This window comes from Prionailurus bengalensis, chromosome A1, assembly GCF_016509475.1.
Source record: "Prionailurus bengalensis isolate Pbe53 chromosome A1, Fcat_Pben_1.1_paternal_pri, whole genome shotgun sequence".
In the NCBI taxonomy this organism is placed as follows: Eukaryota; Metazoa; Chordata; class Mammalia; order Carnivora; family Felidae; genus Prionailurus; species Prionailurus bengalensis.
In genome coordinates, this window is record NC_057343.1 from 235947086 (window position 1) to 236089414 (window position 142329).

Genomic DNA, 142329 nt, shown 5'->3' on the forward strand with positions numbered 1-142329 from the left:
CCTCATCAAAATAAAAATCTTCTGCACAGCGAAGGAAACAATCAGCAAAACTAAAAGGCAACTGACAGAATGGGAGAAGATATTTGCAAATGACATATCAGATAAAGGGTTAGTATCCAAAACCTATAAAGAACTTACCAAACTCAACACCCCAAAAACAAACAATCCAGTGGAGAAATGGACAAATGACATGAATAGACACTTCTCCAAAGAAGACATCCAGATGGCCAACCGACACATGAAAAACTGCTCAACACCACTCATCATCAGGCAAATACAAATCAAAACCACAATGAGATAACACCTCACACCTGTCAGAACGGCTAACACTAACAACTCAGGCAACAACAGATGTTGGCGAGGATGCGGAGAGAGAGGATCTCTTTTGCATTGTTGGTGGGAATGCAAACTGGTGCAGCCACTCTGGAAAACAGTATGGAGGCTCCTCAAAAAACTAAAAATAGAACTACCCTACAACCCAGCAATTGCACTACTAGGCATTTATCCACGGGATACGGGTGTGCTGTTTTGAAGGGGCACATGCAACCCCATGTTTACAGCAGCACTATCAACAGTAGCCAAAGTACGGAAAGAGCCCAAATGTCCATTGATGGATGAATGGAGAAAGAAGATGTGGTCTGTATATACAATGGAGTATTACTCGGCAATCAAAAAGAATGAAATCTTGCCATTTGCAACTACGTGGATGGAACCGGAGGGTATTATGCTAACTGAAATTAGTCAGAGAAAGACAACAATCATGTGACTTCACTCATATGAGGACTTTAAGACACAAAACAGATGAACATAAGGCAAGGGAAACAAAAATAATATAAAAACAGGGAGGGGGACAAAACAGAAGAGACTCATAAACATGGAGAACAAACTGAGGGTTACTGGAAGGGGTGTGGGAGGGGGGATGGGCTAAATGGGTAAGGGGCATTAAGGAATCTCCTCCTGAAATCGTTTCACTATATACTAACTTGGATGTAAATTAAAAAATAAATTATTAAAAGAAAATACCTGCAAATCTAGCAGACAGGGAGCACCTGTCTCTTTCCCGGTAATGCCACAAAGGAGGAGGAGGAGGAGATGGAGATGATTCCCCTTCCACCCCCGGGCGGCTCCCCACCAAACCTCAGGGGCCAAACCTCCAGGGCTGGGGCAGGGGACACAGGCCAGGCCTCCTCTGAAAGGGACAGTAGGGGTTCCTGGAGCCAGACGGCGGGGCCGGGCTGGGCCTGGGGTGGGGCCTCCTGCACCCACGCCCGTCTCACGCTTTGTCATCTGGAGGGGGCACTGCGGCCACCGGCGTCTGAGTCCCGTGGAGCGGTCTGGGGTGTGGCTGGGGCTGCCACCTTCACTGGCCTGCCCTCAGTCAGGGTGCGTGTGCAGCGGGACCAGAGACACCCAATATCAGGAAGAAACGCACCGATACCAGTGGCTGCGGAAGGAAGTGTAGACTGCAGACCATCTGCGTCCCTGGACCCCGTGCCGGGACTTCAGGCTGGCTCTGGTCCCCATGTGTGCGGCCCTTAAGCTGTCAGCTGAGGGACGGCAGGGTGGCTGGGTGGGCTGCGGCAGAGGAAGGACTCACCTGCCAGGTGACCCTCGGCTGGCCCAGGACAGAGGGGGTGGTGGGAGCCGGCCGGGTCCCTGTGCCGTGGGATCGTGGTGCATTCCGTGGCTTCTTCCCGATGACCGGGCGGGATGAGCCTCCGGAGCCTGGGAGCGTGGGCTCCGCTCACAGGGACACCCCGGGGAAGGCCTGGGCGCTGGGGACGGGGGGCTGGTAGGGGCCAGCTCGGCCCTAGTAGGCCACACGTGTACGTGGCCTTTCCACATGTTCTTGTGCGGGGCCTGCACCGCAGGCCATGTGGCCCCTGATAAACGTGAATATGAAGATCAGACCAACGGGGGGTGATGATGCCCCTGACCGTCCTCCTTCCCTGCGTGCCCCCCACCCCCTCACCTCCAGCCTTCCATCCCATTTTCAACTCTGCCTAGTGGGAACAGCACCAGGGATGCACTGAGCAGGCTTCCCTCCGTCGCCTGACGTCCCCTGACCTGGCTCATAGCAACCAGCTCCGCGTGTGGGGGGTGGTTTGCTGCCTTAACCAGAGGGGGGCCCTGGGCCCACCCTCTAGTCCTGGCCCCAGTGAGTTACAGGGTGGAGCAGAAGGTCACACGGATCTATTTGAGGGCAGGTAGCAGAGGCTTCAGCAGCATTGCTGTGATGTAGGGGCACTGGGAAGACAATGGTCGCCATGGTGTGCACAACGAATGACTCCGTCTTATAGACAAAGAAAGGCATGTCGCACATCAGCCACCAGCCACCCGCCTCCCCCGGGGGTTTCTCATGGACCAAATTAAGTGGCCGGTGGTCTGGATTCCACTCAGCTGAAAACAAGCACCAATTAATCCTCACGAGCCAAAAAGAGCTGCAGTGCCTCCATTCTGCGCACCCCCTCTCCCCCCGAGGGCTGCGGGTGGGGGTGCAAGGTGTGCCCCCTCCTTCCCGAGCTCTCCATCCGTACCATTACGTGTCTCACTCTTCCAGGGAGAGCCACCGCCAGGACCAGCTTTCAGGAATGTGTTTTTCTAGTCCCCTGGAGTCACCGATGGCAGAGAGCTCCCAGGCTGACCCCGTTGGCCGCGGTGGCCGCTCTAGCACCCAGGTGGCCAGGAGAGACGAGGCACAACCACCGCACGCATTTTGCTGCAGCGCCTTTCTAGAAACTGCTTTGGAAGGCAGGCAGCATTTTCCCAAAGGAATAACATACGGCAGGAAATGGTGGGGGGCTGCCTGTTGTACCAAAGACCCGGCACCAAATCAGTCATAGCTGAAACCAAAACACGTGTCATGAACACAGAAGCGAGGCGACAGTAAACGTCAGTGATGAAGGGAATGAACATCCGTATCCACGAAGACCCAGAATTTCGGAGCTCCGCTTCACCCTCCGCCCCGCCTGTGGGTAAGGAAACGGTGGTCCCGAGAGACAAGGGCTCTCATCCAAAGTCACAGAGCCGGACACAGCAGGGCAGGGGCCTGGGGACATGTGGGCGTCCTCCCCCCGAAACGGCACTTTCCACGCAGCACTGCCTTCCGAGTGAGGGGGTGCTGTGCCCAAGGTCAGGGGGCCCACAGGCGACCAGCCGGTGCACCCCACACATGGAAACGTCGCCCCTAGGATCACACATCCCCACCTGCCTGAGACCTATATCCCGGCTCCGTGAAACGAGGAACCCTTCGCTGATCGTATTTCTTACACTTGGGTGTGGACGGGATTTGCGGTGGGGGAGGCGGGGAATTGCCTGGGCAGCCCTGTCTCCTCCACATCATCCAGAATGAGGAGGAACCGACGGCGTGTGAGGTCCCCGTTACTCCTTCGTTAGGATGGCGTCCAGTCCTGTATCCGCGCGCCCCGGACAGTCATACGGGCTGGCTCTCGGCCTCAGTTTCTCACCTGTAACAGCAGAGCTCGCATGGTGCTACGGGGGTTGAGAGCTGAAAGCTTCCGGTGACTTCTCGCCCAGTGGTCTCGCACTTAGGGCGGGAGGCTGGAAGACGGGGGTCTTGCCCCCACACGTTCAGAGGGTGACTGAGGGCCCGCTGTGTGTGTCTGCGGTGCAGGGGGCAGCTTGCACCCCAGCTCTCCGGATGCTAGGCAGCTCACGAAGCCGGGAATGATGTCTGCTCTGCTAGGAACGTCAGTTTGTGTTTGCGATGGGCAGTTTCACGTGACACCCTGGCCAAGGGACCACACCAAATCTAGGTATTGCCATGGCGCTGTTTTGTAGTCCAGGAGATTACCCTCCATGGTGTGGGTGGGTCTCATCCAATCAGTTGAAGGCCTTACGAGCAGAACTGAGGTTTCCCTGAGAAAGAAGAGAGTCTATCTCAAGACTGCTGCATCTGCCCCTGCCGAGGGTCTCCAGCCCGCCCTTCCTGCCGGCCTGCCCCACGGCTTCCACACGTGTCAGCCCCACGACCGACCGCAGGAGCTGTTCCTTTAAATTTCTCTCCCGCCCCCTCCCCTCCCTCTGCCCCTCTGTCGATGTTCTGCTGGTTTTCTTCCCCTGTCTGTCTGCAGGAAGCCTGGGTGACAGGCTGCCCTCCCAAACCCTGACCATTCAATTTTCATTTGTAATGCAGCGTCCATCCTGTTTATTTCTGATAGGTTTTCCCCTCCAGATTGCTTTTGGAATCCCTTCAGAGGTGAGAAGTAGGGGGAAGGGGAATGGTTTTCCTTTTCACGGTTCTGTGAATCTGAAGCAGATTGAGGAGCAACTGAATGGAGAGAAAGAAACTGACAGGAGACCCTTGAAGGCCAAGGGGGCAAAAGAGATTAGTTTGAGAAGATGCTTTCTTTTCTAACGTCCGATGGCTGAGATCTATGAAAAAACAGTGCCTTTTGGGGTTAGCACTGGGCTCTTCATTTTGACTAATGCTTGTGAGGAACAACATAACTCTGCTTTGGGGAGGTTTGAAATAGCCTCTCCCCGTAGCTGAGGCTTAGGGCCCCCGGTCCACCTGCCTCGTTGTTCGGGGAGGGAGTGGGGGATGGCTTGTCCCCAGGGGGACATAATACTGATCCCAGAAGAGCCCTGGCCCCTCTGCTTTCCAGACCAGGAGGCAGCACCACACCGGGAGCACAGGTCAGGAAGCACAGGTTCCTAATCAGCCTGCGGGGGGCGGGTGGGGGGAGGGCACTCAGTCTGGAAACCACGGTGGACAAGCTTCTGGTTAGGTGCCAGCTTGCAGGCTCCATCGGCCACCACTGGCCCGTGCCCCTGCCCCAGCACGCTTTTCTGTTGTTTTTTTTTAATGTTTATTTTTTGAGAGGGAGAGAGAGAGAGAGAGAGCACGAGCAGGGGAGAGGCAGAGAGAGAGAGAGAGAGGGAGAGAGGATCCGAAGCAGGCTCCGTGCTGACAGCAGAGAGCACACTCGGCTTTCTCTGGCTGGTCCTAAGTAGGAAACAGCAAAAAAAGGAAAAGAAAAACAGAAAAACCAAAACCTAATGGAAGCTGTCAGTTATTACCCAAGTGCTGTCCATTAGCTTCCTGGGTCGACACTAGGGACACAGGCTGGCTCCCCGCAGGCCTGACCTAGAGAGCCGGGAGGGGCAGGGCTCCCAGCCCCGCGTGGCGACTGCACATTTGCATCAAGTAATGATTCGCGTGGTTTAAAAATCCCATGTTGCCGAGGGCCTTGTCCCCAACACTCATCGTCTGCCCCCCTCTGAACTCAGCTTTTGCTTTCTCATTTACCTGGAAATTTTAATTGATACGTTGGTCTTTTGTCTCTTGATTCACCAGTTTCTGTTGACTTTTTGTGATGGAAAATTTCGAGCATACATACGCGGGGAGGACGGTACCGTGACCCCCCCCCCGCCCCCCCACGCAATAATCCAACAAGCGACATTTCGTCTCATCGTGTTGTGTCCGCACACAGACCCTCCTTCCTGAGACGAACACACACCTGCCCCAGGTGGTTTTGAAGCAAACCCAAGACGGTCTATCGTTTCATTCACAAATTTCCAGGAGAAACAGACACATGTTTTTTCTTGCCACAGCCTGATAACGTTTTGCTCACCTAAAAAGTGCAAGGTGGGTAGAGTCGAATCCTGTCGTGCCCCAGTTAAAAAAAGCCAGCCAGGATCGCGGCTGAGCCTTCCGGGTGAGCCTTCCGGGCTCACCGTGTTGTCACTGCACATTCCCAGGAGACCGTCAGCCCCGTGAGGGGCCGTGTCGATCTCACGCACAATCGTCTGTATCTCCGGCACCTGCACTTGGGAGAGCTCCGGAAACCCTCATCGGATGACTGTGGACGTCCCGAAATAAGCCGTTTCCTCCCCGATTTCTCCCCGGACCGCGTTACTGCTCCCTGCAGGACTTCGCTCCCTGCTCTAATAAGCTGCGCACCCTTCAGTGGAATCAGCTGGCATTCCAATTTTTATCTTATTAGGACTCGTTCCCCAAATGATTATCCAACCTACTGGTTCTCCACCCTGGCCGCCCATTAGAATCACCTGAGCAGCCGCGAGACCGCCCTAGAGAATCGGAAACTGTGGGTCTGGGCACGCGGAGCAGAGGCCGGGGGTTTCACAAGGATCCTCAGTGGATTCACCGGGCGGCCTGGGTGGGGACCGCTGTCCCCGCATTCTCCAAGCAGTGACAGCGTCCGGGCCGCAGACCCGCCGACCAGCAGAAATATTGCTCGGGATGCCTGAAATCATCTGTTTGGCTCGGATTTTATTTTCAAGCCCAGGCAACAGCTGGAGCCAGGCTGTGAAGCCAGCCGGCACAGCTAATTGAAAACCACGAGGGGCTCTTTCCCAGAGAGATGAGCAGCTCCGACGGGCCCTCCCCACCGTCGGAGTCTTGTATTTGATGCTCCTGACGACTTCAAAGCAGGCTGGGCCCTTCAGAAAGGTAAAGACTCTTTTTTATGCCTTCTGCGTCCCTCGGTAGAGGTGCTACAGGCCATGGAGAGAACCTCAGCGGGCACCTGTCATCACCTGGTAATTGTAGGTTAAATCAGATTTAGTGGGATTTCCATGACACAATTCTAGGATGACCCCATGATCCCTGTCCCCTGGGGGGGTATGCCCTTTAAGCATCCCCCCTCCCTGGATTGCAGGCAGAACTGACAACTATGATGGGATATATCATGCCTGGTGGGCGGGCCTGGCCTAATCAGGTGAGCCTCACCAGGGACTGGGCCCTTCCTGGAGGGAGAGCTTGGAAGTTTGAAAGGCTTATGGAGGGGGGACCACGTGGCAAGAACCTGAGGGTGACCTAGAGACAGCTCGCAAGACAACGGGGACCTCAGTACTATGACCACAAGGAAATCCGTCCTACCAACAACCTGAGGGACAGATGCTGGCAGTGGGTCCTTCCCCAGCTGAGCTTCCGGATAAGGACGTCGTTGGCTGAGACCCTGAGCAGGGCACCCAGCTAATGCATGTCAGACTCCATGGAAACCAGTGAGATAATACATTTGTGGGTTTTTGTTTGTTGGTTTAGGTTTATTTGTGTTATATATATATATATATATATATACACACACACACACACATATATATGTATATGTATATATGTGTATATGTATATATGTGTATATGTATATATGTGTATATGTATATATGTGTATATGTATATAATGTATCAGTTAAATCAATTTTAAGCATACGATTCAGTGGCATTCAATTCATTCACAGTTCTGTGCGGCTATCACCACTATTTCCAGAAGTGTTTCGCCTTCCCAAACTGAAACACTGTTCCCAGTAAACCCTAACGCCCTGTTTTCCCAGCAACCTCCTTTCTACTTTCGGCCTCTAGGAAATTGACTATTCTAGGTCCCTCCTCTAACTGGAATCTATGGAGTATTTGCCTCTTTTGGCTTATCTCAGCATAATGTCTTCAAGGTTCTCCCCATGTTGGAGCACGTGTCAGATTTTTCTTCCTTTTTATGGTTGGACGATATTGCATTTTACAGACAGACCCCCCTGGTGTTTACCCACCTTCTGGCCATCGTGAATAACACCGCTGTGAATGAGGGTGACAAGAATGTGCTCTAGTTCCCAGGTTGCGGAATGTGTTGTCATCTGTTACGCAGCCACAGAAAACCAACACAGAAGGGAAAGTCAATTCTAGAAGGAACTCTTCATGTCGTGTGTTGTATTTTAGACCAGAAGCTTTGTAAATGTCCCAGGGCTTGTCTATAGTTGTCCTGCTGACCTTGCCAGCAGCCGCAGGTGGGGAGCATGAGCAGAAGTGGCCCCGTCCACCTCTGGCATGCTGGGTGGCACGGTGTAAGTCTTGTGCAAACAGTCCTTCTGCAGCCAGCTCCCCTTCCTCGAGCCTCCCCCGGCCTCGTCCAGGCCGGCATGTCCCTGTGACTCAGTGCCTTGTGCTGGGGACACGGTCGTCCTTGGTCAGTCAGGGCTCACGGCCGAGTGGGCTCCCGCCTGAGCCAGGACCTGCAGGAAAAGAAAGGGCAGCACGTGTGTCCCCCGGGCTGGAGCGCAGGAAGGGTGTGAGGCCACTGGCGGGCAGCTCTGTCCCTGGGGTGGCCCTAAAATCCCAGCCCTTCACCTCAGGGTGATTATGATGATATGTTTTTGAAAATAGTTCCTTTGAAACCCTTGGAAACAGCCAAGGGATAAACAGCATGCATTTTTGAATTTTCTTTAATGTTTATTTGTATTTGAGAGACAGAGCATGAGCAGGGGAGGGGCAGAGAGAGAGAGAGGGAGACACAGAATCCAAAGTAGGCTCTGGGCTTCCAGCTGTCAGCCCAGAGCCCGACGCAGGGCTCGGACACATGGACCGCGAGCTCATGACCTGAGCCGAAGCTGGACGCTCAACCGACTGAGCCACCCAGGCGCCCCACGTATTTTTAAATCAAATGGAGAGCTTGTTTCTTGAAAGTGTTTCTACAGAACATATCACACTTGCAGGCTGATGGCCGTGACAGTTGGTGATGCTTCTAGAATGAGTTTGGAGGGTGTCCATGCATTTTAACTTAGACTGAAGGTCAGTCTACGGAGGTCATACCCATGAGAAGGGAGACACTTTTAGGGTGACAGTTTTGTTTTCAGCTGCCGCCTGGCTGAAAAGGAGAAACGGGATGAAGGGCATGAACGTTGGTTTTGCATCAAAGTCTCTCTCCCGTCTGGTTGGATGGGAGTACGTGATAAGCTGTTGAGCGTTCCCCCCCGGGCCAAGCATTGGGCTCAGTCGGCAGGATCAGAGGAAGATCTCGTGGAGTTAGGGGGTGTGAGGGGTTGCTTGGAGGGGTTGTATGGACACAGAAGGGGAAGAAGGTGAGGGGGGAGGAGCGGGCCGCTTCAGAGCCTTGAACGCGCTCACCTGCTCCGCGGGTCCCAGGAGGAGCAGGCGGTGTGCTGCCCTCGCCAGATGTATTTGAGCCGCAGTACTTTTGCTCGAAAGAACTTTTGCAGAGAGCATCTCCCGGGAATAAAGTTCTAGGTTCTTGCCTTAGGAAGCGTGGCTGCAGGTAATGGGGAACCGGGGGGCTGGCATGGCCAGGCGGGCGGTTTAAATGGTCACCGTGGCTGATTTGAACATGGAGGTTGATATGTGCCCCGGACCTCTGTGCCTCACACCCCTCCTGTACAAGGGGGGACGACAGTGGCCCCCGCGGGTCAGAGAACTCAGTAGGTCAGCAGGTGCAGAGGCCCCGCCTGACACAGCCCGACTCAGAGCGAGCGCTCCATAAACCTGCCAGCCAGGGGTACATTCTGCAGAGAGCTGGAGAAAGGGGCTTCGTTTCGTCTCTGCAGTGAGCATTCGCTCCTGTTTCTGTCCGTGCGCCCAGACTGTCTCTGTGTGCTGGCCAGGACGGTCACATCCAGGCTCGTGGTGATGGCTCGGTGACACTGACGGTGGAAGGCCAGCCACTGCCCACCGAGCCTCATGCTCGGAAGAGCCCTGGGTCCTGGTCCTCCCACATCCAGCTCCTCTATCTGACTTCTGAGGAGCCCATCGTCCCCGCTGCCATCAGCCTGCCTCCCTGCTGGCCCCCTGGACAGCCAAGGTCGGTCCACGCAGTCGCGCCCACCCAGAATGTCCCTGTTCCCCTCTGCCCCCAGAGCAATGCTGAGGTCTAATTGCACATCTTCAGGGACGCCTGGGTGGCTCAGTCGGTTGAGTGTCCAGCTCTTGGTTTTGGCTCAGGTCAGGATCTCATGGTTCGTGGGATTGACTCCCATGGTGGGCTCTTCTTTGCTGACATTATGGAGCCTGCTTGGAATTCTCTCTCTCTCTCTCTCTCTCTCTCTCTCAAAGTAAATGAATAAAGTTGAAAAATTGCACATCTTCAGCAAGTCATAACACTTACTGGTTTATAGGGAACATTTGCTGAAAGTTTGTAATACAACAGGTACCTTGCTAAAAATTTCACTCTCAAATATTCGTGGTGGTTCAATTATGTCCCTGTTTACACATGACAGACCAAGGTTTGTGGAAGTCAGCAGTTTGCCTAAAGGGATGACACTGCATTCAAAAGATCACGTGGTCCTGACCGGTGTCCCAGTCCCTCCACGGAGACCTGGCATCCGGGCAAACGGGACTTCTGGGGAGGCGGAGGCAGGAGCACGTTCCTGGGGACAGCGAGGCAGGACCCCAGACAAGGGACAGCACCTGAATTCCCAGGTCCTACATCCACACCGGCTTGACTTCGTTGACTTCTCCATGTCTGTGAAAGTCCCACACAAAACCCCCGCACCCCAGACACTAGAGCTAACAGGAGCGAACTTTTCCTTGCAACAGAAAGGCCTTAAATAAAATCGGTGATTACGTAACGATCTCTTATTATATTTTGTATTTATTCTTTTCTTTTTGCATAAGAAATTTTTATGCATTTCGAACAAGCTAGGGGGAAAAAAACCCATAGAAGCAAACTAAAAACAATTCCTGCTTTCAACATAAATCAGCGGACGTGTGTATTTGTTGCTTTTTCTATGCAACTTTTTTCTATACCTAAATATTTTCTGAAAATGTTATAACACCTACTGTTTTGTTGTGTGCGTGAACTGTAGATCACTAGCAACTTTTAGAACTTTCTTTGGGGGGCTGCAGAGATTTCGTCAGATAAATGAGCCACAGTTTATCTGACTATGTGTTGTTGAGTGTCTGTTGTGATCAGCACCCTCGTTAGCATGCAAAATATGCCAGCATTTGGCCGATACTGGGTGGTATATTGATTGACCCATTAATAGGATGGACATCTGTGGGACCGCTTCATGGAAAGAAAATTCAGATTCTGACATGCCACTGTTTCAAATCCTGGCTGCAGATTAGACTCACTTGTGGGGCTTTTAATAACTACTGGTCCCAACCCAGGAGATTGGAATTTAATTGGCCCGAGTGTGCCCATCATAGGTCTTTCTCTCTCTCTCTTTCTTTCTTTCTTTCTTTCTTTCTTTCTTTCTTTCTTCCTCTTTTCTCTTTCTTTCTTTCTTTCTTTCTTTCTTTCTTTCTTTCTTTCTTCCTCCTTTCTCTTTCTTCTTTCTTTCTTTCTTTCTTTCTTTCTTTCTTTCTTTCTTTCTCTTTTCTTTTTCTTTCTTCCTTTCTTTCTTCCTCCTCTTTCTTTCTTTCTTTCTTTCTTCCCTCTCTCCCTCCCTCCCTCCCTCCCTTCCTTCCTTCCTCCCTCCCACTCCCTCCCTCCTTTCTTCCTTTTCTTTTCTTTCTTTCTTTCTTTCTTTCTTTCTTTCTTTTTCTTTCTTCCTTCCTTCCACCTTTCCTTTCCTTTCCTTTCCTTTCCTTTCCTTTCCTTTCCTTTCCTTTCCTTTCCTTTTGTTGTTTGTTTTATAAAGCTCTTTCTAATTTGCAGCCAGGCTAGAGACACTGGAATAGGCAGCTGTTTTTCATTTGTTTGTTTGTTTGTTTGTTTTGCTTTAATTAAAAATTTTAAAAATATTTTTTTCATCAGCAACTCCATGAGCACTGACTGATAACATAGGCAGTTTTTATAAAACAGTTGCATGTTCGTATCTTAATAACTTGTGAAATGCTTCTCTTCTTTTTATCTTTTTTTTTTAATGTCTATTTATTTTTGAGAGAGAGAGACAGTGTGAACAGGGGAGGCACAGAGAGAGAGGGAGACAGAATCCAAAGCAGGCTCCAGGCTCTGAGCTGTCAGCACAGAGCCTGACACGGGCCTCGAACTCATGAACCGTGAGATCATGACCTGAGCTGAAGTCTGACATTCAACCGACTGAGCCACCCAGGCGCCCCAGCTCCTGTTCTTTTTAAACTCCTTCCCATCTTACTTACTGAGATGGCCAGGCTAACTTGAGGAGGTCAATCAGTGGAGACAAAATTTATTTGAGAGGGGTCCCTGGGTGGCTCAAGGGGTTAAGCGGCCTACTCTTGACTTTAGCTCAGGTTTTGATCTCATGGTTCATGAGTCTGATTCCCACATCAGGCTCCGCACTGTCAGAGAGTGCAGGGGAGGGGCAGAGAGAGAGAGAGAGAGAGAGAGAGAGAGAGGGAGAGAGAGAGAGAACCCCACAACAGGCTTCTTGCTGTCAGTGGAGAGCGTGATGTGGGGCTCAGACTCATGAACCATGAGATCATGACCTGAGCCCAAATCGAGAGTCTGATGCTTATCGGGCTGAGCCACCCAGGCACCCCCAAGCCATGACTATTCTAAAGAAGAAGGGGAGGAGGATTTGCCTAGCAGACACCTCGTCTTATCATACATAGCAGTAAGTAGTAATAAGGCCGTGTGCTTTTGGACTAAGTATAACAAATCAACCAATGGGATGTAATGAAGAACCACAGGTGCACGACCAGTTGGTACATGACAGAAATGAGATGGAACATCATTGGCCGAAGGGGAGACTGCTCAGTAAATGGAGCAGAAGAATTTGGTTTTCCTTTGTTCATACAAAAGATGATAAAATGGGGTTTCCCACCTCACATCATACCAAAAATTTAACGGTTCTTTGAGCTTCCACAAGTTAATAAGAAAAGACAACTGAATTTTTAAGAATGAGCGAAAGACAGGAACAGGCATTTCAAAGATGAGGAAATATGTGGAACCAATAGGCGAAGAGGAGATGATAAACTTCACTAGAAATCAGAGGCATATGAGTCACGCAATGATCTGCGATTATACACCCTTGTTTGGTTAGCAAGATAATTAAGTCTGATTCTTGAAGTCCAAGTGTTGGAGAGGAAGTGAACTAAGACGATATTTTGTTCCCGTGGTGACTCTGTTTTACACCTGAAACAAATGTAACATTGTGTGTCAACTATACTCAAATAAAAAAGGTTTTAAACGTTATATTTTTGTGGGAGTGCAAGTTGTTACCACCACTTTGGAAATCACTCTTGTAAATTGGAACATTAGCACACCTAATGGAATCTGGCAATTCCATTTCTAGGTATCTAGCTAAGACAAACACAGATGCATGTAAGAAGTTATGAACGAGAACATGCATAGCAGGGCTATTTGTAAAACAAAACTGGGAACATCCCAATGCCTATAAAAATTGGGGTCTATCCCCACAAGATAGTCCTCTATAGCAGTGAAAAGGAATGAACTGCGTCATTGCCTCATTAAGAACACGGATAAGAGGGGCGTCTGGGTGGCTCAGTTGGTTGAGCATCCAACTCTTGATTTGGGTTTAGTACATGATCTCACCATTCGTGGGATTGAGCCCCACGTTGGGCTCTGTGCTGACAGTGTGGAGCCTGCTTGGGATTCTCTCTCTCCCCCTCTCTCACCTCTTTCTCTCAAAATAAATTTAAAAAATAATTTAAAAAAAGAACATGAATGAGAAAGCAAATCCTGAAAGGCTTTCTATAGTATGAGGTCTTTTTTATACAGTATTTTTTTGAGATTCTTTTTATATTATATGGTCTTAAAAATGTACAGCTGAATAAAATATGTTTAGGCCTCCATATGTATGTTATAACAGATTTTTCTTAAAGAAATGGTGAACCCCAAGTTCAAGGTGGGGGCTGCCTCTGGGGAGAGGCAGAGTGGTAATGAGAAGCATGCACGTGGAGGTATTTGTTATCTGCGGTGTCCTCAGCCTTGGGTTGGATGCTGAGTACAGAGGAGGGATGGTGGGACACAACAATCCAGGCCATGCGTGGACCAGTGCTGATATTGGAACCCAAATCTAGGTTCATGCACAGAACCCAACTCTGTGCCTCTGAGGTCCAATTTTTTTTTTTAGGTTTATGTATTTATTTTGAAAGAGAGAGAAAGAGAGAGAGAATCCCAAGCAGACTCCACACCCGGCATACAGCCTGACTCAGAGCTCAAAGTCACAAACCGTGAGATCATGATCTGAGCCAAAATTAAGAGTTGGACGCTCAGCCAGCTGAGCCACCCAGGCGCCCATGAGGTCCAGTTTTTTTTTTTTTTTTTGAAAAGGAGAAAATGAATCTTACTTGAATTGAGCTACTACACTTGTCAGGAAGCACAGGAACAAACGCACTGTTTATAAATCTGGTGGGTTGGTCTGTTTCCAAATCTACCTTCTAAGATGGACAGATGCAGCTGATCAAAGGGTGTGTCGTGAACGATGGACAGGTCTGGAGACAGGACGTGATAAACATCTCCCAGACAATGCTGGTCATCCCCACCCCGTAAACGCTCACTGTGTTCTGGGCTGCTCGAAGATCCAGGTACAGAGTCTGCATGGAGCCACCAGGAAGCTGTCAGCAGCTTCCTCCGGAAATGTTTGGATTTTGTCTTTCTGGCACCGGGAAGTGGCATCGTGTTCCTGGGGGCTCGTGTGCACGTGGTCCAGAGCCTGTGCTCTGTAAAGCACTCACTGTTGGGAGAAGTCCCCGCTGACATGCAATGAGCTTCCTTCCACCCACCGAACTGCCCCTTGCCAAGTTCTCTGCTCTTGGCCAACACACTCTGACCCTCTTTAAGCAGTGTGGGGTGACCGACTTTTTGTGGAGAAGCACTGACCTGCTTGGCGTCGGGGGGTCTTGTCCGCAGCGATTCTGCCCATCTCCTTCATTCGTGTTGCTGCTTTTCTCCCATGCCTCAGTCTAACTTCTGTCCTTGACTAAAGTTATTCAGTGATCAATTATTAAAGCAACCTGTCCGTGCTCAAACACCGGGTCTGTGAGCAAACAGTTTTATGTTGCTCAAAGAGAGAGCCTGGCAGAAAATACTGTATTAATGAGCAAGCTGAACAGATTCACGGAGGTATTTAGTATGTGTAGCCTTGAGGGCATGCATGGCAAATGGACTTTTTAAAATTTAAAGACCCCTTAAATGATCCAGCTGCCTTCTGCCCAGGCACACGAGGTGGGTGATGCCTACTGGTATCTCTCAAAAGAGATTCAAAGGGATAAAAGAGAGGACTGAGGTTTTGCTAAGAAGTACGACTTGTTTGTGTTTAAGTGGGGTAGCTCAGCGGGCTTGCTCTAAGACGGCCAGGGGATGAGCTGTTACTACAGTTCCAGAATCCCTTCCTGGCTGGCTATTTGTCACACTTGCTATCGCTGAATGTCTCATCCTCCTAAAGTGAGAACAGCGGTTTTATTTATTCACGCTGTTGCCCCTCTCTTCCCCTTCCTTCAGGGGCTTGGCTGGGCTCTGCAGGGTGGTTTTTGGGGGGTGTTGCGTGACTGCACTTGGGGGGCGATTGGGGCAGGTGTCTACTAGCTGGTGGTCGATGCCAGCTTGGATCTCAGGGGGTGGGGGGCGCGCTGTCGGCCAGAACACTTCCCTGCGGCCCCTCCAGGTGGCCCGGGCTTCCCCCCAGCATGGCGGCTGGGTAGGACTAAGTCCCAAGACACAGAATTGAGAAGCTTCTCTTCTCGGGCCCTGGGCTGGACAGAAGCGGCACCAGGGGTCGTGCTCGGCTCCAGGGTGTGAACACACAGAGGAGGACCCATTTGCACAGGGGCTTGAGTTGGGGAAGGGTTTCAGAGGGAGGTGGCAGACAGGGGGGACAGGGGGATGCCTTCCATCGGCTGAGTGCCCTGAATGCTGGCGCTGGGGTTGGGGAGCACGAGCAAAGCCGGAAATGGAGCTGGCTTCTGTCCCCCATCCTCTCCCTCTCCACATCTGGGGACGGTGCCTCCCGGCCGGGCCAGCCGTGTTGCAACAGAGCTGGTCCATGTGGCTGGCAGCTGGCAGCAGGGGCTGACCTTTGCAGAGAGGTCCCATGGCAGGGGCGGCGGGGGGGGGGGGCTGCCATGGCTCAGCCTGGCCGGGGGTCAGCTGCAGCCCCAACTCTCCCTCTCGAGGCTGGCTCGCAGGTGCCTTCCTCCCGGCATCTGCACCCCACACGGGGAGTCTGGAGGCCCCAGATCAACATTGAAAATGGTCGATTAGATCCAGGAGCCAAAGGGAAGGTAACAGACATTGGTGTTGGTGGCAGTGCAAGGACAGAGGGAGGGCGGGCTCCCAGGGCTCCCTTCCTCCCCAGGCTCAGGAGCTCAGGGACTCAGGGGCTCAGGGGCTCAGGGGCTCACTGGCTGCCATGGCTCTTGGGGGCTCCAGGCAGGGGGAGGGGGAGAGAGTGGGGGAGAGGGAAGCAGGGCGGAGAAGTACGGGGGCGGGGTGCTGGGCGGAGTGGAGAGCAGGGCGCCAGCGAGGAGGTGGGTGCAGGTGCCTGAGCTGGGGATTCAGACACCTGTGAGCACATCTGCCCCGGGGGCTTCATCCAGACTGCAGTTCCCTCTGGGAAACCAATGCACCTGCTGCCCACCTGGGCAGGTTAGGGGGCAGCTCTCCGCAGGAGGCCCACCAGGCAAAGCCTCTGCCCCTCTGAGGCCTGGCCTGAGAGCTCACGGGTAGGATTTAGCCTGGGGCTGGATCCTCGGAGACTAAGCTCGCCCCACGAGGGCCTAGGGGCCGAGGGGACATAGCAGGTGGGAGGGGACCCCACAAGGGGCCGAGGGGCCGTAGCAGGTGGGAGGGGAGGGGCCTCAGCTCTGGGGTGGCACCTGGGAGGAAGGAGGGAGTGAGAAAGACCCCTGGGTCCCGCCCTCCTCTGGGATGGGGTCCACAGCCCCTCTGTCCCTGGGATGTTATTCACCCCGTCCCCCCTACAAGCCTCCCCCCTACCAGAGTATGCCGCCTTGCTCCTGCTGTCCGAAGTAGGCAAACAGCTTTCTTTTCCCACTTTGCAACCTGAGAACGTCGCCTGCACCCGCCGCCTGTCCTTCCCAGGCACGCCTTCTCCCCAACTGCTGCAGGCTCCCCGGGGACCCCGTTTCCTTCCACATTTGGGTCAGCGTTCATTCCCCACTTTCTTCCCAACGGAAACCCAGATCCAGGTGAGGCAACGCTGTCTCTGGAAAAACACAAAGGATCCCAGAGCCGCTTGCCGCTGAGTCAGGAGGGATGCTCGCACCCCTGCCCAGCCCTGCGGAGAAGAGGCGGAGCCTGCTGGGTGCCACCACCACTGCCACCGGCTCCGAGCGCTGTGGGGTAAGTGGGGGCAGAACACTCAGCTGGCAGGGGCCCCTCCCTCCCTGCAGACAGCCCCGTCCATCAAGCGGGGCACCCATCTTGGAGGTGGGGGGTGATGGGGTCCCCGTAGCTGCTTGGTGGCGTGTCGGGTGGACCGGCCGAGCCAAGGCACAATCCCCTGAGAATCCGGGCTTCCGGAGGCTTTGCTGGAGGGAAACCCTTACAGGTGAGCTTCTGCGTCAGGTGCTCTGCAGAGTCAAGGGCAGTGCCCATGTCTTCTCTCCCAGGGACCCGGCACCCTCCGTCCACGTGAGCACAGACCGGAGAGGTCAGACTCTAGACCCTGGACAGGTTTCACGTTGGCCAGAGCCCCTGGGGCCGGGAGGCAGGCTCCCCAAGGCTGAAGGTGAGAAACCATCATCCTGTGGCTTCGGGGGATTCAGACAGCTGGCGAGGCAAGCGTGGGGCCTTGTCCCCTCCCCGGTGCCCCTGGCTGCCCCCTTCTGCACTTGGTGGCATTGGCACTGTGGCCCCACGGGGACGGGCCTCTTCCATCTCAGGACAGCCCCAGCGGGAAGCCGGATGCAGCTTCCCTGGGGCCTGCAGGGCAGGGGAGGGGAGAGAGGGCTCTGGCCAGAAGCCCCCATCCCCCTTCTGGGGCTGACCCACAATGTCCCAAGAAGGCAAGGCACAGAGAGCTATGCGATGAGCCCGGTTGCAGGCTGGCTTCTCAACCCGCTAAGCTGGTGAGGGGCACTGTTACCCGGGGTGGCCGATCGGTGAGTCAGGGGAGTAAGTCACAGCCGGGACAGCTGTCCCTGCGGTCGGGGCTGCCTGCTGCGGCTCAGAGGGGCCCGCAGGGGTCCCGCAGGCCCCAGGCAGCGTCCTCCTGGCTCCCTGTCCTCTCTCCTGCTCCCCCCCAGGATGAACAGCCGCTGGACCGGCTCTGGAAAGATCCACAGTGTTTTTGTTGGTTGGCAATCTGGTTTTCATTTCTCTTCTCTAATCTCCACACGAAAGAATTATTTTTGTTGGTTTTGTTTCCAGTTTTATTGAAATATAATTGGCATCTAACGTTGTATGAGCCCAAGCTGTACAATATAATGATTTGCTGTTTGTGTATATGGTCACATGATCTCCCCCAAAAGTTGAGTTAACATCTGTCAGCACGCACAGTTATGTGATTTTTTTTCACCGATTTACAAATAGCTAACTAGTCACCAGGCTGATCATTATATCCCCAGGACTTATTTATCTTATAACTGGAAGTTTGTGCTTTGACCCGCCCCCCCTCCCTCCTTCCCCCACCCCCAACTCTGGCAACCACCAACGTGTTCCCTGGATCTATGAGCTCATTTTTTTTTTGTTGTTGTTGTTTGTTTGTTTTGTTTTGTTAGATTCCACATATAAGTGAGATCACAGTATTTGTCTTTCTTTGTCTACTTATGTCACTTTGCATAATGCCCTCAGGGTCCATCCATGTTGTCACCAGTGGCAAGATTTCCTTCCTTCCTTCCTTCCTTCCTTCCTTCCTTCCTTCCTTTTCTTTTCTCTTCTTTTCTTTCCTTTCTTTCTTTCTTTCTTACGTTTATTTATTTTTGAGGGAGAGACAGAGTGTGAGCGAGGGAGGAGCAGAGCAGAGAGAGAGGGAGACACAGAATGCGAAGCAGGCTCCAGGCTCTGAGCTGTCAGCACAGAGCCTGATGTGGGGCTCGAACTCATGAACTGCAGATTATGACCTGAGCTGAAGTCAGATGCTTGACCTGAACTACCCAGGCCCCGGATTTCTTTCTTTCCTATGGCTGAATGGCTTTATCCATTCATCCATCCATCCATCCATCCATCCATCTAGCCACCCATCTGTCCATACATCCACCTGTCCATCCATCCATGGGACTTAGGTTGTTTTATGTCTTGGCTGTTGTGAATAGCGCTGTGGCCATGGGGTCTCAGATATCTTTTCAAATTAGTGTTTCCTGAGCATAAGTACCCGGAAGTGGGAGGGAGTGCCAGGTCAAGTGCTATTTCTGTTTGTGATGTTTTCAGGACCCCCCACCCCCCGCGCTGTTCCCCGGGGTGGCCGCAGCAGTTTGCGAGCCCACCAACAGTTCAGGTCCCTTTCCTCCACATCCTTGCTTCCGTCCTTTCCTGTGTCTGCTTCTTTCTTTGTTTCCGTTCGTCACGCTGGGAATAGATGGGCAGCTGGCCTGCAGGCGAGGCCTCGAGTAGACGCCGTCTGCATGCCCCGCCTGAGATGCGACGCGTGAGGAGAAAACAAGGTGAGGACAAGGGTGCCTGCTTCTCTGGTTCCCGCAGTGCTGCTGTCCACAGCGAGGTGCCCCGGAGGTCGTGCTTACTGCCTGGTTCTTCCACTCCCGTAGTGTCAAAGGGGGCGGTACAGAAATGACAAGGTAACAGCAGGAGAAAGCCACATGTGGACCTACTGTGATAAGAAAGGAAAAAGTGTGATTGGGGAAATGTTGGGGAAAAATCCCCTGCCTGCTCCAAGTGTCCAGTTTTGAATACAACTTTTCTGGGCTTTCCTCTGCTGCTCTTCTGCAAAATGGATCATCAGGGGTGGCCGGCCATAGCCTCGACAGAGGCATTTTATCAGCCCTCAGCACATTCAGACACCTGGCAGGTAGCAATGCTTCACGGTAACTTTTTTTTTATTGCATTCACAGCACAAACGAGTCCCTGAAAGATCTGTTCTGTGACCTCCGCTGGTGGTGAGGAGGACGGGCTGGAAGACGGGACGGCTTGTTCCAGGTTGGGGAGCGAGCGGTGGCCGCGGTGACAGTGACGAGGGCTTCGCTACCCTCAGGCGTCTAAATCTACCTGTCACTGCCAAAACACTTTCCTGCCCAAGCTTTGAGAACATCTCAGGCTAACGGGGAGCCGGTGAGATTCGTGCACTGGGTCAGGATGGATGTCTTCTCTCATCTAGCTCTCGAAATGCCAAAATTCTGTGGCTGAAGGCTCAGCCTCACCTCTGCCTTCCCGCGGATTCGTGATTGTGTGTATCCGGGCCATGGGCTGACGAGCTCCCCGTTTCCCGCCCTGGCTCTTCCGCTTTCTCCTCTGACTGTCACTGAACGCAGAGGGCTCGCAGCTTGGGGTACCTCGGCCAGAAGATCGGCCCGCGTCTTCTGGCTTTGAGCAAATGGTTTTTATTATGTGCGACAACTGAGGAGACAGCGAGGAGGTGGCTCCCAAAGCACTGCCTCCCCTTGGGGTTGGTGCCGGAAGCCTGTTCAGTACCCCTGGAAGCATGCATGTGCCTTGGGGAATTACACATCTTTTTAAAACTTTGTTTATTTAACTTCAAGTTAGCTTCAGGAGGAGATCCCAGTGATTCATCTCTTCCATACAGCACCCAGTGCCCATTCCAGCAAGTGCCCTCCTCAACGCCCAGCCCCCATCTAGCCCAGCCCCCTCACCCGCCTCCCCTCCAGGAACCCTCAGATTGTATTCTGTATTTGAGAGCCTCGTATGGTCTGCCTCCCTCTCTGTTTTTATCTTATTTTTCCTCCCCTTCCCCTACATTCACCTGCTGTGTTTCTTAAATTCTACACATGAATGAAATTGTATTTGTCTTTCTCTGCCTGATTTATTTCGCTTAACCTAATACCCTCTATTCCATCCACGTCATTGCAAATGGCAAGATTTCGTTCTTTTGGATCACCGAGTAGTATTCCATTGTGGATATAAACCACATCTTCTTTATCCATTCCTCCATCGATGGACATTTGGGCTCTTTCCATACTTTGGCTATTGTCAATAGTGCTGCTGTAAACACTGGGGTGCATGTGTCCCTTCGAAACAGCACACCTGTATCCCTTGGATAAATACCTAGTAGTGCCATTGCTGGGTCGTAGGGTAGTTCTGTTTTTAACTTCCTGAGGAACCTCCATCCTGTTTTCCAGAGCGGCTGCCCCAGTTTGCATTCCCACAACAGGAAAAAGGGTTCCCCTTTCTCCGTATCCTCACATCTTCTGTTTGTGTCCTATTACTTAGGCACCTGCGTTAAATGTCCGCATGTGGTGCCTGCGTCCTGTGTTCAAACACTGGCAGGAAACTGTGTCCACAGGAGGAGATCTGGGTATTATCATGAGCTAAAGGTAAGTTCAGGACAACTCGGGGGGCTTCTGCACAGGTGCCCAGCTCCAAACCTGCTCAGACTGGCTCACGAAAGGGGCCACCAGGGGAAACACCTAGCTGGGGAGGAGGGGTGTCTCCCGGGCTGGTACTAGTGTTCCCGCAAAACAGAATGCATCCCTTCCCTGCTTTGGGGCCCTCCCCCCTCCTCCTCCCTCCGTGGGTAGCTTCCTACCTCTGGTTTGAGCAACTCCCTGTTGGAACATTACCCCCCGCGCCTTATTTACTTTGGAGCCCAGCAGGCTACAGGCCCAAAGGGAACTGGAGGAGACTGGAGACAAGAACAGGGCAGAGTCCTGTGACCCCAAGGCTGTGCCTACAGCCCGTGGGATCCCCTTCCACCCTCGTCACCTCCCGTGTACAGTTTTTCACAGGATTCTGCCAATGCTTCCACTGAAATGACTTTTTAAAAAAAAATTTTTTTTAAACGTTTATTTATTTTTGAGACAGAGAGAGACAGAGCATGAACGGGGGAGAGTCAGAGAGAGAGAGGGAGACACAGAATTGGAAACAGGCTCCAGGCTCCGAGCTGTCAGCACAGAGCCCGACACGGGGCTCGAACTCACGAACCACGAGATCATGACCTGAGCCGAAGTGGGACACTTAACCGACCGAGCCACCCAGGCGCCCCATGACTTTTTTTTTTTTACAACAGCCTCTTTCAGATATAATTCACATACCAGACATCCACCGTTTAACGTGTAAAGCTCACTAGTTTTAGTGTATTCAGGTATGTGCCCCCACAATCAATTCTAGACGATTTTATCACCTCCCAGAGAAACCCTAAAGCTTTTAGCTCTCACCTTCCTGCCCCCACATTCCTCTGCCCGGAGCAACTGCTAATCCCTTTTGTCCCCGTGGATTCCCCTGTTCTGGACATTTCACATAAAGGGAATCACATAATGTTTGTCTAAGCGCTTAGCGTAAAGTTTTCAAGGTTCCCCCACGTAGTAGCAGGTATCGGACCTCATTCCTTCTTATGGACAGATGCTGTCTCATCGTGTGGAGAGACCACATTCTGTGTGCGTGGGTTTTGGTGGGGACATAGTTTCTCAGTCCTCCGGGCACACACCCAGCTGTGGAGTTGCAGGGTCATAAAGCAACATCGGGTTTGACGGTCCCAAGAGCTACCAGTCGGTTTCCCAAAGTGGCTGCTCCATTTCCACCCCCACCAGCAGCGTGTGAGGGTTCCAGTTTCGGGAGGAAGTGACTTTTATTCACATCTGAGACTCATTCCCAGTGCCCATGTCTGCGTCAAGGTCTTCCAGCCTCATATACAGATGATTGCTGGAGCCACCTTGCTGTCCTGGACTCCGCGTGGTTCCCCCCCGGCCATGACACCCGCTGGCCCGCCGTCCTGCCGCCCCACATTCCATCATTGGACCCCACCGGGTAAGACGGTGACCTACCAATCATAGGCTCCATAATCTAGACCAGCTTGGCCAAGGTCCTTCCAACCCTTCCCCTCCCAGCCTGCCTCTTCCCCGGCATGAACCTTCACTTCTAGCCCCCTCCCCTTCACACCTACAGTGTCATACCTGTTGGGGGAATCCCACCCCTGGGACTAGAAATTCCCAGCGTCTGGGAAGCTCCTTTGTTTCTTCTCCCAATCTCAACACCTGCCCCGCCCAAAGCAATCATTCTCTTTGCTCTAACGGTGTGAAGTATGCTGTCTTTATACTGTGTCTTCTGCTGTCCTCTGTCCTTGGCCACTAACCTGACTGATGGACGTGTCACCCACTTCTCTATCAAAGGCCAGTTCCCTCTCTGTTCCAGCCCACACCGCCCTCGTCCGCGAGACTTCACGAAACTGCCCACCGTGATCCTGCTCTCCCTCGAAATTTCTACCCCACCATCGCACCCTTAATTACGTGCCTCTAATACGCACAAAATCTTACGGTGCTAAAATAGTTTTTGGTCTCCTGCATACGATGGGGAGGGACCCCCTTGCAGGTAGAGACTGCATCTTATAGAAACCTTTCTCCTGTCATGGTGGCAAAAAGCGAATGTAGTAAGTCTGCAATGAATATTTATTGAGTTGAATTTCACTGAAATGACTAAATGTCCTACGTAAGAGCCCCAGAGAGAGGGCAGCGGAAGCTAATAAAATGGCTGGTAACTGATTTGGAAGAAATTCTAGGATGGGAATGACTGCATATTGGTGTGGGAAGGGGCTCAGATCTGAGTTTAACCCTCTTGTGTTCCGGGTAGGCTGAGCCCCGGCTTGGCGTCGGGCTTAGCCCAGGTTGCACAGCTGGGAATCGCAGCTCACTCACTGCCTTCTCCCTGGCAGGCACTCGGAAGCCGTGCTGACCCCCGGCCTGGGAGCCAGGACCCTCTCCATCCGTGTGTCCTGCTCGCCTTTGTACCCACGGCCCCTCCAGCAGCGGCAGGGCCAAATACACATTTGTGGGCTACCGTGCAAGCTCAAGAAGTTAATCCAGGGGAAGAGCTTCAGCAGTACTTGGCACCTGGTGTGCACCTGTTGAATGTGAGCTCGGACTGTGGGAGCCCCTGATCCCTTCTCTGCACTCTCTGCTTCCCTTCCTCTTCCTGCCAAGAAGCCAAATCCATGTGGTGGTGGGTACAGCGTTGCGGTTGGCTTTCTTCGCCGTCTACCTGATGCTCCGTGCTGCTGAGATCCACGAGGTTTTGGGGCATTCATCGCTCCGCTGTGGAGGGGGGCTTTTTGCAGAGGCTCCATGGCCCATGGGGACAAGATTTCAGTTGCCTTGGTGCCTCTTAGGGCGTGGTCACACGCTGAGAGCAGAGGCCATGGGGGTTAATGAGGAAGGAAGCTGGTGGGCCACTGCCCAATGGGGTGGCTTTTATAAAGTCCCCTCGTCCCTGCAACAGCAGGATGTACAAATTGTGTGGAGGAGCGCAGGGCCAGGAGTCAGGGCCAGAGACCCCAGTCCAGCTGCCCGCTGGCAAGTCCTTGCCCTGCCCGAGCCCTGCTTTCTCCATATGCACAATGGCCGGTGTTGGAGGCACATGTTAGAGCCCCTTTGGGAGCCTTTCAAACATACCTCGCCCCAGAGAGCCTTCCCTGATGGGCCTGGACAATGTCTGGAAATAAAGGCTCCCCTGTGCAGCCAGAGTCAAGAACCACAGGCCAGATGAGTCTGAGGGCTTTTCCAACTCCACAGCTAGACACTGTTTTATCTGGAAAAATAAACAGGTCCCCCAAAGAGCTGATCTTGTCTGGCGAGGGAGAAACATCAACAAACTTATTTATTCAACAAATATTTGTCAGCCGTGTCCTGTGTGCAGAGCCCTGGGCTGGGTGCTGGTGGTGGGAAGCCGGAGGTGACAGCTCGTGTTTATCCAAGGCTTTCTGAGTGCTGAGGGTTCTGCTAAGCACATCAGGGTATCGGTTCATCTCTCCTCTGCAGTGCTGGCAGAGGAGCACTGGTCCCTCCCCATCACCACCTCCCCGAGGGAGCATGTCCCTGCCGGAGAGTGGGAATCGCACAGAGTTATAGGCCAGTTCTGCGTGGGCATATGGGTGTAACCACCGCGTCAGCAGCCTCGGGTTACCTGAGCATCTATCTCCTCTTTCCCTGACAAACATTTACAGTTTAAAGAAAAATATGATTCCAGAAGAGTTACGCAAATCTGCAGGGTGTGGAGCTTTCATTTTCCTAAGACCTGAATGCTCCAATTTCCCTTATCATCCTGCAAGAAGGACAGTGTGATGGAGCTTAAGCAGTCTGGCAGAGAGCCATTGAACCCTCCCTTCTTCCACCTTTTTGTTTTATTCAGGCTCTCAAAGAATGGGATGATGCCCATCCACTTTGGGAAGGGCAAATTCTACAGATTCAAGTACTTTTTTCTTCTGGAAAAGCATCAATAGGCACATCTAGAAATAAGACTCAAGCAGGTGTCTGGGTATCCCATAATGTAGTCAAGTTGACCACAAAATTAACTATCACACCAACCATCCAATTATCCATCCTTCCACCCATCTCTCCATCCATCCATCCATCCATCCACCCACCCATCTCTTCATCCATCCATCCACTCATCTCTTCATCCATCCATCCACCCATTTCTTCATCCATCCATCCATCCATCCATCCATTCACCCACCCACCCATCTCTTCATCCATCCATATATCCATCCATCCATCCATCCATCCACCCATCTCTTCATCTATCCATCCATCCATCCATCCATCCATCCACCCATCCATCCATCCACCCACCCATCTCTTTATCCATCCATCCATCCACTCATCTCTTCATCCATCCATCCATCCATCCACCCATCTCTTCATCCATCCATCCATCCATCCATCCACCCATCCACCCATCCATCCACTCATCTCTTCATCCATCCACCCACCCATCTCTTCATCCATCCATCCATCCATCCATCCATCCACTCATCTCTTCATCCACCCACCCACCCATCTCTTCATCCATCCATCCATCCATCCATCCGTCCATCCATCCATCCATTCACTCATCTCTTCATCCATCCAACCATCCATCCATCCACTCATCTCTTCATCCATCCCCCTACCCATCTCTTCATCCATCCATCCATCCATCCACTCATCTCTTCATCCATCCATCCATCCATCCATCCATCCACCCATCTCTCCATCCACCCATCCATCCATCCATCCATCCATCTATCCATCCATCCACTCATCTCTTCATCCACCCACCCACCCATCTCTTCATCCATTCATCCATCCATCCATCCGTCCATCCATCCATCCATTCACTCATCTCTTCATCCATCCACCCACCCACCTCTTCATCCATCCATCCATCCATCCACCCACCCATCTCTTCATCCATCCATCCACTCATCTCTTCATCCATCCACCTACCCATCTCTTCATCCATCCATCCATCCACCCACCCATCTCTTCATCCATCCACTCACCTCTTCATCCATCCACCCACCCATCTCTTCATCCATCCATCCATCCATCCATCCACCCATCTCTCCATCCATCCATCCATTCATCCACCCATCTCTTCACCCATCCATCCATCCATCCATCCACCCACCCATCTCTTCATCCACCCATCCACCCATCCACCCATCCATCCCATCCCATCCAACAACTTTGTACTGGACACCTGATATGTTGCAGACATTATGCCAGGTACTTGGTAATAAACAGTGGTCATGACAGACCAAGTTACAACCTTCCTGACACTTAGAGAAAATGGTAGAAATGAACAGAGGTGAAGGATTATTATTCTTACTCCTTCCTGTTCAAGTGGTGTGTAGAATGAAGCCCAGAAAAAGTGTGTGACCTTCAAGAAGTAGGAGATGATAAAGCTGGAGAGAATGTACATGTCCTGACTCCATGCCTGGTGCCCTCAGAAGTCAGTGTGAACTCACTCTGCAGGTCCTAACTCAACCAAATTTCTTCTGAAGCCATGAAACAAAGAAATTGCTGATGCTCCGTATTAGTCAGAGTTCTCCAGAGAAATAGATCCAATAGGGTGTGGATAGATAGATAGATAGATGGATGGATTTATCATAAGTAATTGACTCACATGATTACAGAGGCAGGCAAGCCCCAACATCTGCAGGGTGAGTCATCAAGCTGGAGACTCAGGAAGAAATAATGTTTCAGTTTGAGTGAAAGCCAGAGAAAGCTGATGTCCCAGTCCTAAGGCCCTCAAGCAGGAAAAATTCTCTTTTAGGGGACGGTCGACCCTTGTGTTCTAGTCAGGCCTTCAACTGATTGAATGAGGCCCACCCACCATAGGCATGGTGATCTGCTTTACTCAGTGTACTGTCTCAAATGTCAGTCCCAAGCACATGCCCTCATAGACACAGCCAGAGTAATGTCTGACGAGATGTTTGAGCACCCCATCGCCCAGCCAAGTTGACAGGTAAAATGAGCTATCATCTGCTCTGAGGAGCCTCATACCTGTCCCACAAGAGCAAGTCATGGGCCTAAGAGACATTGTCGAAGATGGGAAAGTTTTGGGAGCAGAGCTCGAGAGAAGAAGGTAAGCGGGTGCCACGAAAAGCTGAACACATCCTGCTTCCCTTTCTGGCAGATGCTGCTGCGAGAGTCTGGGGTGGGGAGGAACCTGGTTTTCTTTTACATACAGAAGGGAGAAAAGTTTCACATCTCCCTCAAGTACCCACGGGCTATTTTGTGTTGTTCATAAGTGAATTTCTGTGAGGACCTGTGTATTTCTCTCCAGAGGAAGGTAAATGATACACATTACATAGGGGAGAAAACAGCTCACATTTGCAGATTTCTTTTATTTATAAAATGTTTATTTATTTTGAGAGAGAGAGAGAGAGAGAGAGAGAGAATGCATGTGAGAGCAGGGGAGGGGCAGAGAGAGAGAGGGAGAGAGAGAGAATTCCAAGCAGGCTCTGTGATGTCAGCACAGAGCCCGACGAGAGGCTCGATCCCACGAACGGCGACCTCATGACCTGAGCCGAAATCGAGAGCCAGATGCTTAACCGACTGAGCCACCCAGGCGCCCCCACATTCACAGACTTCTAACAAGTATCTGTTCTTCCAAGAGATTTGACCTGTTAGCATTGTTTTTTTTTTTTTTTTTTAAAGAACAGGTGAAAACTTTGCCCCCTGGTGACCCCAGTGGTGATTGCATCATCATTAAGCCAGCCCTAAATAAGAAGGTTGAAGATCAGTGAGCAGAGCAGAATGCCCGTGCCGTAGGACTGCCACTCGATGGTGCCACCGGAGGCTCCGTGACACCTGGGGTGCTCGCTTCTCATTTGCACCCCCAGACTGAGAGACGGAGCCGGACAGAGGCCCTGGGCAGCATGAGGACCGCGGGTCGGGTCTGCAGGCTTGGGCACAGAGCCTGCTTGAGCTTCTCTCTCTCCCTGCCCCTCCCCTGCTCACTCTCTCAAAATAAATAAACCTTAAAAAATAATGTGTTTTATTTAGTCAGATGTATCTAAAATATCATTTCAACACATAATCAATATCAAATTATTAAAGAAATATATCACGTTCCTCTTGGCTGTCCGTGATCAGTCTTGACATGTGGTGGGTCTTATGGACTCTAACCACGTCTCAGTTTGGAAAGGCCGCATGTGGCCGTGCAGCCACCATATTGGCCGGTGCAGCTTAGACCAAGGTTGCAGGTGTTAAGTGGGCCAGTGGTGGATGAGATGGACGCAGGAGGTTGCCCAGGTCCTCAGAGCCCGAGGAGATCCCTCCCTGAGAGAGGCCCCCTGTCGTCCCTCCTCAGCCCTCCTGGTCTGGTGGCCCTTACCGCGCTGGGCACGGAAGTGTGGCCGAAAGGTCAGCTTATACTTATTTTGCTACAATCAAATCGAAATTGAAATAAAAGGGAGAAAAATCGGAAGTGAAAAGGCAAAGCAGACGAAGCCACCCGGACGGCACTTCCAAAGCAGGGTAGGAATGCTTTGTCTGGGTCCCGCGGGAGGTGGGGGAAGGCGTTGAGGACACACGGAATGGACTTCCCCTGGGCAGTGCTGGGACCAGGGCACCGGGGTAAGGACGTGGGGGCGCCCACCCCACTGGCCAGTGTGAGGGTCAGAGCGTCTGCCTCAGGACAGGCCGTGGAGCGTGGGGCACTCAGGGAGCGGGCCTTGTCAGTGCACTCATAGTGTCCACAGGGTGCCGTGACCCGACGCAATGCCGGAGGGCCATTCTTTGCTGTGCTTTATTAGTTCCCTTGGCACCAAACGTTCCCAGGGCTCACCCTGACCTCGTAGCCTCAGCCTCAGCCTGTGTGCCGACTGAGTGGTTTGCCCCCAAATTCCTACATTGAAGTCCTGACGCCAGTGGGCCTGTAATTGGATGTGGGGCCTGGTAGGAGGTAATAAGGCTAAAGTGGGCTCTGAGGCCGGGGCCCTAATCCCGGGCCCCTAATCCCGTGTCCTCGTAAGAAGAGGAAGAGTCGGCAGGGACGTGTGCAGGGGAAAGGCCAGGTGAGGACACAGGGAGAAGACGGTCAGTTGCGGGCCAAAGAAAGAGGCTGGACCTTGATCCCGGACGTCCGGCCTCCAGTGAGAAAATGAAAGTGCTCTTTAAGCCGCCTGGTCTGTGGTCATCGGTTGCGGCGGCCAGCGAGGCCTCCGAAGACAGCCGTCCCAACACAGCGTCTTCTGGCTGGAAGCTCGCTCCCAGCCCTGGGCCGGTCTGGGGTGAAGCACGCGCCGTGTCTAAGACCTCAGGCTCCCTCCTGGGTTCCAGACAGTCACGTGACGCTCTTGGCTGTGTTTCTGGGTCCCACTGGGACCATGCAGGCGTCCGTACACCCCACCCCCACGCCCCATGTCCTGTGTCAGCTGTGTCCTGAGACTTAGCTCCTGCTCCAAACGCCCACCGGGGTCTGCTCACGTGCCACCTGGGCCTCCTGCCTGAGCACCGGGCGCGTGGCGAGCCCCACCGTCTCTCGGAAGGAGGTGTCATCGTACTCGGCCATCACCTCTGTCCTCCCGCGTCCCTACGCCCTGCTGTGCTGGTGAGCCCCGGCCCTACCGACAGCCTGCTTCCCTGCCCGTGGGTGACAGAGCCCTCGCATCTTGCAATCCCGGGATCCCTCCCTGCGGTGGCCCCGGGGTTCCCGGCCTCCTCTGCTGGCGGCCCCGCCGCCATTCCCCAGTGTCCTCCTGTGGCCCCGTCCTGCAGGAGCCTGCCGTCTGTCCTCCTTGTCTACCCCGTGTGCCCCCACGTGCCTCTCACCGTGTCCAGTAGACAGATTTCTCTGCTTCACCTTTCGTGCGGGTGAGTCCCCGGGCGTCCCGGCTGCGTGCGACGAGGCTCATCAGGGGCTTGTGTCCAGACAAATGGACACCTCTGCGGATGGGAACCACCGGGTGTTCTGGCTCCGGGCGTCCTGACTTCTCTGGACTTGGGGTCCAGCCTTATTCGTTTCTTCTGAGATCTTCCTCATTGTCTTCTGAGTGCAAACATGCACTGAAAAACATGCAAACAAACACGTATTACAAACACGGCTTTTTAGGTGCGTTGGAGCGGGACAGTTTTCAGGGTCTGACCTCTCCCGGACGGTGCGATCAGAGAAGCGTGGGGTCTGGAATTACAATCAAGTCGCTTTGTGTGGTCGTGGCCACGCAGACGTGGTGACAGCCCCTCCTGGACACACGTGGACCCATCTTCACGACAGCTGTCTGCGTCGGCCCACGGCAGCGAGGCGATCTTCCCGCTGGATGTGGTCTTTTTTCTCAGGGGGTCACAGAGGAGGCCTGTCACCCGGGTCCTTGTCCTCCTAATGCAGGAGCTCCACTGGCGTCTGCTGGGCCCCGCTGTCCGAGCTTGCTGTGCCCTGAGAATCTGTGCCCTGCCTTCCCTCTGCCCTTTGTGGAGCCAGCTCTCCGTCCAAACACCTGCAAACCCCTCGTATTCCACATGTAGTTCACGGCAGCCACGAGCCGACGCGTTTGGGGCGGCCACACTCAGGGCGCGATTCCCCCCCCCCCCCACTTCCGGAGGAAGAAACACGGTGAATGGCTAGGGAGCACTCGGGGACCCCCGAGGACGCTTCGGGCTGACATCCAACCAGTAATCGACCCTCGAGGGGACATCGTGAGAGACTCAGGAAGTATGCCGCGGGACGAGACGTGCCATGCCGGCTCAGACTACCTCTAGAAACATCGCCAGAGAGAGGCATGGAGGGCACGTTGTGCTGACGGGTGGCTGAATGACCACGTGGGCCTTTGGTAAATCATTAGAAACGGTCACAGGCCAGCCTGGGGTCCAGAGCTGTGCTCTGGGATTCCAGGGCGCCAGTTCCCCATGGAAAGTGAGTCAGTATTTACTTACTTCTGATGTTCCCAGATATCCTCTCCCACGGCTCCTGATTCTGGAAATTTCCCAGCATGACTCTGAGCAGACACATAGGTTCTTTAGGAGGGCTTTACTCCATCACCGTCCTTGTGAAATGGGTCCCGTTGAGAGGTCTGCAGGACAGAGGGACACAGGTGTAGACGTCCACAGGTGTGGACATGGGCGTAGACGCCCATGTATGGGGGGCTGCACTGGGCAGGGGAGGCCCGTGGTGGGGTGCCCGAGCTCAGGGACTGTAGGGCCACCATGCTGTCCCTGAGCAGGAAGGGACCCAGCCTCAGTCTCCTGACTCCGCTGCTCTGCTCTCGGACGTGCCAGAGGAGTTGGGGTCCCGTCTCCCGCCAACTTCCAGGGCCGGGTCTCCAGATCCTCTGCGTGGGGAGCACCGAGGTGACCAGAAAGCAGGGCTTGTGCTGACTCTGGCTCACTCTGCTGGGCGCTGTGCTCCTAGCTTCCTCAGGGGTCACCTGCCGCCCTGAGTCACCCCAATCACCTGCTGGGGGCACTTGTGTTGGCTTCCAGCCCCCATTCCTGCACAGGGAGTGGGATTGCGGCCCGGCCCCAGGCCTGGAGGTGGGGAGAAGGGGCCGCCGGCCTGGGGGCTCCCTCAGACCGAGCACTGGGACCTTTCCCAGGGAGGGGAGCCCCCTCCTTCCTGCGGTGCTAGGGAGCCAGGGCTCCACTGTCGGCCCGGCAGAGGCCTGAGCAGGGGACGGGGGCAGAGCCAGGCCTCCTGTCCCACCGGGGCCCATGCTGAGCCACTGTCAGGAGACCGACATGGTCACAGCGCCTCCTGAGAGCATCTGGTTTTTGCACATCATCCAGGATGCCCTGGGGGGGCAGGTGAAACAAACTGCCAGATAAAACACGGGCCACTCAAGTAAATTCAAACTTCACATTAAAAAAAGTTTTGGGGGCACCTGGCTGGTCATTAGAGCATGGGACTCTTGATCTCCGGGTCGTGAGTTCAAGCCCCACATTGGGCACGAAGCCTATTTAAACACAATTTTAATAAGTTCTCGGTATCAGTATTTCCTATGCAATATTGGGACACACTTACACTAAAAAAATTGTCCATTGCTATCTGAAATTAAACTTTAACTGGGCTTCCAGTGTTTTTATTTGCTGGATCTGCAACACTCCGGGGCTGGGAAACGTGTCCCTGTAGGAAGGGATGTGGTTCAGTAATCCAGGGATCCTTTTCTCTTCCGACCTTCCGTAGGGCCAGCCCTCTCTGCGGCCCCATCAGAGCCTGTGGGGATTCCCTTCCTCAGCCTCCGTTCACTCTCAGGACAGACACTGATTGAACACCTGCTGTGCGTTGGCAGGTGGGAACCCCCATGGTCCCTGCCAGGGTGGACACGGTGGCCTCCAGGTCAGGTCCGATGGGGGGGGGGGGGACAGGTGCCGGATAGGCTGGGGCAGGAGAGCCTGGGCGTGGGGACGACAAGGGCAAGAAGGGCAGGACCAGCCGGACACCTGGAAGGTGTTAGGGACAGAAGGAACAGCCTGTGTTAGGGACAGAAGGAAGGCCTCACTAGGGACAGAAGGAAGCCTGTGCTAGGGACAGAAGGAAGTCCACATTAGGGACAGAAGGAAACCCACATTGGAGACAGAAGGAAGTCCATGTTGGGGACAGAAGGAAGCCCACGTTAGGGACAGAAGGAAACCTACATTGGGGACAGAAGGAAACCGACATTGGGGACAGAAGGAAGTCCACATTAGGGACAGAAGGAAACCCACATTGGGGACAGAAGGAAGTCCATGTTGGGGACAGAAGGAAGCCCACGTTAGGGACAGAAGGAAACCTACATTGGGGACAGAAGGAAGCCCACATTAGGGACAGAAGGAAACCCACAATGGGGACAGAAGGAAGTCCACATTAGGGACAGGAGGAAACCCACATTGGGGACAGAAGGAAGTCCATGTTGGGGACAGAAGGAAGCCCATGTTAGGGACAGAAGGAACAGCCTGTGTTAGGGACAGAAGGAAGGCCTCACTAGGGACAGAAGGAAACCCACATTGGGGACAGAAGGAAGTCCATGTTGGGGACAGAAGGAAGCCCACGTTAGGGACAGAAGGAAACCGACATTGGGGACAGAAGGAAGTCCACATTAGGGACAGAAGGAAACCCACACTGGGGACAGAAGGAAGTCCATGTTGGGGACAGAAGGAAGCCCACATTAGGGACAGAAGGAAACCGACATTGGGGACAGAAGGAAACCCACAATGGGGACAGAAGGAAGTCCACATTAGGGACAGGAAGAAACCCACATTGGGGACAGAAGGAAGTCCATGTTGGAGACAGAAGGAAGCCCACGTTAGGGACAGAAGGAAACCTACATTGGGGACAGAAGGAAACCGACATTGGGGACAGAAGGAAGTCCACATTAGGGACAGAAGGAAACCCACACTGGGGACAGAAGGAAGTCCATGTTGGGGACAGAAGGAAGCCCACACAGGTAAAGAGACAGAGAAGAGGTGAAGCTTAGGGAGGTATTCCTCCACGCTGGGCCCTGCTCTGGGCGCTCGGGGCACACTGTGGGCACACCCCTATTCTAGAACCCCAGTGCATGTGGTGAGGAGCACAGCAGCTGAGAGGGGGCCAGGGTGAGGCTGGGGTGGAGGTGGGTTGTGGCTACAGACAAGGGCTGAGAAGGGCCTCGCTGGGCAGATGAGGTTTGATCCAAGGCTTTGCAGGGCGTGTCCTGGGGGCGTGGGCACCTCACAAGGAGGTCATGCCGTCCATGGTGACCCCTCTATCCAACCTGCTCCCCCACGCTTGGGCCTGTGCACTAACAGCTCAGGTGTCCCTCGACCCAGGTCCCGGAACTGTCCTTGGGCTCTCCTACCCCTTGCCCTGAATCTCTCCTGGGATCAGTCTCCCCTGCACGTCCCTGTTTCCTGGGAGCCCGGCTGGAGGACAAGATTATCCCAACACGCCTGGCCTGGGGACCACTCCATGCCTGGGCCGGGCTTGCAAACGTCTGGGCCCTTCCTTGAGCTGTCAACACAGCCTGGGACACCTGCGGGCACCTGCCGCTTACCCCCTCGCTCTGGTGGACCCGGGGGGGGGGGGGCTCGGCGTGTGGTTTTCTGCTGAAACAATACCACAACCAGAGAGGATACAAACAACACCCCCTTGTTCTGGGAATCAGCAGTCCTGAAGTCTGGCCGTGGCAGGACTGTTACTTCTAGAGGCTCTAGGGGGAGCCCACTTCTTGCCTTTCCCGGGTTCTGAAGGTCACCTGCCCTTCTCCACCCGTGGCCCTTTCCTGTGTCACTCCTGCTTACGACCCTGTCATCACATCTCCTCTGTGACACTCCCGCCCCCTCTCATAAAACCACACTTTGATCACACTGGATCCACCCGGATAATCTGGGATAATCTCTCTATCTTCACTGGATCACACTTGAAAAGTTGCTTTCGCCATGAAAATTCTCGGGGTAACAGATTTGAGGGGTTAGGACGGCCCCGTAGTATGGGTGTGGCCCCACCCCCCGCCCCGTCCCAGCGCTGACCACAGGCTGTAAGCCGTCTCCTTACACGCTTCCTCATCGCTTAGGATGCGTCTCTTGGGCCAGCTGATACATGGCTGGCCTGGGCCTTCAGGTGGCTAACCCCACACCTGTGTGAGGAAGGGGCTCTCCTGGATGAGTCTCGGGGGGCCGGGGGTCTCCCAACCTTGTTCCCCTTTATTTGCGTGGTTCAGCCACAGCGCCTTAAATACACGGAAGGTCTTCCTTACTCTCCTTGCTCACCCAAACGCCCTCATGGTGTCCTGGCCACATAGTTTCCTGTGTCTCCTTTCTCACCATTTTTTTTTTTGCCTTTAGTGAAAAATTACAGGAAATCTATGGCTTTTCCCCCTACTGAAATGGGGGAAAAAAAATAAAAAGACCCCACACGAATAGAACATTCGGAAACTCAGGTGGGCAGTGGGGGCCCGTCCCGCAGGAACCTACGGCTTCCAGGCCCACGCAGCCTTGCTCCCCGCCAGGGCCCGTGTTCCGACGGCCCCTCTGGACCAGTGCCAGGCACCCCCAGCAAGGGCGGGAAGCTTTTCCCGGTGCACCTCCTGCTTCTGTCCAGCACTTAGAGTCACGGGGAAGGAAAGGAAGCTTTCGAGAGAAAGAAAATACAGTTCTCCACATGAGAGAGCAAGGAATTACAGGGTGGACTCTGGACGGCTATTTCCGCACGGGTCCTGCTTCCGTGGCTGCTTCGTGTCCAGTCTGTGGTCGGGAAATGCCAGCCTTCTGCGTCAGGCTTGCCGTCGAGAGGCGGTGGCCTCCCGTGGGCCGGTGTCCCCAGCAGACACCGCTGGGTCACGAGGCCTTTGTGCCAAGTGCACCCCTGCCCCGCCCCCCCCCCCCACCGAGGGGCATGGCCCCTGAGACCATGGCCCCTGAGACCCTGAGACCAGGGCATGACCCCTGAGAACACTGGCTCCAGGGGAACCTGTCAGAACCTGCCTCTAACTTGGGAGGCGCTGTTGTTCCCTCCTTATCTCAGTGAGAGAATGTGATCCGACCACAGTCTCAGTGTTTCATTTAAGCCCCGGCTGGATCAGCTTTGGGAAGACAAGTAATTAACATCGCCTAGAACCACCCACACGTTCACACATGCCGTTCAGAAACTGCCAGCCACAGGGGAGGGGGTTTCTGAGCCTCTCTCTTCCCCTAGTCTCTATTCCTGAACTCCCTCTAATTAGAAAATGTTCTCTTTCATTAACCCTTCGCCAAGCCTCACAGCCCCGACCGTGCACAAGGCAGGCAGGGGACACCGGATGACGGCCATCAGGATAATGAACATGAGGCTATTCAGTGCTGGGGCACATCCGTGTGGGTTCATCCTGGGACAAGTGAGAGTTTTCTGCTGGCGGAGAGGAGGTGACCAGGAGAATGCGAGGGAAAAAGGAGGGGACTTTCTGGGCTTCGGGCAGTGCCGCCTTTGGGGGTCCCAGTGCGTTGAGGCCCGAGCGGTGGGTGGGCTTGCAGGGAGTTCAAGGGGCTTTCGGGCAAATTTGCTTCTCAGAGCGCAGCAGCGTTTCCCAGCAGGTGTTGGTGATGAATTTATAGAGTCGGCCGTTTTTCTTCCTGGAGGAGATTTACCTTTTTATAGCAAAATGAATCTCCTGTTTCTCTTTCTCCCGATGCTGTAATGTCCCCACATTGTCGTCTGTTCACAGCCAGGTGGGTGGTGAGCAGCGGAGGCGACCGGCGGGGACCGTGGGGAGGCATCCGCAGGACCGCACGGCGGAACGGGTGCCATAGGCTGGTGACTCAGTGAACACCTCCCTACGGGTCTGCATGACTCAGAGCACTTTGATTTGGTGGAGGAAAAGCCAGTTAAAGGAAAGGCACACTGAGACAGCTGGTGATTCACTCCCCCGAAGGAGTCAATGTGGGGCTTTCTAGTGAGATGAGCTGACCTCGAATCGCCTTCGGCGGATGCTTAGAGCAAGCGGAACCATGTTGGTCTTTCCTCCTCCTTTCTCCCCAGAGTCTCCATTCCAGGAGCTGCGGGCCCACGTGTCCTTCCTATGGCAGGGCCGTGGGTGAACTGACGTGCTAAACGGGGTAGGTCACGGCCAGGTCTGCTCCTCAGCTCCCAGCAGCGCCCGGATGCCCTGAGGTGGACACGAGCCTGACCTTCCACTGCGGAGGCGTGATGCATATGGGGACAAGGCATGGACAGCAGTCTCTGGGGAAGGTGATCTGCAGGTCACAGAGTGGGGCGGGCTTGGCCCCAGAGCCAAAGGCCAGCAGAGCCAGCATATCGGCGTGAGTGCAAATTTCCACGTTGACAGTGACATCTGGAGTGGGTTGAATGGTGGCCCCCCAAAAAGACATGTGCATGGCCTACCCCTCATACCTGGGAACGTGACCTTATGTGGAAGCGTAGTTTGCAGACGTGATTAAGAGTCTTGGGATGAGGACCTCATCTTGAATTATCAAGGTGAGCCCTACGTGCAATGCCCAGCGGTCTAAGGAAAGGCAGGGGAAGACTTGACACAGAAGGAGGCAGGGATTCGAGGTCGCAGCTACAAGCCAAGGCACGCCAGGAGCTCCCGGAAGCTGGAAGAGGCAAGAGAGATCTCCCCTAGGGCCCTCAGAGGGAGTGTGGCCCTGGCAGCATCATGACCTCGGACTTGCAGCCTCGAGAACACGAAGGGTTAAATTTCTGCGGTTTTAGTCCACCCAGTTTGTGGTGATCCTTTGGGGCAGCCCCAGGAAACAAATGCAATGGCCAAGTGCCCAAAAGGACCCACAACTCCACATCAGGGCAAGGCCCACCCTCCTCTACCGGAACCTTCTCTTCACCACAGAGTTCCACGTCTCCGGGTGGGGGCAAAGCATCTGGCATATTCGTTTTTTATTGCTGTGTGACTTTCAGCAGTTAAAATAGCAACACACGTGTTGTCTCTCAACTCCCGTGGGTCAGGAGTCCAGGCTCGGGGCAGCGGGGTCCCCTGCTCAGGGTCTCACCAGTTTGTTATCAACATGCCAGCTGGTCTGCCTGCCTTTCTGGAGGCTGGGGTCGTCCTCCAGGCTCAGGAAGTTATTGGCAGAATTTAGTCCCTTGCACCCGTAGGACTGGCCTGTTCCTTATTGGTGTTGGCTGGGGGCCTCTCTAGGCTCCCAGAGACCCTTGTGCCAACCCGAGTGGCCCCCGTGACTTGGCAGCTTAGTTCTTTAAGGCCAACAGGAGAATATCTCTTTTCAGGGCAGGTCTAGACTCATCTCCCTCTTGCCCTTCAACATGACATAATCAGAGGTCATATCCCATTATCCTTCCATATTCCATCGGCCTGCCCCCATGATGGAAAGAGGATCGTACGAGAGTGTGACTCATTCGAGGGTCACTTTCAGGTGTGGCTGACTCCCTTGGGGCATCTTTATTCCTGGGGCTGCTCTCTGTAAGCCTTCAACTTTTTCAAGTTCTCTTCCTTCTGCTCCTGGAGTCCACTATCACACTGTTGTGACCTTTGCTCCTTACTTAAGAAAGTACCAATGTCAGGGCGTCTGGGTGGCTCAGTTGGTTAAGCATCTGGCTCTTGATCTCCGCTCAGGCCTTGATCTCAGGGTTGCGAGTTCAGGCCCCGTGTTGGGCTCCGCACTGGGTGTGAAGTCTACTTAAAAAAATAGGGGTGCCTGGGTGCTCTTAGTAAGTGTCGGTTAATGTCTGACTCTATGAGGTCAGGATCTCACAGCTTCGTGGGTTCAAGCCCTGCACTGGGCAGTGAGGAGACTGCTTGGGATTCTCTCTCTCTCCTCACTCTCTGCCCCTCCCCGACTCGCACTGTCTCTCTCAAAATAAATAAATAAACCTCAAAAAATAGAAACTACCAAATGTCACTAAAATCTTGGTACTCAAACATTTTTGGAGATTCAAAGAGAGAAGTTCAAAGGGAGAGCCTCTGGTGGGAGAGCATCGAATCACCTGCCAACTCACAAGTCCCAGATCAGGCAAACTTCCGTCTGGAGGCTCTGAGGGACAATCCATCATATGCCTCCCTCCCAGGCTCTGGTGTTTCTATCCATCCTTGGTGCTCCCTGGCGTAGACTCATCCCTCCAATCTCTGCCTCCCCATTCACATCACCTTCCCTGTATCTCTGTGTTTCAATCTCCCTGTGCCTTTCTCCTGTGAGGATACCTGTCATTGGATTTGGGGACCAGCCTAAATCCAGGACGATCTCATCTTGGCATCCTGGTCTAAATTACATCTGCAAAGACTTTTGTTTTTCAAATAAGGTCGAGTTCACAGGTTCTGGGCTTAGGACTTGGACAGATTTTGGGGGGGACCACTATTCAACCCACTACTATATATATATATATATATATGTATGTATAATTTTTTCCTTCACATTCTAAGATGGTCCTAGTTATTGGTTGCATTACGTGCCATGTGCATATGTAGATATATTTTATACTCATAAGGCAACATGACTAGAAGTAACAAGGCCCCCATTTCTGGTCCCAGATTTACAAGATACTGGATGAGGACCCTGGAGTCTGGATGTAACTTCCTGAGCTTTAAAACACCTCCTGAAAAAGGAGATCTCTGGGTTATAAAGAATCCTTTCACCATTTGAAGTCTTCTGAGTCACCTCGTTTGAAACCGTCTGTGTGCTGGGAAATGTTTGAACAGGCTCTGAGCTGAGGACCCAGCCTGGGACAGACGCAACCAAAGTAAATGACAGAGTTCTTTCCAGGGAGGCCCTTTCCAGTTCATTTATTAAATAAACCTTTGGCATGAAAATTGGGAGTGGGGCCTTTGGTTTTATTGCCAACACTTTCTCCAGTCAACTTAGCCAACTCCAAGCTGTCATTTACTAGAAACAGCCTTTATTCCCACCGTTTGAACGTGGTGGGAAGGTCTGACCCTGGATGCCGTGGAGTCCAGGGGTCTGGGGACCAGGGACCAAGGACACAAGCTCAGTAGGTGACAGTAGGGACCCCCAGGGAGACTCTATTCACAGAAGAGGGAGGGAGGCAGCTTTGCCTGGAACTGTATCTTGTTTCGGAAGTTAATATGTTTTATGGGAAAGTAATAGCATAAAATGTAGAAACTACAGTAAAGTGGAAAGAAAACCCTCGAAACAATGAGAATAAGGCTGCATGAATCAGGCGTGTGTGTGTGTGTGTGTGTGTGTGTGTGTATGCATGCACGTGAATTTGGTAGTAGCTAAGAACGACTGTCTAGTTAAGAGTGTTAAAAGGGGTAAACTTTGGAAACTTGTAGCTAGAAATATTCCCTGGAGGTAGAGATCTAAAAGTTGGTTTAGGATTGACTTCATGTAATGTTTTAGTGACACAGGAAACTAATTGACCATGTTTAAGTGAAATCAGATTAGAAAAATCAATTACACTTTTCACGCCTGTTTCCTGTCTCCAAGCCTGGCACAGAAAGGCCGTTAAATCTATCTCACAGCGTTCCCTATGGAGAGGACGTGAGAACATAGTTCTAAAAGGTCTTTGAGAAATTAAAAGCTTTGCAAATGTAGACAGAAAAAAAAAAAGGAATAGTTTCCTACGGAGAAGTTTATTATTGTTTAGAATTATTTAATTGGATTTAAGCTTCAAAATTATTTATTAGAAAACCTTTCATGACCCTCCCCAAAATCTTTAAAAATTGCTCTGGGATAGGGGTGCCTGGGTGGCTCAGTCAGTTAAGTGTCTGACTTCAGCTCAGGTCACGATCTCACAGTTCATGGGTTCAAGCCCCTCATCGGGCTCTGTGCTGATGGCTCAGAGCCTGGAGCCTGCTTCCGATTCTGTGTCTCCCTCTCTCTCTGCCCCTCCTCTACTTGCACTTTCTCTCTCTCTCTCTCTCAAAAATGAATAAACATTTTAAAAAATGCTCTGGGATACATTTAAACCAAAAAAAAAAAAAAATGTAGCTTCAAAATGCACTGTATCCTGACCCCGTTGCCTCTCCACTAGCCAGTGCCTGCATGGCTGTCCCTACACCTATAGGCTGAACAGACCAAGCTCCAGCCATTTGACAGACTGTGTGTACATCCACCTCATGGTCTCCTTCATGTCCCCGTGTCTAAGGCAAAATAACTTGTTTCAGGTTCATTCTGGCAGGAACAGAGCTCTTTAAGACAAACAACAGACGAACAAAGCCGAGGTCCAGTGCACGCATCTTGTGCCTTTTGGCCACGCCCCTACCTACTGACTCAGAGACCACACCTTAAATTCTTAGCGTCAAGGTCCAGGTGCAATCCTGTTGGGTCTTCAACTTGTGCCTTAAGAAAACTATATCCCGGAACACAGACCACCCAATCTGCTGCAGTCAACTCTCCTACCCAGCTGGGCCCGAGTACGGTGCAGGGACAGTGTGTAATCTGTCCAACACTCACCTCCCTTGCCCCGGAGATATTCAGAGCCATCGCCCTGTGGAGGATGGATCTTCCACGCCTTCGCCCAAAAGGATGAAACTTCCAGGCCAGCCATGGACTTCATGCTTCCCGTGTTATCACCTGCCTTGTCATAGCCACCCTCAACGGGACACAGAAACGTCCCAGGCTTAGTTAAGAAAGTGGAGACTGAGGGGCGCCTGGGTGGCTCAGTCGGTTGAGCGTCCAACTTCGGCTCAGGTCATGATCTCACAGTCTGTGGGTTCAAGCCCCGCGTCGGGCTCTGTGCTGACAGCTCAGAGCCTGGAGCCTGTTTCCAACCCTGTGTCTCCCTCTCTCTCTGCCCCTCCCCCACTCTCACTTTGTCTCACTCTGTCTCTCAAAAATAAATAAATATAAATAAAAAAAAGAAAGAAAGCGGAGACTGAGTGTCCAGGAGGCTACGATGCTCATCTGTACGCAAGAACATGGGGAGGATTCAGGGCTGTCTGATTCCACAGCCCTCGCCTACTACCTACCCAACACTAAAACGATAACATTTTCAGGTTTTAATAGAAATACGTGCTCTCGGTTGAAAAATGATTTCAAATATTGACACAAGTCCTGGGAAATTCCTCTGATAAATAGCTTAAAATAAAAACCGAAAGCCAATTTACATACTAGTGTGAAACATTAGCTATAGTCCCTTTTAAATAGATTGAACTTAGGGTGTGTGAAAATCGTCACTTTCTAGAATTGCTACTCTATAACAGTTTTCCAGAGACGTAGCTCTGCAATTCAGTATTAGTTTAGGCCACAGTGTTGTGCTAAGTACACAATTTCAACTTTAATGGGACTCTTTGGCAAACATGTTCAACAATCTTCATAATGCAAATGGAAGCTGAAGGAGAAATTTAAACCACAGTGAGGCTTAATTAGATTTGGTTCAGTTACATTTCATTGATTTTTATAGAGAATGCTCGTGACATGTTTCAGAGTTTTGATTTAGCAAAGCACAAAAGATCAGAGGCCACCCCATGACAGGAAGCCATCTGCAATGGGCCACATTGGACAATGCATACGGAATCCCAGAGAAACCGCAAGAAATACTGAACATAGGTAGACCACGCAAGGACTCAGCCAACATTCCATGCAAAGACATTTATTGGTTTTAGGGTCTTGCTTTCCTGAGTCATTGTTTTTCCCATTAGAACAGGGCCTCTAGATTATTTGACTCATACCTTCACCCTTTTCCAAAAGCCAACATTTCTTTCCTACTTCCTGTTTCCTCCCCCTCCTTTTGAGGACCACAGAATTGGACAACTTTTTTAGAAAGAGTATTCACCAATGGCTCCGTGTGAAGCGTGAGGACAGTCTGAAAGTTTGCGGGAGCCCGAGATGTGTAGATCAGAATCCTACCATGGTCAAAACGGAGACAATGTGCAGGAAACAAAGTCAGTTTGGTGGGACGGGCAAGCAGGAGTAAACCAAGCACATCCAGCTACAGTGGTTCTATTTTTGCTCATTTACTGACATCGCCAGCGATCGCCCAAGATCTAGAGATACAAAGTGATTATATGTCTACAAACCAGACAGCCACTTAACTTACCTCCAGTAGGAGAAATGAGGAAGCACTCTCCTTTACTGTTGTTATTGTTAGTAGTAGTAGTATTTTTTTTTTTTTAACTCTGTAGGAGAAACAGGCTTAGTATGCAGTGGGAAGCAGTGCAAGTATTTATTCTCTTAACACATAACTGCCTTACTGACCCAAGAGAATGACCTTGGAACCTGACTCTTCCCAGTGAATTCTGCCTTGAAATCAAACCTTCCTTCCCTTCATATCTACACTCTATTCAAGTACTCTGCCTTGATTTTGTCTCTTTGGGCAGCACACTTTGCTCCTGTGTTTTCTCTGGAACCAAGGTACCATTGCTTATTGCCTTCCTGGATGTCAACAATGTTTGATTGGCTTTTCCAGCTTGTCGGCCACATCCTGTAGGTCAGATGGGCCCTGGGGTTGAGTAATCCTCAATAGTATGTAAACTAGAGGCTGTAAAAATCAGAAAGATAAGGTGGAACTTGACATAAAGCTAAGGAGTGGAGCTGTATATTACACTAATGTCTCTGGAGAGAAAAAGTATTGATAATGATCACACCGGCTGAGTGCCAAGCCAGAGCTCCCCAGAGCACTCACGAGGGCAAACTGCCTTCTCACCAACTTGCTTTCATCGTGTAATGGATCATTCTGGGTGTTTCCCCAGCCAACCTGGAAGGCCTGTGGCTCTGCTGAGCCAACAGCAAGCTAAAAAGTGTGGCTTGAATGTGGGCCATGCGAATTGCCTCGTGGTCCACGGGAGGCATCATGGAGAATCAGAAAGCACCAGAAATACGGCGGCCTTGGCTTCAGTCCTCCAGCTGACTTTGGAAGAGCCACACAACCTCTCTGGGCCTGTTTCCTCCACTGCAGAGAGTCCTAAGATAGACTAGGTGGCATCCCGGATTCAATGGCTGAATCCTCATTGCAGCTGGGAAGCAAGTCGTGTCCCTCTAGAAACGAATTCCATTAATATTTTGCACGGGGTTAGAAATGTTCAGATAAAACACTGAATTAATGTATGGGGCGCCTGGGTGGCTCAGTTGGTTAAGTGTCTGAGTCTTGGCTTCAGCTCAGGTCGTGACCTCACGGTTCACGAGTTCAAGCCCTGCGTTGGGCTCTGTACTGACTGTGCAATGCTTGCTTGGGATTCTCTCTCCCTTTCTCTCTTCCCCTCCTGCATTTTTCTCTCTCTCTCTTCAAATAAATTAAAAAACTAAAACTAAATTTAAAACTCACCGAAATACAATTCTTAGGGAAGGGGCCAGCCCCCCATGCCATGTTAGGCTATAAGTTTAGTCTACATCTTGCTTCTTGAAATCAGATCTATAGAGAGGACCCCTCCAGGGCCAGTGTGGAAGAACATCATGTCCTCTACAAGGACATGTTCAGCCCTCTCCCACTCTTACACCTGTCCTTCTTCCCTCTTGCCCAGCCATCACTCACCCCTGACTTCTCTGTGGAGTCTTCCCTGGAAACTTCTGGGCCCATCTACAACTTCTGCAAGGCAGTGTAGCATGTAGCTGTGTCTGGTCTCTACTCATTTGTTGGTGACTTCTGCATGTTTTTCTTGTCTTATGAGTTCCTCTAGGGAAGGAGACACATCTAAAACCTGTCCCTTGCCTACTACATCTGAGTGAGTGGAGAGATGGCCAGTAATTTTGGTTGGTTGACTTCCAGTAGGAGATTGGGGACAGAAAACCAGATATAGTTACAAGTGAATTCTATTTGAATCATTGTAATTGTTCAATCTGAGCTTTTATCCAAGTATGTTCTAATTAAACCCAGTTGTTTAACACCAATTTCCTCATACTATCGAAGTGATACACAAAGTTCAGGTGACAGTTTCTGGTTTTTCCAAACACCTTCCCTCATGGCTTAGGTCAGTCCTCACAGTGACCCCCATCGGAGTTTACGGCCCAGGAAACTGAGGCTCCAGCGGGTGGAATTATCTGCCAGCATCAGTCACACCGACACGGGGGCCTCTGCCTTTCTGTTCCGGGTGTTTCTCATAGTCCTTAGATTTCCCTCTCAAAAAATAAGGTTGAATTTTGGTAGACAGAGTGAACTTGAGCTAAAAATTGGGATCTAAACAGTTTTTTCCCTGAGCAATGGATTTTAGAGACTGAGTCTTCTGGGGTATGTGTGCACATGCGTCTCTGTGTGTGTGTGTGTGTGTGTGTGTGGAACCAGGGCAATGACCTTGCTGCTCACATGGAACTTCCTGAGGCATAAGTAATTCTTGATCTTGCAAACAGCCAGTAAACCGTGTGCAGGTCTAATCCACAGCCCGTGGCCTGTGGCGCAGGGGACCCCCAAGGCGAACGGCAGTCAGCCCAGGAAAACCGCTGGCTGGGCGGGAGGAGACGTACGTGTGAGCTCACACTTTCTTTCTCTGGCTCTGTGGCCTCCGGGGGACATCTGTCCAATCATCTCCCTGCTGTCTGTCTGAAGAGGGATTTCTTGGCCTATGCGGAAGGGTGACCCCAGCCAGCCGCTGGCTGAGTCTCGAGACAGCCTTCCTCCCACCTGGGACCTGGAGACAGGCATCAAGTTCAGAGGGGGGAGGCAGCCTGGTGGTGGCAGGCAGGACCCTCATGCGGGGTCAGCAGGGCACGGCCAGGCTCCCCCATCTGGCCAACGCTGCCTTGTCTGCCTATGATGCCCCAGCCACTGCAAAGGGAGTTCTTCCAACGAAGAGTGAAAGCAATAGTCATGTTTTCAGTGACTCTCCACTGCTTTCAAACCACAAAGTCTTACCAGTTTAAGTGAAAAATGGCATTTCTTTCACTAAAGAGTATTTCTTCCATAGCTTCCAGTTTCTAACACACCCAAAGGAAATAACATGCAAAGGAAACAAAATTCAGGGTGTGCGGAGGGATAGACGTTGGGCCAAGTGTCTCCACCCCCCACCGCCCCCTGGCCCCGGTCGCTATTGGCAGTGACTGAGGCCACCCTCGGGTGGGAACCAGCCTCCTGACCGCACTCGGCTGCAGTATATACCCTGAAACGCTGTGGACCCGTTCTTCAGTCAGTTAGCAAACAGCACGGAAGTGACAGGCTCTAGATATAGGTTACATACTGCATAGACACACATTACATATACTGTGTGTAGTAGATACACATTATACTGTATGTATATCCAAATATATATACACAAGGTCTTAAAAGAAAGTTACCGTCCATGTTACATCAGAAGAGGAAAACATCTGGAAAGAAAGTGCGGGCGCTTTCCCTGGCAAGCCGCTTCTGTCCCGCATCTGTGGTATCCACAGGGTAATCCCATTACACAGGAGCCCAAAGGCTCAAGGCTGTGCGCTAAATGTCAGGTTTCCAGGACGGAGAATTCCCTGGAGACGATCCGACGGAAGAACAGCTTCGGATCTTTGCCATCACGTTTTGTGACTATTTATTACTACTCAGAGGGAACATGAGCGGGCAGCCACGCATGCTCAACACAGTACCATCTTGGCCGGACAGAGGGCGCCACATGTGAAATACGGGCATAGGAGGAAGTGGCTTAAACAAAACTAAGAGCAGCAAAAAGGGGGCGGATTTGGTGAACGGCCAGTCCTGCCGGAAGCTGACCCCCGTCCTCTGAGGCCAGGTCTTTCAGACCCCTGACAACCCTGGACAAGTGAACAGGTCCCCGGGTTAGCCAAAACTGCCCACAGAATCTTAACCTAATCGGCAAAGATTTCTTGTCCTTCACACTGGCCAACACTCGAGTTTGGTCAAATCAACCCTTAATGCTTCCTGTTAGCTTCTAACTGCTTCTCCTTTTGCAAAGACCGTGGGTCCCTAAGACTCATTTTTTTTTTTAACCTCACCGTAGAATGCCATCGTGGCATTTCAAATATTAAATTTTAAAAACAGATCAAATATTTTAAGTGGAAGGACAGCCCCCAATGATTGGATTCTTGAGGCAGGGCATCAGGTATGCATGATTTTATTTAAAATGTGTCCAATAAGATTTTTCCACCTGGAATGAACATTTTAACCTCTTCCCACGTATTGTTATAAACAGTATTTCCTCATTTCATGGAACTTCTTAGAAAGTTCTAAGGAACTTAACAGAAGAGAAAAATGAACTGTGGGAGATTAAATAACAGGAAGTTGATATCACAGCGAGGGTGCTCGCGCATCACGCAGCCCGGCCCCCCCCTCCCCTCCCCGGGACACACAAGTGACTTGAAGGTGAGGAAACAGACCCGGTCATGCAAGTCCTCGTATGGTCACTTGGTACCCTTGGCGGTTCTCGGATTCCCTGTCACTAGCACAGATAATAAAATGAGTCAGATGACTTCAGTGAATGGGAAATTGTCTTTTGCTTTTGGTGGTGGGTTGACGAGCTGAGAGAAGATAGGAGCACGATGCAGCGTTGGAGGAACGTTCCAGAATACTGAAGAGGCTGTCCCAACATCGGAGCCCCGGGGAGCGTGCACCCGGCATCTGAACCATTGTGCGCCCACGGTGGCCACAGCACCCCTGCCTCTCGTCTCGGGGTGCTGGTTATCTGTGGACAGGTGCCCACCACCGCGGAGGCAGAGAAAGCACATTCTCCCCGGGGGGCATCTGTCATTTTCCATCTCTAGAACTTGGCGATATTAAGTTCGTGTTTTCAGGAGCCGAAGGTCATAGCACAAATGAGGTCTACATGTCGTCACACGGGGCCACAGAAAGACACGTCTCCAAGTTATGCTGACCTGCCGGGGAGAGAAACAGACACAGAGCACAGCGATGCGGGGCGTTCCTAGGAAACAAGAACGGTACCACGTACATGGAAGTGGGCGAGCAGCAGGCACTGGCTCTCCTGCCTGCTCTTCGGGGCCACTGTCTGGGAAGAAGCTAAGGGCAGTGCGAGGGGCAGGCACAGGGGCAGGCGGGCTGGGGGATGGCACCATCTCAACATGTGTTCTAAAGTGACTTCGAGATGGCCGCTCATTTACAATCGAAACCTAATCCCGAACAGCGTTCGCTCCCTTGTTCTCCCTGTAAACACATCTGTTCATAAATAACTTAAACGTCTCCTTGGCATTCAGGATTCAGTTCCGGCTGCAGAGTAGAAAAGGATGGGGGATGCTCGGCGTTGAGGAGGAGATGTCGGGAATTCGTGTGTGTGTGTGGACAGGTGGCTGAAGAGTCTACCGCACGTCGCCGGGGACATCAGCCGTCGGACACGGGCGGGGTGACCCAGCCGTACTTTTCATGCGTCTTCACCAAACTTTTAAAGGTAGCTTCGGCTTCCTTGCGGCTGAAGGACTTTTTTGATTTGCCGGCCTTTCTACAGATCCGTCCCTGCAGGAGAGGGAAAGAGAAACCAGGTTAGAACCCCTGCTCTGATCCCACAGGGGTTAACTTCTGCTGCCTTCATCTGTGGGACCCCCAGACGGGTGCCAAGCAAGCGGGGTGCCAGGCTTGTAGGGAAGGGGGGCTGCCGCCCAGCTCCCCCTGATGCCTCATTTCCAGGCCCAGAAAGCACCGGCTGGCTCCTCTCTGCCCGGCTCCCCGTGGCCCGGGAGGCCCCGGCCTGCACCAGATGAGCATCTGCAGAAGCCCTGGCTTGTCCCTCGGGCGAAAGGCAGCTCCCATGGCCTCTGCCTCCCACCGAGGACATGTTCCCTGTGACTTCTAGCCTCTCCTGTAACAGACTCATATTTGGATGTGTACGTATTCAGACACACATTTTAAAACTCTGACTTTAAGGGGCACCTGGGTGGCTCAGTCAATTAAGCATCTGACTTTGGCTCAGGTCATGATATTGCGGATTGTGAATTCAAGCCCTGTGTTGGGCTCTGTGCTGACAGCTCAGAGACTGGAACCTGCTTTGGATTCTGTGTCTTCCTCTCTCTCTCTCTCTCTCTCTCTCTCTCTCTCCTGCCTCTCCCCCACTTGCACTCTGTCTCTCTCTCTCAAAAATAAATAAACATTAGAAAAAATTTAAAAAATAAAATAAAATAAATAAAAAAAAAACTCTGACTCTTAAAAGTCAAGCCCAGGAACGAGTGAATTTCTTGTAATTCATGTCTCTTGGGAGCCATTTCAGGATAGGACGGCGGAGCCATTTTCCAGGAAGAGGAAGGCTGTCCTTGAGCCCTGAGAGGAGGAACGATGAGAGGTAGGTGCCCCTTTACACAATCCCAGGGAGAGGCCCGACCGCTCACGGGGACCAGGTGTGTTCTGGCCGGAAAGGTGGGGCGTTGGCATCTGCAGTGGACAAGAAGGTCTAATCTACCTTAGAATGGGCACAGAAGGCTCTGGATCATGAGGCAGAAGGAACCCAAAGGCACTGCTGATGTGACCACCTCTCAGGTGGTCCCCTCCTTTCTAGAGAGCCCTGGGAGTGAGGTGTGCCTGGCATCACGGGGAATACTGAAGGGAAAGAGGAGCCTGGGCAACGGAGCGTCAATCAGCAAGGCCTGTCGGGGCTCTTGTCCAGCTGCGCTGTCCCCCTTTACGCCTCATGGCCAGCAGGAACCCCCCTGAGCCTCTCCTGGAAGATCTACGTGTCTTCCTAAGCGTTGCGTGCGCACATTTTGCAGGTGGGGTGGAAGAGATACCTCGGAAAGACCTGGTTGAGTTTTACCCACCAACGAGAGCATGCACACTATTTCCAGCAATCTCCTGATGTTTATAAACCTTTACTAACAAGCCCCTCTGAGTGGACCCTCGGACGAGGCATCCAGGGTGGCAGCCACCCTGCACAGGCAGGTCAGATCCACCCAATCTTAGCTGTCTTAACCCACTAATCATTCTGGTGGGAAGACGGCTGCACCGGCCTCGTAATTCACAGGGAAAATGGCACCCAATCACCAGCCGCTGGGAATGGAAGACTGTTCTGTGCACTTAAATTCAGAGCATACAGTTCAACATCTGTCTTTCCAACGGTGGAGATGGAAACCAAAGCCCAGGGAAGGAGCCAGAAATCCGGGTACAGCTGGGCTCTGCCCCCTCTGGACACCTCTCTGGCAGAACTTGTCCGTATGCCCACCAAGGGCAAGACCACCTCATCCAATCTGCTGCTTGGTTCCCATCACACAAGCTGCTGAAAGGGCAGAGGAGGACAGGAGGAGAAGAAGGCAGGAAATTGCCACTGACTGACTTCCTGAAAGTTCCCCATGCCTCTCCGGGATGTGGCTCCTGGTTTTAATTTTGGAACTTCCCACTTTTCTTATGTGGCATAGTTATAGCTGATAAAAAGGGACTGTGAAAAGCTAATACATTTATAATCATCATTATGATGGGTTGAGATCAAAGTCCAAGGTTGTTTCATTAAACACAAGCAAATGCACCTTTGCAGGAATGTCAGCATCAATTTCTACATGGAGTGGGAGCAAACATCAGGCTGTATTCTTTTGCACAACATGCAGATTCTAGCCATCTCCTATCATTCTTGTCTATAACACCAGAAGCCCATGGCCAGGTTTGAGAATTCTGAACCCAAAGCAGCCAAATACAAGCTCTCGAATATCTTGGAATATTCTGTCACTCTTGGCACGAACATAGACTTTGTCTATTCCCTGTGAAAAGTCCCAACTGTTACAAAAAACAACAGACAAAACCCCAAATGAACAGACCGCTCTTTGTTTCCTTTTCTTCCCAGGAAATATTATGAACATAGAGCCCCAGCACTCAGTCAATTCAGCAACCAGGAAACAGAGTCTGTTGTCGGCCAGCCGGAGGTTTCCGGACCTTCGCTGCCCTCAACGGAGACCTCTCCCCTGGTCCGCTGTTTCTCACATCTTAGTTTACAGTTAACAGATCTCTTCTCATAGATGGCCTGTCCCCTTCTGATTGGCTGTTTACATATCACCCAGCGAGATACCGAGCTTGAGAAACACCACTTACGTTGCCTGGCCCTGCCAGGGTGGCTGAGCTGTTTTGCTGAGATGCCTCTGCGATGCCCCCTGGATCAAGAAGGGGGGACATTGGGGTGCCTGGGTGGCGCAGTCGGTTAAGCGTCCGACTTCAGCCAGGTCACGATCTCGCGGTCCGTGAGTTCGAGCCCCGCGTCAGGCTCTGGGCTGATGGCTCAGAGCCTGGAGCCTGTTTCCGATTCTGTGTCTCCCTCTCTCTCTGCCCCTCCCCCGTTCATGCTCTGTCTCTCTCTGTCCCAAAAATAAATAAACGTTGAAAAAAAAATTAAAAAAAAAAAAGAATAAAACACTAAAAAAAAAAAAAAAAGAAGGGGGGACATTCCACATGCCTGGGCCCCCGACATTCTGATGTGGACCCGCCTTCCATTTTCCACTCCCCCCACCCCAGGTACCATCTCCTAGAGGGTGGACTGTGGGAAAACCTTCAGCTCAACCGCTCTGACCCTCTGTATTTTCCTCGATAAAGTGGGAACAATATTCGCCACACAGCATCATTATGAATGTCAGAGAAGATACTGCATTCGGAAGCACTTCAGAAAAATGTAAATTGTGTCTTACCATTACTTAAGAGCTGTTTTTCTTATTGTTACAACATTCACATTTCTCCCTTGTCTGTTTCCATTTGCCTGATGACCAAAGAGTCCCTTCTGGAGAGTTTCCCTGAATTATTGTTGTTTCTCCTAAAATACCTCGACGTGTGTTTAGCGCGAAAACACCTGGACGGGAGTTTACGCAACCCAGTGTGATAGCTTTGCGCCATCATTAAGAGCTTAGATACGTAACCTCCCTCTCTCTCCTGAGCCACAGACGGTAAATGCAGTTATGAGCAACCGTAGGATTTCCCCCCAACTGCCTTAAAAATCTCACCATAACACGGATATCGAGCAGTGCTGAGTATACAGTTCTCTGGGACTGCGTGTGTCAAACAAAACTATGAATTGATAGTTTGGTTTGACTTTTTTTTTTTTTTTTTTTGGCCGCGTAGCTTTTGGGCTATCACAATCACAATAATTCAACGTGAAAAATTCTATACGGCTACACATTTCTATGTAGCTAATAAGCAACTCCAAACTCGGGTCCTCAGTTCAATCCCCTGATCCTACATGGTTTCCATTACCCCAATGAGCACATTGAATTTCACTGTGGCTTTCTCGCTTCTTTTTTCTAATTTTGTTAATTTGACTTGGTTTTTAAATTTTTTTTTTTGCTTGTTTTTGAGAGAGAGAGAGAGAGACAGAGGGAAAGGGGCAGACAGAGAGAGAGGGAGAGACAGAATCCAAAGAAGGCTCCAGGCTCTGAGCTGTCGGCACAGAGCCCGAACCGTGAGATCATGACCTGAGCTGAAGTGGATGCCCAAACCAACTGAGCCACCCAGGCGTCCCTGTCACTTCTGCGTTTATTCCTTCATTATGTTGGGTGCAGGGCCTAAAAAGACAAGGTGGTACGGCCCCTGCCTGTAGGGGCTTAGAGCCCATTATGGGCAGATAACGGGGGTGTGCTGTAGCTGCTGAGACAGAAGGCACATGTCAGGGCTCCCAGCCTCAGTACCATCGGCATCAGGGGCCAGATCATTCTGCTGGGGGTGGCCCTGTGCACTGTAGGATGTTTAGTTTAGCTGCGTTGCAGCTGGATGCAGCAGTGGCCCCCAAGCAGATGACAAGCGAATCGTCTCCAGTCACTGCCAAATGTCCCCTCAGAGGTAGAATCACACCCTTTGAGCACAGCTGGAGTACAGAATAAAGATGGCCCGGACCAAGGAGTCTGTTCGTTTTCTATCTGTTTAGCCAAGGATTGCTACAAGCCCTCCCCAGGTCAGCAACTGCTGGTCACTGGGATCGCACGGCTTTCTGAGGTAGAAATGATTCTGGTCTTCGTAGGGGACCAGGTGGGGGCGGGGGACGGGGCGGAGGGGAGAGGGGGGTAGTGCCGCTTGTCTGTGCCTCGAGAAAGACTTCTGTGTCTGACGACACTCGAGCTGACATATGGGTGGCAGGTGTCTTCCAGGCCATGGTGGCGAGGATAAGGGGTCCCACGGCAGAAGCTGAAACAGCCTGCTGTATTCAGAGAACCATGGAAAGACACTTGGTGAGTCTGGGGCATGGAGTGAGTGAGTCTGTGTGTGTGTGTGTGTGTGTGTGTGTGTGTGCTGGCGTGAGGGTACACAATTCAACAGACCTGGCTTCAAATCCCTGCTCCAACACTTCCTGGCTGTGTAACCCTGGGCGACTTACTTAACCTCTCTGAATCTCAGTTTCCTCACCTGTAAAATGAGCATACGAATAGTGTTACAGGACATTGGATTTTTATAGGGGTTTCCTACGTTGAAACACGTGAAATGCTTGGCACGGTGCCAGGCACAGGGGGCCACAACAAGCGGGGCTTTTGATTTTTGGAACTATCGCAGAGGATCTTACCCCTTGACAATTAGTTTCCTTCTGGCCTCTTGGAAAAACAAGACACACACAGGGGCGCCTGGGTGACTCAGTCGGTTAAGCGCCGGCCCCTTGATTGGGACTCAGGTCATGATCTCACAGTTTGTGAGTTCGAGCCCCGCAATCGGGCTCTGTGCTGACAGTGTGGAGCCTGCTTGGCATTCTCATTCTCTCTCTCTCTCTCTCTCTGCCCCTCCCCTGCTCATGTGCATGCTCTCTAAGTAAACTTAAAAAAAAAAATTAAAAAACAAAACAACATACACATTTCTGTCTTCCATATGGACATCACGACTTGGTTTCTTCTGTCACGGAATGTCTGCGGGCAAATCTAGTATTTCGCATTTATGTGGCTGATTTCCCAGCTTTCTCAACATTGTCTGTTTTAACACCGTTGTCTCATGACAGTGCATGAGATAAATACACTCATTCTGCATTTCTCCCTTGATTCGGTTTTTCTTCTTACCGCTTTATTTTTCTTCACAAACCTACTTTCGTGGTATTCCTGGGTTTCATTTGCCCGTGAATTACAGGCTTCCGCTCTTTTAAAAATAGAGTTTCCAGACTCATGTGAAGTTTTGAGGTTCTTTCACTCATTTCCTGGGCTGAATTACAGAGTGGCCACTTGTTTTCAAAGTCTTTGAACGTGTAATTGTTAGTCTGAGAGCGCTCACAACCCCTAACCCCTCCGGCGCGGGTTTCCAACCCATGGGTGGGGGGAAGACACGCTCCCCAGATCTTTGGAAGGAGGGCCACCCTGGAAGGCAGCCACGAGTCCACCGCTCTTTGAGGTCTAACGTGCAAAGCAGATCAACTCACAGAGTTCCAGAGCGCAGATAGGACCCTACAACAGACGAGGCAGCTTCAGAGACACGTTTTCAAATCGAAACAGTTACGCCAAGCCGCTGACCGGCGAGGGGGGGGTCTTGAGCTGGATCCGGTCCAGCGAGGCGGCAAACAGCAGCTGGGAGCGGGGACACGCTGATGTGGTTCTGCAGCACTTTCCACGGGTCTGAGCGTGTGTGTGCGTGTGCGTGTGCCCGAGTGCACGTGTGTGCACGGGCGCACGCGTGTATGTGTGCACGAGCACGCGCACAGGTTCTCCCGTATGTGGCGTCTCCTGAGCGTGTGTGCATTTGTGTGTGCAGCTGTGTGTGACGGTCAAGCTGCACGGAGGGATGTGTGGGTCCCTGCAGTGAAATGACCACCAAGGGGACCGACAGCAGCCCTGAGGGAAGCCTCCCGGCTGAGCTGGGGAAGCCCCAGGCCGCCTGAGCCAGTCCGGAGGGTGGTCAGTTTATAGTGGGAGACCCCCGCCTGTCGGGGAGTCTGCCCAGCGCCAGCCAAGGCAGGGAGGGGAGTCCGGTGTGGGGTGGAGGCAGTGTGGGTGGGGGAGAGCGGTTAAGTCCAGCAAAGGACAGGACAGCAGGGCTTGGGGAAGGATGGCTATGGTGGCGGAGGAGGCCCAGGGCATTTCAGGCTTCCGACCCGGGAGGAAACAGGTTTCCGGGATCAGCCACTGAGTCCTCTGAGTCGGCGGGTTCGGAACACGCACCAGAAACGCAGCCACGCAGGGCTGAAGGGGGCCGTCGGATGTAGTGCGTGGGGCTCTCACATCGCGGGCTCCAAATCACAGACATGGGGAGAGTCCACAGTGGGGAGAGAGGAGGGAGGGGACACAGTCACTGGCTCTTGAGTGAACTGCCCTCCCTGCGCCTCAGCCTCCACACCCGAGTCCTACGCACAGGGACACCTGCCACGGGGGTGAGCGAGCCTTTGGGGAAGGATAAAGGGGAACTGGTCCTTGTGCAGTGGCAAGATGTCTGACGGCGACTGGGGCACGGTGATAGCAGAGCCGGTGGCACCGTCTTGGGAAGGGAGCGGGGAGGGGGCGGGCGTCAGGCAAGGGGGCATCGGGGAGCCACGGCTGGCGCTCAGGTGGCAGGTGAGCGCCGGGAGAGCACCCGCAGTGTGTGAGATGCTTCCTTAACTTGTCATCAGATCGGAGCTTGAAAAGCTCCTTTTGGCCTCATGCTTTAGCAATCTCTGCACACGAAAACCCAACGAGCCTGGTTGTTAAGGACAGCTCAGCTATAAAAAAAAGTTCCAAGAAAGCAACCTGTGTTTCCCAAAGATTTATTAAGTGCCTGCCCCCCCCACCCCCCCACCAACAGATCTCGTGCAGGTTGCTGGAGATCCCAGGCGGGGTCAGGTGAGCAAGAGGCGCGGGGCTTAACCCAGGAGCCTGGCGGGCACAGCCAGGACCACTGACTAGCTTTCCTGCGGAATTGACTCTCACCGGGGCCAAGTTTGAGAACATCGCCCAGGATACAAGCCACTTCACTCAAGAAGGACTGTTTACTTCGTGGAACATTCTAGAATTTTCCACTGAGAAAGCTCAGGTAACGTATGCTATATTACAGTTTCTAAACTATTTTCCCAATGGCTAGGTAACAAATGTCCTCAGATATCTTCTCTTAAATTTGTGAACACCTCAGGATATCAAAGCCAGGCGGCTTTTATATAAACTTGGGTAACATTCAGTAGCAATGAAACTGAAGCTACCTTATTTAACGTTATCATAAAATATCCTCAAGCCACTGGCAGCACCGAAGGCACAGCTTGCAAAACACAAGCATCTCTACATCCTCTACACTTTAAAGAAAGTTCTAGCAATTATTGAATCTTTTTTCTTTTTTGAGACAGATGGTATTTTCCTGGAAGAAGCAAGCAGAGAAAAATAATTTTTTTTTCCTAAAAATTTAAATTATTTCAGATAATCATTTCAAAAAAAAATTTTTCTTTTGGCAGTTCCACGAATGCTGATACTTCTGCTTAAGCAGCCGGGTCCCCGTGGGTTTCATTAGCGGCGCTGGAACACAGGAAGTGACAGCTCGACATACTTATTGAAGGCGGTCACGGCGACTGTGTGCCCGGCATCCTTCTCGGGATGGGGTCTGAATGCACGCATCAAACCCTCCCCGAAAGCCCGCCAGGTAGGCTTCGCTATAATCAACTCTGATTTACAGATGAATAAGCAGACACGGCGAGGTCACGTAATGCGGTCAGAGTCACAGAAGATTCCAGGGCCGTGCTGGAGGCCATGCTCTGAAGCCCAAGGCCGGGCCGGCCCGCAGGCACACGGAGGAGGGTTGCAGATACAGGAGAAAGGAAACACGACACTGACCATCTACTCCACGAGACGCCGCCCAGCCTGGCCTTCTCCCGTGGGACTCAGGACGCGCCGAGGTCACTGAACGCCCGCCACCGCCCTGCACCCTCTCTGTCGCGTGGGGCTCCACATCTGCCATGTCGCATCTATCAGACTTTTAAGCCCTGAGCTGGCCAGTGACCTGGACCCGTCTGGTCTTCCGGCCACAGCGCTGTGGACCCTGGCGCCCTCCTCGACTCCGGTCTGTGTGCGACCCGAGCAGGCAGGTCTTCCTTCGTGAGACACCTGCGTACTCACAGTTCCTGCTCCTCAAGACGACTGGCCACCGTAGCGTCCGCTGCTCCTGGACACAGAATGCAAACGGAGCCCGTGGACAGGCCAAGCCGAGGACCCCGTGTTCCGTTTGCAGCCGCTCCGTCGGCGTCTTCTACTTACGCGCTAAACCCAGCTGCCTACGTGTGGGGCTCTGGGCCAGCCCCACAGCACATCTCTGTCTCTGGTATCAGGGTCAGACTCCCTGGATCTCCACACACTGGCCTATCTCGGTTCACGGAAACCTTCCTCCCTGGGACCCGGCTCCACTGGGACGAACAGGTGCGTGTTAACTCCATTAGCCTCGGCCAGCTTCTTGCGCCGCATCCGTTCTGTGTTGAGTCACTGGCTGGCAGGAAAGGTGGCATTTTCCTGCGCAACTTGACCTCTCGCGCCGAAATCCCGGCGCCCACCATCCCTACACACTGGGCCTTCCTTAGGGCACCGTATTTGCCCTTCTTCTTGGAGACACATTTAAAGAGGATGAGGGTCGAGGTTCTCGCCCACAGTGCCCACCGGTGCTTTCGTCTATCTGCTTGTTCCCGGTGGCTCGATCCTCGCTGCAGCCCTCCGTTCCGGGGCTGGGACTCCACTCACTCCGACTTGGGGCCACCCACCCGGTGCACGCGCCCCGATGCCCGAAGCTGCTTCTGTCTGCCACACGGCCCTGATTTAAGGACCGCGTGCTGGGCACACGGAGCTTCTCTGCTGCTGTACGTGGGGGTGGGGGGCGCTTGGTGGGAGAGGCCGGGTCATCCTCTTCTCCAGGGAGGCGGGGCCCGTGGGCATTCGGGAACCAGCCGACGGCTGCCAGCGTGGCGAGGTGCCCCATCTGCCCGCCTTGTGCCCCTTGCCCCGCAGAAGGCAGGTCTGCTGGCAGGGGTCACTCACCCACCTCTGGCCAGGGGTCTGCCTGATGTTATGACCCTCCGTAACCAGCTCCACCCCCCACCCGCCCCCATCGATCAGGGTCGCGTGAAGAGTTCTGTCTTAGCACGGACGATAACAACGGCGATGCCACCGACGGGGACTCCAAAGACACGGAGGAGCCCGAGAACGTCACTGGAAAAACGTGACAGGGACTGTCACTGGGGATTAACCTGTCAAAACAGGGGGCGGCCGTGCTCTGCTCTCTGCACCTGCTGGCAGGGGCTCCGTGAGTCTCACAAAACCATCCAAACTGGGCTCTTCTGGACAAATGACGTCAAGAAGTAACCCAAGGCTGTCACAGGCAACCAAGGTAACTTACGCTTTGACTCGGGAGACGGTCTCCGGCTTCAGGAGGCACGCGTGTGTCTGCGGTTTATGGTGGCACGTCACAGCCTCACCACACCCCCAAGGCAGCGTAACTTGTAAGGGCAGAGACCGCTCCTGCCCCATAACACAGGCGCCGCGGGACCTTCCCAGCTCGGAAGGAAATTCTGCCACGTGGACTAAATAAAGCCAACGAGACTTTGAAATCATTGGGAATCTTGAGATATAGTTTCTGGAAAACTTAAAGTGTGCAAATGCCATGACTTGGGCTCCAATTCTCTAAACTGTCCGTGAGGACGGGCGGGGGCGGCGGGCATTTCCGAGTCCCCGGAGCTGGGGTCACTGGACTCCGGGGGAAGGGACTTGCTACCTGTCCCTAGCGGGGGGCCACTCCTGCCCTGCGAACGGCACGTCCTCACCGGGGGCGACCAGCAGGCAGTGAAGACAGCTGTGGTTTGCCTTTAGAATCCAAAGTACGTTTTCCTGCCGGGGAAAGAGCTGGCACATAGGTATTGCTGATGTGGGAGCGGGTTTGGCCTCCTTGACTCAGGCTGCCCGCCCCCCAGAGTCCCTGTCTCATGGGACCACCATGAGGACCCAGCACATCGAGGCCCCGCACGCAGGGGGCCCTACGACAGCAATGCCCGCTGGGCATCTCGGAGACCCGGAAGGATCCCTGATGTCGTCTTAAAATGGGGTGCTTTCCCCTGTGGGAATGTCGGCCCTCCAAGGGCTGAAGACCTTCTTTTAAAAATACTCAGTTATCTTTGGGAGAGCGCAGGCAGGGCAGGGGCAGGGAGAAGGGGACAGAGGATCCGAAGCGGGCTCTGCGCCGACAGGCTGACAGCAGTGCGTCCGACGCGGGGCTCGAACTCATGAACCTCGAGATCATGACCTGAGGCGAAGTCAGATGTGCAACCCACGGAGCCACCCAGACGCCCCAAAGTGCTGGAGGACTTTTAACATCCACACACCTTAGAGTAGGCTTGAACCAGACTTGCTACATTTGCCCTGAGAACACAGTTTTGATTGTTTTGTGCGCCGGTTGTTAATGAGGCGCTAATGAGGTGCTCCCTTCCCACCGCCATTATTAGACGACCTGCTGCTGGAAAGAAGAGGAGGGTGAGGGAGACCGGCCCCCCTGAGATCTCCAGACGCTCAGCCACCACCTGAGCAGCCTGACTCCAGGCCCCTGGGGTGTTCCGACCACTACCAATCGATGGCGGGTGATGAACTCACCCCTAACTCAAGCAGTCCTCGTGCACTTACTTCAAAAACGAAGAGTATTTTCATCAACCACACTTTTTGGAGGGGCTTGGTGAAATCCAGCACCCAGACCAGAGGCAAGGCTCCAGAAAGCCTGTGCATTTCCCACGCCGTGGAACACAAACCCGGCACACGTCAGCACTCTGTCCCCACGGCTGGACTCTACTGTTCCCTGTATTCCAGTCTCTCCCCCACCCCTGGCCTCCTGAGGCTCCCCGCCGGCTCCCACCCCTCATTACCTGACCCTGCCTTCCTACCCCCCACCTTCCACCGAACACTGGTCTGTCGTTCAGTTCAGCGCGCTCAGCATTCAGAGTCCACTGGCAGGGTGCGATGCAGAACTGGATAGAAGGATTCCAACCATTCCAGGCCTGCACACCATTGTCCCACCTTCCCTGACTTGCCGGTGTTATGCAGGTGATGGCCCCAGTGTAGATGAGACCCAGCACACACGTTTTCTGTTTGCAAGAAAACACAGGGCAAAGATATGGCATAAAATACCTTAGCGTTGAGAAAGCAAGGAGTAGGGATCTTTCTGGAAAATGCAGTGTTCCGTTATCATAAAATAGTCTCAAGCCTGCAGTCAAGAACGGAAGTTGGTCCTAAATTCCAATTTCTAGGCTCTGACTCAACCGCGTAGAAAACCGAGGGACTGATTTTGGTTGACCTAATAAAAATTAAAAAGTGATGCTCTATAAGCAACTGGGATGGCTATTATTACTTTTGGGTCATTACTTTGGGGATGTTCTGATTTCCACTTTTATTTGTATAGTGGTGTTGCCACAGGATCTTCTCTTTCTGATAAAGTAAAAGTTACAATGAGTAAAGAATTCAATCGGTGATTTTTACATACCGTACATCACTGGGGATCTTCAAACAGTACATACTTTATTATTTTTTTAACGTTTATTTTGGGAGAGAGAGGAAGAGAAAGAGAGAGAGTGTGCACATGGCGGAGGAGGGGCAGAGAGAGGGAGATAGAGGATCTGAAGCGGGCTCTGTGCTGAGAGCAGAGAGCCCAACGCGGGACTTGAACCCATGAACCGCTAGATCACGACCTCGGCGTAAACCAAGAGTCAGACGCTTACCCGACCGAGCCGCCTGGGTGCCCTTACGTACTTTGTACTACAATATAGGTAAAGTTTGTGCCAGCCACTGTTCTGAGGGCTTTACGTGTATAAACTCACTCAGTCCTCGCTAGAGGGGGACTGCGAGGGCTTCCCTTATGGTGGGGAAACCGAGGCAGAGTTCAACTGCCAAGGGCACACAGCAGGTAGGTGGTGAAACAGGAACTTGAACTCCCAAGGTTGGTCCCCAGTGTCCATGCTCCTAGCCGCTCTGCCAAAGACAGCAACAATAGGTGACGGAAATATAAATACGGGGTGCCCCCTGAAGCAGCCCACACCCCAAACGTGCCCAGATCGTGCGTAGGTTTGCACGATATTGGTGCAGCTGAGCATTTCATAATCGTATTTAAATACTAAATAGATTTTTAGGCAATATATCCATTTTTCCCTTTTGGAAAAACAAAGTCACGTTATTTATCTACACCGGACTATCAAGTCCTTTCTTAGATCCACCCCACGCCCCACCCAGTTGGGATTACGTGTGCCTCATTTCCTCTTTTCCCCAAACAAATTTTCTTGCTCTGTACCAGGGCACTGAGCGTTGGGGAAGAAAGAGACAGACCCTTCCGTGATGACGTGAACTCACCGCGTGGGGGTTGGTAGGTCTTGTCTTTAATCAAAACCCACGGGAATGCTGAGACCGGCAGCCACAGAGGACGCAACGCATCCTTGCTGCGGAACGAGCACCTTGAAGCACCAGCGGCAGGGGTGGCAACGGAGGCGGAATCGCCAGGCTCACCCGGGCAGCACCCGCGGTTGCTTCTACCCTACAGTGCCAGGCGAGGCAATTCTGCTTACAGCCCGAGGGCCGTCCCTGCAAAGCCTGCAACAGTCTCTACGTCATTTTCAAATGACCTTTCTTCTCCTCTGCATCTGGCCCCGTGGTGAGGCAGGCAGAGTAAGCCTTCCTGTGTCGCCTTCCCTGACACAGGAGCGGAGACATGCTGGCTGGGGCGGGGGCGGGGAGCATGGTCACCCCACCCCACAAGTGCCGGGACACGATGGCTCCTACACACCCCTTCCGCATCATCCAACACGTGAAGCAGCAGCTTCCCAGACGCTACGGGTCATGACGAAGACCTGAGGCTGTGGCACCTCCCCCGTCATGTCGGGTGCCTGCGTCCTCATCCACAGGGTCGCGCCGCTATGCACCCAGCACCCCGTGGGTGCTCACGCACGCTTCCAGAGGAGCAAACGACCAAGCATGCGAAATTACCGACATCGACCTCAAGGCTGCTTTGTGTCCCAGCTAGAATTCCAAAGCAAAGGTAGCACACACGTGTCGCCATTTCCCCAAAACGTGTCCCACTCAGTATTTTATACACGTTAGCTCATCTCCGCCTCACCCAGGAGGTGCCCTTGTTCCAACTTTGCAAGCGATCGGGTGGAGAACGAAGGGGCAAAGGACTTCCCCGTGGCAGTAGCTGCACTAAATGACAGGGTCCCCCAACAAGGCCAGCCTATTTCTGGAATTAGAGTTAGAACCCCATGGTGCGAAATTTTGGGAAATGGTGTGCTCTGTTAACTATGACTGGATATTCCCAAGACATACCAGCATCTGGTCGGCTCCAAGGATTGTAATAACTCCGCGTAAGCCAGGACATGCCAACCTTACCTGACGGGGATACCCCGTTCCCACCACACCACCCCTCTCCCACACTAGTCATTAAGAACAGCCCAAGAACCAGTGCTCTGTGCTGGACAGGTGACATTCACGAAGTCACAGACTGTGGCAGTGGGTGGTGGCTAGAAACGCCAGTGAGCACTCAACTTCCATCACAGCTGTCCAGTAAGTGTCTTTAATAAGGTGAATGTGTTCAGAAAACTGGAATCTCAAGGTAAAATCTCTCATGTTCACTGAAAACACCCCTTGCAACACGTTGTCCTGTTTGCGGTCAAAACTTTCGTGGGGGCCTGTCACAGAGCACGCTAACTAGATGTCAGGGGAGTTCGGAGCAAACCACCGATGCACCCTTTCCCCGCAACACAACGTTGACCCCAGGCATGTTCGCAGTGATGTTTCAAATGGCAGAAGGACAATTTTTTCAACTGAATTTTCCTGGATTTGTTATTTGGGATTTACATTGGCTGGTGTTAAGATCTAAATATACAAATATCAAGCTTATCGCATCTTCATATTTGAGGTGGTAAAAATAATAGTTTTCTTCTAGTTTTGTCTGTCTGCTCTCACGATATTGTTAAGTTTTTCTGTGCCACCAGAATGCACTGTTCTGCTGACCTCCTTATTTGTAGATGATACAACAGCCTACATAGAAAATCCTAAAGGCTTAGCTGTTTTTTTAAACCACTTTATTGACGTATGATTGACATACAAAAAGCCATACGTATTTAACGTGCACAACTTGGTGGGTTTCGGATGCGGCTGTTTTTGATGAACCTGATGTGGTAGACAGGTCAGTGCTTTACAAGCACAAGTGTGCTTCCCAGCTCCCACCACCAGCCCGAGGCCGTGTGGCCAGTGCCGGCCAGTGGACCGGGAGGAGCGGTAAAGTGTGTCCTTCCAGGTGGGGGCAGTTAGGAGCTGATGTGCTGGCCCATACTCGCCCCCTGTCCCCGTGACCTCTGGGGCCAAGAAAGGGGGGGCCAAGCCACCCGAGACCGTGTGCAGGAAATGCGCGTTCACTGTGTCATGGTGAGATTTCAGGGGATGCTCTGTTGCAGAAAGTAAATCACCACGATGACAAAAACTCTTGACAAATCATTGAAAAAACTTACATGGGACGTTAATGATTCACCAAGAGCAAAGACGAGTAACGAAGAGGTCTTGTCCTCTCTGATATTAGAGTAGGAGGCGGTTCGTAAAGATACGATAGTACCTACACAGGAGCAGGAAGATAAGTGAGTCATATTTACATGGGGACCTGTTGCAGGATAAAAGGAATAATAAAAGGCAGCAGAAGAGGGCCAGGTGGGTCAGTAGACGGGGCCAAGGAAACATGTTCATGACGCGGAGGGGAACGAAGGTGGACTTCTACGGAAAACAGAGAGAATTCCTGTAAGTTGACAAGAAAAAGCCAGGTAACCAGAAAGCCCAGAGAAGGGTAGGGAAAAAATATGAAGAGGTTATTCGAAGAAAAAATCTGAACGGCTGACGAGTTCAGGAGGCAATGTCCAAATGTATTAGTTAGTGAGAACTGTACTTTATCGTTATTTTTTTTTAATGTTTATTTTTGAGAGAGAGAGAGACAGAGTGTGAACAGGGGAGGGGCAGAGAGAGAAGGAGACACAGAACCCAAAGCAGGCTCCAGGCTCCGAGCTGTCAGCACAGAGCCTGACGTGGGGCTCCAACCCATGAACTGCGAGATCATGACCTGAGCTGAAGTTGGATGTTTAACGGACTGAGCCGCCCAGGCGCCCCAAGAACTGTACTTTAAAACAGAGATAAGAAACCACCCAAAACTCAGGATGGAGGATACTGCTGAGGGTGTTTGAGGAGATGCATGGACTGGTCAGGGAAGCCATTCTGGAAGATTCTGGCAATACCCAGAAAAAGTCAGAATGCTTAGGTTTTATGCCAACAAGACACACCCGGGCACAGCTCCCAGGAGAATCTGAACACGCATTCCTAAGACGGCCAGTCTGAGGAGGTGAACTGCAGCATTTATGTGAGGATAAGAGCCCGAGAAGGTTGGGGTCTTCCCCTGAGAGGGGATGAGTAAAAGCGGTCGATCACACTGTGCACACAATGTGCGCAGCAGCAAATACAGGCGTGAGAGCAATGAGGAAAAATATAAAGGGTTACACTGACGGCTCACTAAACCACCGAAAACACATATATGCCCAGAACGTTACACACTTTACAAGGATCCAAGCACCTTAAAGAACATCTACTAAAAGCCGAGGGGTTTCCACAGATTGGGGGGCTGTGGGGAACCCACCTCTCTGCATCTGAGACAAAAGGAAAGTCAATACAGATGAGGTAGGAGTTCACGTACCTATGTGAATATATACGTACGTACAAGAGTTTGATCGTTTTCCCATCTATTGGTAGTAACAAGTTAGAAAACGTGAGGAAAGCAAGGCCCGTTGACACTATCAGCAAATACTCCTTGACCTTGGGGCGGGCTGCCTCTACCAATGCCACCACGGTCCCCATCCCTGGCGTCCACGTCCTTTCCCTCGAGTGTGGACGGGACCTGTGACTTACGTCTAAGGAACAGTGTAGAATGAAGTGCTGGGATTCTGTCTGGGCCCCTCTCCTTCTCTCATGAGCCGCCATATTGCGAGCTGCCCCAGGAAGAGGCCTCTGGTCAACTGCCATCAAGGAACCCAACCCCGGCAGCACCACACGAAAGACCTTGGAAGCTGAGCTCCGCCACCTTTCGGCAGCCGCTCGAGGGGAGACCAGAGCCAGACGCGCCCGACCACAGAAACAGTGAGACGAGCACAAGCTTGTTGTCTCAGGCCACCAAATCTTGGGTTGATTTGTTAGGTAGCAATAGACCCCTGACAAAGATTGCTAGGACTCAGTTTGACGGCCAAGTTCCTAAGGAAAATAAGGCAGATTGCAATCAAAGTACAAATGAGCAAAGGACAGAGTAAAAAATTCAAACGGCAAAGAAAAAGATCACGTGAAAGATGTGTTACGAACTGAATTTCATTCCCCTCCAATCCGTACGTTGAAGTCTTCGTCTCTGCTGTGATTGTATTTGGAGACGGGGTCTGCAAGGAGGCGAGGAAGCTTTAACGAGGTCACTAGGGTGGGTCCCCAAGGCGGGACGACTCACGTCCTTCTAGGAAGAGGAACAGACTCCAGAGCTGTGAGAAAATACATTGTTTTTTTTTTTAAATAATTTTTTTAATGTTTACTTATTTTTGAGAGAGACAGAATGTGAGCAGGGGAGGGCCAGAGAGAGGGAGACACAGAATCCAAAGGGGGCTCCAGGCTCCGAGCTGTCAGCACAGAGCCCGACGTGGGGCTCGAACTCACAAGCTGCGAGATCGTGACCTGAGCCAAAGTCAGACGCTTGACCGACTGAGCCACCCAGGCGCCCCAGAAAATACATTGTTGAAGCCGCCCGGGCTGTGGTGCCTGCTTTGGCCACCCAAGCAGTGCTGGTGCACAGAAGCAGACCTATAACTCAGTCCCCAACCAGGACAGCTCGCTCCTCACTGGTGCTACTGTCCTACGATGGCCACTGACCAATGCAGGGCTCACTGAAACGTCCACGTGCGACGTCTCTCGTGTTCACTTTCACTGCCGAAGGGCATTTGACTCCTACTCAATAAATGCTGCTTAATTGAACCGCATTAGAGCAATCTACTTCCCTAAAAAATCATTATAATCGAGAAGGCAGATCAAAGTCGACAGACACAGAGAAAATCAGTTTCTTTTTCATTTAATTGCTTTTTTTTCCCCATCAAATGCACGTAGTGGAAGAAAAAACCCTACAGACCATTTTAATTACAATACCGTGAGAGTCAGAGATAGCCTCCTGAAATTAAAACGTGAACATCTAAGGGTACAGTGTGTGAATTAGAAAAGTATATAAACACTTTGAATATGCCTTTTTATTTTATAAAAACCCTTGGAATACATATAATAAAGCACCTAGTCTTTTGGTATTTTGGGGGGCCCTGATGTTTGTGAAGTTTACGGAAAAGCCCTCTCATCACGGGACCTCCGGGGTGGGTGGGCATCTGTGGTCGGGCGTGGGCAAGATGCCGAAAGCCAGTGCCAGCTTAGAGTCTGGACGCACGGACATAAGGTGCCCATGACCGGGGAGCCGCAGGGAAGGCTCGGACCACACTGCCACCCTCTGTCAGTGCTGGTGACCCAGCCAGGCTGTTTGCTCCAGAGTCTACACTTCTGGGAAGACAAGGCAGGAGGGGTTAAGGGCGGACCGTAGCTGCACAAGAGGAGAGGCCACGTCTCTACACGTCAAGTCCGTTATCTCTGCCAGGAGCCTTCCTGGGGGGGGGGGGACCCCTGCCTGTTCCAGCGTCCCGATCGCAGACAACTGGAAGTATTTGGGCCTATTTTAATGGATTCCTCTGCTCTGCAAAGTGCAAACGGCCCTCCCCCAAAACTCCGTGACGGATGTGGTGGACCCCCAAAACCCGTGGCGCGCTGGTTGCCACCAGTGATCGATAAAATTTGCCACTAAGGCTTGTTTTCTGACGGAACTGCAAATTGAATGAGTCAAATTACCCGGCAAGTGAAACAGGGTTTTCGGAAAGCAACCTGCATCTAAATTTGATGAGGATATCTAAAATGACAAAAGCAACTTAAAATTTTTTTTAATGTTTACTTATTTATTTATTTATCTAACTATTTGTTTATTTTTGAAAGAGAGAGAGAGAGAGAGACAGAGTGCGAGTGGGGGAGGAGCAGAGAGAGAGGGAGACACAGAATCCGAAGCAGGCTCCAGGCTCCGAGCTGTCAGCACAGAGCCCGACGCGGCGCTCGAACCCACAAACCGTGGGATCATGACCTGAGCCGAAGTCGGATGTTCAACCGACTGAGCCACTCAGGTGCCCCATAACTTCTTTTTTTAAAGTTTATTTTGAGAGAGGGAGAGGAGAGCATGAGCAGGGGAGGGGAAGAGACAGGGAGGGAGAGAGAGAGGGACAGAAGGAGAGAGAGAATCCCAAGCAGGCTCCACGTTGTCAGCACAGAGCACAACGTGGGGCTTGAACTCATGAACCATGAGATCATGACCTGAGCCGAAACCACGAGTCTGACACCTAACTGTCTGAGCCACCCAGGTGCCCCAAAAGTAACTTTTGATCTTAAAAAATGCATCGACTTGGGTGTTTCGCCATAAAAACCAATTGGATTAAAACATATTCACTATCCTTTCGACCTTAGGTTGTCCACTACTGCTGAATTCTAGGACCACTGACCCTCGAGCGGGTGTTGGAAAAAAACCCATCAACGGTCTGGTCCTCCTGGATTAGCCACACCACCGATGCCAGCCCCTGCATACCCGGTGTCCTCTCTCTCTGCAACCCCAGGCAAATGCACGTTCTGGGGCTGGAAGTCCATAGCATAGTCCACACCGACACCTGCTTTGAAAGAAAGGCTCTGTTTGGGGCTCAACTGTGTCCCCAATATTTATGTTGATGTTCTCACCCCCAGGAGCTCCGAATCTGACTGCATTTGGAGACGGAATCTTCCCCGAAGCGATTAAGGTAAAATGAAGCCATCCGGGTGGGCCCTCGTCCAAGGTGACAGGGGTCCTTGTAAGAAGACATCAGGACACAGACCGCACAGAGGGACGCCCATGTGAGGACACGGGGAGGAGAGGGCTTTGGCAGTCTAGGAGAGGCCTCAGGGGAACCAAACTCGCCCACACCTAGAGCTCAGAGGTCCGGCCTCCCAAACTGTGGGGAAATAAATGTCTGCTGTTTAAGCCACCTGTCTGTGGTGCCTTGTGATCCCAGCATCCTCTGAATAATAATATAGCCGAATACAGCTCCAACCAGAAAAGTCACAGCTGAATGGAAGGGAGTGGGGAGAGGAGAGAGAGAGGGAGGGAGAGAGAGAAGAGAGGAGAAGGGAAGGAGAGGGGGAGAGAAAGCAGAGAGAGAGGGAGGGAGGGAGAAAGGAGGAAGGGGGAGAGAGGAGGGAGAGAGGGAAGGACAGAGAGGGAGGGAGGGAGAGAGGGAGAGGAGAGACGGGGAGAGGAGAGAGAGGGAGAGAGAGGGAGTGAATTTCCAGGGGCTCAGAAACTTCCACCAGGGACATGGCCACGAAGAAATGAAGGAAAAGGTGTTTGCGGACAACTATTCAAATCACACCCTTCACACTAAAACTGTAAAAACCGAACCCCAAACCGGGACACCATCAGTCGGCTGGGGACGTGGAACAGGGTCCCTCCCTCACCGTCTCTTGGAGCCCAGATTCGGCCTCCGTCAGGCGTCCGCCTCGTGCTTTCTGGCAAGTAGGAGGGTGACATTTCAAGGGCACGTGATGAAAAACAGAAACAAAAAATCTAGTTCGCGTTTGCTAAAACACCGTGACCGGTAGATTTCGTGTTTAGACAAAAAAAGACAACACGAGTCATGTGGGATCCCCACGGTGCTGGGGGTGAAATTATTTGGGTGCTTACTGTCAACCGGCAATCGCCTTTTTGATCGAGTGTCGTTTTGTTGCTAAAAACGTCCACTGTCCCGACATTTACAGAGCGCTCGACACCTGTAGTCTCCTTGATGATTCAGGATCCTGCAGTACCCGAAGGTCACCGCCTCAGTTATTCTGCCACAGTTGCGGGCTGACAGCCAGCTGCGAGGGCAGGGCTACCTTCGTGGGCCCCACGTGCCCCCACGGAGCCCCACCAAAGTGCTCCTCCAGTGGGGAGGTGCTCCCCCTGCGGGGAGGTGCTCCCCCTGTGGGGAGATGCTCTCCTTGTGGGGAGGCGCTCCCTTTATGGGGAGATGGTCCCCCTGAGGGGAGGCGCTCCCATTAGTGGGAGATGCTCCCCCTGTGGGGAGGCGCTCCCTTTATGGGGAGATGGTCCCCCTGTGGGGAGGCGCTCCCTTTATGGGGAGATGGTCCCCCTGAGGGGAGGCGCTCCCTTTATGGGGAAATGGTCCCCCTGAGGGGAGGCACTCCCTTTAGTGGGAGATGCTCCCCCTGTGGGGAGGCGCTCCCTTTATGGGGAGATGGTCCCCCTGAGGGGAGGTGCTCCCTTTAGTGGGAGATGCTCCCCCTGTGGGGAGGCGCTCCCTTTATGGGGAGGTGCTCCCCCTGTGGGGATCACATGGTTCTCCAGGCTGGGAGACAGCAGGGACCCGTGAGGAAGCATGTGCCCCATGAGCTGGGAGCAGGAACCTCTGGGCTTGCGCAGGGAAGGGAGCTGCTCAGCCAGAGTGCGGGGCAGGGGGAGAGCAGAGGCTGCAAGGAGGAGGTGAGGCGGAGAGGGGCCTGCATGGATGCTGGGATTCCCATGGGGCACTTGGCCTTGGGGTGCTAAGGGGCAAGGCAGCTCCTCCCGGGGCGGCTCGCTGAGTCCTCCCAGGGATGCCGAATGGACTCCTGTTCCAGCGAGTGAGGAGGGGGCGGGGGGCTGAAGGGACCCACAGACCCGCTGCTGAGACACTGAGCCCAGTCTCCCTGGAGTCAGGTGCTCACCGCCCTCCGGCCTCCCTGCTGTCCCGGGGCCTGAGCAGGTGGGGAGCAGAGGGAAGACGGGGGAGCGGAGGGGAGGGCGGGGGGTGGTGGGGAGGACGGGGGAGTGGAGGGAGGGCTACGCTAGGGCCTGAACTGCAGAGGGAGGCCAGCGGTAGTGAGTGGGGAGGTGGTAACACAAAAGGCGCGCTAGATAAATGTTCCGCACGGGAGAAACAAGAGAGTTCGAAAACGGAAATGATGAGTGGAGACCCCGTTTCCTCTGACGCCGGGTACGGGCTAACTCTGGAAGCATGTGTAGGTGGCCCATGGTGCGCTGGGAGCTGGTGTTGGGAGACCGGGTCTTGGCGCCCCACGCTGACCCCCAAGCAGGAAGTGAGCTGGCTCCTGTCCTCCGGCTGTGCATCCCCCCCCCCCCCCCCCCCCCCGCCTCTGACTCTGACCTGACTCTGAGCCGCTGGGTCCTGGGTCCTTGAGCAGGGCGGGGGGTGGGCACGGAGCAGCATCACAGAGCGCCCCACAGAGCGGGACTGTAGGGGGTGCAGGGTCTCCCATGGGCTTCCCTAGCGCCTTCTCCTCCTGGACAGTGGCGGCCAAGGCTGACACCCGGGCACGGGACAGCAATTTGGTGAGTCATATCTTGCTAATTTCCCGGTTTTCTGCTATGACGTTAAAATATCGACCCTTACTTAGACAGAACCTAAGTACTGTCTTCTACTCCACTTTGCTCTGAAATTTCAGCGTCTTTGTTACGAGTCGAAAAAAACTAAGAAGGCGGTCACGTTTACTGAGTGCCGGATTCTGGCACTGCCCCTCATGGGTCCTGCGTGAGGATGATGTCATGGATCCCTCGGAGGGGTGGCTTCTCCTCGGGACACCAGCACAGGTGGCCCTCAGAGCTCCGAATGCTTCCAGCTGCACCACGTAAAAATATCCAGCACAGGCAACAGCCGCCCTCCAGTCCAAATCATCAACGTCCCAAATGTCATTGAGGCACTTGACATCCGAAGGGGGGGGGGACGGGGACACCTGACGCCTCTGTGTGCACCTGGTGCAGTGCTGTGCAGCCCGCCAGAGATCCCGGGCCGAAGGCGGCCTTTCCGGACCCGCGGCTGCCAGGAGGGTGCCCGCTCTGAGCTCGGCGGGCGAGCGCGGGCAGGCTGAGCCTGCCTCTTTCCCGGGGACCTGCGCACAGTGGCCCTGGCCCAGCTCTACCCGAGAAGGGCGGCCAGCAGTGGCGAGAACCGCACGTTCGCGGATGCAACAGTGAAATCGGGTGCTTCCAACGAGGACTCTACGAACAGACAGACAGACAGCGAGTACGTGTGCTGGAAAGTTCTATGGGAATGGGCTGGAAGCTATTTCTCATCTTTTTCCATTGACGGGAAAACAACTCACGCCTCTGACCTTGGACTTTTGGAATTTTGTCTGGTGCAGGATTTTCAATCTCCTGTAGCTTTGTTGTTCCCACCGAGGAATTTAAAACCCTAATACATGCGAAGAGAATTTGCTTTAAATGGCAAAGAAATGCCAATGTTATCAAAGCTCAAGAAACGTCACTGACATCTCGGTGGGCTCATTCACTACGTCTACTTTTCCCAACCCTGCTTAATTATGTGATTCAACGAATTAAAAAAACAAATACCTTAGACTATTCTGGAAAGAGAGTCAGTGTAAGATCACAGCACAAATGCTATGCGTAAGCCTGGGCTTTGGGAAACCTGTGGGTCAAGGCCCAGCTCCTGGCCCCGTGTGGCCTAAGGCCTGAAGCCCACGGACTGTGGGAGGGGGTAGTGGCCACATCACAAGCCCACAAGCTTTACAACGTGCACCAGCAAGGCGATAGGGACGGGGCCCCGCGCCGAGCAAACCCCACTCTCCTCTTCATCCAAGTGGCTCTTTCTTTTCTCTGCAGCCATTCCCAAACCCGCATTCTTTGCCCAGACTTTCTTCACATTGCCGTGTGATAAATTTAACATATGGTGCGTGCGTCAGGTTTGCAAGAAATGGGTTTTAAAAGGTTTTACTCCTCCAACCTCAGCGATGCCTTTCTAGAATATTCTGAAATATTTTCTACGATGCCACCTACTCGCAAGTGTTGTGACTTACTGGCTTCGAAGAACCGCAGAAACTAGCGAGATGCAGGTGGTCTGGCAGGAGATGGGAGAGAAGAAGATGGGATACAAAGTAGCGATATTCATGGGGACAACATAACGGGGAACAGGAAAGGAAGATACTCACTGGCCGACGACCGACCCGATGATTCAGAGAATCCTATGTCTGAAAGCAAAGATCGCTTATGAAAAATTATCCCTTCGGGGCACCTGGGTGGCTCAGTCAGTTAAGTGTCCGTTGATTTCAGCTCTGGTCGTGATCTCATGGTTTGTGAGTTCGAGCCCCACGTCGGCGGGCTCTGCAATGACAGTGTGGAGCCTGCTTGGGATTCCCTCTCTCTCGTTCTCTCTCTCTCTCTGCCCCACCCCTGCGCATGCTCTCTGTCTCTCAAAATAAATAAATACATAACTTTAAAAAAATTTTAAAGAAGAAAAATTCTCCCTTCTTATCACTCACTCAAACTATACCTGCCTTATCAGACCAGGTAGCATTACTGAATTATTTTTCTTAAGACCAAACGCATTAGAAAATAATAGCCTTTCGGGGTAGATGTAGGAGCCTGAATTTTCCTCAACCCTTTGGGCAACTTAATTTAATAGTCCAGTATGGAAGTTTCCACTGAATCTACGGGGCCGGGCCCACCGGGAGGAGGCCCATTGTGTCCTGAGTGCGTGCTGAGTGAGGGCACAGTCCTTTGTCCCTCAAGTCCTACAGCCACTGCTTTGTGCCGGACCGTCTTCTCTCTAGTTAGTGGCCTCTCACACCCGGATCTTTGACAAGTCCTACATGATGATGCTACAAAATGAGACCACACGGAGGGAAGAAGATGCACCTCGGAATTCGAAGTCCCTAGCTCCCGCTGGAGAAGCAGCGGTCTGGTTCAATCCCGTCACGGACGGGCGCCCCAGAAAACAGACACCCGCCTCGCCCCCGCTGGCTGCCAGCCGAGCCCACTGTGCTCCTCGCGCCCGAAGCCCTGCCTGTCTCGGACCTCCGAAAAGCACGCACGTGAATGTGCTCTGACGTGGCAAAGCCACGTGCAAACCACGCTCTGGGCTGGGGGCGCCTGGCCCCCACCGGCCCACCCTGCATCGGCCGGCACCTGCTGGTGCCCTCCCGCCCTCCTCCTGCACTCGTGCCTCTTAGAGACGGCTGCACCCTTCGTGTACCTCCTCCCACGTCCGGGTTCGAGGGTCTCTCCCGATTGGGTGCTGACGCACACCCACTTCTGAGGTGGCACCATGGATCCCTTGGTCCACGGGCCTTAAAAGTTCAACAGTGTGGCCTGCCCTTGTGCCGTTTATGGCCTCGTCGAGGGCGATGACGTCGAGGGCTGTCTGACAGCAGGTGCACAGCCCGCTGGGCTCGACCATCCCAGCGAAGCCTGCAGAGCCCAAGGCTTATCTGAGCAGGGGACCAGCAAGCCCCAGAGACTCAGGGCTGTGCGGTCAGGGTCAAGGTGCAGACTGAAGTCCTTTAATATTTTTCTTAGGCTAGGGTGACTGAAATGATGTCAACCAAAAGATCTGATGACAGCTAGATAGTCTGCAGGAGAGAAAAAGAGACTCAAATGCGAAAACTCAGTCTGAGCAACGGTCAGTAGGACTGTTTCTTTTCTAATATTTTTGTATATTTTTGAGAGACAGAGAGTGAGGGAGGGGCAGAGAGAGAGGGAGACACAGAATCCGAAGCAGGCTCCAGGCTCTGAGCTGTCAGCACAGAGCCCCATGCAGAGCTCGAACCCACAAACAGTGAGATCATGACCTGAGCTGAAGTCGGACGCCCAACCGACTGAGCCACCCAGACGCCCCAGAACTGTTTCCATTTGCTGGCTATGATGCTGAAAACATCGCCCACCGGAAGACGCAGCTATGGCCCCAGCCACTGAGGCCCGTCAACCGATTTAGATGTTACAGACTCCAACTTCACGTACAAGAGAACAGCCCTCCCTAGGCTGCTGGGCCCAACGGGCTGAGAAACACGAGGACAGAGGATGCTTGAGCCTCTCGTGACCTCAGAGGTTGAGTTTCAGACTTCAGTATGGCTCAACTGTGGGAAAATCACCATTCAGCCTATACACCCCGGAGGATCAGTGAACTCTAGGCCACCCCCTCTCCTCGTGGTAATGTTGCTCCTACCCACCCGAGTCTTAGGATTTGCACGGATCCTGGAGGCATCCAGGCACTCTCCAAGCAAACGCAGGAGGACCGGCCCTAGGCGTGGGCCTGAGCTCAGGGTCCTAATGGAATGTGAGGCAGGCAGGCGCTGGTGTTCACTCTGATTAACCTCCAATTGTCACATCGTCACGTATCAGCTCCCAGGTGTTCCTGAGAAAATGCAGGAAGTCCTACAGGTTGGAGCTTTCAACTAGATCTCCCTTGGATTCCGCTCAAGGAAAGGACTTTCCTGGAGGTATTAGAAAGGCAATACCCGACCACAGTGAAATTCTCTTGACACCGGACTGAGGCAATCCGGGTGATTATTTGGTTTCCAAGCCAGGTCTTCATCTTAAAAGAAAATGGTAACCCCAAAGTGTCCCAGTTATCGTATTCCATAATGAATCAAAGCATCTCAGCCATAGTTAATGGCTAACAAAGCCATTTGGTGTGCGCAGAGATAGGAGAAAAGTAAACGTATTCGGTAACAATATTCTCACACGTAATTTTCTGACTTAGCAGCAGCAAAGAAAATTAAGCTAACGTAAAGATACGCTAACAAATAGGATTCCTGAGAGAGCAAAGTTGTAAAGGTGAAAAATAGTCTCTGATCCGTGGCTGGACTATACAGAGTCACGGTTACTGTCAGAAACCAGATCCTGGCAAAGTACAAGGACTTGACAATGCAAAGGCAACAGAGGCAGTGACACAGTAAGAGGCAGCGGCTCTGAGAGGGGAAAAAAGACAGGCTACCCTGAGACTTTTGTGAGTATTTGTAAAATCGTGGTCAGATATGAAAAAATTCGAGCCAACTGGATGTCAACATAGCCCTGAAATGCTAACAGCTATGAAAGCTTATCCCTTCGTGTAATGGATTTAAACGTGAGTCAGTTCTGGGTCTTTGGTGACAGTTTCCTTGTGTGTTTATTTCACTGCCCACTCTACCTCTTCGAAAGAAGGAACATCTATTGATGGCCCCCTCTGTGCGTGGCACTTGGAACATCACTTCCTTTGGGCGTCACGATTCACCTGTGGAATGGGATTACACTTTCTATCTTCAGGTGAGGTCCCTGAGGCCCAAGGAGGTGGCCACCTGCCCAGCAGGGAAGGAGGTTCCGGAAGACGGATGGTATCAGAGCCCTTCCCTCACCTTGATGTCCACGGCTTTATCCCAACAGGACGATGGGAGAGCTGACTATATGTTGGGACTTCTAAGCCTCATTCCCAGTTGGTTCTGGCCACGAGCTGCATGATATGCTTGTAGAGCTTTCCCAAGACAGCCGTCAACATTGACAGCCACGAACTACCTGGAGTTCTTAACTGGGGCCACGTATCCCTGAGGGTACAAGGGTACAGAAGCTTGGATGGAAAACACGCCTTTATTTTCACTACCTCCTAACTGCAATTCAGGACATCGTTTAATTAGGATGGGAGGTAACAAACCACAGCCTTGACTCTGTCACCAACAGAAATTGAGATAAAAAAACAAAATCACGTTACCTTTGGAATAGATATCTTGAAATGCCGTTACTTACTACCTCCAATTAGAGGAGTCATCAGATCTGTCTTTAGATTTCCATATTAAATATGTTCATAAAGAGGTGCTTCTTCATTTCTATTTTAGTCCATCACTTTTAAAAATGTGGTAATTGTACTTAAATGTAATTGATTTCCTTTGAAATCCTAGGAATTTTCTTTTGTGCGTTAAAAAAATTGCCCCGAGGAGGGGTCCACAGGCCTCCCCAGATGCCAAGGGACCGTGCAGTCCTCAAGGTGGCCTTGTCAGGGTCAGAGGTGGCAGAAAGGGCTCCTGGGGGCTCCAGTTCTTCTCCGATGGATCTGGGAGAATAACCAATGTCTCCTAACCACAGAAAGGCAGATGCCAGGATCCCCCTTTAAATAAAATAACTTTAAAAAAATCATCCTAATTCAATCCAGCAGAGTTCAAACTCACGTTTTTTTTTAGATTAGTTTGATTTATGAATTATAATAATTTCCTTTAAGCTTTAAATGATTTTACTGGTTGATCCTACAGTTGGAGAAACTGTTTTCGAAGAGCTCAGATTATGATGTTTCCTAATATACACTGCACACGTGATCAGAGAATAAACGAGCAGATCTGTGAGCCGGGGGATCTCTGCGGCCACTCTGGGCGGCTTCCTTCTGGGCTGGTGGAGGCCACTTCCCCAGGACCCTAACCTGTGTGATATGCTTCCCACCCCCCCACCCCCTCCCCCCGGGAGGACTGGAGGGGGCTCTCAGCCCAGGGACGTGTTCTCTGCATGCGAAGAAGTTTCCCTGAGAAACAGCCCCCTTGCACAAAGTGAGATTAAAGAAATGATTAATTTAGTAGTTTGATAACTTTTTAAAAAGTTTTACATTTTAAAGGCTTGTAATATTATTCCACTAGTTACAATTAATTTAAGCTTGTAACAAGATTCAGTTCCCAGTTTCTTCCATAATATTTCTCCTTTTCCCTGGCCTGGAAATAGAGTGAATTAGTGGATGTCATTATCGTGAAAGACCTCAACCCAGATCACTCCTTGAAGCAACTAATATTTATTTTGTACATTTACATCCAATTCCTGACTGGTGTCTCCTGGGGAGCAAAATGGGCACCCAGCCTGACACTCAAAATTCACCCTAATTGATATGTGTCAACAAGGTAAAAATAATTGTTTTAATAATTACGTGCGCAAAATGTCCCAATTTGTAAAATGGTAAAGGCTGCTTTTTATTATAACCCACAAATAATCAATTCTGTTACTCCGTATTCTGATTTCTGGAAATGTATGATCTTCACGATCAAAAGACAGAAAGCGCCACCTTGATATTTTTCTGGAAATGTTTGCTTCGATTTCCAAGTAAGTTGAACACATTTCAATCCAAAGTGCAGTCGAATCCATTATAAGATAGTATTTCCCTACCTCTCTCATCAAAGAACTTTTAATTAAAAAAACATCTTGGGACTGCTCGCCAAATATTGTGATGGAGAAATGGTATTTTCCAGAAGTTATTTTCAAAGTGGTAATTTTTTAAACCGGAGTAGCAATTACGTTCCAAAAGCATTTCTTTCTCGGGTTTTTCAGAAATTTTAAAATGCCTTTCCTTTTTCTGTGTGGAAGGAAGGCAACAATGATGGTCTCTCTCCTACAGTTTTGAAAGATGTACAACATTCTCCTATTTCAGACAATCCGTACCGTGAGCGTATTTGGACCAACTTTGCTGGTAATTCAGTAGATTGGATACGTTATCCCTCCCTCGTGGATCAGTTCTGAGCGTTGTAGCAAAACGAAGCTTGGCATCATTGCAAACGCGTCTCTAAAAGGTGCACAGGGACCCATGGGGGACGACCAAACTGCACATGTCACTTGGCCGGGATGGCTTCCACTTGCCAACTCAACAGCTCACTGAAAGCTGGCGGTTCTGGCACTGGACTACCTGATGCCCACTCAGCTTTCCCCTTCACTCGCCATCTGCCTTAGGCACAGGTTCAACCTCAGCGAGCCTCAGTCTCCTCCTCTGTAAAATGGGAAGAACAAATAGCACCTGACTCATAGGCTGTTGCAAGGATTTAATCCAATGGCCAACATAAGGCATCTGCACGGCAGCCTGTCCATGGTAAGCAGCCAACACACGTTCACCTCCTGTTGTGTTGCAAACAGGGGCAAAGCGAAAGGACTGTGGGGTCTGCTGAGATAAGCACGTTGCGTGACGAACGATTTATTTGGCGCGCACGATGTGTCTGGTATTGTGCGATGGGAGTAATACGTAAACGCAGTCTAGCAGGACAAGAACAGAAATGAGTGCCTTCCAGAAAGTGTGAGTGCTTCGGAAGAGGGTTTTTTGCAGAGGAATTGGAGCATCGGGGTCGGCTGGACCTCACCTGGTGAATGTCGGGGGGTGGGGGGCGCGGCCCGGGAGCCAAGCAAGGATGTATAGGACCAGCAGCCGGGGCTGGGAGAGGCTGGTGGAGGACGGACCTCTAGGAGGCCACAGCAGGTGGGGAGGGTTTGAGGGGTATTCCATAAGGGGTGTCATGAAGGGTGCGGGAGCCAGGCCTACGTCTTGGGGGAGCCAGGGAGGCGGCAGCAGGGAGGAAGGACGGGGACAGAGAGGCTGGACGGGGCATTGCAGGGGTCCAAGCAGGAGATGACAAGCATCTAATGAGGCAGGAGCGCAGGGCGGAGAAGAAAAGGCAGGCGGGAAAACACGAAAGGCAGCGTCCCAGCTGTCTGCTCCCTGCCCACGCCCAAGCCTGCCGGCTGGGGAAGGGGCTCGTCAGGTGACTTCTCAGCTCCCACAGCCAGGACCTGCTCTCCATTTCCCATCCTTTGCCACCTGTTAGGTCCCAAATCTGCTTCTTCCCCCGACTTTCTCAATCTGGGGTCCTGGGTCCCCCGACACTGCTTTCTCCCTCCTAGACTCACCGAAGTGGCCGGCCAGGAGGAGGACACCAGGAAGGACGCCAGGAGGACACTTCGGAGACTCACCGAAGTGGCCGGCCAGGAGGAAGAATGGGGAAGGGAAGCCTTGGGGACACCAAGAGTGACACAGCTGCCATGGCCAAGTCAAGGTAGACCCTCAGTAGGTGGGTGCTGAGTGAACAAATGAATGAAGTATGATGATGAAAAATGAGCAAACAATCCTTTTAGTTTGCTGACTTACTGGGTAGGGAAGCATAGACGTTACTGGAAACATTTCTGCCATTACAATGACTCCTTTGTGTGTTTTGGGAATGCCTGATTGTCCCATTTACGGGCAATGAAACAGCATTCGGGAAAGCAGCGAGCCTGAGTGTTAGAGTCCCACCCACCTGTAGGGGACAATGCTCCTTCTGAGAACGTCACACAGAAGGTTCGAAGATCCCACTGACCCCAGGACCCCACCTCTCCCACATCCCCAGGGCACACATGGGCCACTGCCAGAGGTCAGGGCCACGGATACCCAACAAAGGGGCGCTTATCCAAACAGCAACCAAGGTATGACTGTGGGGCTGCCTGACACGCCAAAGGCCAACGTGAACGGGTCTGTTATTGTCCCCACTGGGTACTTCTCCGTGGCAGGCACTCGACGCGTGTCTTAGGCACCACTGTATGCCCGGTAACTGTCTAGTACATAGTAGGCACTCAATACCTGTGTCATGGGAACTGGTTGATTCCTACTAGTTACTTCTGGGTAGTCCGAGTGCCTGAGCCCTCACGGCTGTGTCTAATGGGTCAGTGAACTCTCTCGAGCACACTTCCTTTTCCAGGGGCCATGCTCCCCTCGGTTTAGGGAGGAAGGACGTGGTTTTATGATGGCCTCCTCTACAGGAGGAGGGCTCCCAGGGGGCTCAGCCAGGGCGGACACAGGACAGTGAGTCCAACAAGGCAGGAGGGGAGAAGGTAAGACAGTTACCTCCACGGCCATGGACACTCCTGCTGTGGCCACTGGTAGGGAAATGCACGTGGACAAGGTGAGCAACTCGTGGCCCAGGGTGGCTTTTTCAATCCTGGCCACACATTAGAATCACCTTGGAGTTTTTCTAAGCCGTCCCCAGGGCCTGATCCTGAGGGGAGGGCTCCGGCACCAGAATCCTTGAAAGCCTCCCAGGGCATCCAATTTACCGAGGGAGCTCAGAACCACTGGCACAGAAGAATGAAGCCCCACCTGCCCCCCTCCCTCCTTCTCGCCTCCCCATTACCTTATCAACCTGGCAAAGATCTCAGGTTCACGAGATCGGAAATGTGGCTCAAAGGACCCACTCTCAGTGGCTGCTTTAAAAACCAGACAAAACATGGAAGCCATCTCGGAGGGTTTGTTAGCTGTCCCCAACGTACTGCTACCGAGGCCGCCTTACTTCTAAGCGTGGACTCTCACACGCCTGTCCCTAGGGATGAAAAAGGGCAGAGCTCTGGGTTGTGGGCCTCCGGCTTCAAAACAAACTTCGAATTGTTGTTACTTGTTGGCATTTTCCATCAACGAACGAAACCCCCCGAAATTACCCTGTCCCTTAACGAGAAACACAGACCTGTCACATCCCTTCCCACAAGTCAGAAGCGTGCACAGAAACGCATTTACATTCTCTTCCTGCAAATTCAGATTCTCAAAAGTCCACAACTCCGGGTAAAGTGAGTCACTACTATTCTTAACTGCACCATCAGCCACGGCGCTGCGCCCTCGCCAGGGATCCAGCTATGGGAGCCCGCCAACTTGGCAGAGCGCTATTTTTAGGATACAGAGTCCCGTCTGTGTCCTCCTGCCCGTCCTACTTGATATCGGAACAAGCTATTTTTTCTTCAAACGGCCAAGCACATGGCTACCTCAAGCTGCAGAGTCATCCTGGGTGGGCAATTATCTCCGTCACCTACACTCGGCACAGGACAAAAAGACAGAGTGACTCATTAGCACTCCCCACCAATCCATGCTGCTCGTGAACCCGTGGCTTTACCCGCCCCCTGGTTATCACTGTTTACACTCTACATACATCCCCCCCCCAGCCCCCACTACTTCCCCCTATAAGGGCTACTGGCCCTCCCGGGCCCTCCTCAGTGTGGCCTTGCGTTCACAGGAATCGGCCTCACCTACATTACTCTGCAAACCAGTAAAAGCCTCTAGAGACACAAGGTTGAACTGGTTATAAAATCCCCATTTGAGCTTGTTCTGGTTTGCTACCATGACCCTACACAATTCCCATACTGAGTCCTAATCCCCGGCACCTCGGAATGTGACTGTGTTTGGAGGCAATCAAGTCCATCTGATGTCGTTAGGGTGGGGGCTCTCAGCCAATGTGATCGCTGTCCTTACGAAACGAGGACACAGATGTGCACGGTGGGAGGAGCACGTGAAGACATAGGGAGAAGTCTGAGAGCCACGGAGAGCGGCCTGGAAATTCTCCCACGCAGCCCCAGGAGAACCCCACCCTGCTGACACCTGATTTCAGACATCTGCCTTCCAGAACGGCCAATGTCTGTTGTTCAGCGCCACCCTGCCCCCCCCCCCCCCGTCCCCCGCAGTCCACGGTGCTTCCTGACAGCTGCCTGGCCAACAGCATAGGGCTTCAGACCCTGTGTGTTGATTACACCAGCTTAGAAACCACAGCACTTTAGGACCCAAAGAAACGGTGGTTGATCTTCATCGCTCTTTCTGAGAAGACCTGGAGATTTTGCGGCCATACGTCAAATGCTATTCCAAGACTTCGCACTTCAGAAGAAGTTCTGAAGAAGGCTGTATTTGTGCGCGTGTGTGCGTGCGCACACACAATTCGCAGTGGCACGATGCAGAGAGCTTTAAGTCCTAAGGTCGAGCTCAGAGATGCCCTGGATCATCAAACCGCTGAATTGCAGGGCGCTTTACTTTTTCCACCACGTTCCGACAAGTGGAGACACCTGCCAGCTTCCTTTGTTCAAAGAGCCCAGAAACTAACTCTGTTAGGCAAAACATCACTGTCCTGGAATCGCTTCCCAGCTTGTGGTTCAAACACGAAGATCTGAGGCCGTGTCAGTCCCGCTGTTCTCATTCTTCTGTGGACGCCTGCCTGGGTATTCTGTTCTCTGCGGCCACAAACGATTATCACGCGGGTCACACTCAGCAGACCGCTGCCTGGAGGAGACGGCCAGGTGCTTAGACGGCCCCCGTTCGGACTCTGCCAGTCGTGACAGCCTTCACTACCGAGGATCCTCGGTTTCCAGAGCTTTGCCAGTCATCGCGAGAATTGGAACAGGAGGTATCGACTTCCCCCGACTGTGCCGAGCCACGGTCTCCTCACCTGTACGGGGACCATGGAAACACTAGTGCCAACTGAGGTGACGCAGCCTAAGTGTGAGCTGGCCTGGGGCTTAGCACAGAGCACCCCGTGAGGTTAGCTGCTGCTATTATGCTGAGCATCGCCTGCACGTTGGGCTGAGCTGTGTGGTTGGCTCTGGGAAAACAGAGGAGGAGTAAGGAACAGTCTTTCAAGTGCCATCTGGTTCCCTGCCCCTGGCAATGTCTAAGTGATTGGAAGAGGGGACACTCGGGAGGCAAAGTGATGTGCAAGCAGAAAGCTGAGTTGGAGCCTCCTCAAACGGCTTTTGGGGACCCTTCTGCTCCAAGGACTGCCAGGAGAGGGTCTCTATCGATCATTCAGTGATCCCAGGCTCCAAACCTGGTGTGTGAGCCAGGGAACTCCGAGTCGCTTCCCGACCAGGGCCCTCCAACGCGGGTGCTAGTGAGCCTAGGTCTCCAGAGTCTGTACTCGGAAAGCTTGGCAAGGGAAGTCTTGTGTGTGAGGCCACCTGCTAGGTCTCACGCTGCAATGAACTTCCGGACCGTCTTACAGCTTCTGAAGGTCGCAAATCCTACCCTGGAGCCAGGGAGCGTCTCTTTTGGTTCGGTAAATGATAAAGGATATAAATTATGATCCAACATTTTCATCCGTTCACTTTAAAAGTTTGGAAATTTTCCACTTCATTGCGGAAAACCAAAAGAATTACTGAGAATGTCTCCATTCGGTCAGAACAAGGCTTAGTTATAGACAATAAGCAAGCAGGGCATGTGTCTCACTGTGTCTACAAAGAACACATCCTACAAGAAATGCACATCGATTTCACTTAAAACCACCACAATCCATAAAGCAGCACGCAAGACATCGGATAACGCGGGCCCACTAGGTAGAGATCTCGTGACACGACTGAATTTATCGTATCCTGCGATAACCCCGAGCTTTTTATTTTATGCACGAAACCGTTCAGCAAACCTTTTCTTCACACTCCCGATGGAACCTTTAAAAGTGTCTTACGGTTTCTCCGAAGGTGCAGAAACAAAGTCAACTTAGTACACCCTCGATTTGGAAAGTTAAGCTGAGCAGTTATGCAAGTGGGAAAAAAGCCTTTCTTAACTTTGTCTCTTAAGACACACGAATCCAAAAAAAGGAATGGCAACAGAGAGGGGAATTTAACTAGAGTAGAACGGTTCTTTCCTCTAAACTAATTATTGGTTCGGCCGTCCTGGCTGTCTTCGAATACCTCATCAGGTGTTTTGATGGCTTTGCCAAAGCCTGTTACCTTTCACCACGAAAAGAGTATTTGCACCAAGCAGTCTGTAAGCAGGGACCTCGAAACGGAAAGGCACACTAATGTTCAGGTCCCTGAAACACCGTTAGAATCCTTTTGCGCACAGGATCTTGAAACATCATGGCTTCATTTCTCCTATTTGTATGTTGCATTCTGAATAGTTGACGTGAATCCCCCTTTGGTGTCTTTTCGGGTGTTGAAGCCAGCACAGACAAGGCAAAGGTGTTGAGCTGGTGATTTGATACGTTGCCCTGTTCTTGCCTTTAGTTCAGGTATTTTATACACTAGAATTTAGAACGGATAGGAATACAACAGGTTTGGTGGAGGGCCCTGAGTTCAATTAAGTGAGCTTTGAAATTAATCAGTAAAAATGTTGACAATTATTTTCAACAACGAAAGCAATAATCTTGCAACTTGCAAACTGTGTGTAAGGCTCAATTTGGTCATGAAGGGAAGGAACGTATACCCAAGGAACTTTAAGAGAAGTGCACGGGCATCGATGCAATTATTATGCACAACATTAATTTAAACGTGGAAACCACTTAATTTACAAAGATGTATCTCTTTTCAAGAAACGTCCTCACTTCCCATTTGAAATCTTTATTTTCCTGCACCTTTCAAAATGCAGGCTGTGGTCCAAGGGACCTCTAGGATCTCTTCCAAACCTAAAATGTCATGATTCTGTGGCTCTATAAGATGACATTCCTCTTCCCCTGATCCCCAAAGTCATCTCACCGTGGAGAATGAAAGTAAAGACTTCCAGAAAGTTCTGATTCACAATGATTTAAGAAACAGATAACAAAGGCCTTTTTTTTTTTTTGCAGAATATTCTTCCGCATCATTTGTACAAATCCTGTTGGAAAAATAAACTAAGGTGACCCCTCCCCCCACCCGCCCCACTCCTGTGGCTTGTATTTAAATCTCAGGCACCTTACATCAGAGACAGCGCTGAACAGAAAGGAGTCAGCATGAACCTCTGACACAAAAGCATTACACCTCTCTCAGTTAAAGATGTCTCTCCAGAGCTGTCATATGCATCCTTTTCCTAACTCAAGAAATAAGTGGAACCGAATGAATCCCAGAAAAGACAGACCGGCAGGATGGTTACTTGGTAACAACAGACTAGGGGCAAGCAGGAAGTGCTCCTCCACTGGAGTCAGGACGCTATTTGAGTAGAATCCCAGGGGCTCTACCTCTGGTGAACTCGGCAGTGAACAAGCATTGTTTGATTAGTGTGAAAAGATCCTGCCGTGAAAGGGACAGAGGCAGGTGACAGAGGACTGATGGTTTCTGATATGCTGGCTGTAGAATGAGCAAATCGGGGTCATTCAGGGTCTTCTAAACGAAACCACGATTCTCCATAATCTACAACTGCCCATACAAAAATAGGGTCTTATCAACTGCTTCATATTGATTCGGGAAAATATCAATCAACTCGAGCATCATCAAGAGCATGCAGTGTGGCAAGATAAAACCATCATGCCCCTGTCTGGAGCCAGGTGGGAACACAGTTCAGAGAAGACGCATTCATTCTTTGCTCTGGGGTCCTCAGGCGTGGAGCTGCCAGCCCCTACCCCCTGGGGGAGTTCACTACTTAGTTAAAAATCTTTAGCCCTGAGAAAGGATTTAACTTGCAGAGGCACGAGGCAACCCAGGGAAGAAACAGGTCTCGGAGAGACCCGGACCTTGAACACCTGCCCCAGAGGTGATGGTTCCGGAAGGGGGCAGGTAGGCGCCAGGCATTTCCTTGACAGAGTCTGGCCTTGACACTTAAGGAACCACTCAAACCACACCTCGGCTGCTCCAGTGAAATTTCTCAAGAGCAGTATTTTCACCTCTGCTCTAGATGCCTGTCAGAAGGAGCCGGCAGAGCAGGGCTTTAAGTTCACCAGCAGGCCAGCCTTCCGCAGGGCACCCCACACCCCTGCGGGGCACCCACCTGAGATGTTGCTGAGAAGATCCGTGTGTGTGTGTGTGTGTGTGTGTGTGTGTGTGTGTTGGGGGCAGAGCAGGGCGTTCGGGTCGTGAGGTACCCCTAAAGTTCCACCTTCAGGAGATTATGGGGTTTCCGAGAAGGGGAGAAACAGATGGGGGGGGAGGGAATGAGAGGGGTCAGGGAGATGGAGGGGGGCTGGGAAGGAGGAAAGGGGGAGAAGGAGTAGGAGATGCGGCCTATGCACCGGGGCAAAGGGGGCAGGAGAGAGGTGGATGTGCGGAGTGGAGAAGGCCACCAAGGGCAGGGGGTGGAGGGGTGGGGCGCGAGGGGAGACGGGGAGGGGTGAGGCGCAGCAGGAACGGGGTGGGGGGTGGAGGAAGAAAGGGAGCCGAGCCCCGGGCACGGGGGCGGGGGTGGGGAAGCGGGACGCAGGACGAACGGTGGTGGCGAGAGGCGCAGAGCGAGCGAGCGAGCGCGCGCGGAGACCGGAGACCCGGAGGGAGGGCGCTGGGGCCCCCGCAGCGTCGCCCCGTCGGAGGCGGGTCTGGAAGCGGCCGCCCGGCGCCCCGCGCCCCCGCCCTCCCCGCCGGCCCGCCCGCCTTACCTGGCCCTTGACCAGGCTGGCGGCGAACTGGCGCATGACGGCCTCCACGGTGTAGGCGCTGGACCAGCCGCGCGGCGTGAGCAGCTCCATGCAGATGGCGCCGCCGTCCAGCACGTAGCCGTTCTCCAGGCGCGGGCTGAGCACCCGCATGAAGGGCGGCGAGAAGGGGAAGTTGTCGGGGAAGGTGAGGTTGAGCAGGATGAACTCGGTGTTGGTCTCCTTCATGTCCTGCCACAGCACCGAGTCCTTGTCCACCTGGTGCAGCTTCACGTTCCAGTCGAAGAGGCTCTCGTCCACCAGCTCCACCGAGATGAAGCGGTCGCTGAGGCGCGCGATGTCCTGCAGCTCCTTCATGAGCCGCCGGCTGCGCACCTGCGTGCAGTGCTGCTGGCGCGCCGCGGGCACCAGGCTGCCGCCCGCCGTCGCCGCCGCCGCCGCCGCCGCCGCCGGGCCCGGCCCCGCCCTGGCGCCCGCCGCCCGCTCCCGGGGGCCCCCGGCGCCCGCCGCCCCCGCCGCCCCCGCGGCCGGCTGCGGCGGCTTGTCGCGCGGGGCCGGCTCCGCCGCGCGCTTGCCCTTGCCCTTGCCGGGCCCGGGGCTCGCGTCGCCCGCGCCCCCGGGCTGCTGCTGCTGCTGCTGCTGCTGCTGCTGCTTGTGGCCGCCGCTCTTGGCGCCGCCCTTGCCGCGCAGCGACGCGCTCTGCTGGCCGCCGCCGCCGCCGCGGTGGTTGTGGTGGTGCTTGGGGTCCTCGGTGTCCCGGTTGTGCAGGCGGATGAGCCCGATTTTGCGGAGCAGCGTGGCCATTTTAGGCTCGGCGCCGGCGGGGGGCTCCCCTCGGCTCCTGCCCCCGGGGCCCGAGAGTCGGGGCGCGGGGGGCGCGGGGCGGCGGCGACGGACGAGCGCTCAGCGGGGCGCGGCGCGGGCCACCCCCGGCGCCGGCGGCCGTGGCGCAGCCGAGTGGGCAGCACGCGCGCTCGCCGGCCGCGGTGTCGCCGCTGTCATATGACGGGGCCCGCTCCGGCTCGGGCTCCGGCCGCCAGGCGAGGGGAGGCGTGGAGGGGACGCGGCAGCGGCTGGTCGTCCCCCCCGCCCCCTTCCCCGGCCGGTCCCTGGGCGCAGCCCCCGGGAGCCCGGCGTCCGCGGTCCTTTGTGCGCGGCCGCGGCCGGACCGGCCTGGAGTCCGAGCGCCGCGCCGGGGCGCGCAGAGCCGTCCGCAGCGCCCCGGAGGCAGCTAGGTGGCCGCGGGCTCGCGCCGTGCGCGCCCGCCGGACCGTGCCGCGCTGGCGGCTACCGCGGGGCCCCGGCCGCTGCCGCTCGCGTCGCCGCCGCCGCTGCGGCTGCTGACATTGCAGAGGCGGCTGCTCCGTCTGAGCCGATCGCGGCGCGGAGGGGGCGGCCCTGCCGGCCGGGGGGGGGGGGGCGCGCGGGGCGGAGCCGCGGGCTTGCCTGCGCCGAGCCGCCCCCGCCGCCCGCCCGCCGCCCGGCTCCCGCGGCGACACGCCACGGCCGCTGGGGGGAGACAGCGGCGCGCGGCGGGCTGGCCGGGCGCCGGGCGGCGGGGCAGCGGCGCGGGGCCGAGCGGCGCGCGGAAGCCGGGCGACGGCGGACAGAGGCGGGAGAGGGGGCGCGCGCGCGCCCGCGGGGGTCGCGGGGGGGGGTGGGGGCGGGGGCTCAGGGGCCTTCGGCCCGGGATGCGGGCTCGCCGCCGCCCCCCCGGGGCGCGAGCCTCCGACCTCGCTTAACCTCGTTAGCGCAATCCGGAGGGGAAGGGGTGTCGGGGAAGGGTAGAAAGCAACCTGTTTTCTTGGTCGCCTCGGACCAGATGGAGCCCAGTGTCCCACACAGCAGTCCCCGGCCGGCGGAGGCGGAGACTGGGGGACAGGCGGCGGGAACGCTTTCATGAAGACTGACCGAATGAAGGATCGGGGCCTGGCGGGGACGATGCGGGAAGCGTGCCCGCCGCAACCCCCCCTAAAGACTAGCCCCCCCCCCCGCGCCCCGAGTCACGACTTTAAAGGGTGAACGTTACGCAGAGTCACCCCCACCGGCCGGCCTGGCCTCCCTCCTGTCCGCCACTCCAGAGGGTTCTGAGTTCAGAAAGGAGGAGGAGGGGACTGCCGAGCACTGCCTTTCGAGTCGTCCCCCAAACTGGGCGGGGGTGGGGGAGGCATCCAGCGCCGCGCCCGCGGGTGCTGGAGACGCACGGCGCGCCCCTCTCCGCTCCGCCGCCCCGGAGTCCCTGGTAGCCGACGCGGACCTGAGGTCCGCCCGCGGAAGGGAAGGGGATCCTCCTTCAATCTGGACACCTCCATCCCTCTTTGCCCTTTCTGCCGTTCACCCACTGAAACTTATAACTTTTATCGGGTGAAATTTCAAGCAAAAAGCTTGTTCGGTGCTCCAGAAGCTGGAAGAGCCCGAGAGCCCGGGAAGCCGGGAGATTTGCAGGGAGCGCGCTGCCGCTCGCGTTCCGGTGTGTGCGGCCGGACTGCGCAGTGGTGAGAGGCGCGCCCATCTCCTTGAAATGGGGGAGAAATTACCCCCTAAACCTCAATCAGTGACCGAGAACTCTAAACCTCACCTCTTTTCCCGACGTGACTTTCAACTTGGGGCGTCTCTAAGTTCATCAGCAGGGCGCGTTCATTCTGGTGCCACAGTATTGTTTTGTTTTTTAAAGCATCTTTATCGTTTTCATTTCATTTTTTCATTTCCAAATCATTAAAGGTTTTCATGGCATGAAAGAACTCTTCAGGCCTCAGGCCACCTGCGGAGACTAGTTGAGACTGAATGGGTGTGGGGTTGGGCTTTCTGGGGTCGTCTCCAGGGAAAGGGAGGTGTTAGCGTAGTCCTCACCAGTTTGTGGCAGTGAGCAGTGGACACCTGCTCCCTGGGGCACAGACCCCCACCCCGGAGAGGTGACGATACGAAAGTGCATTTCCGGGAGGCTGTGTTCAGGTGGGTGGAACTGAGGACAGTGCAGTGTGGCCCAGGCGAGACCAGTGATGGTGACCAAATGTCAGCCAGAGCCGGAGGGTCCGTTGGTCCGGGTTTCATGGGCTTTTCTGCTGACCTCGTTTTGTCCAGCTGTGTTTTGTAAGGATAGGCCGAAAAGCAGGATGACAATGCCTGTTTGTAAAGTACCGTGTGTTCACTTCATCTACACTCGAGGGGTACACGCTGGATGGTAACGTTGGTGGGGATGGGCAGGCATTACAGGTTTTATTGTTTTGTGGCTTCTGAGCCCTCTCAGGTTTTACCTGACCCCTGGTGCTGGTGAAGAAACAGACTTTCAAAGAGGCTCAGTCCTGTGCTCTGACCTACCCGCTGGTCCTGTGCCTCCCAGCCCCAAGCTGTGGGTTGACCAGCTGCCCCTGACAGCACAGTGCACTGTCAGGACTCTGGGTTCGGTATCGGCCCCAACCCCCACCAGGAGGGGTGAGACCGTCAGTGCCACAGCCACCTGGCCTTGGGTGTGGCCTCAGAGAAATATCGGTGGCAGCAATAGTGACCAGTTCTCCCTGAAGCAAGGAGGTCATGCAGTGTGATTTGGGAATGATGTAGCTGAAATCCCAGTACCTAGTGTAAAACTATTTTCAGGTGGAATGATTACTGGGGTGGTCACATGACTTATTGTCTGGATGCAGATACTTTTTGAGAGTGTGTTGCTGGGACAAGAGGGCCGGTGAAGAACCCAGAGACACGCAAGGTGGAAGTCATCTTACTTATGACCTCTCCCACAGACTTACCACGTCTCTGATCCACTCTTGAAAGCGCTGAAGTCAAATGTTGGTGACAAAATGGAAACAACTTAGATTTACAATAAGAGGGGACGTGGTAAGTAAGTTATACCTAATCCACTTGAGGGTGTATTGGGCAGCGATAACACTTGCTATGAGGATTATATAGCAAAATGAAAATACTTGTGATCTACATAATAGTTGTAAGCGAGAAAGCAGAATCCAAAATTATATCCACGCTGTAGCTACAATTACGTAAAACTATGCGTAGGAAAAAAGACACGACGGAGAAAAATAATTTTAATGGTAACAATTATGACGTTAGCAGAGGTAGGTATTCTCAACTTCTTGTATCCTGGGTCCTCCAGTCCATGGATCCAAACATTCACGTCAGCAACAGGAAGGTAGGGGCAGAAGTGAGAGGAAAGACCCGTATGGTCTGTAAACCTCCCTCATTCTTTCATCCCAGAAGATTCTAGAAAGTTCTACGTCCCCAGAGAAACAAATGGATACCTTCCGAGCCCAGCAATATAGAGAGGTTACCTTTCATCGATATAGTTTTTCTTTTTTTAAATTTGATTTTCAAATATTCTGAAAAGGACTCTATTGCAGCTATAGTGAAAATAAATGGTCAGCAAATTTAAAAATTAGCTGATTGAAGATTAAGTTTACATTGGGACAGTTGCACTGAGAGCATTTGATGAAATAAAATAATCTCTAAGGATAGAAGCGCCCAGGTGGCTCAGTCTGTTGAGCGTCTGACTCTTGATTTCGGCTCAGGTCACGATCCCAGTGTCATGGGATCGAGCCCCACATCAGGCTCCACACTGCGCGTGGAGCCTGCATAAGTTTCTCTCTCTCCCTCCCTCTGTACTTCATCCCTGCTCTCTCTCTTTTTGTCTAAGAATTAAAAAAAAAAAAAACTAAGGAAAACGGGGTGTCTTGCTCCTCTGTCCTCAAGTAGTGATGGGGTGGGGAGGCGGCTGGTTAGGGAATGTCTGCAGAGAGAGCCTTGCCAATCTACTCTGAAAGGAAGGGGAGGGAGGAAGGGAAGCTGGTTATCATAGTCCTCGATCGTCTGGGAACTGCACTCGACCTGCCATCGACTCTCCCATGAGCATTGGAATCAACGGTCCTAGAGGCCAGCGGTCTCCAGTCGCAGATTTTATAAAGATGCGGAAGTGGGGTTTGCTCATTTATCCTCTGCCTCAGATGACTACATCCCAGTTTTTCTAGTTGGTCCAATTTCTTCAGGAGCTCCAATCTTGCAGTCACCAAGGTTTCAACCAGACCACCTCAAAGTACCTGCCCCCAACTCATACATGTTATTCATTCTCTCGAGTGAGGCTGTTAAGATTAGTATCAAAATTCAAAACAATTTCCTGCCAGACGAATTCACTCTAAGTCGGCATAGCGGGGACCTCTGATGTCACCACGTCACATGACAAGTTATGCCGTTCATTTATTGAGCGTCAAAGCTAACACTTTGATGGCACTTGCCACATCTCAGGTGCCACCCAAGCACTATATACATTCACTTAATTTTCATTAAGTTGGTACCTCCTAAGTAGGTGCTACAATTATCTTCACTATAGATGAGTAAGCTGAGGCATAGACGAATGAAGATGTCAGCCCATCTGATGTAACAGCAGAACTGGGGGTTAGAAGGTGGAGACCAAGGAGGGTTCATCCCGGGGAGGGGTGGGGAGCCGTCCAACCTTCAGAGAGGGCAGCAGCCACTCCTGGGGGGCTTCGGAGCTCAGAATCGATGGCTCCATTTTCATGGTTGTACGTTGGCTGGAGCAGAAGGGTCCCCCTTGGGATGGTTCAGTGATTTAAGTTGGGGGTCACTCAGGCTCTGTAGCCTCCAAAACAAATTCCTGACCATCCTGGAGACTCTTCGCGTGACATCTGCACATTCCTTTCTGTTGATCAACTCTCCTGTTGCTAAGCAAGAACTCTGACTTGCGCGCTTGTATCCGACAGTGACCGCCCTTACTTGGGGGTGTGTCCCCACAGAGCACATGTTCCGTGAGCATTCTTTATGATTTGCTGTCCTAGACTCATGGGGCCTCTCTTCAATGACCAACCCAGTCTGCTGTTTCCCATCCAAACCTAAGTCAGGACGGCAAGTGGGTTTTATGTCCTCGCCAACTTGGATCAGTTGGTAGAAGCTGCCAGCAGTGCTGTGGTGAGGACTCGAGTTGGGCTCAGAGAGCACGGTCATCAATAAAGGTCGTCTGCCGTTAAGTGCCGGGCGGGCGGCATTCCAAGTACCAGGCTGTCAGACTCAACTACAAGGGCTCTGGAAGAAAACACCTTGGTTAAACGAATTCATGTGAAATGTTAAGTCACGTATAGTTCCCTAAGAGTATTTATGTTTTAAAAGAATATGTCTTGCATTAGAACACTGGTTGAAGTTGCTGTGACAAAAAGTAATCCAGAGGCTCAAATAAGAAGCTTATTTCTGTTGCATGCAATGGGAAGCGGCTTCCTTGGTGGCTTCAGTTGCTGCCTTTTCCTGGCTCTGGAAGTGACTGTCATTAAAGGTCCTGGAGGTTAGATACACCGCCTTCACGCGTAGCCCACCTTCCACCTGACTTCCACGCACTGGAAGGAGACGGGGAGGTCTGAACTCTGGGAGCCACTTCGAAGTCTTGAACCACAGGCACCTTCCTAGTTGGATTTTTAACAGCTCATTTTTTGGAGAGTGAAACTGTAGAATGGAGATTTCGGATCACACGTGCCTGCAACCCTCTTGGATCCGACATGGTATCTGTCCCCTTGGCGTGAGCCGGGCTCGGTTTGGTAGCAGCAGGAAGTGGGGGGTGAGTGTTGAGGACAAACTCTCTCATAAGGCAACTTCCTGGGGCAAGACTATAATGGGTCTTTGGGCCAAGGGAAGCTGATGTTCTCAACCAGGTGAGGAGACACCACGACTGGCAAGGCTTCCTCAAGACCTGGAGCTTCTCGAAGCTTTCCGAGTCAACCCAATGGGCACATTTCAGTGCTCGGGGTGCTCATCACCCCCCAGTCGATGCCCTAACTCTCACATCAGAGGACTGGCAAGGCTGTGGGTTCAAAGTACTAGGTAATTCTGCAACTCCCCGAAGAAATTTGGGGATTGGTTTTTGGTACCAGTGTTGCGGCCGTGAGACTTCCGGTAGCCCTCGAGGGCCATCGTGGAGTGTCCTGCCCGCTCTGACTCTTCTCGACCTCAGAGTTCCGATCCCCGAGCTTGCTGTTTTCCTTGTAGGACCTTTCCCAGGCAGTCAGGCGCAGCCGTCCCGCGCCCCCACCGCCTCTGCGTTCCTGCCCCGATGGCCAAGCACACACCAGCTTGCTGGCTTCCTTCTCAGTGTGCGCTTCGTCCCAGGCCACGCCGGGTGCGATTACAGAACTGTGATCCCGCCTCTCTGCATAGCGACCAGTTTGCCAATTTCCACGGGGTCGAGCCCGTCTCTGTGCTCAAGCCCAAAGCCGCTGATGGTCTGCCCAGTCTTCGAACCTGCTTCTGGTCCTCAGCCGTGTACTAATCGGGCTTTGATCAGGAACACAGAGCCACACTGTGTGTTTCCATGCAAGAGGGTCAATCTAGACAATCAGTGACAGGGGTGCTGAAGTGTTTGGGAAACAAAAGAAGAAAGGGGGTGCCGAAGGAGCCAAAAGAGACAGGGGGATTACCCTAAGGTGTCAGCCGCTCGCCTCCTGGAGCAGGAACGCAGGGGCCCCGAGTGAAGCCTCTGCTGGTGCAGAGGCGCTCCCCCCACCACCTTGCCCCCAATCAGGGCTCTCAGTCCACAGCTGCTTGGCCTCTGCTGTCACTGCAGAGGGGTGGGGGGGCTAGCGCAACACCCCAACCCCTGGGTTAATTCGGGATCTCCCAACATCAGGTGGTCTGGCCCAAAGGCAGTCAGTGGGCGCATCCCCTGGAGCACCCATCAGTGCCATCACCGTGCCAATCTCTGCAGGGCTCCTCCTGGGCTGTGCTCGGCTTCCTGGGCAGGGGAGGGAGGGTCCGAGGGAGGGTTTGTAATTACCAAATGTAGATTCCTCTCCCTAGCCCTTGAAGGAATGCTTGAGTGGTGACATGAGCCATGCACTCTTTTCTGAAGAGGAAGCGGCTTCGTGGTGAAGAGATTTCCAGAGATAATAATCTCATTTCTCCCGTCCTTTTCATCTTCGCTCGAGGCAAAGGCAGTTACTTTCTGGCTGTGTGCACGCGTGAGATGGCAGCTGGTGTTGCGTGTCAAGGTGGCGTCTCTATTCAATGTTACCTTAAATATTAGGTCTAAATATAGGTCCGAATCTAGTATTCTCAGAAAGGAAAGTCAGTGCCGTTTCCTGGCACAGCTTAGGGGTGGGGAGTGAAATATTATAATTAGCTGAAACGGAGAACATGTATTATATTTATCTTATGCGTTTTCGAAGCAATAGGATGTAATGGGATCTTTTGAACCTCTTTACTGTTTATCTTACCGGCGGTGTGAGACAGCAAGTAAATGTCTTCTTGCCTCCTGTCAGCTTTAAAAAATACGATTAAAAATAAACCTTGCATGTTTCAGGCTCGAAAATAGCCTCTTATTTTGAAAATTATTTTATTTTATTTTTTATTTTTTCTAAATGTTTTTATTTATTTTTGAAGGAGAGAGAGAGACAGAGCATGAGCAGGGGAGGAACAGAGAGAGAGGGAGACACAGAATCCGAAGGAGGTTCCGGGCCCCGAGCTGTCAGCACAGAGCCTGATGCGGGGCTCGAACTCACGGACCGTGAGATCATGACCTGAGCCAAAGTCAGATGATTAACCAACTGAGCCACCCAGGCGCCCCTGAAAATTATTTTAAATGGAAGATTGATTTACATACAGTGAAGGGCACGGATCTTAACCGCACAACTCGGCAGGTTTTGAAAAACGTATGCACCTGTGTAACTTACACGCCAGTGAAGACATGGAATCATTCCGTCCCTCCGGAAAGTTCCTTTCTGGTCAAGTCCACCCCACCCCTCCACCAGAGGCACCCTCTCTTGTGCTTGTTTTTTTTTTTTTAATCACCATAAAGCAGTTTTACTTGCTTTTGAACTTCACGTAAATGGAATTATACAGTATGCACCCTTTATATCTGGCTTCTGTCAATCAACGTAAAATCAATATATGATCTCATGGTGAGATTCATCCATGTGGTGTGTGTGTGTTGGTAGTCTGTTGGTTTTTTTTTTTTTCCCAGATTCTTTTTTTTTTTTTTTTAATTTACATCCAAGTTAGGTAGCATCTAGTGCCACAATGATTTCAGGAGTAGATTCCTTAATGCCCCTTCCCCTTTTAGCCCATCCCCCCTCCCACAACCCCTCCAGGAACCCTCTATTTGCTTTCCATATTGAAGAGTCTCTTATGTTCTGTCCCCCTCCCTGTTTTTATATTATTTCTGCTTCCCTTCCCTTGTGTTCATCTGTTCTGTGTCTTACAGACCTCATGTGAGTGAAGTCATACGATATTTGTCTTTCTCTGACTAATTTCACTTAGCATAATACCCTCTAGTTGCATCCACGGGGTTACAAATGGCAAGATCTCATTCTTTTTGATTGCTGAGTAATACTCCATTGTATATATATTCCACGTCTTCTTTATCCATTCATCCATCGATGAACATCTGGGCTCTTTCCATAATTTGGTATTGTTGATGGTGCTGCTATAAACATGGGGTGCATGTGCCCCTTCGAAACAGCACACTTGTATCCCTTGGATAAATACCTAGTAGTGCCATTGCTGGGGTTGGTAGTCTCTTTTTACTGGTGGGTAGTGATAGTTTGTTTTATTGATACTCATTGTGTGAGGGGCGCCTGGGTGGCTCAGTCGGTTAAGCGTCCGACTTCAGCTCAGGTCACGATCTCGCGGTCTGTGAGTTCAAGCCCCGCATCGGGCTCTGGGCTGATGGCTCAGAGCCTGGAGCCTGCTTCCGATTCTGCGTCTCCCTCTCTCTCTGCCCCTCCCCCGTTCATGCTCTGTCTCTCTCTGTCTCAAAAATAAATAAAACGTTAAAATTAAAAAAAAATGTTAAAAAAAAAAAAGATACTCATTGTGTGAATATACCACAGTCTGTCTGTCTGTCTTCCTGCGGAAGGACATTTCGGTTGTTTCCAGGTTTGAGTATGGTGCCTATAGCTTCCAAGAACACTCACGTACATGTCTTTTGGGGCACGTATTTTCACTTCTTCCCGGACTATGACAAGAATGGAATGGCCGCGTCAAAGGCTAGGCATGTGTTTAACTTCACAAGAATCCTCTGAACGTTTTCCCAAGATGACTGTACCACTTAACACTCCCGCCTGTGTAACTGCCAGAAAACAAGAAAGAGGCTCATCTGTGGACGTGACATTTGGGGGAGCCCTTGAAAGATGATAGCGGATTGGAGCAGATTGTGGGAGAAAATAGAGCAGAGAATCCACAGCACAGAAACCCTTCCACCAAGGCCGGAGCTGTTTCTGAGTAAGCGGAGACACAGGACAGGAAGCGGGTTCTGGTAGTCACCAAGCTGATCCTGGCTGTGTCACCAGCAGGCGACGTTGGAAGATGTGTGCAAAACGTAGGACAAAGTGTGGACATAGCTAGAGACCCCACGACTGGTGGGAAACTGCTCACCTGGACGACCAGGACCAGTTCACTCCTTCTGGAGGTTACTCCTCACCCTCAGTCATGGCAGACAAGAAATGCAGGATCAGCCTCCCCCAGGACTTGGGCAGGAATTCCTGAGCAGACGCAGATTCACAGTGAATAGAACACCACCAAAGGTTTGAGAGAAAGCAACCCTAAACAAAGAACGGACATCTGAAACAATGCTCAAAGAGCAAACCCGGAGATTTTAATATATGCAACGAATATCCTCAAAAGCAGTGTGAGATAAAATTTAGTGTGCTCTCTTTCAGTGGGTAGCCTTTCTGAATGCACTCTTGCTCAATGACTGGTATGTGTGCGGGCAAATTAATCCAGGAATGAGTATTTAAAGAGAAAAGCCTGTGTCCGGATCACAGCAATCCCCACAGGTGACGCTGCCTCACCGGAAACGTATTTTTGCAGCTTTCCTTGTATAGAAACCCAGGCCCTAGGGGCAGGGAGGGGTGAGGGTCCCCCTTGAGATGCCATTTAATGGTTGTTGTCATAATGATACATGCCCCCCCCCACTGTCCGTTGTATTTGCTTTTTAAAAGAAGGGGATTGATTCTCAATGGGGTTCCATGGGCGGCCAGCTTCTGAGAGCCCTCACCTTGCTTGGAGGGGTGTGACTTCACAAACTGTCACCTGATCCACCACACTGGAACGCGTTGTTGCTGGAATGCATTGTCGCGATTGCTGTTGAACAGCCAAGACCAAGGCAAGACCACGGGATCACCGGGCTCAGATCTGCTCCCGGAATCCCTGGCAGGTTTAGGGGAATGGTTGTATCTGTAGTGTGTGACAAGAGCCGGTGACAGACACATCAGCTGACTGACGGCCCTGGCAGGGAAGTCTTTCCACCTCGGGGAAAGGGCTGAGGGTGGAGAGTAACACACTAGGTTCTAACTTAATTCAGACCAAGTGTGAACGAGGGACAAAGAGACGGGAAAAGCCAGCATCCAGCGTCAGGGCGGCTTTGGTGGAAGACAAGAGGCTGTGACTAAGGCATATGGCGAATGCTGTCCCAGCGTGATTCTAGAATCCTGATCCCACTACGATCCCATAGTATCCCAAAGTGCAAGAGTGTTTTTAGCCGGATGAAAGCAAGACATCCGGGGGATGGTGCTGGTGGTTCGAGACTTCGTACATTTATTTCGGGAGCAAATGATAATTTTGGATTTCTGCTGCTGACTCTGAGCTGCCTCTACGCAGCTAAACCCGTGTTTGGATTTCCTTTTGTCCTTCATCTTGTTAAAAATGGAAATTTTAATTATAAACATTTCTGCAGGAAATGCATGTGTTTTGGACACAGGGGATACGTGGGTGGGCTGTAACGTAGCTGGGCACACTGACAGACAAATCTATAGGAATCCGTTAGAAGCAGGCGGACCCTGTTAAGAAATGTCTACAATGTCCCATGTTCGTGTTTGGAAGGAGGGTGGTGGATTTTAGCGCATGATGATCTTGGGACGACCCTGTTCTCTTCGCCTCAGACTAAACCAGCTCCTGAGTCAACAGACAAGGCAAGACCAGCCCGCTCAGTGTTCTGGGGACAGGCGAGCGAGCAAGCCCAGGTAGCCGGGCTTTTCCGCGTGAGTGTGGGCGCCGCGTCTAAGTGGCCTTCCATGCTTTCCAACGCCTTTGGTTTGGGCCTGGATGGCTCCGGGACAGGGTTAGCTGTCCAGAGGGTGGGTGACCGGTGAGGGTACACCCAGATGGAATTGGCATTTAACTCTGGAAGCGTTAAAGGCTTACCAAATAGCGCTTGCCCCCGGTGCAAGCCCTACGTGCATCTGGTCTAACCTAGTCTCTCCTTTGCATTTTTCAGCAAATGCGAAATTGACCTCACTTCTATCTAATCAGCTTTGACCTACAGCGTTAAAATTCTGCCCTACATCGTCCTCTGCTAACGAAAGGCAACCCCCACTCTCCACCACAATATTTGTCTCCACGGAACATTTCATTGGCAGGAAAGCATTATTCTGGGCTATGGCTGGGGCCCTCGATGTGAAGCCATCTTTTAAAGAAAGGGAATGACCCTGGAAGTCCTTGGGCGTAACCAATACTTGGCTATCCCGAAGATGGCTGGAAGTCTCCCCTGCCTCCCTGCCTCCTCCTGGGACGAGGCCGAGCCTGGAGGCCACCTCCTTCCCAACCTGCCTGGCGTGCCTGTGGGCAGAAGAGCCGAAACAATCACTGCTGCCCTCTGCGTTCACAGGTGGCGGCGGGCAGAGACCTATACCCCCTCCCTCCGAAGCCATCGCTCTGCAATCTCATCATTTCTGAGACTATATCCTTTTCTCCTAGCCCTGCTTTTTCATTAAGCGCTAATATGTTTCTCGGAAAGAGATTTTAGTCAGAGTTAGCCTCTGCAGAATAAAAAATTAGGCAATTTAAGAAGATAGATATTACTTCCCCCAAACAGATAACTTAAACAGATAAGCCACGAGTTGTACACATATATATGTATTATTTTAAAAAGCTATTACCATCTGCCTGATAGAGAAGAATAACTCTGTTGGAATGGAGGCTTATTATGTTGCTTTATAATTAGGATGCCTCTGAACAGAATAATACCCTTATCAGAATTCATGAAGGACGCCGTCTAATATTTCCCTTTTGTTTTCAAACTCATTATGTAAACAACATTGTGGTTTGGGGACAGAAGAATGTAGAATGTTGTCTTGAAGGGCAGGGCACTTCTGTGAATAGACTTGTATTTTCTGAGGAAGTGCTCAAGCTGAGGTGTGGACCCTGTTCCACGGGTATCATTTTATTCACATCAGATGTACGTAGTGAACTACCTGCCTCGTCCGACGACCACGGGGCCGGTCCTGGGCTAACGGAGAGGCAGGCGGGGGCCAGCCCTGGTGTCCACCTGTGGCCCCCAGCGCCCCCGCCCTCCTGCAGAATTCCTCTACGTACTCGCCTTCGTCCGTCTCCCCATCACCCCCTGCGCCTCTCTAACTCACCCCCCACCGCCCACTTATGTTCTCTATGCCGGAAAATGATCTCCCCTCCTCCCCGAGAGGCTCACTCCTCCCTGAGATGCCCTTAGCTCCCCTTCCTCAGTTACCTGTGGCCCCGCAGGAGTGCTAGTTATTTGAATTATTCAGCCACGTGTACGTGAGTGTGGGTCGGAGGAGAGCGAAGGCCATGTCCCTCCTCACCCCGAGACACACGTTCACAGATCTCCCCTGTACTTGGATAAATAAACCGTGTCCTCCCCTCCCAAATTCACAGGTTGAAGCGCTAACGAACCCCCAGGGCCTCAGAAGGTGACTGTGTTTGGAGCCGGGGCCTTTATAGAGGGAATTAAGGTAAACTGAGGTCATTCGGGTGGGTCCTCATCCGGCACAACGGTGCCCCTACCAGAAGAGGAGATTAGGAGTCGGACCCCGCCCACCGAGGGAAGACCCCGGGAAGACAAAAGAGAAGACGACAGCCGTCTACAAGCCGAAGAGAGAAGCCTCAGAAGAAATCAACCCTGCTGACATCTCCATCTTGGACTTCTATCCTCCGGAACTGTGAGAAGATGGCACTTTGTTAGGGCAGGTCTAGTGAACCAGCACGGCCAGCTGAAGGAGCCCACCCCGATGAGCCCGCGTCTGTGCGGTGCACGGGGAGGCATCGCTGCGTACGGGTCCCTTGTCTGGTCTGCATGGCTCTGCCTTCAACTTTCCACCTTCGTCTCCGGCCAGTTTGGGAAGCGCTGTGTCGTCAAGGCTTGCTTTTCAGTCGGCTAGAGCACAGACTGGAGCTGTCCTTAAAACACGATCACGCACAGCGAGTAGGTGCCCAGCGGCCTTTGAGACGTGTGCATATGGAGTGATTTCCTGGCCACTCATTCTGCGCTTTATCTCAGGATCCCTCAGGCAGACACACGCTCGCACGCATGCACGCACGCCCTTAGCCTCGACCCCCAGAGGGCTCGCTTGCTGTTTGTTCTGCTGGTACCACGGGTAACTTCCCTTCGCTTGTCCCACCCAGGACGTGGTGCTGGAGTTCTGGGTGAGACCCCAGGTGGGACCTGGGACAGAAGGGGCAGGAGAGGGGAGCCGAGTCCTTCATCGCTCTGTTTGAAAGCACATCATTTTAGGGGCGCCTGGGTGGCGCAGTCGGTGAAGCGTCCGACTTCAGCCAGGTCACGATCTCGCGGTCCAGGAGTTCGAGCCCCGCGTCAGGCTCTGGGCTGATGGCTCAGAGCCTGGAGCCTGTTTCCGATTCTGTGTCTCCCTCTCTCTCTGCCCCTCCCCCGTTCATGCTCTGTCTCTCTCTGTCCCCAAAATAAATAAACATTGAAAAAAAAATTTTTTTTAAAAAAGAAAGCACATCATTTTAATAGGTGGATTTGCTTATTCTTTTTTCCAACTGGGTTAAGAACGGCCCGGGAGCGGGGACCCCACCTCTTCTATAGCCCTCAACACCTAGCAGAGCACCCGGAACCATAGCGGCTCATGAAGGACCTCGGGATTGTGCTGGGAGAGGCTGTGTCCTTAGTGGAAAGTGTGAGGGGCAGAGACCTTCCTTCCCCTCCCTTCCCTGCCCTTCCCTCCACGCCCCTCCTTTGCCCTCCCTCCCTTCTCTCCCGAATACAGGCAGTGCATCCAGTGAGATAAAAGAATTTTTGTTTCTCCCTTGTCCCTTCACACTGCTGTTGAGAGGTGCAAGGGCCAGGCCCCGAGGGCTCTGTCAGGGAAGGAAGTGGGGAGGACGTGGCCCAGCTGAGCCCGTGGGCACCTGTCGGGGTGGACAGGCTGGCATGTATGGGGCTCCTTGCTGGATGAGCACCGGAGACACATCTAGTCCAACCCCCGATTTCAGAGACAGCCTCTTAAATGGCAAGGCCTCTTGGAAAGGCTTTGGAGGTGGGAACAAAAGCCATCCGGTGGGCCTCTGGTTAGCTGCGCCCCCCCCCCCCCCCGGCCGTCCCCCCACCCGGCCGTTCCCGCCCCGGCTTCCACACATCTCCGCAGACCCTCCAGCCTGGGAACCTCTCCAAGCCAATGCAGAAGGAAACGAGGAGCCAGCGCTGGCACGCGACCAGAGGGGGCTATTTTTAAAAGTAATACACAAAAGCTGTGCCTGTGACATAGAACTAGTCTGCGTGCAAAGCGGAAAATGTGACCCGTCTCCTGACGATACGCGGACGTCACAAAGTCTGAGGTCAGGAAGACACGTGAAAGCTACTTATTTAAAGGTCGAAGATCTGCCGGATTTTGTAAAAGAGCAAAATTTAAAAATATTCAGATTTGGAACTAGTATTAATATATCCAGATTTGAAATTTGTGTTAAAATAGAAATACAGGAGTGGAGAAATCTGGAAACTATGCCTGAATACATTATCCCATCTTCAAGGAGATTTCCCTGAACTGGTGGTTGAGGTGTGTTGATGTGTTCTTAAATTTTTTTTTTTTATATTCTATTTATTTTTGGTAGAGAGAGACAGAGCACAAGTGGGGGGGGGGGGGGCGGGCAGAGAGAGAAGGAGACACAGAATCCGAAACAGGCTCCAGGCTCCAGGCTGTAAGCACAGAGCCCGACGTGGGGCTCGAACTCACAAACTGAGATCCTGACCTGAGCCGAAGTCGGACACTCAACCGACTGAGCCACTCAGGCGCCCCATTTTTTTTTAATAGGTGTGTTGATGTGTTCTTAATGTAACCACCCAAAGTCCTGTCCCTTCCTGAGCTGGCTTCATCTACTATGGGTTGAATCCATCCCCCTCCCCCCTCTCTCCTTCTCCCTCCCCTCTCTCCTTCTCCCTCTCCTTCCTTCCTTCCCCCCTCCTTCCCCCACCCCCTCCTATCTCCCCCCCTTGCCCCTACCCTCTCTTGCCTCCCTTCCTCCCTCCTTCCTCTCTTTCTTTCTCTTAGCTAAGAACGTCTAAATTTACAAATTGTAATTTTGACCCATTCGGTTGAATTTTGTCTTTGACCAGAGCAACAAGGATTTCAGATTAATTTGACAAGTGATTATTGAGCGATTATTGAGCAAGAGACACAGGATTAGGCCTAGTCTTAAGGTTGTTTCTAGAAAGATAGTACTCTCCTTTCTTTTTAAAATAATTTTTTTAATGCTTATTTATCTTTGAGAGAGAAAGAGACAGAGCACAAGCAGGAGAGGGGCAGAGAAAGAGGGAGACACAGAATCCGAAGCAGGCTCTAGGCTCTGAGCTGTCAGCCCAGAGCCCGACGCGGGGCTCGAACCCACAAACTGTGAGATCATGACCTGGGCCAAAGTCAGAAGTTTAACTGACTAAGCCACCCAGGTGCCCCAGGACTGTCCTTTCTAATGTCAGTTTCAGAAACCACCAACAGCCTGCTTTCCCATGAGGGCACTTGTTGGGGTGAGCACTGGGTGTTATATAAGCTTATTTGACAATAAATTATATTAACAAAAAGAATGCCATTAATAATGTTTGTTATGAATGCATTTGTATAGCATCTTCTGGAGCTATATTTACTCTTAGCTCGTACTAAATTTTGTGAGTATTGAATTCTGTATATTTACTTCTGACCGTGTGAGGCCATCCCTCCTTTCGGCCTTAAACTTGCATCTTTCATGCTTTGGGAAGGCCTTTTGGTTTGATAAGCAGAAGTGTTTTGGTGGGTCGTCTGTTGGGTTGGATCTATGGGCACCATCATAATTTAGGGCACATTATTTAACTTCTGTGAAACTTAACTTTCCTCTTCAATAGAATCAGGGCAGCTCCCTGCCCCCCAGTGACTGCCATGGGTATTAGATGTAACAAATTTTCCCAAACGGCTGGCACGTATCAGGCACACAGTAAGTACCTGTGGGCCTCCCGGAGTGATCCGAAGGACATTGGTAATGTTCCCCGTTAGCTTTATTTTCATTTCGGGTGTCTCAGGCGTCACTGATTCAACCCAGGGTTTTTCAACTGTGATACAATTAACTTTCTGGGTCAAATCACTCTTCGTCAGGGGGCCATCCTGTGCGTTCTGGGGAGTCGAGCGGCATCCCTGGCCTCTGCCCACCAGCTGCTCGTGGCATCCTCATGACTTGGTTGTGAGAATGAGAAAGGTCTCTGGATGTTGCCAGATGTCCCCTGGGGGCAAAAGCTTCTATATTAAAATGTCATTTGATTCAAGATAGAGGCCTGTATATCAATAAATCCCTCCCTCCATCCATGCATTCGTCTGTCTGTCAAGGACCTTTAAGGGCAAGCTATCTAAAAAGGCAAAAGGCTAATTGTGTCTTAGTCAGGTTCAGAGAGATTTTAGGGTCTCCAATATAATATACTTAAAAAATTTTTTTACTGTTTATTTATTTATTTATGAGAGAGAGAGAGAGACAGAGCAGGGGAGGGGCAGAGAGAGAGGGAGACACAGAATCCGAAGCAGGCTCCAGACTCCGAGCTGTCAGCACAGAGTCCGACGCCGGGCCTGAACTCACGAACCACAAGACCTGACCCAAATTTGGACGCTTAACCGACTGAGCCACCTAGGCGCCCCTATAATATGCTTTTAAGGATTTATATTTATGTGGTTACAAATACAATCGATTATATAATAATTAGAATAAAAAATTCCATTTTAGTGCAGTCATAATATGCAAATATGATGTATATCATACAATATAATTTATATATCACATACATCCATACATGAATATGTTGTTGCAAGCAACATAATTAGCATAAGATGCTCTAGGCATATGTTCCCCAGTAGAAGGGCATTAGGCACAGCACCGGCACATGTTAGGAAGAAGGAAAACATAATTCCTGTTCTCAAGGACATTTAACATTTTTTTAAATGTTTATTTACTTTTAAGAGTGAGAGTGACAGACCGTGAGCAGGGGAGGGGCAGAGAGAGAGGGAGACACAGAATCCGAAGCAGGCTCCAGGCCCTGAGCTGTCAGCACAGAGCCCGACACAGGGCTCGAACCCGGAGACTGTAAGATCGTGACCTGAGCTGAAGTTGGACGCTCAACCGACTGAGCCACCCAGGCGCCCCAGTGATAGTGAAAGTCGTCCTATACACAGTAACCCTCCTCTCTCTTGTCTCCCGCACAGCACTCACGATGGTTCTCAAAGGTAAGTGCCGGTCAAAATGTTTTTCTTTATATTTTGTATTTTGTTTATTTCGTATTATATGACAGCATTGTAATCATTTTTTTTTTAATTTTTTTTTCAACGTTTATTTATTTTTGGGACAGAGAGAGACAGAGCATGAACGGGGAGGGGCAGAGAGAGAGGGAGACACAGAATCGGAAAGAGGCTCCAGGCTCCGAGCCATCAGCCCAGAGCCCGATGCGGGGCTCGAACTCCCGGACCGCGAGATCGTGACCTGGCTGAAGTCGGACGCTTCACCGACTGCGCCACCCAGGCACCCCATATCATTTTTATGTGACTAGTTTGGGGTTGTGGAACGAATCATCTGAGTTTCCATTATTTCTTATGGGGAACTTCACTTGATATACAAGTGCTTTAGATTACAAGCATGCATCCGGAGTGAATTGTGCTCGCAAACCAAGGTCTTAGTGTATCTTTTGGGGGCACAATTCAACCTGTAACAGGTGAGAGAATAAAAATGGCACGCTTGTATGGAAGGTGTCAAACCCTGAATGAAACCGTAAGAGAGGATGGTACTGATGGTGAGCACGGTCTTGGGCGACCACGAGGGGACTCTGTTCTGTTAACTCGCTGGCGATCACCAGCCTCCCCGTGTGCCATTTCTGTCCCATGAAATACAGTCCGATTCCCACGAGAGTGGTTTTCCACTTGTCAGTATGCCATGAAGTCATGGACATAATTAAAATGGACAGAATATGCGTGTCCTGATTTGTGGGGCAAAGCACACAGTCCGTCTTCCAAGTGGAGTTTTGGCGAGACTGGGAAGTGGGAAGGGGTCAAGGTGAGCAAGCCAAAATGATGAGAGAGAGAGAGAGAACGAGAGATGACTTCATCTGGAGTTCTGACTCAGCCACATGCTCCCGAGTCAGAGTCTGGGCCGCGTGCGGTCCCGCGGAAGCCCGTTCCCCTGAGGTTCGTGTGACGTTGCTCTTGCCCTGGCAGTTGTCGTCACCGAGATGACAGAGTGAGTTTGCCCGCAGGAGTTGTGCAGGGCCACTGCTCGCTTCAAAGGCGAGAAGTCCCTTATTTAGAAAAAAAAAGCGGAAAGCAACCAGATACAGGATCTCCAAGAGCATAATAGCGGGACGCAGAAAAATCACTACGGAGCCGACGGGCCGCGCTTGACCCCTAAGTGGACAACACAAAATCCTGGAAGCCAGTTTCCCAACGACACGTTTGTGACATGCCAGGGCTCTCTGGTTTTCTCTAGGGTAGCGGTAGGGCTCTTAGATAGAAGAGCTAAATGAACGCCCGTTTGCTTTAATTACAAGGATAAGGAGAGGCGGCTGGAGGCCGCAGGCCGGCCTGGGAAAGGGCGTGGCCTTGGGACCGGGTCAGCCGCCCAGCATCCCGCTGTGTGAGCCCCTTGTTTAAATGTCCTGTCCGCTACTTCCTCCAAGTGGGAGGAAATTCAGCCTGTTACTTGGCTGCGGAGAGATTACGTCGGAGGGTGTGTGCAAACAACTGTGCCGCAGCCTCATGACTGAAGCACCTGCGGAGGCCTCACCTCCTCACATCGTCAGTGAGGGTTTCGTCTGTGACCTAGGAGTTTGCGGGAGGGGGCAGGCTCTGATCCAGTACGCTTGTCCTCATAAAAGGGGGAAACGTGGACACCTGGTCAGGCACAGAGGGACACGCCGTGGGGAGAAGCCTGGACCAGACTCTTCCCTAGCGCCTCCAATGGGAGCATGGCCCTGCCGACACCTTGACCTCGGACTAATGACCTGCAGAGGCGGGAGCAGTGGGTTTCTGCTGTCTCAGCTTCCCAGTTGCTGACACTTTGCGGTGGCAGCCCCGGGAAACGAACGCACAGGGGCCGAGAAAGCAGGGAAGGGGGCGCGGATTTGGCCCCCGTTACGAAGACGCGGGCTGTTTCCCCGGCTCGAGCCACATGGTGCCCCGCGCAAGCCAAGCGTCACTTCCCTGAACGCCACGGTCCTCGAGCCCCACTGAAGGCAGGGGCGGTCCACGCAAAGGGGCGCTTTTTAGCAGCTGCCTTGTTATTTCTCTATTAGATCTATAAAAAGACTAGAACATCTTGAAGATTGGGAAAGCGTCTGGGTGCAGCATAGCCAAGGGGCCCCACCCCCCAAAGAAGCGTTCTGAACGCATCTCTGACATCACAGCCTGTAACAGTGTATAATTATACGAGATATTATTAAATTGTAAAAGGCAGAGCAGGAAAAACATGGGCTTGGGAAGCTTGGTCTCCTGCGGCCGTAACCACAAGCCTCTCCGATGACTGACACTGTGTTTACAGAGAGAATGTCGCGGGGGCTCTCTCCTGCCATCACCGTAATGTGCGACCCGTCGGGAAACATGCCGACGTGACAAGCTGGCATCGAAAAGAACATCATCTTATCTGGTAGCTAATGTTTTATTTGCATTAGGATGTGGTAAGATTAATTGTTCGGTTTTAATAAAGCTCACTGGAAACTTAATGATTCCTTCCTTCCTTCCCATTTTCTTCCATGACTCTCTTCTGGTGTCTGTAATATAATTATTCACAGGCTTCAGCTAATGATGGGTTTAGTTGAGCGAATCTGGGGTTTGAAAACATTGTGACTATGCAGAACCTGAACCTGTGGAATAGCCGGTTTCTCGGCCTATTCTTGGGGGCAGGGTCACTGTGCGTGGACCTGGGCTGAGGGGGCTGTCCTGTGCGTCTAGCGGCATCCCTGTCCCCATCCACCAGAAGCCAGCAGCGACGTGCCCTTGGTTGGGACAACCAGGTATTGCCAAGTGACCCTTGCTTCGTAGGGGACAAGGTTGCCCCCGGTTGAGAACCCCTGGTTATAGGGAGGGGATAAAGGATTGTACAAAAACAAGGCATTGAGGTCGAGTGTGAGTGAAATCCTAACACCCAGAGCCGGAGGGCCAGGCAAACCAACATGCCTGGGTAGTCCCGCTCTCTCAAGTCAGCCCTCTTGCTGATTGTCCCAGGTTTACTGGATAAAATCAGACACATGGCTGTTGATAAGGCAGATATGAATGCTGAGTCGGTCTGCTCGGGCCGCCCTAACAGTTTCACAGACAAGGCAAGGGTCAGCCACAAAGGTTTATGTTCTCGCTGTTCTGGAGGCTGCAAGTCTGAGGTCCAAGCTGGTTTCTGCAGAGCCCTCTTTCCTCAGCTTGCGGACGGCCGCTGTCCTGCTGTGTCCTCACTCGGCCTTGCCTCCGTGTGCCGGGAGAGAGCTCTGGGGTCTCTTCCTCCTCCTGTAAGGACACCAGTCTTACTGGATTCGGCTCGCACCCTTACGACCTCATGTAACCTTAATCACCTCCGTGAAAGCCCCATCTCCAAATGCAGTCACGATGGGGATTAGGGCAGCAACATATGAATTTGGGGAGACACAACTCAGTCCATACCAAATGCTAAGATTGTAATTCTGCCCAGAAAATTTCCGAGATGCAATCAACCACAGGAAATCAGGGGAAAGAGCCCCACCCTCTTTAAAGAAGGTCTGCTCCTTCTAACCCCCCTCCCCACCATGGTAGCATTTATCAAGATCTCGTTGGGGGATTTCTGACCCCTTCAACTGTGGCACGTTCCCTGCTTTGTGTTCGACCCTCTGGAGCAAAAGGAATCCAAAATGGAACAAACCAGGCTCGACTAGCCCCACGCGTGCTGTGCAGCCAGCGCTCCTGAAAGGCAGCACCCCTTCCAGTGCCTGTGGGTGTCGAATTGCCCACCTTTCCGGAGGAGGCTGCGAAGGCGAGAGAAGGGACACACGCTCTGCTCTTTGCAGTAGGAGGAAATCACTGCTCATTCGAGGCCTCTGTCAGCCGCTGGGCCAAGCCCTGGGGGTACAAGAGGGGGCCACCTCGCGGGCTGAGTCCTCACCGGACAGAGAGGAACTAAATCGCCCAGGAGTCAATGGCTGCAGACTCTTGAGTGACAAGGAGAAAAGTTCTATGGAGCCAGAAGGCCCTTGACCAGGGGTTTCGTTTCCCTTGGGGGAGGTCACAGAGGGCTTCCTGGAGGAAGGGACACAGTTGAGCTGAGATCCTTTTAAGTAAGGTTTTGCACACTTGCTTTAGAAATGTAAATGGAGGCCTTGATTTCCTCTGGGTGATTCATATTTACCAGGGCATTTTAATTACAGTGAAACAGGCTACAGTAAAATGTAATTTGGGATTATTTATTTTAAAGATTTAATAAAATTGCCCTAATTATGAATGCCCCTGAATACAAACAGGGAACATTAAAAGGGAAAAGATGATACTTCTCCTCTTTATAGAAGCACGATACCACCACGGAATGAGCTTTGCAGAGAGGTCGAGCCAGCGGCTGACATCGGGAAGGCGTTGCTCACAGGGGTCTTTGGTTTGCTGTGACCCAAAGTCCCAGGAGAGGTGTAAGAAGGGTCATTCAGGAAGGGTGGTCTGTGCATGGCAAAGAACCAAGCCATCCCAAAGTACTGGGAAGAGTGAACTCACCTTTAACCCTGGACTGAATTCCCAGCTGACAATTCTGGTCACCAATTCCAATGTGTGAAGGTTCCCCACCACCAAGCAATCTGGGACACCAGCTGGATGTCCTGCAACTCAGTTCTGACACTGTTGACCTGGAGGCACCAATCACAAGGGGAAATTGTCTCCTGGGCTTCTGATGGCCCCGCTGAGGATTGCAGACTCCCACGACTGCCTCCTTGGGTTCCCCTGCTAGAGAGGCTCGCAGAACTCAGAGAAACATTTTTCTTACTAGACAACTGGTTTATTATAAAAAACACCTAACTCTGGAACAGCCAGCTATGCTTAAGAGACGCAGAGGACAGGTGAAGGGACGGAGAGCTTCCCTGCCCTCTCCAGATGTTCCCCTCTCTCTAGACCTCCACGTGTTCACCAATCCAGAAACCCCCTGAACCCCATCCTTTTGGGTTTTTACGGAGGCTTCAGTGCACAGGCAGGATTGATTAGATCATTGGCCGTTGGTGATTGAACTTGGTCTCCAGCCTCTTTCCCCTCCCCAGAGGTCAGGGGATGAGACTGAAAGTTCCAACCCTAGAATCATAGGGTTGGCTCTATTGACCACAGGGGCCCCATCCCTCTGGTGCTTTCCAGAAGGCACATCATTAACATAACAAAAGACACCTTAATTGCTCTCAGCCTTTCAGGAAATTCCAAGGGTTTTAGGAGCTCTATGCCAGGAAAAGAGAAAAGACCAAAAACTTATTTCCTGTTATAAAAATTACAATATCACCCCACCCCAATCCCATCTGTGAGATCATTCAATGCTTTGTTGGAGAGCAGCCCTGCCCAAATGAGAATGGAGTGTGGCTTCTTACCCCTTGATTCTTCACTTGGGTTGCACATTAGAATTACCTGAGAAATAATAATAATAATAATAGTAATAATAATAATAATAACAAAATTAAAAAGCAATTTAGCAAGAATCTTGGAGACCTCACTAAATGATTCAGTGTGCAGCCAGAGCAGCGAACCCTGCTCTAGACTGATGCTCAGAGACCAACGAGTGTTTTGGACTTGGAAGACAGAGTATTCCCCTAGTGCATGGAGTCGAAGAAAGACCAAGGCTCAGAGCTTCTGGATTGTTGTCACCCTTCACAGTCACCTGGAGGAGTGTTGAAAATCCCAGTGTCCGAGCCATATCCCATATCAACGGAATTAAAACCTCTGGTGGTAAAATGTGTTTTTGTTTTTGTTTTTTAACAGACAGCTCATTTGAGAACCAAGGTTGTAGACTAGGGATTCTTGAACTTGATCAGGTCATTGTCACGGTCCCCACTCCTGAATTCCAGTTCTCTGAGTCTGGGGGAGGGGCAAGAATGTGCATTTCTAGTGAATCCCAGATGCCCCGGATGCCGTTGCATGACCTTGGAGAACTAAGTTCCGGGTCAAGCTAGACCTCCTGGTCTCTTCAGCCCGGCTTTGAGCTGGTTCTGATTGGCCCCGACCAAGGAGCCCATAACCATCCAAGTGGGCAGGTGTCCACAGTACCTCAGACTGGGTGGATGTATGGCCACCTGTGGACCCTGGTTAGTGGCTCCTCAGTGGTTTCAATCTGTCTTATCTGACATCAGTCGTGGGCTGTGACTGATGAGTGGCCAGAACCAACAGGATGTCAGCCAGACGACCACCTTCCAGCCATTGGAACAGGCACGGCCAGTATGAGAGAAAGTCAAGCCTTTCAAAGCCAGTATGACTTACTCTGGATGTTTATGGCTGATGTCACCTCCCCATCTCCCACCCCACCCCTTTAGACATGCCGAGAAAATTAAGCAAGGGTTAAGTTACTCAGGATAAGTAGAGATAAATTACTCAGCTGGTTAGTTTGACATTTAAAAAGCTATTTATAAAAATGATTATTTCTCAAGAAAATAAAAATAGTGAGAAACTCAAAATTGGCATTCTAGCCCAGGGAGATAATATTATGCAGAAGACATTTTGGGGTTTCCTTAGAACATATTTTGGGTTTATTCCGTGTTCTTTTTCATCACTGACATTCAGCTGTTCCTCAGGCACGAGTCCCCAATCTTAAAACTTTTTTCACCTTGTCAATTAAAAAAAAAAAAGCCTATTTGTTCGTTGTTATGTCCCCATCTCCCTCGGCACTGGCTGCTTCCAGGGGTAGTTGGCTCCCCTCGGCTGTGCCCAGGCACCGGCCAGTGGAGGAGGAACAGGCATCTGAGTGTTCTGAGCGGGGGTGTTTCATGGCATTACACCGGAAGTTACGTGCTGCTGCACAAATGGGGAAACTTATTTTAGCTCTCGATTCAAGTAGGAGGTGACTCTTCTCCCGAAATCTCCTCGCGCCCTCCCTCCATCCTGTGCCCCGTGTCTTGTTGCAATCTGTCAAGGGCATAGCCAGTGGGAATGTTCATCTTTCAAGGCGACCGCAGACATAGAATGCCCGGGGTAGGAGAGAGATTTGTAACATCACGTGGCTCCTTCCTGAGGTTCTCAAGTGAAGGCTGAGAGCCTCCGTGGCCAATAGGCGTGGGGCTACTGGGCAGTAATGTCCTTCCAACCAGTCCAGACCACATAATACGGTTCTCACTCCCGTCAAGACCCAATGAGACGCTATCCACCTTGATTTGGGGGCTCTTGTCAGTGCTTTGAGGATTCTTTTTTTTTAATGTTTATTTTTTTTAAGAGAGAGAGAGAGTGTGTGAGCAGGGGAGGGGCAGAGAGAGAGAGAGAGAGACAGAGACAGACAGTGTGTGGGTGGGGGAGGGGCAGGGAGAGTGGGAGACACAGAATCCAAAGCAGGCTCCAGGCTCTGAGCTGTCAGCATAGAGCCCAACACGGGGCTCGAACCCACAAATGGTGAGATCATGACCTGAGCCGAAGTCAGACGCTTCACTCACTGAGCCACCTGGGCATCCCGGTGCTTTAGGGAGTCTTACCAGCATCCATTCTGTATCATCCCCATTTGGTGTAAGCAGTGAGTATAGCCCATCGATACGTGGGCCAACATCCTTCACAGGTACCTTGATTGGGTTTCTAAGGTCCCGAGTTAAGGAGTCCTTCTGGGTTTGTTACACATGGGGACCTTACCTGGGGTGCTCCTGCTTGACTATTACACCCCGGCTGGTTTGCGGGGTTGCCTAACGACACTGTCTGTGTTACACCTAACGTGGCAGATCCACACGCACCTGGAGAGCAGGTATGATAGGCTGACCCCCATGGTCACGGCCCCTTCCTGCTCGTGCCAGACTCTCCCTTTCCCTTGCCAGGAACACCGCAGTTCTGTATGCTAATGAGGATATTGCAAGATTCCAACCAGAATCTTTCTCTTTCATAAATGTTTGATTTTGGCATAATTTTAGATTCACAGAAAAGCTGCAAATGTAGCACAGAGTCCCCACCCAGGGTCACGCAGGGCCAGCTCGTGTAACGTCCTGAGAGCGAGTGCCTCCATAAATTTGCATCCAGATGCCTCTCTCACCTGCGCCTGGTCCCCGCCCCGTTCCTGTGTCCCCCTCACCCGGTCCGCCCTGATGCCATCCTGCATGGCCGTGGTGTTTCGGAGATTCACGGCACCGCATTGCTGCCGACCGGACACCAGCCCTTGTTTGGATTTCCCAAGTTCCCCCACGCGTGACCTTTCTGTGGTCCAGGACCCTATCCCGGGAAGCACACTGCATGTAGCATCCTGCCTCCCCAGGTTCCTCTGGTCTATGATGGTTTCTCAGTCTTTGTCATTTTTGATGGTTTTGAGGAGTGTTATTCAGTGTTGTAGAATGCCCCACAATGTGGCTTCTCTGAGACTTTTCTCATGTTGACACAGGGGCTCAGGGACTTTTTGGAAAGAATACCAGGAAGGTGAAGTTCCCTTAGATGGCGTCGTATCAGGGGCACACGATGCGCACGTGACGTCACTGCGCGTGATCACTTTGACTGTTTGGTTCAGGTGGAGGGTCCGATGTCACGTTACTCGCTCCTTTCTATCCTCTGTCTTTTGGAAGTGAGTCACGAGGTCAAGCCCACACTCCAGGGGGATAAGGGTGGTGGTAAGCTCACCGGCTGGAGGGGGAAGTATTTATGCATATCATTTGGAATTCTACCTAGTCAGGGCCTTTCTGACACGTGAGTCCAACTGTTCCCTGAACTTACCCCTTTGCAAACGACAGATGACAAAGCCATCGGTGACTCACACAGCTCTCCATCAATAAGATTAATGACCACGATGGACTTTGGTGTCGGTGTCCAGGGGGCCAGTGCCGTGGAGGTGACGTGGCGCTTACGCTGATGGGGTTTCTCGTGGAGGCTAGCAGGGGATTCGTGAGTCCAAGTGGATGGCCTGTTGACGTCACCCCTTTTTGGAGAACTGCACTGACCAACCTGTGGATAAAGTGCCCCAGCCAGGGACCTACCTACCACAAGGCCGGGGGACGGGGAACCTTCTCAACAATACACAGACAGCCGTAATTCACGGAGACATCGCAAGGCAGTTTCCTCCAGGAAGGCGTAACTGACAACCTTCTCTTCCAAAGCTATAATTAAAGAAGCACATGAGAAACATTATCTTTCCAATCCTGCATATTCAAACTTATCTGTCACACACATAGTGTTAAGCTCCTCTTAGGTCTCGGTTGTCACTTTCAAATGACTGCTTGCGCAGATCGTTTATTATGTCTTAACCCTTGAGTGCTCTTTATGAACAGAGCCTATGTCTCTCAAGGGCTGTCCAGGTCCTGGGTGCGTGCGGGTGACCATCCAAACTCACTCGACGTCTTTATCAATTGTTTCGGTCACGCACGTTGGGAGCAATCGCATTGAAAACCCAACCTTCTCAGTGCATTTTTTTTCCTATTAAGTTTTCGCACGGGAATATCGACGGTGCTATCAAAACCCGGGCCAGCGTCCAGAAGTTATAAACTGAGCTCTGCCCTGGGAGCTTAGGACTTTGTTACTCTGACTTAAGATCTCTTGATGGAGCGGCCTTTTCTTGTGATCTTTACTTCCTGTTGAGCCTCTGGGGAGGAGACGAAGCACTTTGTACCTTTACGGGGTCCTGCGGGGCGTCTCGCAGGGGAAAAGGAAGCAAGGCGGGTACTTTCTTGGGAGAGTCCTCCCAGCACTGAGCTGCCATTTGCTCTTGTCCCTGTTTGTCGCAAGTTGGTGATGTCCTGAGGTCAGGAGGGAGGGTTTGTGCCTCAATGCTCCTTGGGGGCTGGCGACATTTGGACATTCTGTCATCATATAACCCTAAAGAGACCGACACTGTAGGTCTGTTCCCTCCTGCTGGATCCACACTGCCAGTCTGGGCTAATATTGTTTTTTCAAGTCAGCTTGCTCTGGAATTGGAATATTGAGAGAAGTCCCTCTGAGATGTGGTCACGTGAAACCCTCAAAGGGGCCACCCTGATGGCGAGAAGAAACACATCTGCCCAATGTCTGAAGTTAGAGTCCAGGGGCAGAGGGGCTTACTTATTTCATCCTTGGGACCGCATTACTCTCTTTTCCTGTTTTATGGGGGAGCCGGGGTGTAGCCTTCTTCCCTCCCACCGCCGTGACCGTGACCGCTTTGTCCAGGAGACGGAGCAGAAAGGCAGCAGCCCGGGGGGGGGGGGGGGGGGGGCGGTGGGCGGGAGGGTGCAGGGCCGAGCCGGCTGGGAAATCTGTGCTCTGGATTTTATTGATTCCGCCACCTGAAAACCCATGCCCTTCTTCCGCATGACCACTGGCTCCTTCCCAAGAGTTTTTTGGGCTGACGTTAAAGTAAATGCTCTTTTCTTTCCAGACCCACGTCCTTCTTGAAAACAGAATCCCGTGAACACAGGTGGAAATGAAGGTCGGGGAGGGTTTACAAGATGCAGAGAATTCGTGGGGCCCGTCACTCTGGTGTCCCGGGCTCCTGCCTGCCTTTGCCGTTGTTGGTTGTCACGTTGCACCAGGTCACTGTCCAAAGAGCAGCTGGCTTTGGTTTGACCTGTGTTTTTCCAAGGAAGCCCTGGCTTCGAACAGGCATTCCTGTAACCACTGGCACCGTGAGGGAGCAGGACGCAGGTGCCACACTGCCTCTTTGGGAGTGTCCTCGCCAAGGACTGAGGTGGCCCCAGCGATGTGACCTCCAGGGGCGGGCCCCCAGCTCCAGGGAGCGGGCATGAGTTGTGTTTGTGCGCACCCTTTGTCACGGTCGGCGGTGATGGGGGCTGAGGAATTGGGTTCATTACAAAGTTGATTACGCTGCTTTCGGTGCTGGTGCCACACACGTAAGTCACAGGTCAGCCTCAAATGCTGATGAGAATGTCCATGGGTCACACAGGAGGCTTTTTTTTTTTAATTGAACTTACTCACTTAAACAATGTTATCAATGTTATCCACTTGTGTTATGTAACTGAACATGCGTATTAACACTTGCAGTATTTATAATTCGACGTCAACATCACAATTCAAGATAAAATATGACCCTGGGCTAGAGAAACACTGAAGCAGATGTGAATGCCTTCAAAAGATCTCTAAAGCACTTGTCACCGAGACATGCTGCGTTTTCAACCTTGGTGTGACCTGAAATACACTCAGCTCGTCGGTAAAGAACTCTGCAGGCCTCTGTTGAATGTTCTGCAGCCAGAGACAGAGAGACTTTAAATGGCTTGTTTTTGAGCCACATTCCAGAAATTTTTTTTTATTTGTGACATAGAAGCATGAAATCCTCAGGCTGTAACAATCCCTGGGCGTCTCCCCTGTCCCCTGCCCTGTGCCTCGTTTCACAAATGCACAACCCAAAGCCCAAAGGAAGGCAGGTGACTCACCGAGGCCACAGCTAACGAGGGTGTTGGAAAGCACAGCGGTGGGGTCCCCATTTGTACAGGGAGCTGCTGGCCTCAGAAACGGCCTCTGGACGGTTTGGACCCCCCAGCTCCACTCCCAAACCCTGGAACTCTCAAAGATCCTTTTCTTTTACCTGGAAATTTCTCTCTCACAGTTTGTCAATATCCAGCCACGTCCTAAGAATGTTGGGCAGAAATAAATCTGCCAAAAGGTCTGTTATCGCAAGCAGCTTTGCTCATTACCTTTTGCTAACGCAGTCCTGCTCTGAAACCACCTGTATCCGAATGGGACAATGGCAAGGTGCCCGGTGTCTGGAAATGGAACCTGATGTGTATGTACCAGATGGCTTGGGGAACAAATACTTGTCATTGAGATTCTGCAGCCTGATGAACAGTATTTTAAAATCAACAAAATTTTCAACTCATTTGCGGAACAAATGCCCCATGTAAACGTGCACCACAGAGTTCCATGCAAATACTACAAAGGAAGGGTAATCTCCCCAAATTAAATTAAATTAAATTATATCCTGGAAGCATTGTCTTTTTTCCCCAGTGTATATCACTGAAAACCAAGTAGAGGAATGTTCGTAATAGAAGGTAGGATACATAAAGTGTCAGAATCTGGAGTGCATTTCTGAGAAAAGAGAATGAAAATAATGATTTCTCAGAGCAGTGGGGTTGAGGACATGCCCATCCTTAAGATCTTAAGAAGCACTCCAAGTTACTTATCACTACCAGAATAATGACAAAAATCATTAATTAACATCCTCTCCCACCAGCTGGTTGTATGACCTTGGTATTGCACTTAGGAAACTTCCTTGGGCTTCCTTTTCTTCATCTCTGAGATTAGAGCTTAAATCAGTGACTACGAAGTCACTCCCATCTCTAAGATTGCACACCAGCAAGGAAAGCAGTCTGGTTTTACACATAATTTGAGGAATGTTGATATAAGGAAGCAAAGGAAGCCGTAAGTAGCAGAGAATGCGTTTGAGGACAGTCTACATCCCCATTTTGATATAATTAAAGAGTTCTGTTTCATTTGGGTTCAAATCTTTTCATGCTAAGAGTGCTGTGGTTTTCATCCCCATCAGGGATCCCAGTGAGGTTTCAGCTGCATCGTGAGCTGGGAAATCCAGACGGGCTTGCGGGCTGGGCTTGAATTCCACTGGTTTTGTTAACTGCAGAGAAATATCTGATTCGATTTCCTCCCTCCTTACTGTAAGGGATGTTGACGTGGTTGCTGGACATGCTGTACTTTTGTAAGGGTCAGATCCTCCTCTGTCTCCCAGGAAGACTACCCCATCACAAAAAGAATTTATTTCCTAGTTAGCAACAATAACGACAGCACACATAAAACAAGTCTCCATTACCTCATCGACATCCCTTTTTCCAAGTCGCATTATTTTCTGAAGACACTCACTGAAATATCTGAAGAGAACTCCAGCTAGTTAGTCGTGGGAACTGGTTTCCCAAGCAGCAGACTCTGCCTTCTTGCATTTGGGGCCCATCCCCAGCATGAGGAAGTGCCCCCCACGTATAATGAGCTTCGAGGCAGCTTTGTACTTAATTGGGAATGGGTGAGTAGGGACCAAGTGATGTGGCAGCCTCTGCCAGTGGCTAGAAAGGCCAAGGCAGATGAACAGGAAAAGGAAGAAACAGCAAAAGACATATATGAAAGCAAACAGAGATAATACAAGGAATAAAAGAACACTTCTTTGTGTGTGAAGAGAAACACCCCCACCATTTTGTATGCTCATAGATTCAATATATATGTGTGTGTGTATACACACACACATATATATTGCTTCTGCTAAGCAAGAAAAAGGTTTTACAGGAAGAGGGAGCAATCAGAGGATAAGGAAAAGCTTTTAAAGTGAGAAATAATTGTTGAGAAATTTCAAAAATCAGGGAAGGGTAGGGGGACAAAATAGAGATCATCTTGTCAGGAGAATAAGAAAAAAGAGATAAAATATATAAGAGGAAAAAAACCCCAAAAGACCCAAAGGAAGAATGTATGAGGTTCAATATGTGACTAGTAGGAATCAATAAAAGAAAATAGAGTGGAGTTATATGAAAAATAGAGATTGAGAATTTTCCAGAATAAAGACAGGAGTGTTCAGACTGAGGCAGCCCATTGGTTGGTTTCTCAGTGGCACAAGTGGGGAGACCTATACCCAGACCCATTTTCAGGAGACCAAGGGTGCAGCAAAGTTCTTGCTAAGAACATAAGCGGGTTTGAAATAAGATCTCTTCTTATCCATGGTGGGTGCTAAAACACTACCAATCTGAAGGAAGGTGACTGGAATTTCTCTACCCAGCCAAACTATCAAAGTAGAAAGTGAGAAGGCAGGGCGGAAAAAGGTGCAGATGTGGAAGGATTCCCAAATGTTATCTGCCAGTCTTCTTTCACTGAGAGCTCCTTGAGCCTGAATCAAGCGGGGAAGGAAGACAGCAGGGCCAGAGGACAGAGGGTCCTGCCCCCCAGCAGGGCAGCCCCAGGGCAGTCAGGAGCAGGAGGCTGAAGAGCCCCTGGAGGGTGTGCCTGGGCGGAAGGAGGATGTGACCACAGAGCTCGACTGCTGGAGAGTTTGAGGGGAACAAGAATGGAAAAGACACAAAGAAGGCAACGGGTTCAAAGGCGTTAGAAACTCCAGAGAGAGTGCAGTGAACAGTAGAGCAAAAAAGGATATCAAAGCACACCACCCGGCTGCATGTAAACATGATTTCTCAGTCTGGGGCGGATAATCACTGCTGCTGTATAACATTGGGAACCAACTCTGCAGATGAAGTCAATGAAGCCTCGAAGGGCTCCTGGGGCAGGGGACAAGCCGCCGCCGCCTCACAGAGTCCGGGTGAGTGGTTTGTACCAGACGGAGCATGAAGTGCGAGCAAATTCCTCAGGGTTACAAAGGAAACAATAGGAAAACTAAAAATAGTGATGCGCTTGGTTGGGAGCGGTGGTAAGGCAAACTTAAGCTAAACCCTCTGATCGCAGCGGAAAACACTGACACGTAACACTGAAGCTGACAAATGAAATAATGCCAAGCAGAGCACATTTCATAGAGATACGGGGGTAACGTCTAGAAGAGGGAAGGACCACAGGGAGGGGGTTGGGAAGCACGGGGCGGGGGACTGCCACCCTTTATAAGTCCGCTTGTACTATTTGAGTATTTTTTCTGTGCATTGCATTATTGGGTAGCAATCGTAAAAAAAAAAAGTGTGTTCAATAACTTAAAAAAACAAGAAGGCCTTTACCAGGTTGCCCTGGGTTGGGTAGGGGGGCAGATGTGGGATTCTCTGCTCTGTACTAGAGATTCTGTTACGACCTGAGTTTTGGTCAGAATTTCATGTCCTGTTTCCAGCCCCCACACTGGGAGATTCCTAGCCTTTCTGACCCTCGCCCCCGGCCTCAGAGGCTTTGATTTTTAGTGTCTGACTGGGCTTGTCACCCTGTAGCTGAGTGAGGAAAAAGCTAACCCTAAAATTAAGGGTTATTTTTACTTAAGAAAATTAAGAAATAAAAGATTATTTCTCACGCAAGTGTTCGGTGGCTTCCACTCTGGACATCCCCACCAACACACACACACACACACACACACATACACACACACACACACACACGCACACACACGCACACACACACGCATTCCCATCTACATGCATACATGCTCTCTTGTACTGTCTCACACAGACTCACAGATACACACATGCATACACACACATTCACATATACCCACATTCACACACCCTCACATCATGTCTCCACACGCACACACAGGTCATGCCCTGAGGGGACTCTTCAGAACTGTGTCCGACTCACGTCCGAGGAAGCTGACACCAGGGCTCCCCGGGGCACCTGAATGCAGAACTCATCAGCCGTGAGTCTTACAACCCCTGGGCTTGCTTACAAAGAGCTTCTGGCAAATCTGTGTGTGGAGACAACGCTGTTTACATTCAGAGGGATCCCATCAAGAAAGAAGACGTTACAGAGGAAAGAGAATAGAAGAATGAGGCCAAGAAGCTGCACAAGATGTAATAATAAAAGGAAAAACAGATTTCCAAACTTAATGACAGGAACATATGTAAAAAGGCCTGCCATAGAGGGGTTCCTTAATACTGTTAACTTAAAAAAAGTCCCTGTCCCCAATTTAGAATCTATAAATAGTGTTAAGCTTTGAGAAGTGTTAATTCGCCCTCTCAAGAAATGGGAATTCATATGCTATTCCCAAAATATGGACTTTTAAAAGCCAGCAATGATTACAGAAGCCAAAATAAAATATATACCTTGGAATGGATTATCGATCAGAGTGGTTTATGAGTTAAGTACAAAAGTCCTTTGAGAATTTAGTGGCCAGGCATTTCTTAGTTCAATTTGCTGTCGTGATTATGCAAAGAAATGTTATTTATACTTTCAATCAGAACCAAAGCTGGATAATTTCTGCAATGATAATGCTGGTGAAATATATTCTACTCAGATCAACAGACTGGAGATTAACATGTAAAGAGTGAAGGCTAAGAAATCACAGCTCCTGCGTGATGATGTTCTTGCCGTGAATATACATACATAATTCAGCAGAGCAGACACCACGAGTAGACCCATGACACTATTTTAATGATTTTTTCAAAGCAATTTTACATGGCTAACAAATTATTAGATCTTTATCCAAGATTTGGAGAAGGTATGGTATTGAAATGAGAGAATGGCCAACTCTTAACTACCAGGGCAGCTACTGCCAAATGTTTCCAGGCATTAGGAATATTGTCCAATGTGGGGAGGCGGCCCTGTCCATGTGGGGAGGGGACACTGTCCCATGTGGGGAGGAGGTGCTGTGAGCCAGCCTCAGTGCCCAGGGTACATCTTGACTCCTACTGGTGAGAGCCAGGCAGTGAAGGACAGCAGGATGAGCTGTCTCTTGGCGACTGGCATTTACTTCACATAATAAGAATGCGTTGAAGTGATGGGAGTAAAAAGTCATACAATGCAAACAAAATTAGTGAACATTTGAGTCTGGGGAAATCCCACACGTAGTCGTGGCCTGGCCATCCTCGCTTACAGGCAAGTGGACACAAGCCCCCACCTCAAGTGGGTTCCTTAAACTCTGATTGATGTTGGTCCAATGTCAGATGCCCAAATGCTTGAAGCTCCCACAGAGATGCTCCAAGTGAAATATCTCAGGTCAGAATTCCTGCCCATGGATTTTTTAACGCTTTCTGGAGACCCCACTTCCTCGAATTGCAGGGGTGCTGACAAGAGTGGTGATACTGGGGTCTCGGGGTAGCAGGGAATGAACTCAGGGCACAGTCAGGGACATCCTAAATGGCTTGGATATGGATGTGTTCTTCTCCCCTCTCACGGTGCTCTGCCGGGACCTGCTCCTGCTGGACAGAACCAATTGACCTTGAGGTGGCCCCAGACCTGCATCAACATTCCATTTTTCTGATTTTATAAAGGAACATGGCTGTGATGGTTAATTTTATGTGTCACCTCGGCTGCACCAATGGTGCCCCGATATTCTGTCAAACACTATTCTAGGTGCTTCTGTGAGAACAGTTTTAGATGAAACGAACATCTAATTTAGTAGACCTTGAGTACAACAGGTTCAACAGACCTTGAGTACAACAGACCTTGAGTACATCCATTATGTGGATGGGCTTGATCCAATCCATTGAAATCCTTAAGAGAAAAAGACTGTTTTCAGAAGAAGAGGGAATGCTGTCATCAAACAGCTGTTGGACCTAAACTACAGCACCAACGATTCCCTAGTCTCCAGCCTACTGGTCTACCTGCAGATTTTGGACTTGCTAGCTTCTGCAATTACATGAGCCAATTCCTTAAAATAAACTCTGTCTATCTATCATCATCTATCACTCCAGCCATCCATCCTATCAATTCTATTTCTCTGGAGAGCCCTAATACAATGGGTACAATGGCGTAAACATAGGATATTACGTTAGGTCTGGTATAGCACCTGGGCGTCAACTTCATTTGTATTTTTTTTTAAGTTTATTTATTTATTTTGAGAGAGAGAAAGACCAAGTTGGGGGTGGTCAGAGAGAGAGGACAGAGTGAAAATCCCAAGCAGACTCTGACAGCACAGAGCCCCATATGGGGCTCGATCCCATGAACTATGAAATCATGACCTGAGCCAAAGTTGGATGCTCAACTGACTGAGCCACCCAGGCGCCCCCATTTGTATTTTTTAAGAGAAATCTATAAACAACATACAAGCTCACTCATATTAAAAAAGATTATAACTGACCCTCCAACAGTTCAGATCTTGCTGCTAAATGAAATGACCACACCCTTAGGTTTTTAGGCACGTTAAGATTTGGAATTGTGTATGAGGAATGTGGGGCTGCATTCCTAGCTCACACGTGATCCTCAAGACATCTTTGTCATGTAGCCTAATTCCAGTTTTCAGGGGACAAAACTGAGGGTCAGAGAGGCTAAGTTCCTTGCCTTGGGTCCTAACTAGTAGATGACAGGAGGCCCCAGGGCCCTTGGCTCCCTCCCCCCACCCCATCTGCTGCGTCAGAACTGCAGCAAGAATGTCCTCCCACAGTCTGGATATTACTTCACAAAAGACCACCCCCCCCAACCTGCTGATGAGAAGAATCTATAGCTAAGAGGTAAAGGATGTGGCCACGAGGAAGAGACTCTGTTGTGTATTATCCAACCTGAGGCACTTCTATCTGGGACCAGTGCTCAACTGAGTGAGACTTAGGTACAACCAGGGTAAACAGGGCTCTCCTGGACTAATGGGAAGGTCTGATCCTTCCAACTTAGGGGGAATTAACAGGCATGTAGGGCCGTGGGGTGGATGGTATCCAATCTTGCGACAGTGACTGAGGACTAGTCGGACTATTGTTCCTAACCCTTAGTTCGTCTCTATAAAGAATGATGCATCCCCCTCACCACCACATTTCCTCCCAGAGCAGCCTCCTGGGAGGCATGTGCACTCCCTTCACTGGGCTTGGCTGGGCTGTAAGATGCTCTGGTTACTGGGATGTGAGTGACCAGACATTTGCCACGGCTGAGCAGAGGCCTCGTATGTGATCCTGTGGTGTGGCCCAGGCTCTGGGGCTCCCGCCTTCCACCGTAGGAACAGCACGTCCCAGAATGCACTACCTTTTTAGCCCGGGTTCTGGAATAAGACCGGAGTTGTGCCAAGCAGAGCCCAAAAGAGCCAAGTGAAGCCAAGTCATGGCTGCCTTGTCCCCGCCTCGTGTCTCATCAGCAGGAAATAACTGTTTCCAGTGCAAGCCACTGACATGTGGAGGCTGCTTATTGCCACGGCAAAAGCTGAAAAGTACAAATAATTTGGTTGCAAGTCTTATTTTTTCTTGGTTGTCGGCTGCTCTTTTTCCCGGGTAAACTCTGTCAGTGATCTCCTAGGAGTAATGAGGGGCTGATTATTGTCATGTACTGTACTCTCACGTCCCCGAATTGGGCATTCTTTCTGTCTTACGGATGCCCGTGGATACAGGTGCAAGGGTCCTCTGCTGGAGACCTCCCCGTGGGGGCTCCACCGTGAATTTCCTCCAGCCGGTGAGCACGGAAAGTGACTGAATGCAGGGAGTGTGGTGCACGGAATCTACAGCTGGGCCGCAGAAGGAGCTTCTAGGCAGGAATCCCAGAACCCGCTCCTGAACCCAGAAGCCCCTGCTCTGTCTTGCTCTGGAAGGCTTGGCTGCTCCAGCCGATGCGGATGGCGTGGGAAGCTGTCCACAGCTCTAACGCTCTACCCCCGCTCAGGGCTGCCCCGCAGGGTGGATGCCACAGGCACGCCACCCTTCTCCCTGCTGAACTCCATTTCAAGTTGATCTCTCGTGTGACCTCTTTTCATGGGTGGCACATTGTCTTCTGCGGGCAAGTCTGGGAATCATTAAGTCCAGTTTTGCAGCCTCTCCATGAAACGATGGCAGACTACCTGTATAGATGTCCATCTCGTTTCTTTTTCTCTCCGTGTCTCTTCCTCGTCCACTCTCATTCTTTCTTCGATGCTGTAATTACAAATTTGGAGGGCACCTTGACATGCCCAGCTAAGCCACCCCTCCTTCTCTGCACTGTCAAGCACGAAGCATCTTGGATGAACAAGGCTCTAGCTATGTTTCTCAAGAGGGTACTGGTGGTATTCTGGGAGGAAAACCCTTCCTTGTGGGGGACAGTCTCACAGTTGTTAGCATCCTTGGTGCCCCACCTACTGTGTGCCCATAGTGTTTCCCTGGTAGCAGAATACTGCTCCCCAGCAAAGGTATCTCAGACTTGTATGTTAGGTTGTGTGGCGAGGGGGAATTAAGATAGCAGATGGGAACAGGGTTGCTCATCAGTGGATCTCACAGTTGGAGGAGTAGCTCGGATTCTCCAGGTGGGCTCAGTGCAATCACTGGGTTCTAAAATGTGAGAGCAGGAGGCAGGGGGCTCAGAGGCTTGGAAGGTGATGTGAGGACAGAAGCAGAGGTCAGTGTGACGTAGCTGCTGGATCTGAGGCTGAGGGACAAGCTGTGAGCTCAAAAATGTGGACAGCCTCTGGGAGCTGGAAAAAGCAAGACTTCAAGTTCTGCCCTGGAGTGTCCAGGAGGAATGCAGCCCCTTAACGCCTAGGTTTTGGCCCCCTCAGGTTTGTGTCCGAGGGCTGCCCTCCAGAATTGAAGAGAACGAGTCTGCGTGGTTCTGAGCCACTGTTTGTAGCAACAGGTTTCCAAACTGTCCCCGGGAAACAGCAGTCCTTGCAAGGAACCATTTTATTTGGTGTTGAGAAGGTAAAGTAGCAGGAAAAGCTTTCAAATTCCCTTGCAAATAGCTTCTTCCCCTGCCCCTCAGCCTGCCTCTCCCCCTAAAGTGCACACACGTCACTTCTCCCCCATGGGAAGGCTTTGCTCCGGGAGACCAGATACCCCTGCTTCCCCAGGGCCCCAAAGACGAGACTTCTCAACCTTTAAAGAGTGAGTCTTTAACTCTTTCACAGGGATGGCAATAATGAACGTGAAGGCTTTGAAAGCTGACCGAGTGTTGGGTTGGAACCGCTCCTTCTGACTCTCTAGACTCTTCCATCCCAAGACGCAAGAGAGATGGCCAGCCCATAAGCTCAAGCAACAGACAGGTATTGTGTGCCAAGGATTTGCTAGGCCTGTAAATGCGGACATGGGTACGCGGCCTACCTCCAAGCCTCATCTGAAGAAGACAGGTGGGCTGTGTACCCCCCATATCCTAGTCCGCCACTGGTTAGCTTGCCCGCACCGAGGCTGGATCTCAGGCCTCCTTCTCAGGGCTCCTCTGCTGGAGACTAGTGTATTACTGGGGTTTCTAGGGAGCAGCCCATGTGCACTGACAAATCCAAGATGCCACTTGGCCCTCCTTCTCCGAGTATGGATGGCACCACTTACCAATCTTCCCCGCTGGAATGCGAGTTAGCAGGGGGCAGGAACTTTGGCAGACGTGTTCCCCCAAAGTGTTCTGCCTTGCCCTGTGGTGAGAAAGGAGAATATGGCAAAAATGTATAAAGAATCTCATATCTCCCTGCCCATGATGATTAACTGTGTGTGTCAACCTGATGGCTGAGAGGTGCCCAGAGAGCTGGTAAGACATTATTTCTTGGTGTGCCTGTGAGGGTATCTCCAGAAGAGACGGGCATTTGAGTTGGTAGCCTGAGGGAAGACCACCCTCATCAATGTGGGTGGGTATCATCCAATCTGTTGAGGACCTGCATAGACCAAAAAAGGTGGAACAAGGGCAAATTTGTTCTCTGCTCGAGCTGAGACATCCACCTTCAGATCACTGCGATTAATATGATGCCACATTACCCTTCCTGTCCTAAAGATAGTGACTTTTTTCTCTCTCTTATTCCAAAAGTCCAAGGTAAGTAGTCCAGTGTAGTGGGGCAGCTCTGCTCCACTGGGCATTCCAGGACTCATGCTCCTTCTGAGTCATCATTCCTCCGTCCTCGAGGGCTCCAATGCCACTGGCGGCATGAGGCGATTTCCAGATGAATTCACTTTATTTATTAAAAAAAAAATTTTTGGAGTTTATTTATTTATGAGAGATAGAGACAGTGCAAGTGGGGGAGGGGCAGAGAGAGAGGGAAACAGAATCTGAAGCAGGCTCCAGGCTCTGAGCTGTCAGCACAGAGCCCGACGTGGGGCTCGAACTCACGAACCGTGAGATCATGACCTGAGCCTAAGTCGGACACTTAACCTACCAAACCACCCAGGCACCCCCACCATTCACTTTAAATGGATTAAAATACGGTAATTTCAGTTCCTCGGCTGCACTAGTCACATTTCAAGTATCCAGCGTTCACCATCTGGGTCAGCACAGATCTAGAGCTCACTTCCTTCCTTCCTTCTTTCTTCTGGTGTCAGACCTGAACCTTTCTGGATGGTTCTTCCAGCCTTTTCTGGTTCCCTCCTCATTTCCTCTCACAGATATTTCCCCTAAAAAAGTTCTTGCATGTTCAATCCCCTCTTGGGACCCTCTTCTCAGAAGACCTGTTTGAGCAACAGTATCGCCACTTTTAGAAGGTTAAGGAGGTTAACAGGGGTCCTGCTGTCCTGGGCATTCACTCACCATGTCCGTTCAAACTTGTATCGACCCACATCGTGTCCTCTCTTAGCTCTATCTTCCATAGCAGAGAATTGTAAGATATTTTTACTTAGTTTCCTGACAAAATCTGCTTCCTATTTGCTTATTTCAGATGCTCTTTGCTGCTGGACAGCATCCCAGTTCTCGGTCTTTCTGGATCAGAACTGGAAGTAGGTATTTCAGGTCCACGTGCACTGTGACTTCCTGCCAGGCAAGACTTTGTTTTCTGGATCATCACAATTAGAAGAGCATCCTTGAGCACAACTCATTTCTCTCTGGGGCGTTTAAGACAAACTTGGACTTCAGCTGGATGTCATTAATTTTTACACAGGGCTATGAGACATCAGGCCTCCCATGGGTGCTAGAAGAACTAGCAGGGTAAAAACAGGTACAAAGTCTTAACAGTTTATGTTCCTCTGTTTGTATGACTTGCTAAAGAGTTAGATGCCTCACTCTATCCATCCCTAATTCTGCAATGTTATCCTGCCCTCTCTTGAATTTGTGTCATGTTTTTCATAGAAACTTGATTATGAAAGTTAACTGCATGCTTGCATTTCCTGATTGGCTCATATGCCAATCTGTAGGCCATACGAGTATAATCTTATCTTGTTGCTTTTCAAATCTTGGTCACAGGTTGATTACACAGAATTCTAGATAGATCCACAAACGTTGCATAGAAAAGAAAACAGAAGAACTATCTTAGGGTTTCTCAATAGTTCTTAGTGTAAAAACATGAGACAATTTCTATTTTTTATTGCATAAGGCATTCCCTCTCTTTGACATGTGAACCTAATAGAATGAATGGAGTATCTAATTGATTTCAACACTCATGCGCTAATGTGGAACTTGGGGGAAAAACAGTATCAGCATCCTCTACCAACTGGAATTATCCTGCCTCCCAATTTTGTCTTTAGGGAAAACCTTCTGGCTCACATTTGGCCATGTATGGTTCAAATTATAGTAGCTTCCTCTTAGGGGTATGAAGAATAAATAAAATGATCTATATAAAATGCTCAGTAGAGTGCTAGATATTACCATTGTATGATCATGACCACCATCATCACCATCAAAACAACAGAGTTGCAAATCTTCCCTTCTGCTAGAACTGCTAATGTGCTGAAATCCACAAAATGAAAAGCAGAAACCACTTATTTCGCCCTCTTGGTACAATAGCTGCTTTTTTTTTTTTTTAATTTAACTTAAGCTGAATCTAGTTCTCAGAATAAATTAGAGTGAATGGCAAAAAATGTCCCAAATGGCATCAGTAAGGGTCATGAGTGCTGATAGAGGAATAACGGGAATGAAAAAAAAAAAGGACGAAAAAAACAGCCTCCAGATCCCAAGGTCACGAAGTATTAGAAGTTAGGAAATTTCCCAGGGGCGGACCAAGTCAGCTTCAGAGGGAAGACAAATGGCCAAGTGTACGGGCAGCAGCACTCTGTGGGTTTCTGCAGGCAGCGTCCTAACAGGTACATCCTCTGACTTGCTGGGATTTTCTGACTTAATTCCATTTACATCTGGAGCCTGGGGTGCTTCCATTTCAAAACATTTCTTACCACAAATCAACAGCACTCAGAATGCTAAGTAAAAAAGCAGCCACTGTTTAGTTGTTTAAGGAGACAAGGGAAAATTTTGGTGCCGGGTTTCATGGGTTGGAGATGCTTTGGCTTCCAGCAGAGAACAGTAGTCAACAGAACAGTAATTTTGGATTAAGTGATCCAGAAGAACTTTTATTTTATTTTATTTTATTTTAGAGAGAGAGAGCATGCATGCATGAATGGGGGAGGGGGCAAAGGGAGAGAGAGAGAGAGAGAGAATGAGAACCTTAAGCAGACTTTGTGCTCAGTGCAGATCAGCCCCAAAGGGGCTCGATCCCATGACCCTGAGATCATGACCTGAGCCAAAATCCAGAGTGAGACACTCAACCGACTGAGCCACCCAGGTGCCCCCAGAAGTACTTTTTAACTCTCTTGTATTTAATGGGCCTCAATGGTTCCATTTGGGATGGTTTTAAAAGTCTGACTTTATAACCTTCCATTTCTTTTTTTTTTTTTTTTTTTAAATTTTTTTTTTTTCAACGTTTATTTATTTTTGGGACAGAGAGAGACAGAGCATGAACGGGGGAGGGGCAGAGAGAGAGGGAGACACAGAATCGGAAACAGGCTCCAGGCTCTGAGCCATCAGCCCAGAGCCCGACGCGGGGCTCGAACTCACAGACCGCAAGATCGTGACCTGGCTGAAGTCGGACGCTTAACCGACTGCGCCACCCAGGCGCCCCTCCATTTCTTTTTTTAAAGTTTATTTATTTTGAGAGAGAGAGAGAGAACAGGGGAGGGGCAGAGAGAAAGAGAGAGAGAGAATCTCAAGCAGACTCTGCACTGTCAGCACAGACCCCAATGACAGCCTCGAACTTGCAAACTATGAGGTCATGACCTGAGCTGAAATCAAGAGTCAGAGGCTTAACTGGCTTAACCAGGGCACCCCACAACCTTCCATTCTTGCTCTCACTCTAGCCCATGCAAACAGGAGGAGAGGGGAAGGAGAAAAGTCTATGGGGATGAAATTGGTAATTGGCAGACTAATCACGGATCACAAAAGTGTCGGGACTGATAGCACGGTTGTACTCATCGCGATCTGGCCCTGAGTTAACCACCCTGTGGTCACAACACAGAAAGCTAGGGCTAGTGTTCCTGAACAAAAGACGAAGGTGTTAGGGATTGAATTTTTTCCCCCTCGCCCAAAGATACCTAACACCCAGTACCTCCGAATGTGACTTTATTTGGAATTAGGGTTCTTCCAGATGTAATCAAGTTAAAATAAGGTCATTTGGGTGGGCCCTAACCTGATCTGACTGGTGTCCTTATAAAAGGGGAAATTTGAACACAGACACACAGGCCAAGTGTTGTGTAAACATGAAAGCAGAGATTAGGGTGATGCTTCGACAAGCCACGGAATCCAAAGATGACCGGCAACCGCCAGAAGCCAGGAGAGAGGCATGGAACAGATTCTTCTCACAGCCTCAGGACCCAGCCCTTGCAACACCTTGATCTTGCTCCTTATAGACTCCAGAACTGTGAGACAATACATTTCTCTTGTCTAAGCCCCCTGTCTATGATATTTTGTTACAGCAGTGCTAGGGAACTAATACAAAGGGCAGCATGATCACAAACTCGGGGCACCTTAATTAGGAAGGACCAGAATAGCAGAGCAGAACAGGAACCCCACCTCAGGACAAAGCTGCTCTTAGAAGCTGGCCCCGTGGGGGGCTATCGATGCAAAATTCAGCAGACAGCAGAAAGCACTCAGGAAGCACTGGATAAAAGAACAGCGCAAATACAGGACAGGGGCGTGGCGGAGGGGCCAGAAGTTAAAACCACAGAAGCACAGATTTCTCTTAATTATTTGGAAAGCAAGTTGAGGTCCGGGTCTACCCAACAGGAGAGGGCAGCTTCCTGAGGGGTCACAGCCATAACAGGAAAACAGGCGTTTGGTTTCCTTATGCCGATTTCTTGGTTTCCTTTTCCCTCGGCCTTCGGATGATCAAAAATCATTTACAGAGTGAGTTCGCCTATGTTTGGGACACTGGGGGATGTGTAAGTGTAGAATGCTTAAATACAGCTGGGACGCTGAGGCATGAAACACGCAGGAGTGTTAAGGACAATTCAGGGGCCACGCGGAAGTTCAGTGTCAGAAGAGGCAGACAGCGATCGCTTCGGCAGCACATAGGCTAAAACTGGAACGATTCGGAGAAGATCAGCATGGCCCCTGCTCACGGATGGCATGCAGATTCCAGAAGCTTTCCACATTAAAAACGGAGGCTGATGATAGGGAGGCCACAAACGACAGCTAGGCTACGTCCATGGTTGCCGTGCAGTGGCCCAACTCCAGGGCGACGCTTAATAGTTGGGGCGACCTTGGACACCCTGGCTGTGTCCATAACTCTGATGGAAATGTTCCTGAAATTTCCTGGCTATGTCCGATGCCTTCAGGAAGTTTTTCAAGACTGTCCTTTCTTAGGTTTAGAAAGTTTCTTTCGTTCTCCGGTTTCCCAGAGGTGTTTTTGTGCTTGTTTTTGTTGTTGTTGTTGTTGTTGTTTTTTTAGATCATAAATCTGGTTGGATTTTTTCAAGTGTCTATTTTTTTCAAAATCTACCTGACATGTGTTTCTCTTTCAGTCTTCAATGGACTTAGTTATATAATAGATGTTATGGTGGTGAACCTTTCCTGCAGTCCTAGGAAAGGCCCAATAGATCATTCTTTGTTTTCACTGTGAGGTGGGACAGGTTGTATTTTCCAAGAATGGGCTTCAGTAATATCTCCTACTTTACCTGCTCTTCCAACAGTATGATTTCTTGCCTCTTCCACTGATGGATCGCCTTCACGGTCCTTCCCTGGGAATCTAGCTATGCCACAGCTGTGGTGGAGGTGGCATAGTGGGACTTCTGAGGCTAGGTCATAAAAGGTTCTGCCCGCTTCTCCTGAGCTGTGTGCTCCCGGAACCCACTGGCATGATGTGAGGAAGCTCCAAAGCCCACAGAGAAGCACGGAGGTGAGCTGTGGTCTCTGGCTTACCGTCGGCTAAGCTCTCAGCTCACATCCACTACCAACGTGGTGGCCATGTGCGTGAGATCCCTCAGTCCCAGGTAAGCCAGCCCAGCCGATGTGACAAGGAACAGAGGCAAGCTGTGAATGCCATACACAGCCCACACCGCAGATTTGAGAGCAAGATAGAGGATGGTTGTATTTTAAGCCACTGAGTTTTAGGGAGGTTTGTTATGCAGAAATAAATGATAAGTGATACATAATAACTAATTTTCTGCTATTTTATTTAGGATTTTTGCATTTATTTTCAGAAGGAGAATTGACTGATATTTCTTCCTTTCTCCCTTCCTTCCTTCCTCCCTTCCTTCCTTCCTTCCTCCCTCCCTCCCTCCCTTTCCTTCCTTCCTCCCTTCCTTCTCTCCTTTATTTCTTTCCACTGTCCTTGTTGTCTGCTTTTTAATATCAAAGTTATATAACCCTTTAAAAATGAGCTGGGATGTATTTCTTGTTTTTCTAGCCTTGGAGAGCATTCAGGTAACTTGGAAATTATTTTTCCTTCATGTTTGATTAAAAAGCGATGAACTAGTGTAAAAAGCTGTCTGGGCTTGATACTTTTCATTTCTTTGAAAGAGATTTTTTTGTCTACTGGCCAGCTTATTGAAAGATTAGGATCTATTCTGATTTCCTATCAGGTCAAATTAGGTCAATTTTCATAAGTATCCTAGGAAATTGTGACATCCTCCAAGGTTTCGAAACAGGGACATATAAGTTTCATTGTAACTGAATTATGTCCCCTCATTCATGTATAATATTGTTGATTTTCTGTCTCTCGGCCTCCGTGATGGGACTGGCTGGAAGTATGTCTATTTGATTTTTATTCATCTTTTCAGCTATAAGCTTTTTTTTTTACTGCTTATCTTTTGGCTTCTAGTGAAAGTAGAAAGAAAACAAATGAAATCGTTTTCATTTTCATCATTACCTGTCTTTATCACTCCTTTCCATATAATTTCTGGGCTCGTGATTTCTCTCTTCCTTTTTTTTTTTTTGTTTTGTTTTTTTTACTTTTTGAGTTGAACCCATAGCTTATTATTTCTGGGCAATTCCCCCTTAAAGTATAGCTTTAGAACCAAAGCAGACGTTTGATAAGAAAGGCTTGTCATTCAGTTCCAAATGTTTTACACTTTCCCCTTTAACTAGAATTACCATGGCATGTATCAACCACATGGAGACGTCTTTGGTGGTGAATGAAAGAGGTGCCATTAGCAATCTCCAGGATGACAACCAACCAGTGGGTCTTGCCCATGCAAATTCAGATATATGGACACCCATAGATTATTTCAGAGTGTGTTTTGGTTTTCAAGTGTGTGTATGTGTGTGTGTGTGTGTGTGTGTGTGTGTGTGTGTGTAAAGAGCAAATAACTTCATTGATTTCTGTTATAATTACACTGAAGTCAGAAAGTCGGGTCTAGGGGCGCCTGGGTGGCGCAGTCGGTTAAGCGTCCGACTTCAGCCAGGTCACGATCTCGCGGCCCGTGAGTTCGAGCCCCGCGTCAGGCTCTGGGCTGATGGCTCAGAGCCTGGAGCCTGTTTCCGATTCTGTGTCTCCCTCTCTCTCTGCCCCTCCCCCATTCATGCTCTGTCTCTCTCTGTCCCAAAAAAAAAAATAAATAAATAAACGTTGAAAAAAAAAAGAAAGTCGGGTCTATGTAATAAAATTTGGAATTTGCTGAAACTTCCTTTGTGGTCTAGTGAGTGGTCCCATTTTTATAAATATACCACATGTGCTTGGAAACAATTTGTTTTCAGGGTTCCCTGTTCTCACAGATCCCATTAATTAGCCCTCTTATTCAAATCCTCTCTCTCTCTATCTATATATCTACTTCATTTATCATGTTCTGATAGAGGTATTCCAAATCTCCTGTTATGATTATGGATTTTCAATGATACCTCATTATTTATCAATTTTTGTGCTAGATATCATAAAGCCATTTTGTTAGTTGCTTATAGATTCATATTACATCATCTTCGTGGTTTCTTCCCTTTGTCAGGAAAACGATCTTTCTACCTTTTATGAATTTTTGATTTTATATGCTTTCACAACTTTCATTTGGTTGCTGGCATATCTTATTGTATCCCGTCTCTTTACTTCAACCTTTCTGTGCGTTTGTTTTAGGTGTGCCCTTGAAAAACCGTGTACCTAGATTAAAACAGCAACCGTCACATCAGCAACATAGGGCACTTCCAATTTGAGAGTCTGTTTTAAAACTAGTTAAATCTGCTGACATTTATTCTGATCACCAACACATTTGTCCTTCATTCTTTCACCTTATTGTAGCTTCTTTACCATGTTTGTTCTTTGCTTCGCATATTCTTTTTCTTGCCTTCTATTGAATTGATTATGTGTTCCTAATTCCCTTTCACCTGACCAGGTTGGACATTATATATTCTACTAAAGAGGGAACCTTAAATTTTTAAAATAAATACTGAACAAATTCTAATTTCCCATCAATATCTATCACTTTCTTATGAAATGGAGGACTGTTAACTTCATATCCTGATCTCTCCCCAATTATTTTTTTCTTCTTTGACAAATATTTAATTTCTGCCTTGTCTGACAATCCCCCTGAGGTTAGTTGTTGTTGAATGGGCAGGGAAGTATTTTACCTAATATTTCTGTGTACTCAGAGCAGAACAGAGGCTTCCCATGTAAGTTTCGTACAGCACATCGATTGGAGTCCCTGATTTCAGTACGTTTGACAAATCAATTACCTTCACTGGGTGCCCATTTTTGGTCACACCTGGGAGAGAACATCTAGAAAAGGAGCTACCTCATTTTGCCTAAGACTCTAGGAACTGAAGAGTGAGGATGACGCATATGATGATATTTAGTAAAGGAGGAAATCACTGTAGTCTGAAGAGTCCAGAGCTAACCACGGTTAGTCCTAGAAGAATGGGCAGAAAAGTTTCTTAAGAACAAGAGCGATGCGGTCAAGATGGGATTTCCTAAGATCAGTGAGCAGCAGCTTACCACAAGCTCCGTGCAGGAAGGGTTATTCTTTACAGATAGGGCAGTTTCATTAGAGCTGGCAGGAGTGGGGGAGGGCCTGCCTTCGGTAGGTGGCAGGAGTTAGGGAAGGAAGCGCTGAGTGGGAGGTGGTTGGAAGGAAGAATTTCAGGAGGTGGATGCTAGCTGCACACGAGAGAAGGAAGGGGGGCCCGCGCTGACTGCAAGGGTTTCAACGGCGGGGCAGGGAAACTACCTTTGTTGGGCCTTTCATGGAAGCTTTTGGATTTCCATCTAGGTGGGGGTTTGTGAAGGCGCTGCACCGTATGGTGCATGGAGACGACTGGCCTCTGGTGGGACTGGCAGGAGTTAGTGCTGGAAGGCCTCAACTGCGACGCCAGGCTTTAGTCACCCTGAGCTGTCCTGGCTGCTCGTGTACTCCTTTGGGGAAGGCAGATAGTTCGCTACTCCTTTGGGGAAGGCAGAAAGTCGCAGGTCCAAAGCCCAGCATGAGCTGACTTTCAGTGCCAGGGCCAAGGCTGGGTGGCTCCAAGAGGGCCTGGGCCTGGCTGAGGGAGGCCAGCCTCCAGGGGAGCAGGTGGGGGTGGGGTGGGGGGGGGTGCCTGCTGGACTCTGCAAATAAAGAAATGCAGGAGTGAGTGGTATCCGAGATCTTGAAGATGGTTATGTCAGGGTGCAGGATTTCAGGTGTCTTTCCCTCTTTCTTCATTATATTTTTTCCTGTATTGTTTTAATTATTTGCAATGAGTAATTTGTATATTCAGAAAAAAAAAAAGTCATTTTCCTCGTGGGGATAAGCTACTGTTTCCAAGCACTGCCTGTTGTGCTCGGGGTCTTAAACCAGTCTAATCTCAAGCAGCTGTCTACACTCAATATTCCAAGTTGATGGACGAGAACGAAGGCTCAGAGGCTAGCTTGCGCAGGGCTAGGGGAGGCAGAACGAGGTGTCGCAGGTCCCCAGGGCTAGCTCCTGGCGGGCCTCAGAGCAACAGGGCAGTCCTGAGGACTGACAACACCTGGGGACCCGGTTTAGCTGGAAGGATCCCGCTCACTTGGGCGGCTCGGGGCTGCTGGGGCGGGGCTGAGCTGGCTTCCGTCCCTCCCTGCGCTCGAGCTCCGCCCCTGCACGCCGATCCCGGCCCAGACCACGCCCCCAGCGCTCGTCCCGCCCACAGCCTAGGTCCCGTCCCCCCCCCGGCCGCGCGGGTAGCCCCTCAGACCCCGCCTCCTGCCGCTGGAGGAAACGGAAGTGGCGGCGGGCTCGGGCGGAAGCGGGAAGCGGCGGAGCAGGACCACGCGCGGGGCGGTGTTTGTTGTGGGGCCATGGCGGAGAAGTTCGACCACCTCGAGGAGCACCTGGAGAAGTTCGTGGAGAACATCCGGCAGCTCGGCATCATCGTCAGCGACTTCCAGCCCAGCAGCCAGGCCGGGCTCAACCAGAAGCTGTGAGTGGCGGCCCGAGTCCGCGGGCGTCTGCCGGGGCTGGCGGGGCGGCGTCTGCCGGGAGTCGCGCCGGGGAGCCGGGGAGCCGGGCGGCGGGGGAGCCGGGGCCTGGCCGGGAGCCGCCCCTCTCCGCCGTCGTCTGGGCCTGGTCTCGCTCCAGGCTGTGCGCCCGGGGCGGGCTCGCCGCCGCCTCTTGCCGGCCCTCCTCCCTCCCGCTCTGCTTTGCTGCAACCTTTTCTTGGGGGCCCATTTGGAGACGTCACCATGGGCCGACTGTGCAGTTTCTGGGCCTGATAATCAAAGCCTGTCCTCGAGCGCGTGTGACTCCTTCCTTTTCTCCTGGGCCCTCCTGGGGAGTTCTGTCCCCGTCCCCAGAGGGGAGGCGGACTTCACGGGGGAGTGCACCGGATTGAGCCCCGGAAGGAGAGGGGTCTGAAACCACTTGCTGCGGAGGCCTGAATGTGGAGGAGTTGGATGGGGGAGGTGGTGAGGAAGGTTGCAGACCGTTTATTAAGTTTTTTGGCAACAGCTCCGTGCTGGCCATGGTATTAGGCCCGGGGATGAACAAGAGGCAAATACGCGAACAGAATGTCCTGATGAAGGGCTCGGCTTTATAGGGGGTACAGACATCCAACATAATTGCAACCCAGCGTTACAAACCCAGTGCGGGGGGACTAGCCTGGTGATCTCTGAAGCCTCCAAAAGGAGGCTGAGATTGAACCAGCCAGGGATAGTTTTCTTACCCCCAGACTCGGAGGATGGGTTCTTAAGTGGGAGTCCGCTGCCCCATGTGTTCTCTGAAATTGCACACAAAACCAGGTGGAAGTCAGGGTAATTGTTTTTGAGGGAAGATTGATAGTTTTCATCAGATTCTCAAAAGGGTTGGTTTCTGTCCCCCCCCCGTATTGGCTGTTTCTCCTTTAGAAAAGAAAGTCAAGGGTTGCCTGGGTGACTCAGTGGTTAAGCCTCTGCCTTCAGCTCAGGTCATGATCTCGCTGTTCATGAGTTCGAGCCTCACATCTGGCTCTGTGCTGTCTGCACAGAGCCTGCTTCAGATCCTCTGTCCCCTCCCTTTCTGCCCCTCCCCTGCGTGCGCTCACACTCTCTCTCTCTCTCTCTCTCTCAAAAATAAATACATGAAAAAAGGAAGAAAGTCAGATACCTGAGGGTATTCTCCAACTCCAGAGCTTTCCTAGGAATTCTGTAGCTAAACAGAGCCATGCGCCTTGTTGGGGTAAGGAACTCTGTCTCCTGTGGAGTTCTAGTTGGCCGCCTGGGTGGTGTTCCTGCTGTCATGTGAATTAACCACATGACCCACTTTTGTTTTTTCCTCCAGGAATTTTATCGTTACTGGCTTACAGGATATTGATAAGTGCAGGCAGCAGCTTCATGACATTACTGTGCCTTTAGAAGTTTTTGAGTAAGTATCATTCTTGATTTTCATTTGAGTAGAATTCTTGTTTAATGATGCTATAATGACTCCTTCAGCTACTGACTTTTAGCACATTATAGGTGCTGGGGATAAGCCAGTGAAGATAGACGAAAATTACTTGCTTTCAGGGAGCCTCTGTTTTAATGGGACTAAAAACTCAAAAAAAAAAAAAATCTACATATTGTTGAAAAAGAGTTAACATGTGACTAAAGGTTTATTAAATATGTGAAAAACACCATAGGCTCTCAAAAGTCCATATCGCTTTTTTTCTTGAGGGATAAAAAGTTCTACTCGGGCTGTTATAAAAGAAAAAAGAAAAAACTATAGGCAGAAACAGCATGAGAAGTAATTTGGTGTGATGTCTTTCAGGCTGCGCTGGGAGTGCTAATTTTAGGAGATGGCAAATATCTGCTCTGGGGGGGGAAATAAAGGTTCTTAGACCAAGTGAAATTGGGAAGGCTGTTCACTGTTTGCTGCTGGAGAGCTGTGTGTGCCTGTCCTAGGCGTGGCCCAGAGAACGCCTCCAGGAAATAAAGTTACAGATTTGTTTAGTTCAGGTTTTATCACACTGATTTTACAGGTGAGAGAACTGGTAAGTAACTGCGTCGGGCTGTGTGGCTCCTAAGTGTCAGAGTTAAGAGAAAAATTCTGGACTCGTCCTTCCTCGCCCAGAGCCGATGTCTCTTGCCAGGCAGCGTCTCTCTCCGGAGGCGGAGCCAGCATTGATGGCAAGAGCATGTCAGTCCTTTTGGCCTTAAAACTGCAAATGTTGAGTCACTAGATTTCCTTGGACAGTTAAGGGAAACGTTACCATTTTAACGTCGCGGAAAGGTCAGAGATGCAGGGCCTCGTGACAGCACAGCTCAGGAGCTGCCCACATAGACGGGACACACAGGCTGCACTCTTACTGCTCTTGGCCCTGTCCTTTCTCCCTGGCCATGGTGTTGCGTGTTCTTAGCGTGTTCTGTCAGCCCATCGAGTTCTCCGCGTGCGTGTGTTACGGCTTTAGGCTCCCGGACGGTGGCTCCCTGCCTGCCTGCCTGTGAATTGCAGGAACGTGGAGGCTAATTTGCTTTTCCTGAAGTGTCCTCATTAGTGCTGTTCTGGCCGTGAATGTGTGGGATGGATGTCAGGCCAGATGCCGGCTGACTGCCCCGGCCTTCTGAAGGGCCGGTGAGAGAAAGGGATGGGGACTGATTGTGTATGGGCAGCAGGCGGTGCGGCCTGGGCCGCCACGGCCACAGCCGGTGGGCAGAAGGGACGGTTGAGGTTCATCCCGGGCGTTGGGACCGCGATGGCCTCTGAGCTCTAACAAGTAGCAGGTGAGAGCTGTCGGTCAACATGCACGATGTGGGAGGAGTTTCCAGGGTCTCAGGGGCCTTTTGTAGCTCACGCTTCCAGACAGGCACACTGACTGTGGCAGAGAGAAACTGTAACCTGTGCTCCTCTCTCCGGGACTGGGGGTTGATGTGTCCGCGGGAGCGCACTTGGCCCTCGGGCCTGGAGGGAGAGCCCCATCCGAACGCTATTGCTGTTGAGACGGTTACTTGTTTCGGACACTTGAGCCTGTCAGGTGTTTTTCTTCAGAATTGGATGTGTTTTGTTCAGAACTAACCCTAACTTGGCTTCTTTCGTTCCATCATTTCAAAAACATTCCAATAAAATGGAATTTCTAAAACGTGATACATAGATTTTTTTATCTGTCATAATTAAAGGCCAGTTTTTATGCCATTAACAGTAACTGAACAGTGTTTTTGTTTTTTTTTAATCTCTGAAGTGACAGTTTTTTTTTGTTGGAGCATGAATTGGATTTCGTGGCCGTGATTTCTTTTCCTTTGTAATGAGTAATTAGTGTAGCTGAAGGGTATGAAGGTCTGTAAGGTGCGGAAGCGGGCACGTGGCCCACGGCTGGTAAACGTGGATATTCAGCCAGCCAGTGCGCTTGATGAAGTCTGCAGGGGAATGAAGACATCTTGGGGACAAGTGTCAGAAATCTCAAAAACAGCTCTACAATTTAGAAACAATTGGAGAGAATCCCTCTGTTAAATTCATGTTACTTGGGTGTATTTAGGGAAGTAGTGTGTCAGGGCCCCCGCCCCCCAAAAGTGGTACAACAGTTTGTGTGTATTCTTGGGGCCGGCAGGGCTGGGGCTGCCCCATGCACAGCTCCCCCGCCCTGCTCCGGCAGCCCCCAGGCTCCTCTGCAAAGGGATTCCCCGGGGACTGATGGGGTGCGCCCCCCCCCCCCCCCCCCGCCCCGGAGTGGAGGCCATATATTGGCGAGAACCCCTCTCCTCCCCAGCCTGAAACCCTGGCTCATGTTGGTCCTCTCTTTGTCGAGAGCTGCCTGACCTTACAGGTTATTGTGAGGGTCAAGGGAATTGAAGCAGAGCAAACGCTGAGGATGTGAAGCTCGCTTGGGTTGTAAGTGGTCATTGCTTGATTGCGTGAGTCAGTCTCGCTATTAGAAGTCATAGATCACATCATCTATACTTGCGTAAATGGAAGAATCCTGATTCACTTGGTTCCCGGGCACTGTTTTGTCCAAACAAGGCCGTGTGAAGTTGTATGTGCTCTCTCCTTTCTGTCCCTGAGAAAACTGAGAATAGGTGTCAGCCAGGAGAACGTTAATGGAGGTGTTTGCTGTCTCCAGATACATAGATCAAGGCCGAAACCCCCAACTCTACACCAAAGAGTGCCTGGAGAGGGCCCTGGCCAGGAATGAACAGGTGAAAGGCAAGATCGACACCATGAAGGTAAGGCGCTTGTGAGCACAAACTAAGGTCCGAATGTGAAGAGATCCTTACAAAGCAGATTTGGCCGATAGACCTTGTTCCTTTCCACACGTGGTAAAACGTGCACTATTTCACACGGTGGCACAGCTGAGACCTCTGTGTGTAACGGGCGGTAAGTAACACAGAGCAGTGGAGGGCCTGGTCGGGGGGACGGGACGCAGCAGGTGGCGGCCTGCCTTTTAGGAGAGCCCAGGCGAATTCTCGTGACGGTTCCTTGTCGCTGGCCAGCCGTTGGCGTAAGACCAACTGCAGGTTTGTACTTTGCTGCTTTTTGATGCCGTCTGTTCTGCCATTTCCTGGAATGATGGTCCCGGGGCTTAGAAGGTTCCGAAATCTTTATTCCCTGCTCCTTGTTCAGTGCTTGTCTCCAGCGCCTGGCTCCAGGCCCGTTCGTGCTGTGGCCCCTGTCCTCAGCGCTCCACACAGCACTTCTCTGTGTGTTCTTTGCTTTGATGAGAACTAGAAAATTCCATGCATCTTGGACATGAAATATGCGGGGCTTTTTTTTTTTAATTTACATTGACTGAGTGGTGGTTCAGATTGGGGTGCGTGGTTCTTCCTTTCCCGCGCTGCGCCGTCCCCTCGTCGCCCGTGCGTGCTGGCTTCGTGCTGCGAGCTCCCGCCTCCACCCACTCCTCACCCCTGCCTGGCTGCCCGGCCTCGTGTCCCCCTCCCTCCTGTTCCCTCTCGCGCGGCCTTCTCTGGAGCTCTGGCCTGTCCTCTGCACCCACTGTCCTCGGGGCTCAGCCTGCGTCTCCTCCTCAGGCCTTGGGGACCAACCTTTCCATGGGGGCACCTGAGGAGGATGCCCCTCTTCCCTTCCTCTCCCATCTCGTCATGGCAGCCTGGGCTCAGGGACAAGCATTGTGTCCCTGCTGGGGCCCAGCGCCCACTGAGTGCCAGGCCGATATCTCGTGTGTACGGGGATGGCCACGCGGTGACCTCGGGGCTCGGGGCCCAGGGCTCTGTGGCTGAGCGCGGGGAAGGAGCAGAGAGGCCCTGCTTGGATGACCGTGACGACTTTGTCACCTGCTGCCCTGGGTCACCGGGCTTCCTAACGTCCCCCCCGGTGATCCGTCCTGGTGCCGGGTAGCCTGCCCTGCGCGTGGCACTGCTGTGATGGTCTGTGTGGTGCCCGCAGCTTCCTTCCTGTTTTGTCAGTTTGGGGTGCGTTGCCCTTGAGCTCAGCGTCGCCCGCAGGACATCAGGCCGTGGTGGCCGGTGCCCTTGTGAGCGAGTGGACGGGTTGTGGGCCGTGTGCGCTCGGCTCCCGCTTTGGCCTCGCCCTGGTCGACTCCGGCGCCGCGGACAGTGCGGGGATCCCTGCGGGCGGTGATGCATGGGGACTGTGACCTTCAGCGCGCATCTGTCTCCATCATCGGAGATCTGCGCGGGTCTCGTGGCGCAGCTCCGTGGCCTTCGTCTGCCCCGCGGACCGTGTGTTCAACCTTGCCCGAGTTGCAGCTTAGACGGTGGTTGTGTTGAGGTGCGGTGTCCCTTGAGAACATGTGTGAGGTCTGCTCGTGTCTGTAGAGCTGCCTTTCAGTGTGACTCTCAAGGAAAGGCTTTCAGATGCTGGCAGGTACTTCGCTGCTTTTCAGACTGGATTAGACAAGTGTGAGGCGGATAAGTAGGATCAAGAAGCCGCAGCATTTGCAGTAGAGAGGTTTCCAGGTGCTCCGAAAGCTTTGATCAAGCTGTTTGCACACAGCGAGTTTGACGTGGTTTGAGTTAATAATTGCTTAGTTAAATATTGTGTGAGGATTCCCGTTACGTGTGTTGTCTGCAAAAGTCATTTCCACGTGTGTGGCTGGCACCTCACAGGAGGGGCTTTTCTAGTTGAAGTATTTATGTTGTGCTCATGGATTCCTCTCTCAGATAGTTCGTTAACGTACCTCTAACACAGTTCTAAGCTCGTAGGCATTGCTCGTAGCCGGGTCATGAGCAGGCAGTGTGGACGGCCGCTTACGCAAAGGGAAGGCACAGTTTCTATTCTTTTGAGTTTGAGGCTTGGGGGGTGGGAAGTAGTCTGCAACTTGGGTGACAGGTCACCAACAAAGATACTTTGATGCTGTATGTTTTTCTTCTTAGAAATTTAAAAGCCTGTTGATTCAAGAACTTTCTAAAGTATTCCCTGAAGACATGGCTAAATATCGAAGCATCCGAGGGGAGGACCACCCCCCTTCCTAACTTCACCGTCCTGCTTTCTGAAGACCCTCCTGGTCTTGTGTGAGTCGCTGTGACCTTCAGGCAGGCTGGGACTGACCGCGGCACCAGTGCGGCTTTCCCGGGCCCGTCCTCCAGCCACCCTGTCCTCGTCCTTGGCCCTGGGGGACGGTGGGGCCCGGAGGGCTGGCAGAGCTGTGCCCCGGCTGCCCCTCTGTCCCCGATGTGCGTCTGTTCGGTCCCTGAGCTTTCAAATGGCTGGGGATCGCACGTCTTTGAGTGCGATGCATTTAATTGTCCACAGCACAGTAGTCTCGGGAATATTCGCTATAATAGTTAAATTAAGTTTTTAAAAATCCACCTAATGGTTTTCTTTTTATGTGCTGTTTCTTTTCCATTTTACCATGGTTTCACACCTTAAAACGAAGAAAAATTGCTTTTATTTGAGCAATACTTTGAGTTGGTTTTGTGTTTTATATTTTCAGTTATGGTGCATAAAGAATGTGTTCAGTGTAACCGTACATGGATTTCGATTAGACATAAGCACATAATAAAGCCTTTAAGTATTTACATGATGTATTCCGTGCAGTTATTTTTATAACATTTTATAGTGTAGTACAGTATATCTTGTAAACCGTCAACTATTGCTTCCCCCAAAGTGTGAGTAATATTCATACAATTTGTTCTCCAGGCAGAATTCTGGAGCTGCCTGGGGGCTCAGTCCGTGAAGTGTCTGACTCTTGGTTTTGGCTCCGGTCACGATCTCAGTGTTTGTGAGATTGAGCCCTGTGTCGGGCTCTGCGCTGACCGTGCAGGGCCTGCTTGGGATTCTCTCTCTCCCTTTCCCTCTGTGCCCCTCCCCTGTTCACCTGCATGCTCTCTCGCTCTCTCTCTCTCTCTCAAAATAAATAAACATTAAAAAATACAGAGCAGCATTGTGATTTCCTGCAGCCGGTTTCCTAGAGGGTGTACCATCCTGAGGGAGGCGGGTTCACGGACACCAGTGAAATGGCCCAGGGCTGCGCCTTTCAGCCGCAGGATGTGCAGGTCCCGGGAGCCTGGTTCCTCATAAACTCGGGCGATTCTCCTGGGGCAGGACAGCGGCCGTGAGGAGGGATCCTTGGAGTGGGATGAGCACTGAACACAGGGACCTGCTCCGGAACGTCTGCCTGTTCCCTGGGAGTTTTGTGTGGCTGCCGAAACAGAGCGCCACAAACCGGGTGGCTTAAAACAATGGAGGTTGAGCTTCTGGTTCCAGAGACCGGAAATCAAGGTGTCGGCAGCGGTTGGGGGGGGGGTCCTTCCTGCCTCCTGCGGGGTTCTGGTGGCTCCGGGTGCTCCTGAGGCAGCGCTGCCCCAATCTGTGCCTGTGTTCACGTGGCTCTGTCTTCTCCACGTGTCTCCCCCGTCTCTCCCAGTGATGTTTGTTGCTGGGCTTAGGTCCCACCTGGACAATCCAGGTCCAGAATCTTAATCGCACCTGTGAAGACTTTCAAAATAAGGTGACATTCACAGGGTCCAAGGGGACACACCTTTCTGGCGCCCTCCACTCACCCACGCGGTGCCCTATTTGGCGGGTCCGGCCGTCAAGTGCCCTGGCTTTGCTGCTGGGGGACTGCCGTGTCTGTGCCCCCAGATCCGCTCAAAGCGGGCTGCTGCCTGCGTGACTGCCTGATGAGCCCCTGTCACCCGGGGCCACGGGCCACAAATTGAGTTTGAAGCTGCGGGCTGGTGAAGACGGTGAAGCTATGTGTGTCTAGGTGGAGACAGAATGATACTTTTTCCTTCTTCCGTAAGATCTTTTTTTACGTTTTGAAAGCAAATACTAAGTTGTGCAAAAAGGGAAGACACAGGCATTATGGTTTGGGGACGAGGAAGCAGCATTGTGGGTGACGGTGGTGGAAGTTACA

At 51.4% G+C, this 142329-nt stretch overlaps 3 protein-coding genes and 1 non-coding gene across 5 annotated transcripts in view; 2 read left to right on the forward strand and 2 right to left on the reverse strand.

Moving 5' to 3' along the window:
* Window positions 1-46271: 46271 nt before the first annotated feature.
* UBE2QL1 (ubiquitin conjugating enzyme E2 Q family like 1) lies at window positions 46272-85966 on the reverse strand. Its single transcript, XM_043601364.1, has 2 exons — window positions 84716-85966; window positions 46272-47636 (listed from the first exon to the last, which is right to left on the reverse strand). Exons 1-2 carry the CDS (start codon window positions 85514-85516, stop codon window positions 47505-47507), a joined length of 933 nt encoding a protein of 310 aa, XP_043457299.1. The 5' UTR covers window positions 85517-85966; the 3' UTR covers window positions 46272-47504.
* On the reverse strand, window positions 85711-86613 carry LOC122480187 (basic proline-rich protein-like). Its single transcript, XM_043574259.1, has one exon. The coding sequence runs from the start codon at window positions 86611-86613 to the stop codon at window positions 85711-85713; it is 903 nt and encodes a 300-aa protein (XP_043430194.1).
* Window positions 86614-128719: 42106 nt separating this feature from the next.
* LOC122496476 lies at window positions 128720-128826 on the forward strand. The gene has a single exon (XR_006300824.1). It is a non-coding gene; the product is annotated as a U6 spliceosomal RNA (small nuclear RNA).
* Window positions 128827-133827: 5001 nt separating this feature from the next.
* MED10 (mediator complex subunit 10) overlaps window positions 133828-142329 on the forward strand; it is a 22735-nt gene continuing 14233 nt past the window's right edge. Inside the window, exons 1-4 of one of the 2 annotated variants that reach the window (XM_043601377.1) lie at window positions 133828-134028; window positions 135363-135446; window positions 138112-138214; window positions 140345-140989. In XM_043601377.1, coding sequence (XP_043457312.1) covers window positions 133907-134028; window positions 135363-135446; window positions 138112-138214; window positions 140345-140443 — 408 coding nt within the window. In that variant the 5' untranslated portion in view covers window positions 133828-133906 and the 3' untranslated portion in view covers window positions 140444-140989. Of the gene's footprint in view, window positions 134029-135362; window positions 135447-138111; window positions 138215-140344; window positions 140990-142329 lie in introns of those variants that run through there. The other variant, XM_043601386.1, reaches the window with a different exon arrangement.

Coding starts and splice junctions, on each gene's coding strand:
- UBE2QL1 (XM_043601364.1), bottom strand. CDS start 85,516: ATGGCCACGCTGCTCCGCAAAATCGGGCTCATCCGCCTGCACAACCGG. Junction 47,637..84,715: donor CCAGCCTGGTCAAGGGCCAG/GTAAGGCGGGCG, acceptor CCTCTCCTGCAG/GGACGGATCTGTAGAAAGGC.
- LOC122480187 (XM_043574259.1), bottom strand. CDS start 86,613: ATGAAAGCGTTCCCGCCGCCTGTCCCCCAGTCTCCGCCTCCGCCGGCC.